Source organism: Stegostoma tigrinum, chromosome 22 (assembly GCF_030684315.1).
Source record: "Stegostoma tigrinum isolate sSteTig4 chromosome 22, sSteTig4.hap1, whole genome shotgun sequence".
In the NCBI taxonomy this organism is placed as follows: domain Eukaryota; kingdom Metazoa; phylum Chordata; class Chondrichthyes; order Orectolobiformes; family Stegostomatidae; genus Stegostoma; species Stegostoma tigrinum.
Window position 1 is genome coordinate 56,703,166 of NC_081375.1, and position 144,179 is coordinate 56,847,344.

A 144,179-nucleotide genomic window follows, 5' to 3' on the forward strand; every position below is an offset into this window, starting at 1 on the left:
CTGCTTTCCGGAGAGACCATTCTCTCCGAGACTCCCTTGTCCACTCCACACTCTCCCCTTCAACCCCACCACACCCGGCAACTTACCCTGCAACCGCTGGAAATGGTACACTTGCCCCCACACCTCCTCCCTCACCCCTGTCCCAGGCCCCAAGATGACTTTCCATATTAAGCAGATATTCACCTGCACATCTGCCAATTTGTACACTGTATCCACTGTACACGGTGTGGCTTCCTCTAAATTGGGGAAACCAAGCGGAGGCTTGGGGACCGCTTTGCAGAACACCTCTGCTCGGTTTGCAGTAAACAACTGCACCTCCCAGTCGCGAACCATTTTAACTCCCCCTCCCATTCTTTAGATGACGTGTCCCTCATGGGCCTCCTGCAGTGCCACAATGATGCCACCCGAAGGTTGCAGGAACAGCAACTCATATTCCGCTTGGGAACCCTGCAGCCCAATGGTATCAATGTGGATTTCACAAGCTTCTAATCTCCCGTCCTCCCACTGCATCCCAAAACCAGCCCAGTTCGTCCCCTCCCCCCACTGCATCTCAAAACCAGCCTAGCTCGTCCCCGCCTCCCTAACCTGTTCTTCCTCCCATCTATCCCCTCCTCCCACCTCAAGCCACTCCTCCATTTCCCACCGACCGACCTCATCCCGTCTCCATGATCTGTCCGTCCTCCCCGGACTGACCTATGCCCTCTCTACCTGCCCCACCTATACTCTCCTCTCCACCTATCTTCTCCTCTATCCATCTTCGGTCCGCCTCCGCCTCCGCCTCTGTCCCTATTCATTTCAGAACCCTCTCCCCGTCCCTCTCTCTGATGAAGGGTCTCGGCCCGAAACGTCAGCTTTTGTGCTCCTGAGACGCTGCTGGGCCTGCTGTGTTCATCCAGCCTCACACTTTGTTATCTTGGATTCTCCAGCATCTGCAGTTCCCATTATCTCTGGCTATAATAGTGAGATTGAGTTATAATAGTGACAAGATTGAAGCAGTCTATCAAAAGCATTCATCTACACCCAGCCTCGAGTCTCATCCTTACAATTTGTTGCAGATCATATTTGGAAGAAATAATTTTAATGAGCTGCATTAGCATAATTGCAATAAGCACTTCACTGTATTACTTTTCTCAGGCGTCTTAACTTTTAGTCAGTTGAAAGTCAGTGTGAGAGCCTTAGTAACTTTGTATTGACAAACTGTCAAATGGAAGAAGTGCTGCAGTACTGAAAGTGTGAATGACAGTGCAAAAAGATGTAGAAAAAAATAACATTTATTGCTGCCTCTTTTAAAGTGTTTCAAGTGTGCATTGTGACTTTGAGGGAAATGGTTGAGGAGGAACTAATGAGCCCTGTGAGCTGAATTAATGCAAAGAAACTTGCAGTCTCCAGATTGTCAGAAACCACATGTATGACTAAAATTGTGAGTTGATATCCTGTGGAATTCCCGATCCGTGGAGCTGTGTGGATCTAGAGTTGGAAACCTGTCAGATAGGTCTAAGTATGGACTATTTTGTTTCAATTTCCATTATCTGATTGTTATAGCGGAAACTTGCATGGACTGAAGTTTCTTTCAAAACGACAAAAGCATGGACCTAAAATGATGGCTGTTGTCTTCTGACTATGGACTGCAGCAAGCTTCGGGCAACCTATGTGGAATGAATGAATAAATTAATCTGCATTTAAATCATGATTTCATCTGCAGTCATTGAAACAGGCAACTGAATCAGCATCAAGAAACTCACGTTTCCTGTTGTAGTTCACACATATATGGTACTTTTACACATTCTGAATGGAGAGCTCAACTGCCAGTCAGCCAGCTTGGAAAGATAGTGCAGCTAAACTCTGAAATTCCCACCAAACTATATTTCAACAGCTGTTATTGAGAAGAGAGCAGAAAAAGAGAAAAAAGATTCATTCATGACAAGAGCTGGAACGCTTTCTCTCCCGTTGTCTCTCATCATGTTGGAAGACAGTGCCTCGTGGAAAAAGCAAATTGGAAAACAACAATTTATCAAGGAAGCAAAGGTAGCTACAGATTCGTCTACTGCTGAGTATACATTTCAAACATTAAACAACCGTTCTCCCGAGCTAAGAATCTAACATCCCAAATGTACAAATGGCTTGGCCGGAGAAGCTACAAGTAACATTCATACCACACAAACCCCAGGCCGTGACCATCTCCAATAAGAGACAACCGAATCTCCAGCCCATGACATTCAGTGGTGTCATGGAATCCCCCTGTCTCACCATCCTTAGGGTTACCATTGACTGGAAATGCAGCTGAACTCGCCACGTAAACATAGTGGCTACAAGAGCAGGTCAGAGGCTAGGAATACTGCGGCAAGTAACTCGCCACCTAACTTATGAAAGCCTGTCTACCTTGTACACGGCACAAGTCAGGAGTGTGATGGGATGCTTCCCACTTGTCTGGATGGATGCAGCTCAAACAACACTCAAGAAGCTTGATGCCATCCAGGACAAAAAAGTCCATTTGATTGGCATCACATCCACAAACACCCACTTTCTCCAACCATTGATGCTCAGTAGCAGCAGCATGCATTGTCTAAAAGATGCACAGCAGAAATTCACCAAAAATCCTTGGCACCTTCCAAACCTCCAACTACTCTCAAGGCCCTCACTTCACAACTTTGTTAAAAAGGCAACTTGATAGATGACAATATTCTTTCATAATTTTTTGAATGTTGCTGAAATTAAATGATCAGTTTGGATGAGCATTTAGGAGGTGTCTAAAATTATAGTGGGATCTTGAACAATTGGCCATTGGGCTGAGGGGTGACAGATGGAGTTTAATTTGGATAAATGCGAGGTATTGCATTTTGGTAAACCAAATAAGGGCAGGACTTTTGCAGTTAATAGAACTGTGGATGGAGTTGTAAAACTGAGAGACCAAAGGATTGATGTTACATAATCCTTTGCAAGTTGGACGAGGTGGTTAAGAAGGCATTTAACACGCTTGCCTTCATTGATCAGACCATTGAGTTCTCGGAGTTGGTAGGTGGTCACTTTTTGAGTATTGTTCCGATTGCCTTGCTATAGGAAGGATGTGATTAAATTGGAGAGGGTTCGGGAAACATAGCAGGATGTTGTTGGGACTGGAGAATTTGAGCTGTAATGATACGCTGGATAGGCTGTGACCTTTGTCACTAGAGCTTTAGGAGGTTGATGGGTGACATTATACAGGTTTATACAATCATGAGGGGTACCGATAAGATGAATAGCAAAGGTCTTTTCTCTAGGGTAGGGGAGTTCAAAACTAGAGCACACATTTTTAAAATAAATGGAGAAAGATTTAAACGTGACCTGAAGGGCAACTTTTTTACACAGAGGGTAGTTCGCTTGTGGAATGAACTGCCAGAGGAATTGGTAGATGCAGGTACAGTTCTACTCCGTTGCTGTATGATTCTATGACTCTGGTGTCAATTGACAATATAGCTGTCCCCAGGTTGAAGTGCCTCATTAGTTCTAGGATTCCTGCCAACTCGATAATATGAAGCAGAAGGTGAGAACTTTGGAAACGGCTTCAGGTATAAATTGTTTGCTTAAAGTAAGAACTATGTATGTATATTTTGTGATGGCATCCAAGCATGCTCTTCTGTTAAAATCCCATTGGCAACATCATTGCAAAACACAAAACACTACCTGTATTCTTGTTCTAAATGCCACCCTTTGATGCCATTTGGTGTTGAGATCGTGAACCAATCCCTTAATGAATTCCCTCCAATTGCATATTGCCTGAAATAGAAAGAAACAGGCCCAGGAGCCTGAGAAAGAGAAAATTAGAATGAACATGTTATTCTCCCTATTGCCAACATATTCTCAGTTCCTGTGAAAAAGTGAATTTTTACAATTGCCTGAGTAGAAATTTATTCTGACCCATTGTATCAGTTCAGTAATCTTCAAAATAAACAATCATGAAGCTGCAATATTAGCAGGACCATTTAATAATATTTGGTCAGGCTTGCCTTGAAGAGATTGTGTTATCTGTAAAATCAGGAGCGAGTTTGTATGGTAACGAAATTACCTAATGGCCTGACCTTTAACAGTGCGCAGCTACCGACAGCACGTGACAGTATTGTTTATAAATATTTGTATTTTTTTGCTCCAAATACTAGCTTGTCGAATTTAGATTAAAGCAAGTATTATTTTGGAGTCTTTGAGCAAGTTATGTAGAAACTGCTGATTATTATAGAAATCATCAAAAAGGTGTAAATTGCTGGGAGGGAGAAGAGCTGTTACATTTATCAGTTGTCACGTTGACATATTCCATTGTAGTAGGTAAGTCAGTGTCTTCTGTGATTTATTTCTTGGAATTGCAAGTATTTATCTTTTAGAACTGCAAATGAAATTGCCACCAGCAATTTTTTTTTGGTGATCAACTTCGCCTCCATTATCCTGCATCACAATCAAATTCTAATATTTCTGAACTGAGGAATCATAGAATTTGACAGTATAGAAGGTGGCCATTTGTCCCAGCCTGTCTGTACTGGCTCCTGAAAGAGCTACCTTGCTTTGTCTCTGTTGGCCTCTAAATTCAGCACTTTCGAATATATATCTCAGGAAGGGTCACCGGACCTGAGATGTTAATTCCAATTTCTCTTCACAGATGCTGTCAGGCCTGTTGATCTTTTCTAGCAACTTTGTCAAGTTTTTGTCAAGTAAAGAGATTTAGATTCTCCCTTACTGGAGATTGTCATTGCCTGACATTTTTTTGTAATACATAATTCTTACCACTTGTCAGCCCTAGCCTGAACTTTGCCCAGGCCTTGCTGCATATGGACATGGACTGCAGTAATCAGTGCCTATACCCACTTCTGACTTTGTGAAGGAGTTACGTTCATTGATAAAGCAGCTGAAGCTGGTCAGACTGAGGAACTTTGCAGCGATGACCTGGTACTGAGCTGATTGATCTCCAGCAACCACAACCATCCTGCCTTTTGCTGTCTATATCTTCAAGACCATTTCCCACCTGATTCCCATGGACTTCAGTTTTCGGAAGGCTTCTTGATGTCAAGGTGAGTTACTTTTCTGTCAGCCTTGGAAAACCATTCTTTTGTCTGTGTTTGGACCAAAATTGTATGAAAGTTAGAAGCTACGTTGGCCCTGATGGATCCCAAAATGAGCAACAATGAGCCGGTTATTGTCCAGTTTCGGGTCCAGTTCTGAGGAACAGTCACCGGACCTGAAATGTTAGCTCTGATTAATTTCAGTCACACACAGTTAGAGAAACTACGCTGTTCCAATCATAACATTAATTTATATAACCAAACGCAACCTTGACTCGTACAATGAGTTAAAATTCTGGACTCGACCTCCAGTTACCCGGGCCATTCAGTACTAATCTCGGTCTTTTGACAGTGAACACTTTGTGGAGCTGTATTATTAATTGTGTGGTGCTGTCATATGAACAGGAGCTGCCAGAGTTCGGCTTCTAATTAGCTCTTGTGTAATACAGATGATTTCAGTCAAGTTTTCATTATGTTCAAGGAGATATAGTGAGTTGACTGACTTTTATGAAGAGCTGTGCAATTTTTACAGCCATGTGTGTTTCTGCTGAAAGCAATATCTTTTGATGAATTGTATTGCGTGTGTCAAAAATGTGAAAAGATTTAGTTCAGCACACAGTGTGATTCTGAGTTGAGTGGCTTAAAAATATTTACAGATTTGTGACCAACATGCTCAGTGAATTCTTTGTCCAGGGAAAGCTTTATAAATCTCAGTATTCGTAACATAATCTCAACTATGTAATTTGTACCCGTATTCCTGGGTTATGCTCTATCTTTCATTCAAATTACTTTATAATCCATTACATGGATAATTCAAGATAACAAAGTGTGAAGCTGGATGAGCAGAGCAGGCCAAGCAGCATCTCAGGAGCACAAAAGCTGACGTTTCGGGCCGAGACCCTTCATCAGAGAGGGGGATGGGGTGAGGGTTCTGAAATAAATAGGGAGAGAGGGGGAGGCGGACTGAAGATGGAGAGAAAAGATGATAGGTGGAGAGGAGAGTATAGGTGGGGAGGTAGGGAGGGGGTAGGTCAGTCCAGAGAAGACGGAGAGGTCGAGAAGGCGGGATGAGGTAGTAGGTCGGAAATGGAGGTGCTGCTTGACGTGGGAGGAAGGGATGGGTGAGAGGAAGAACGGGTTAGGGAAGCGGAGACAAGTTGGGCTGGTTTTGGGATGCACTGTGGAGAGGGGAAGAACTGGGCTGGTTTTGGGATGCATTGGGAGAAGGGGAGATTTTGAAGCTTGCGAAGTCCACATTGATACCATTGGGCAGCAGGGTTCCCAAGCGGAATATGAGTTGCTGTTCCTGCAACCTTCAGGTGGCATCATTGTGGCACTGCAGGAGGCCCATGATGGACATGTCATCTAAAGAATGGGAGGGGGAGTGGAAATGGTTTGCGAATGGGAGGTGCAGTTGTTTATTGCGAACCGAGCGGAGGTGTTCTGCAAAGCGGCCCCCAAGCCTCCGTTTGGTTCCCCAATGTAGAGGAAGCCACACCGGGTACAATGGATACAGTATACCACATCGGCAGATGTGCAGGTGAACATCTGCTAAATATGGAAGGTCATCTTGGGGCCTGGGATGGGGGTGAGGGAGGAGGTATGGGGGCAAGTGTAGCACTTCGTGCGGTTGCAGGGAAAGGTGCCGGGTGTGGTGGGGTTGGAGGAACTGCGGAGCGGACAAGGGAGTCACGGAGAGAGTGGTCTCTCCAGAAGGCAGACAAGGGTGGGGATGGAAAAATGGCTTGGGTGCTGGGGTCGGATTGTAGATGGCGGAAGTGTCGGAGGATGATGCTTTGTATCCGGAGGTTGGTGGGGTGGTGTGTGAGAACGAGGGGGATCCTCTTGTGGCGGGGGCGGGGTGTGAGGGACGTGTTGCAGGAAATGCAGGCGACGCGGTCAAGGGCGTTCTCGACCACTGCGGGGGGGAACGTTGCGGTCCTTGAAGAACGTGCACATCTGGGGTGTGCGGGAGTGGAATGCCTCATCCTGGGAGCAGATGCGGCGGAGGTGGAGGAATTGGGAATAGGGGATTGAATTTTTGCAGGAGGGTGGGTGGGAGGAGGTGTATTCTAGGGAGCTGTGGGAGTCGGTGGGCTTGAAATGGACATCAGTTTCTAGCTGGTTACCTGAGATGGAGACTGAGAGGTCCAGCAAGGTGAGGGATGTGTTGGAGATGGCCCAGGTGAACTTGAGGTTGGGGTGGAAGGTGTTGGTGAAGTGGATGAACTGTTCGAGCTGCTCTGGGCAGCAAGTGGCGGCGCTGATACAATCATCAATGTAACAGAGGAAGAGGTGGGGTTTGGGGCCTGTGTAGGTGCGGACGAGGGACTATTCCATGTCACCTACAAAGAGGCAGGCATAGCTTGAGCCCATGCGGGTACCCATGGCCACCTCCTTTGTCTGTACGAAGTCGGAGGAATCGAAAGAGAAGTTGTTGAGGGTGAGGACGAGTTTGGCTAGGCGGATGAGGCTGTCGGTGGAGGGGGACTGGTCAGGCCTGCGGGACAGGAAGAAGTGGAGGGCTTTGAGGCCATCTGCATGCGGAATACAGGTGTGTAGGGACTGGACGTCCATGGTGAAAATGAGGTGTTGGGGGCCAGGGGATTGGAAGTTCTGGAGGAGGTGGAGGGCGTGGGTGGTGTCACAGACTTAGGTGGGGAGTTCCTGGACCAAGGGGGAGAAAATGGAGTCCAGATAGGTGTAGATGAGTTCGGTGGGGCAGGAACAGGCTGAGACAATGGGTCGACCCAGGCAGGCAGGCTTGTGGATTTTGGGCAGGGCAGGCAGGTTTTTAACACAGCACAGGAGATTTGTTGAAACAGTATCTAATGGTAATTAGATTAAATCCTTTTCTTTATTCACTGCTCACTTTGGGAGTCATTCTGAGCTATTTCCCAGAAATGGTCATGTTAGGCAATCGAATTTGAATTTCTCAGCCAATATCTTTAACCAAAGTTATTGATATTATGAACTACCTATTATGCTTATGAATTGGTTATTGTCTCATAGAGGCCTCTAGCTCAGGAAAGGAACCTTTGGCACTGTGCCTGTGAAAAACAGCCACCGAACTATTCTAATTCCATTTTACGGCATTTGTACCATTTGCCTTGTATGCCTTGGCATAGCAAGTATCCCCTTTTATTTCGTAAATCTTACGAGGGTTTCTGCCTCAGCCACCCTTACTGGCAGTGAGTTCCAGATTCCTGCACCCTCTTGGGAAAAACATTTTTCCTCTCATCCCTTCTGAATCTCTTGCCCCTTACCTTAAATCTACGTGACCAGTCATTGATCCCTGCACCAAAGCGAAAAGTTTCTTTCTGTTTATGCCTCTCATAATTTTATACATTTCAATCATATTCTCCCTTCATCTGTTCTGTTGTATGGAAAACAACTTTAGACTGTTCATTCTTCCTTCATTTCAAAAACTCTTCACCTTGGACAGCATCCTGATAAATCTCCGCTGCACCTTCTCCAGTGCAGTGACATCCCCACCAACCCTTCACTGTGGATTCCAGACCTGTGCCCATTACGCTAGCTGTGTCCTAAACAATATTTTGCATAGTTCCAGCATAACCACCCTACTCTTAAGCTCAATGCCTTAGTTAGTAAAGGTAAGTGTCCCTTATGCCTTCTTCATTACTTTATCTACCCGACCTGATACCTTAAGGGACTGGTGTACATGTATATCAAAATCCCTGGGATCCTCAGTGCTTCCACCTTTCATCATATATTCCTATTCCTTATTTGTCCTGCTGAAGTGCATTCTCTCACGTGTATCCAGATTGAATTCCATTTGCTGCTGATTAGCCTATCTATATTCTCCTGTAATCTAAAGCTAACCTCCTCATGAATGACTACTCCACCAATTTTTGCACCATCTGCAAACTAACTGATCCGCCTTGCTATGTAGATATCTAAATCGTTTATAAATAACACAAACAGCAATAAGTCCAACATTGATCCCTGCGCTGAACACAGAATTCCAATCACCAAAACACCAAGCAATCATCAACCTCTGTGCTTTGACATTCGACCAATTCTGGATCCGAGTAGCCAAATTTCCTCAGATCCCTTGGGCTATTCGCTATTAGTCTCCCATGTGGGACATTGACAAAAGCCTTGCTGAAGTCCAAGTAGATTATGTCAAATGTAATCCCCTCTTGTACACACCTGGTTACTTCTTCAAAAAATGCAATCAAGTTATTCAGACATGGCCTCCCCTCAATAAAACCATGACTGCCCTGCCTTTCCAACTGTGGATTGATTCTGTCCCACAGAATTGCTTCCAGTAGTTTCCTCACCTGAGGTGAGACTTACTATTGTGTATCTTTATTTCAATATACAATTTTTATTCACTTTTGCGATATGGACATCACTGCCTGTCTTGAGTTGCCCTTGAGAAAGTGGTGGTGAGTTGCTTTCTTAACCCGCTGCATGCCATGTGATATAGCTACTCTCGCGATGACATTAGGGAGGGAATTCCAGGATTTTGACTTGTTTTAAGCATTTATATGTACTTTATCATGAAATGCTGACAAGGTCGACAAGGAAATATAAGGATTCAAAAAGATTTATGGTCCTCATGAAGAAATAGTTAGGACTGGTAGACAGACCCTCAATAATTTGCCCAGAACTGCGTGCTGTGTGTTTGTTGTCGGCCTTTTTCTAAAGCAGTTGATTCAAACAGTCTGATTGTAAAATTCTTTTCTGTACAAATGTTTGCTTTAAAATAAATAGAAGTAAAGAGAAGAATCCGTCTAGAATTAGATTTGATTTGTGTATGGCTTTGAGAGTGATCTTGTCATGAGTATGCTGTGAGATTACCCCAGAGACTCTGATATGCTAAAGTAATAGACTTTTGGAGACTGGCAACAACTGTTCTGCTTCTGTGCCACCACAAAAAATCACATCTGTCTTGTTTAGAAATACTTGGAGGCATCCTGTTGCTGTGCATCTGATTTGAAAACTGTAACATGCAAAAACATACTCTTAGTATTACCCTGAAAGATTCAACATAAAGTAATTTAACAGATTTCTTCTATTGTCTAGAATATCTTCTGAAATATTTGGTTTGAAAATGGGTAAGTCACAAAATTGTATCAGTGATAATGGGAACTGCAGATGCTGCAGAATCCGAGACAACAAAGTGTGGAGCTGGATGGACACCGAAGGCCAAGCAGCATTTTGACACATCCAGCATTGCCGAAGTGATTACCCACTGCAGTTTAGACACAACTTTATGAGCAGGCTTGTCATGAAAGACCAATTTAATCATCTAATAAGCAGTATGTTCTGGCTGAAATACTAAAACATGATGAAAATCTTTGCAATTAGACAACTGTTTTACATTTTGCATTATGCATAGAAACGGACAAACAACAGGGTTGTGTTCTGAGGAGGGGTCACCCGACCCAAAACGTGAACTCTGATTTTTGTTCACAGATGCTGCCAGACCTGCTGAGCTTTGCCAGCAACTTCTGTTTTTGGTGTCATCTGATTTTCTGATTTTGTTTTGTCATGTTGATTCTTTGGAGCACATGTTTTTGAAGTTGAGCCTTCCTTCAGAAACGTCTCATTTGTTTTCACCAGCCATTTGCTGTGTTTGCCAGCAGCAAAGCCAAAATTTCTTTAATTTATTTCTTGTGAAGCATGCCTTCAGCAACCTGAGTTTACCTTATGGGTATGCTGCGCTTTTCCTCCAGGCTTGGTATTTTTCCCTGTATCCGAGTGCAGTTATCAAGTGCATTCTCATGAGAGCAGTTTAATCATGGCTTTTCTTATTTTGAATTTGCTGTTGTTTTGGGTGTATAGTTTGGCAGTCTGTCGTTTGGTTGTTGCTCTGCTTTGGTTGGAAGGTTAATCTGATTATCTATAGCTGCTGTATTTGAGTTAGTATTTCTTTACCATTGAATCCATTGTACTTCTGAAATTTGACACAAATAGAATATAATTTCACTTTGTGACTTTGCTGTTAACACAGTAAATGGAGGAAAGTATTGGCCAGACAATGCTGAGAGGATGTCGAGAATCTACAAACAATTGTAATAAGGGTTACGAATGTGATAACTCTCGCTGGCGTATGCCAGTTGAATTTCTTGTGTTAAATTGCTAGATTATATTTTGGGGGTATAATTCTGAAAATAATATCTTGCTGTATGGAAAACAATATCCTTGAACACTGGTAGGTCAGTTGGAAGGCAAAGAAACACTGGGATTCCTGAAAGTAGAAGGAGAGAGAAAAATCAAAGCATTAATGAACCTGGTCCAAAGCCCATAACTGCCAGTGATACATCAGAGAATTTGTTGGTTTTCTGGCTGCTGATGCACTAAAGCAGTAACACATAATAATGAGCTAACAAAAAAACCACTCAAAAATGAGAGGGCATTGAGATAACTGACAGCATTTAATCTGCTCCTGTTGTGATGAAAGTGTCTCATTGATTTGTAACAAAATAGTTCCAGGGCTACATTGTATCAACTCAACGTAAGAGTAGTTTGTCTGTGGGACCTCGGAATAGTAATGATAAAGATCACTCTTGTCTATGGCTCCTGATTTCTACTGGTATGTGCTGTGGCAATCTATCAGTTCAGAGATGAAAAGTGGAGAGCAAGGGAAGGAGATTCAGAAGGTAGTTCGTTCTTTCAATAAAATACTTTCCATTTTGCTTTGTTGAGAATGCAGTCTTGAGTTTTGCAAGTGGCTTTAATAGCATGTATTTCAGGTGTTGAGGGAGCCAAGGGATTTTATTTGTGAGGTGCTGGTAATTGTTAGGAGGAAATTATATTCTGGGAATATCTTGTAATACAAATTGGAAACAGGTTAACTTTCAAATAAAGATCCAAAAAGATCTTCTGGTTGCTGGTTCGTTTCTGACTCAAAGGACATGTCTTTAAGGGCGGCATGGTGGTGCAGTGGTTCGCACTGCTGCCTCTTGGCACCAGGGACCCGGGTTTGATTCCAGACTTGGGTGACGGTCTGTGTGGAGTTTGCACATTCTCCCTGTGTCTGTGTGAGTTTTCTCCGGGTGCTCGGTTTACTCCCAACTGTCCAAAGATGTGCGGGTTAGGTGGACTGGCCATGCTAAATTGCCCATCGTGTTCAGGAATGTGTAGATTAGGTGTGTTTTAGGGGGATGGGTCTGGGTGGGATGTTCCAAGGATCCAACTGAACTTTTTGGACCGAAGGGCCTGTCTCCACATTGTAAGGATTCTAAAACTTAAAGTTCGTTATACTTAACCAAGATCGGAGTAAAATACTGGAAATGATTGTGAGGAGTGAATTTCAGGGTCGAACAGCTAATCTAATTAACATTGGCCAACATGTAGGTTTGGAAGGGGGCAGTCTGGCTGACTAACCGCTTTGAACTTTTAGAGGAAATCATGTTCCAGGTAGACTGTGGGAATTCCAAGAAGCAGAAATAGGATAAGGTCATTTGGATCTATGAGTCTGCTTCGCAATTCATTTAGATCATTACCTGATTTGACATATATCTAGACTTTAAAAAAGAAACTTCAGCAAAATTCCATGTAACAGAGCTATTGAAGCTCATTGTGGTGGAATGAAAACAAAACACAGGAATGGATTGAAACTGGTTGAAGCGATGAGTTTTCATTTGAGAAGTGGTATCAAGATTGAGACCGGTAAGAGTACTTGCTGGGGTGTCCTAGGATCATGTTAGGATCTTGCCTATTTGTAGTTACCACCACCAACATGGACTCAGGGGTTTAATGTGAACTGGCCAAATTTTCTAACAGTGACAAACTGGTGGAGGGAAGGGTGTGACTAAATCTGAGATCAGATTTTTGAAAAATATGTCTGCCACTTCAATGCACCACCTTGCTCCCTGGCCAACATCTCTGTCTCCGGCTTGCTGCAGTGTTCTAGTGAAGCCCAGTGCAAGCTGGAGGAACAACGCCTCATTTTCTGCTTGGGGACCCTCCAGCCCTCCGGACTCAATATTGAGTCCAATAATTTTTGGGCCTAAACTCTCCCATGTCCCAGCCACCCCCACCCCACACACCAGGCCTTGTTACCATGTAGCCTCCCCCGACACACCCGCTATTGTTAATGACTAACAGTCCCCATTAACAACTATTCACCCTCCCAACCTGATCAGTCGCAACTCCTAAATCTGTCCAACTGTCTTTCTCTTTGGGCTCTACCCTGTTGATTGCTCCTGACCCCACCCACCTCCCCATTTTCTACCTATACAAACTGACGTTTTCCCAGCCACCATTCAGTTTTTCAAAACTAAAGTGCATGTTTAGGCCTGTACATTGGCATGTAAGTGAACCTGCTTCCATTTTCTCAGCTAATAACTGTATATTTAGAAATCTATTTACATTGGGAGTTGGCCATAAGTTTTCAACTCGGAAATGTTTTTAGATTGCCCAGGGCAGTTAATGTGCAGTTCACTCCAAAGTCAGAGAGTACTGAATTCAATGGATGGAAAGGAAGAGGCTTTCGTACGGAGGGATGATTATACAGTCAAAAGTATCTCATCAAAACAGGTTGGATTTGATGAACATTGTGTCAGATGGCAAAGATAATCAATTTGCTGATTCTCCAAACCTTTTTACTCAATCTGCAGTTGTGGAACTATTTCATTAAGTAAGCGAGATATTGATTTTATTTGCATTATTGTGTGTTTTCAAATGTCAATGCAGTAACCTACTCAAAATTATGGTTCATATCTGGCACTCTGGGTGAAGATGTTCTTATGAGAAACTTTGCAATGTTCTATCGTTGACTAATTCTCTCTAATCTGTAGTAGATTTTAACATAAATATTTATCAATTGGTATATTTTTGGTTTGTTCTTTGCAAAGCCTCTGTCGGAGTTGTGCAAATGTGCTGTTCCCAGAGGGACATTCCGTGCCAGTTGTATTGTAAGCCTTTGTAATGTAGGCCCAAGCAGTGGAGCATTGCTTCATTTGTGTTATTTTTCCAGGATTAATCAAATGTTTTGTATTTGTTGGTTGTTAAATAATAACAGCTTTGCCAAATCTAAAATGTCAGGGAGACGCCAATTATAAATCCTGCGAAGGGAACGAATGACAAATTCCAATTAATTTTAAAATTTTTAACACTGATTCTTACAGGAATATTTTTGTCAAAACAGGAACTGTAAGCGTAGGGGAGTGAAGCCCCCCAGTAATTGCAAAATAAACTACACAGTCTATGTGTAGAGTTGACAAAGTGTGGAGCTAGATGAACACAACAGGCCAAGCAGCATCTTAGGAGCACAAAAGCTGACGTTTCGGGCCGAGACCATTCATCAGACAAGTTCGGAGGTTGCTGTTTGGCCTGCTGTGTTCATCCAGCTCCACACTTTGTTATCTCGGATTCTCCAGCATCCGCAGTTCCCATTGTCTCTCTCCACACAGCCCAGGTGTAGTTGCCTCTAGTGCATTTTATTGACTGTACAGTTACAAGAATGATTAAACGTTTTAGTTCACTGTCATTTGAATAGAATAGAATCCCTACAGTGTGGAAGCAGGCTATTCATTCCATTGAGTTTACACTGACCCTCTGAAGACAATCCCACCTCGATCCACCCGATCCAGGAAACCCTGCATTTCCCATGGCTAACTCAACTAGCCTGGACACTATGAGGTAATTTAGCATGGCCAGTCCTGGACATCTTTGGGTAGTGGAAGGAAACCAAAGCACCTGGCGGAACAAGCAGACTCTACACAGACAGTTGCCTGAGGGTGGAATTGAACCCAGGTTCCTGGCACTGTGAGGCAGCAGTGCTAACCACTGAGCCACCGTGTCACCTCTTTCTCAGCTACATATGAATTTATATCTACAGGTAACTTTAATACTTAAAGGGCTCCTACTCTAACAACTTCAGTAAATTTGGAGCTTCGAAAGAAACAAAATCCTCTTTTGTTGGTCTTAACTTGACCTTTACTGCTACAGCAGGTTAAAGCTCATTCAGTTCTCTTAGCTATCTGAGATCCATTGCACAACGTGGGATTCTCTAATTTTGACTGAATCTTACCTCTGTAGCTTGAAATGTATCCTTAACTGCAATCTATGCAAATGCAGCCTCAAGCCCCGAGTGCCACTAAATGTACCAGTATAGATAAAGGTACTGGGATTTGATTCAGTTGTTTGGGCAGCTGGTTTATGAGCGATGCCAAAAACGTGGGTTCACTTCCGACACTGGCTGAGGTTACCATGAATTTCCCAATGTTTCAACGTCACCCGTAGCTCAGAGGCATGGTGACCTTCAGGTTAAGCTCACCACCAGTAATCTCTTGCCCCATGCTCCTTTGAGTCTATGGTGACTTTACCTTTTATATCTCTTAACAAAAGAAGCTGAGTAGAATGTCGATAACCGAGAAGGCTAGTCAGAAATAACAAAAAAGCTTTTCAGCTCAGAACTGCAATAAATGTCAATGTTACGTTGAGTAAAACATGTAACAAATCTCTGAGTACCTGAAAACTGAGATCTGCTTTTTGTTTCAGTAGAGAGAGTTTTACACTGAAAGCCAGCAGCAGGAGTATGTTGCAATATGCTTTTTGGGTGTATGTTTACTGTTTATTAAATCAGGTTCTGGCTCTTTGCTCATATCTCCAGGACTGAAGTCTTGCCAAAAATGAGGCCTCAGGAAACAGGAGTGTACCTGGCTTCAGAGAACAAGGAGGCTGCAGGATGCTGATTAACATAATAAACAGCAGCTAGGAATAGAAGATTACGGCAGGCATTCAGTGCAGCAGTTGAATAAGAGCTTGAGGGCCTCGTATTAAACTAGGCAGTGCAGTGATCTGTAGTATGAGGTAGAGAAGCACAGTGGAACTGATGGGCACAGATCTCTGAACTCTCAGCCTGTAGCAAAGATGGTAATAAATCTGAGGGACTTTTACATGAACACATTAATTTACAGATCATTGGGAGTGGTCTGGTATTTTGCTGTGGTCTTCCTTGCCCTGGGGACTGAAGTCCCATTTGATGTCACTGTTTGGTTATATGTTTACAATAGACTCCCTTCGAGGATTGGTTTTCTTACCTTTGCGCAGAAAGTCCTTTTTAAAAATTTCTTATGTGACGATCGGTCAGTTATTTTTGACTTCCAAATTGCCAGCGGTTTAGACCAACTGTTTGATTCAGACGGACCCCAAAATTGGGTACGTTAAAGGAAAAACAGCTGGGCTGTTGGAAGAAGCGAGAACTAGCAAAGTCTTTGACTGAACTTTAGGGTGAGAACTGCCTGGGACGAAGAAAGCACAATGGAAGATGGCTGAAAGCCGCAAAAGACTACTGAGCACCCTGGATCTGGGTATCTTTGGACGAGTTCTTTTGAATTGATGGATGTGTGAAACTGCTAATATGTAAACCACAATCTGATGGATTTAGTGTGTAAGAGAAACATGAGGACAGGTTAAAACAGGAGGTAATCTTCTTGAAGATGTAAAACTGCAGCACAACAGCAGTAATGGGACAACCTATTGCAGAAAGATGTCGGCTGTGTCAAGGTGAGACATAATGATGAATGGCCTGAACTTCAGCTTGCAGGAGTTGCGAAGAAAAATTGAACAGGTATAGTAAGAAAAACATGATTTTATCTAATGGCCTAATATTTAGTTCTTCATTCCATGTTATTCACTTTGTGTTTAATTTCTGTTGATGCAGTGGTTAATACCACAGCACACATTCTCTTACATACTTCAATGTGTTGTTGATCCGTTTCTAAGTAGGTTGAAAACTGTGTTAGTGCCACGCATAATGGAATTTTATGAACATACAACAGCAGTAAAAGTCAAAGTACATTTATGTTAAGTTTATAGAGAACTACAAAGTGTGTTCAAATGTTGGGAAAAGTCAGTGGAATAGTTGATTTGTGTTTTAGTTAATTACCAGAGATGCCTGTCACAATTTACAGAGAGCATATCCTGCTGTGGAGTGCCATGTCTTTGTTTAAATTGAGAAATTAAACATGTAATGATTCTCTTATATATTCGAACAGCTGAAAGTAAATACAGTGGTCATTCTTAAATAGACTCTGCTTTAAACCCCATAAACCTATCCAGCTTTTAATTGAGGAGGATAGTTATTCACCAGTTTTAAATACATTAATCGAATACATGTGTGTTCCATTTATCATTGTTCTAATTGTTTTGAAGTAGTATTTACTGTGGAGAAATGCAAGAAACCTGTTCTGGCCATGGTTTCCAGCCAAACAATTGGGGCCACAATTTATGGGAGTTTTCTCAATTTTCTGGAACTTAGTAGCATTTGACCATCGACTGCATGAATTATTCATATGCCTGAGAGTTTGTAATTAGTTTTGCTGACCTTTTACTGTGGCCTAATTTCCACTGCTAATTTAGTGAAAGAAATCCATATAGTATGGATTAACAAGAGTGCCTTATTCACAGCATTGTAAAGTTGGACCAGAGAGTGGATGATGCTTATACGAGCATCCATATGCTGTCAGGTACCTGGATTGATTGAACTGACATTTCATTTCCTGACCTCCTGCCCTTGGCCTCTCTATGGCAACAATTTTTGAATTAGTAGAATAAGGTCTTGTTATCATGTTAAAAAGGGGAATTGTCAAAGAGGATGTTTTTGGCTTTTATTGCAGTTTCAGGATAAGCGAAAAAGATGCTGAATTAATTTTTGAGTGAAATTTGTATCCAAAGGCAGAATGACTGTGAAGTGGGGTTGTATCTGTCTGCAAGAACCAAGCATGTTGTTTTTATGGAATTAACAAATTGATGCATAAACATGGGGGAGGAGTAAGGTGTTACATATCATGGTTATTAGCTGATTAAAGCCTGAGTTCTTGTGCAGGGGTTGTTTCCTTCATGTAGATGCCTGTTGAGCGAGAGAGAGATTTTGTTTATTTGAATTTAATGTCTCTGGAGTTTAACACACTGTGAAAAGCATTTGTGTTGCATTTCATACAGTTTTCACAGTGTGCGAACCATGGCACAGAGCAAAGCAGTAGATCAAATGTATGACTGAATATTACGTTCAAGGTAGAGCTCAGTTCATGCAGCAGTCATAGAATCCTTAGTGTGGAAGCAGACCATTTGCTCCATCGAGTCCACGCCGAACCTCCAAAGAGCAGCCTATCCAGATTTATCCCCCTACATTATGCCTGTCATCCTGCACATCCCACAGCTAATCCACCTTACCTGCATGCCTTAGGACTGTGGGACGAAACCGCAGCACTCAGAGGAAACCCACGCAGACATGGGGAGAACGTGCAAACTCCACACAGACGGCTGCCGAAGTGGGGAATCGAACCCAGGTCCCTGGCGCTGTGAGGCAGCACAACTAACCACTTATCCACGGCACTGCCCACTCAATATTTGGGAAATAAGGGTTGAAGACTAATTGTGTGTTTAAAAATAACCTAATTCTGGCTTAGTAGCTTCTTAAAAGTGCAGTGTTTTTGATAGTAGCAGACCGTTGCTTTAGCTAGCCATTCCTTCCAAGCCTTTCATCAGTTTCTGTTTGATTCTGGAACCAAGAGCCTCCTCTATCTGTTTTCTTTCATTTCGTTCTTCCAATCATTGATGTGTGGATTGCTTTAAGGCAAGTTTTAAGCTCATTATCTGCAGATGCTTGATCCTGAGCAATTTTCTTGACAATCTTATTTTTAACCAGCAGTGGTTTGCTATTCCCTTTCACTTTTAGGGACAGACTGAGGAGGCAGATTCCAGATCTACCTCAGTTGGAATGGGAATCGTGTCCATGCAGTTGGCATTATTCTTGAGGGAATTTGCCCAACCCAATAAATCTCTGATATTTATTTTCCATTAAGGGTCCCTCATGAATCTTTTTCAGAGACATTAAAGCCTCACAACCAGAAATTGCTCCGACAAATCAGCACTTCTTAGAAAAAAGAGAGATAACAAGGTGTAGAGGTGATGAACACAGCAGACCAAGCAGCATCAGAGGAGCAGGAGGGCTGATGTTTTGGGCCTAGACCATTCTTCTGATTGGTTTCGGCCTGAAACATGAGCTTTTCTGCTCCTCTGATGCTGCTTGGCCTGCTGTGTTCATCCAGCTGTACACCTTGTCATCTCAGATTCTCCAGCATCTGCAGTTCCTACTGTCTCTGAAACTCATTGTAAGAATCAACCTTGATTTCTTGCTTTGGGATCCATCCATTAATTCACATCTTTCCTGTAAGATGGAATGAGGAACGAAATACTTTATACTAGATGCAAAATCTAGTGTGGCAGACGAAATTCAGCATGTGTCGTGAGAACTGACACAGAAACAAGGTAGAATAAATGTTATAATTTAAATGGCTGCACAGAAATAAAGACACACATACTCAACAGTTCTCATACACCGACTCGAAAGTCTTTGTAGGTGGCAGGGTTAGACTATTAGAAGCACAGTCTGTAGCAAGTTCCATTAAGGAATTTATTTACACAAAGCTGAAAAAAGTGTAGAGTTGTAGAGAAGGGAAAATGGAGTGGGGCGAATTGTGGATAATGCTTGCAGGGAACCAAAGTGACAAAGTGAATTGCTTCCTCTCAAGATTTAAGAACCATGATATAGCCTTGCAAATCCATGTGCAACTTCAATATCTTAAATATAAAGTCACATTTTTACTTAAACATTTTCTCTAGTCACCACTGCAAATATTGAATCGGTGATTTTTAATGGCACTTCAGTCAAAGCCCAAATCGATCTTAGAAATAGGAGTAAGCCATTTATCCCTTGATCCTGCTGAATTTTTCAGTGTTATGGCTGATCTGATTGGGCCTTAACTCCACTTTCCTGCCTGCCTTCCGTAGCCCTCAACTCCAGAACTCTAAAATCTGTTAGGCAACCTGGAATTAGTCAGGAACCTGGCCTCCACTGCGAGCTGGGCCAGAGAATTCCAAACTGATGACTGAGAACATTTTCTTTTCATCCTATTTTACATAGGAGACCCCTTAATTTTAAACAGTATGCCTAGTCCTGGAATCCTTTCGGCATCTACCCCGTTAAGACCTCTCAGAATCTTGGGTTTCAAAAAGACCAGTTCTTATTCTTCTAATCACCAATGAGTTAAGGCCTAACTTGCTCAGGCTTTCCACGTAGTCAAGTCCTCACCCTAAGAATCAACATAAAGAATGTTCTTTTGAACTGCTTCCAATATAAACATATCCTGAAGGAAGGAGGTCAAAACTATACCCTGCTGTATATTGGGGCAGCTAGAATTCCCACCTTTTTTCAGTTCCCCTTGTAATAGAGGCCAGTGTTCCCTGATCTTTCTAATTGTTTCTTAACATTTTGCGACAAATTATGTAGCACCTAGGTATTACTTGTGTGTGTTTGTTACATTGTCTCTTCACAGGACCCTTGTGGTGCAGTGATAGTGTCCCTGTCTTTAGACCAACAAGTTTAAGTTTCATCTGCTCCAGAGGTGTGTAACAGGTTGATTAGAAAATGTCTATATTGTCTTTTCATCCGGTCAGTGTGAGGACTACCAATATCTAGAACTGGGTCTGATGCCATTTCGCCAAAACCTCTGCCTTGTTATTTCAAATTCTTTTGGTTTGTTGCATGTATGCAGAAGTCTGAAAGTAATAATGCTGCCACTTTTTCACCTTACTCCTAATTGTGGTGGTGTCTTGTTTGCCCTTCTTGATAGATATTTGGAGAAAGCTTGTTGTTTTTTATATTTTCTGCCAAATGACTCTCATGTCTCCTCTTTGTGTTGACTTGATTTTATAGTGCCACCCATGGTGGTTCCTGCCTGTGCCTTTCAGAGTGTTGTAGGGATTTTCTTGCTTCCATTCTTGTGTGACCACTTTTCCACACATTCTGTTTTATTTTCTTCTCTGAGCGTAACCTGACGGCATAGAGTTTTACATGGCTATCAATGTTCGGATTGCTGTCCTGACTCTGGCCGCCTTTGGGTCTTGCAAGCGTAGGCTGATTGAGCGTGAGCACAAGCCTATTGTGAATGGCTGAAAGAACATGTTTAATTTGATCAGCTACTTGTTAGCAGACATTTTGTTTCACATGGCATTAGATGTGATTCTGTGATTGGGGCATTGCTTACCAAAGAATCCGAAGTGTGTGTCAGTAGCTGCACTAAAAAACAATTTAATTGGTTAATCTTGTAATGTATCTTATTCGTTCGAGCTAGATGCGACCTAGTTACATTCACAGGTGCTTTCTCCTGAACCAAGTGATTTGTCCAATTTCTGCACTTTTTTCAAATTACCCAATAGCGCGGTAACACTTGGACTAGTTAGAGTCAACTTGTCAATCGATCAGCCCTTTTCTTCTGTGCTATAAATTATGATCCTTTGAAACTTAGCATTCTTGCATTTGTCCTGATGAGTGCAAAGTGGAAAGCTGTGGCAAATTGTGTCTGTTTTTGGCAGTATTCTATATGCTGAAAACGCAAGAGATGATAACTTAATGAAAGGGCTGTTCCTTCACTGTTGCTGGGCCAAAAACCTGGGATTCCCTCCCAAATAGCATTGTGGGTCAACCCATAGCAGGAGGAATGCAACGGTTTAAGAAGATAGCTCACCACCCCCTTCGCAAGGGAAACTAGGGATAGGCAAGAAATGCTGGCCAGCCAGTGACGCCCACATCCCACAAATGAATAAAAAAATGAAGGATCAACATATTTTTTCTTGCTGATAAATCTGCTGTACATCTCCACTATTTCCTGGATTTATATATACAAAATATCTGACTTTTTTGGGGGCAAATATGTTGAAACTTTCTTTGGTAATGTTATTCAAGAGTCAGCCTAATACAGATTAAGCTATCAATCTTAAACATAGAACATAGAACAGTACAGCACAGAACAGGCCCTTCAGCCCACAATGTTGTGCCGACCATTGATCCTCATGTATGCACCCTCAAATTTCTGTGACCATATACATGCCCAGCAGTCTCTTAAATGACCCCAATGACCTTGCTTCCACAACTGCTGTTGGCAACGCATTCCATGCTCTCACAACTCTCTGCGTAAAGAACCTGCCTCTGACATCCCCTCTATACTTTCCACCAACCAGCTTAAAACTATGACCCCTCGTGCTAGCCATTTCTGCCCTGGGAAATAGTCTCTGGCTATCAACTCTATCTATGCCTCTCATTATCTTGTATACCTCAATTAGGTCCCCTCTCCTCCTCCTTTTCTCCAATGAAAAGAGACCGAGCTCAGTCAACCTCTCTTCATAAGATAAGCCCTCCAGTCCAGGCAGCATCCTGGTAAACCTCCTCTGAACCCTCTCCAAAGCATCCACATCTTTCCTATAATAGGGCGCCCAGAACTGGACGCAGTATTCCAAGTGCAGTCTAACCAAAGTTTTATAGAGCTGCAACAAGATCTCACGACTCTTAAACTCAATCCCCCTGTTAATGAAAGCCAAAACACCATATGCTTTCTTAACAACCCTGTCCACTTGGGTGGCCATTTTAAGGGATCTATGTATCTGCACACCAAGATCCCTCTGTTCCTCCACGCTGCCAAGAATCCTATCCTTAACCCTGTACTCAGCTTTCAAATTCGACCTTCCAAAATGCATCACCTCGCATTTATCCAGGTTGAACTCCATCTGCCACCTCTCAGCTCATCTCTGCATCCTGTCAATGTCCCGCTGCAGCCTACAACAGCCCTCTATACTGTCAACGACACCTCCTTGCTTCGTGTCATCTGCAAACTTGCTGACCCATCCTTCAATCCCCTCATCCAAGTCATTAATAAAAATTACAAACAGTAGAGGCCCAAGGACCAAGAGCCCTGTGGAACACCACTCACCACTGACTTCCAGGCAGAATATTTTCCTTCTACTACCACTCGCTGTCTTCTGTTGGCCAGCCAATTCTGTATCCAAGCAGCTAAGTTCCCCTGTATCCCATTCCTCCTGACCTTCTGAATGAGCCTACCATGGGGAACCTTATCAAACTCGACAGAAATGAAAACTCTACTTGCCATTTATAGAGTTTATGCCACTATGACAATTTGTTGTCCCTAAATCTTGTAGATAATAAAGAATTACCAACCCATTCTATAATGGTCATTGTTTGGTTTGTCAAAGGCCAAAGGTCCCAAATCTGATTGAATCAACAACTGGATAGGCCTGTTCAGGTTGCATTAGTAGATCTTTAATTGATTCTGTCTGAAATATTTGATTGCACTGCAAGTATATTACATGAAGGCAAAACAGTAATGTTGTTAACTTGTTGAATCCAACATTTTTTTGTCCAGTCCTTCAAAGACAGTTTCCCTGTTTAGCCCTTAATAAACATTACAAATAGAGAGATATAGCTGGGACTTTTTGGTCATGTGTTCTGGTAGTCCATGATGGCCTGGATTTACTGTAAAAATATCAGTGAAGTTAACAGTGGGCTAAATATTCCCAGCCTTTCTGGATGATGTGGGCAGTGCTGGATCAGTTGGAAAAACTATGACAAGATTAGAAAGAAATACTTGGCTTTGAGAAAAAAAATCCAGTTTTCCATCAAAGGTTTCAACGGTGAGAGATTAGTTTCACTAGTGTGCAGCAAAAGGCCTTTGTGCGAGTATTTAGGTCTCATGAGTATCTCACCTCACCTTGAAGTGAGGAATTAGACAGTGACAATTACTGACATGAAAGTCAGAGTGGATATTTGCCAGCTGTTGCAAGAGCTTCTCTCGCCTCTATCTTGGCCAGCAATTGTCAACATCGCAGGGTCTGCTCTCGGGGAAGTGACTGCTGGCACCCGCGTGACGACAGAGTTTGGCTTTGGACAAACCTCCTACTGATATGCCTTCGACCTGCCTGGATTCACTACCAAATATTAGGTCCAGAACTGTGCACACCCCGCCCCCCCCTCCCCCCTCCCCCGCCCCCGAATGCAATGCAACTCAAGTATTTTGCTCCCTTCCTACCTTGCAAACTTAAACTATTCCAGTGAGTGGTTGGGTAGTTAAAGTCCCCTATTACGGCCTTATTATTCTTACCCTTGTCTGAAATTTAATTATATTTCAATCCTGTATCTCTCAGACTGTTCAGGAGCACACAACAGTAAGCTTGCCCTTTTTATGTTTGTTGCCTCCTTCCATATAACTTTGCTTTGTGATCCTTCCAAGTTATAATCCTTCTTCATTGATTCCTTGTTCAATATTGTGACCCACCTTCTTTACATGGCCCACTCTTCTGTCTGTCCTGCTCTCTATCTGGTCTGAATACCCGAAAACGACAAGTGATGAGCTGCCAATCATGCCCATCTTTCAACCACGCCTCAGTTTTAGCTATGATATAATACTCCCACATGCCTGTCTGTACACTCAGCTCATCCGTCTTATTCTATACACTGCCCACATTAATGAAATACATTCTATTTAACCATATCAAACTCACTTCTGTCTTACATGCCATTTGGTTCCTCACCCTTCCAGACTTAATCACTCACTCGCTGACTCAAACATTTTAACTTAGAATTCATCTCAAAATCTATCCCCTCTGAACTACTTGTCAGGATCCACCCTCCTTCCTTCAAATGACTAATATATGTTGAAAACAGTTGTAGTCCCACCGCCGATTCCTGTAGAACCCCACTGGTCATGGGTCACCAAACTGAAAAAGAACCCTTTATCTCCAATTGCTGTTTCTTGCCTATGAACCAATCTGTATCCATGCTAATATGCTACCTCCAACACCGTGGGCTGTCATGTTATGACTTAACCTTTTGTCAAAATACAAAGCCCAAAGACAACACATCTATAGAACATCGAACATTACCGCACAGAACAGGCCCTTCGGCCCTCGATGTTGTGCCGACCTGTCGTACCAATCTGAAGCCCATCTAACCTACTCTATTCCATGTATGTCCATATGCTTGCCCAACGACGACTTAAATGTACTTGAAGTTGGCGAATGTACTACCGCTGCAGGCAATGCGTTCCATACCCTTACTACTCTCTGAGTGAAGAAACTACCTCTGACAACTGTCCTATATCTTTCACCCCTCAATTTAAAGCTATGCCCGCTCGTGCTCGCCGTCACCATCCTAGGAAAAAGGCTCTCCCTGTCCACCCTATCTAACCCTCTGATTATCCTATATGTTTCAATTAAGTCACCTCTCAACCTTCTTCTCTTGAATGAAAGCAGCCTCAATTCCCTCAGCCTTTCCTCATAAGATCTTCCCTCCATACCAGGCAACATCCTAGTAAATCTCCTCTGCACCCTTTCCAAAGCTTCCACATCCTTCTTATAATGCGGTGACCAAAACTGTACACAGTACTCCAAGTGCGGCCGCACCAGAGTTTTGTCCAGCTTCACCATAACCTCTTGGTTCCGGAACTTGATTCCTCTACTGATAAAAGCTAAAACACTGTATGCCTTCTGAACAGCCCTGTCAACCTGAGTGGCAACTTTCACGGATCTGTGTACATGGACACCGAGATCTCTCTGCTGAGAGTATTAGCGGTCCTCTGGCACCTTAGCTGTGGCCAGAAATGACTTGAAAATCTTTGCCAGGACCTCTGATATCTCCTTTCCTGCTTCATAAAGTCATGCAGTACAGAAACACGCTCACTTAATCAACATCAATGCCAACTAACAAACATCAAACTACTAATCCCATTTACCTGCACTGAGTCATTACCGACCATACGCTGGCCCTTTAAATGCTCATCTGTTGCTTCTTTAATATTGCAAGCGTACCTGCCTTCTCCACCTTGCCAGGCAGCATATTACATGTTTGTATCACTTTTGGTGAAAACACTTGTCTCAGATCCCCTCTAAATAGCTGACAGTTCACCTGAAATCTATGCCCTCTGACTTAAACTCATTTACTGGTTCTCACAATCAATCTATGCCTCTCATAATTTTGCATACGTCGATCAGCCTCCTCTGCTGCATGGAAAACGCACTTAGCCTATCAGTTTCTCCTCATAAAACTTGCATTCAATCACAAAACAACACCCTGAAACATATACTGTCAACAAACCTGGCCAACACCTCTGTCTCCGGCTTGCTACAGTGTTCCACTGAAGCCCAGCGCAAGCAGAAAGAACAGCACCTCATTTTCCACTTGAGGACCTGACAGCCCTCCAGACTCAATATTGAGGTCTGTAATTTTAGGGCCTAAACTCTCCCATATCCCAGCCCCCGCTACCCCACACACCAGGCTTTGTTACCACGCAGCCTGCCACGACACATTCCCTGTTGTTCGTGACGAACAGTCCCCATTCACAACTGTTCACCCTCCCAGCCTGATTGTTTGCAACTCCTTTATCTGTCCACCTGTCTTTCTCTCTCTTTGGGCTCCATCCTATTGTTTACTCCCTACACTACTCTCCTCCCTATTTTCTGCATAGAAACCGATGTTTTCCCAGCCACCATCAGTTCTGGGGAAGGGTCACCGGACCGGAAACCTAAACTCTGTTTTCTCCTCCAACATATGCTGCCACGCCTGCTGAGCTTTTCCAGCAACGTTGTTTTTGTTCGTCATTTACAGCATATGCAGTTCTTTCGGTTTTTATCAACAAACCTGTCAGACTCACCAATGCTTTGAAACGCTCCCACTTGTTGCTCAAGACCCTGGGCTCCAGTTGCTCCAATAAGAGGCACCTGCTGTACACATGGTCATGCAGACCAGCAGGAGCACTCAGCATTTGACATGGAGTGTAGGATGCACCAATCATGGGTCAGAGCTTAATTCCAGGCATACCTTAACTGAACAGAACACTGATCTTTGCTTTTAATTTATTCATCCGCCTGCTCAATTGGAGGGAACACAAACCAGCGTTCCCACTCAGGTCTCTGCTCGTATGCATGCTTTTCAGTGAGAGCCTTATCTCACCCGCTCCTCTCAATAACATTCTCTGACTGTCACTGGGCCATCACCGGCTCGTCTCAGTAAAACTGACTGACTGTGTCACAGGGCCCTCACCCACTCCTCTCAGTAACACTGCCTGTCACAGGGCCCTCACCCGCTCCTCTCGGTAACACTGACTGACTGTGTCACAGGGCCCTCACCCTCTCCTCTCAGTAGCACTGCCTGTCACAGGGCCCTCACCCGCTCCTCTGTTGCATTGACTGACTGTCACAGGGCCCTCACCCGCTCCTCTGTTGCATTGACTGACTGTCACAGGGCCCTCACCCGCTTCTTTCAGTAACACTGCCTGTCACAGGGCTCTCACCCGCTCCTCTCAGTAACAGTGACTGACTGTCACAGGGCTCTCACCCCCTCCTCTCAGTAACACTGCCTGTCACAGGGCCCTCACCCGCTCCTCTGTTGCATTGACTGACTGTCAGAGGGCCCTCACCCGCGCCTCTCAGTAACATTGACTGCCTGTCACAGGGCCTTCACTCCCTACTTTCAGTAACACTGCCTGTCACAGGGCCCTCACCCGCTCCTCTCGGTAACACTGACTGACTGTCACAGGGCTCTCACCCGCTCCTCTCAGTCACACTGCCTGTCACAGGGACCTCACCCACTCCTCTCGGTAACACTGACTGACTGTCACAGGGCTCTTACCCCCTCCTCTCAGTAACACTGCCTGTCACAGGGCTCTCACCCGCTCCTCTCAGTAACAGTGACTGACTGGACAGGGCCCTCACTCCCTACTTTTAGTAACACTGCCTGTCACAGGACCTCACCCGCTCCTCTTGGTAACACTGACTGACTGTCACAGGGCTCTCACCCGCTCCTCTCAGTAACAGTGACTGACTGGACAGGGCCCTCACTCCCTACTTTAAGTAACACTGCCTGTCACAGGGCCTTCACCCGCTCCTCTCGGTAACACTGACTGACTGTCACAGGGCTCTTACCCCCTCCTCTCAGTAACACTGCCTGTCACAGGGCCCTCACCCGCTCCTCTCGGTAACAGTGACTGACTGGACAGGGCCCTCATGCCCTCCTCTCGGTAACACTGACTGACTGTCACAGTGCCCTCATCCGCTCCTCTCAATTACACTGCCCATCACAGTGCCCTCACCCGCTCCTCTCAGTAACACTGCCAGTCACAGGGCCCTCACCCATTCCTCTCTGTAACACTGCCCATCACAGGGACCTTACCCGCTCTTCTCAGTAACACTGCCCGTCACAGGGCGCTCACCTGCTCCTCTCAGTAACACTACCCATCACGGGGCCCTCACCTGCTCCTCTCAGTAACACTGCCCGTCACAGGGCGCTCACCTGCTCCTCTCAGTAACACTGCCCATCACAGGCCCCTCACCTGCTCCTCTCAGTAACCCTGCCCGTCACAGGGCGCTCACCTGCTCCTCTCAGTAACACTGCCCATCACAGGGCCCTCACCCGTTCCTCTCAGTAACACTTCCCATCACAGGGACCTTACCCGCTCCTCTCAGTAACACTGCCCATCACAGGGCCCTCACCTGCTCCTCTCAGTAACACTGCCCGTCACAGGGTGCTCACCTGCTCCTCTCAGTAACACTGCCCATCACAGGGCCCTCACCCGTTCCTCTCAGTAACACTGCCCATCACAGGGACCTTACCCGCTCCTCTCAGTAACACTGCCCGTCACAGGGCGCTCACCTGCTCCTCTCAGTAACACTGCCCATCACAGGGCCCTCACCCGTTCCTCTCAGTAACACTGCCCATCACAGGGACCTTACCCGCTCCTCTCAGTAACACTGCCCATCACAGGGCCCTCACCTGCTCCTCTCAGTAACACTGCCCGTCACAGGGTGCTCACCTGCTCCTCTCAGTAACACTGCCCATCACAGGGCCCTCACCCGTTCCTCTCAGTAACACTGCCCATCACAGGGACCTTACCCGCTCCTCTCAGTAACACTGCCCGTCACAGGGCGCTCACCTGCTCCTCTCAGTAACACTGCCCATCACAGGGCCCTCACCCGTTCCTCTCAGTAACACTGCCCATCACAGGGACCTTACCCGCTCCTCTCAGTAACACTGCCCGTCACAGGGCGCTCACCCGCTCCTCTCAGTAACACTGCCCATCACAGGGCCCTCAACCGCCGCTCTCAGTAACACTGACTGACTATCTCAGGGCCCTCACCCGCTCCTCTCAGAATCACTGACTGACTGTCACAGGCCTCTCACTCCCTCCTCCCGGTAACACTGATTGCCCGTCACAGAGCTCTCATCCGCTGCTCTGAGTAACACTGGCTGACTGTCACAGTGCCCTTAACTTGCCCACTTATCTGAATTAGAGACAATATCAATGTGGTTGCTTTATGAAGTACAAATACTGTGAGAAATTAATGTCATAATCAAAGTGAACTTGATTAGTAAGAGATTGTGATAGACTGTCTTTATTTATTTCATATAAGTATGTTATTACTGATTTTATGACCTGAAGTCACAGCCGTATTAAATCAGCTTCCCTGCCTCTGTTCGTAACACATTGATATGAAGTATTTGGTGACGTTCAAAATTGATCCCAATGTTTCCTAATCAGATTTTTTGAAAAGTCAGTGCCAGACTTTGTGCATAACAATACCAGACACCAGGTTTATAGCTTAAACAAAAGATTTTACAATTTATTAACAATATGTATCTTTTAAAAGAAAGTTAAGCAAAAAGGTATTCTGATGAATGCCCATGACTTAAACATCATCTTCTTTGATTCTAGCCCCCATTCTAACAAAGACAGAAAGACAGACAAACAGATATAATTAAGGAATATATTAAAGGGAAAAAAATAAATCAACTGTAACTGGCCAGTTTACTTAACCAGACTGCATGATCTTTAAAACGGAAAGCCCTGTGGATGCTGTAAATCAGGAACAAAAACAAAGCTGCTGGAAAAGCTCAGCGGGTCCAGCAGCATCTGTGAAGGAAACAAAGTAAAATTTCAGATCTGGCGACCCTTCCTCTGATCAGTTCTGAGGAAGGGTCACCAGATCTGACATCGTACCTCTTTTTTACCTTCACAGACGTTTCCAGACCTGCTGAGCTTTTCCGGAAATTTTGTTTTTGTCCATCATCTGAAATCTCACAGTCAGATGAGATAGTATCTTAAAGCTAAAATCTGAACAATCTACAGACGTTGTAAATCAGAAACAAAAACAGTAGTTGCTGTAAAAAACCAGCAGATCTGGCAGCATCTGTGGAGAGAAAACAGAGTTAACATTTTGGGTCAGATTACCCTTCCTCAGGATTCCTTATTTCTAAGTAAGTGTCACAGGATCGGAAACGTGAATTCTAACTTCTGTCCATAGATGCTGCCAGACTTGCTGAGCGTTTCCAGTAATTTCTGAGCTTCTGTCTTGGTTTCTGAAAACACTGAGCTATGCAAATACCTTTCAGTAGGCTTTGGGGGGATATTTAATTATTACTTGTAACAGAGGACCTCTTCGCTTAGATTAAGTTGATAATGGGAGGACAACCAGTTGGCAATCAAACCTCTGTCCTGTAGCTTTTGCAGGGACAATCTTTCTGATTTAAAGACAGTTCAATATTGGTTTCTCTTTGTTAGTGACACATCAATCGAGTTTTCTTGGAAGAAGAATTGACCTGCAATTAACTTCCAGACCTAGCCTCAGAAACAAATATCAAATTGTTTCTTCTTTTTTCACATAAGCTGCTGCTCACAGTCCAAAGGTCACTCTCAGCTCACAGTTCACAGCTCCAAGCCAAAAATGATAATGAACTTAAGTACTAGGAGGAGTAAGACAATTCAGCTCCTCGAGCCCCGCTGTTTGATACGATTGTGGTTGATCTTATCTCTGCTGCAACTTCAGTTTCCTACCTGCTCTCCATAATTCTTGAATCCATTATGAACTGAAAAATCGTTCTATCTCCTCTTCAAATTTGCTCAATGTCACAGCCCCCCAATGCCCTCTCAGGGAGTGAATTCCAGAGATTCATGACCCTTCCAGCATAGAAATTTTTCATCAACTCTTTAAACCTTCTTCCCCTTATGCTAAACCTATGACCTCTTGTTCTATTGCCCGCATGAGGAACCATCCTTTCCATGTCAACTTTATCAATCTGCTTGAACATTTTATATCCCTCAATTAGATCCCTTCTCATCTTTCTGAACACCTGAGAATGTAGGCCGAAACTACTCTGTCTGTCTTAAGACAGGTTCTCGTCTCTGGAATCATCCTGGTGAACCTCCACTGGACTGCCTCCAATACAATGACATCTCTCCTTAAGTAAGGAGACCAGAACTGTACACAGGGCTCCAGGTGTGGTCTCACTAATGCCTTGCATAGTTGCAGCAACCTTCTTTTGTATTTTTATACTCGCTTTCTTTAGCAACAAATGCCAAAATTCCATTTGCCTTCCTTAATACCTGCTGTACCTGCTTACTGGGTTTCTGTGATTCATAAAACTAAAAAAAATGAAGGTTTCAATGCTGTTAAAATGAAATCCATCCAAGTAAAATTAAAATAATGATAAGAGAACATTAATAGAAAGTGAAAACATTTTTCTCTCTCTGGAGAGCAATATTGAACAGCCTTCACATAATAATGTTATTTGTGAGCTTGGATTCTATACTGGAGGAATGCTGCGCAAGTTTTAAGTTTGATTTGTACACCTATACCGTGTGCAGTGAGAAGGACAAGAGGTGGGTTTTAATCTAATAATTTTCTGTGTTCTTCTGTTAAAAATACACATAGGCATCCGCTTGTGAGCACTTTCAGTAATTGAATACCACAGTAAAAAGAATGAAAATTTATCTCACCCTGGGATCTGAATTGTCCAGTATCATCATCAACTGGGATCATAACACTTGTCATTTCAAAGGCCAAACCTGATATTACCACTCGATTCCTCAACTAAAATGGAATTTGATTCATTCAATGTCAAACATCAATGACCTTGATAGTGTGTAGTAAATTACAAAGTGAAACAAAATAGCCCTTCACCATTTTTCTTGTAAAGCAAATCCATCGTATTCAATTGTTGTAGTGGTATAAAACACCAGTAAGTCACACATTGCAAAGTCCTCCTGAATGTGAGCCAGACATTTACATAGATCTGTGGTTAACCTCAAGAGGCAACCCAATCTTGTATTTGTTTCCTGTTTATGACTTTTTAGGCCACTTTTCTGACAAGAAAGTCTTCACCAGTCTCCTTAAACAGCTGAGATCAGACTAAATACAAAGCTCTATTTTGTCCATAACCTACCCTTGGTCAATGCTAAAGAAGATAACGCTAGCATTTAAATAAAATTGTATTTATAGAATCATAGAGTGACACAACACGAAACAGACCTTTCAGTCCAACTAGTCCGTGCTGACCATAATCCCAAACTAAAGTAGTCCTGCCTGCCTCCTGCACTCGGCCATATCCCTCCAAACATTTCTTATTCATGTACTTATCTGGATGTCTTTTAAATAGTGAAACTGTACCCACATTCACCAATTCCTCTGGAAGTTCATTCCACATATGAACAATCCAACAACATGGCCCACTATCACTCGTATCCTTACATACAGATAAGGAAGGACACCACTTTGATTGGGACAACACATCCATCCTAGGACAAGCCAAACAGAAACATGCACGGGAATTCCTAGAAGCACGGCATTCCAACCGGAATTCCATCAACAAACACATTGATTTGGAGCCAATCTCTCATCCCCTGAGAAAAAGAACAGGAAATGACATCACCAACCCAAGGAAACCTAACCAGATAAATAGAAAGCGGGACATAACACCAGCGCTTCGTCGGAGGCTCACTGATGATGTTACCTAGAATGGTGACGAAACGTCTGAAAACGAATCTTCCAGCTCAGCGAGCAAACTCACATCCAGAACCTCAACCTGAGCTACAAAGCTTCTCAAAACTCATTAGAACAATCCTCTGTGTAAAAAGATTGCCCCTCATTTCCTTTTTAAATCTTTCTCCTCTCATCTTAAAAATATGCCCCCTAGTTTTGAAATCCTCCACAGTAGGGAAAAGACATTTGGCGTTCACCTTATCTAGATCCCTCATTATTTTATAAACATTCATCGGGTGACCCCTCAACCTCCTATGTTCCAGTGAAAAAAGCCCCAGTCTATTCTCACCTTAAATCTCAAACCATCCATTTCTGGCAACATCCTGGTAAATCTTTTCTGAACCCTCTCCAGCTTAATAATATCCTTCCTTGAACACTGACCAGAATTGGACACAAGAGTGTAGAAGAGGCCTCACTAATATCCTGTACAACTTCAACATGGCATTCCAACTCTTCTCCCCAAAGGTCTGAGTAATGAAACACCTTCCTAACTACCGAAAGAACTACAGATGCTGTAAATTATGAACAAAAACAAAGTTGCTGTAAAAGCTCAGGATGTCGGGCAGCATCTTTGAAGGAAAAAACAAAGTTAACGTTTCAGGTCCGGTGACCTTTCCTTAAAACTGGCATTTCCCCTCTTCGCTGTCGACTGTACTACCGATTTTGGTATCATCTGCAAGCTTACTAACCAGGCCTTCTATATTCTCATCTAAATCATTTATATAAATGACAACCAAAAGCAGACCCAGCAATGATCCCTGTGGAACACTGCTGGCCACAGGTCTCCATGATGGAAAACTTCCTTGCATCACCACTCTCCATCTCCTGCCTTTTATCCAATTTTGTTTAGTTTCTACTCAATTAATATTCCAGTAATAAACATGCCTGATGAGTGGCGGAATGGTAACCGCACCCAAAGTGTTAACGCTGCTTTTTTTTCCCATCACAGATGTTGCCAGACTTGGTGAGCTATTCCAGCAACTTTGTTTTAGTTCCTGATGAGCTGCGACTTTGTACTTGACTGACTTCCAACATCAAAAGTTCTAAATGTTGGAAGAGATTGGTTAACCTTGACTTCCTAGCTTGAAAATGTGCCTTTTATGCAAAGAAACTGTACTCTGGGACAGTGGTTTTGCAGATTTACCTGCAGGCCCAGCTGTGAATCAGAGTTGAAGAAGTTGCATGCACTGATGAATAGGCAGCTGTTTAGCCTCTGGATGGAATCCTGTGGAAGCGACGAGGGTCTAGGCCATTGACTCGAGAACTGATGAGGGAACGGCTTGCCCCAACCATCTTCCCTTCAGGAGAACACCAGCCTCAGGTCGCTGCCCTCAAGGGGTATGTCATCCTGACCTTGCTCCTCTCATGCGTCGGCAGCTACATCTTTCTCCCCTCTGGCACTTAATAGACCGGCGGCCGATCTGGTGCGATTTCATTCGCCATGAGCTGTTGGCTAACCAGAACCCAGCAGGTGTACTGAGCAGCAGTGTCACTTGGGAGGTGATGATCTCTGTTACCATGGCAACCAACCTACGATTATTGCTAGATCTCGGGCCAGGATTGACTGAACCACCATTAGCACGCCGCTTCCCCTTCTTGATGTTGCACATTGAATGCCTTTGAAGGCCTGTTACATTTCTTAATGGTGACACCCCTGCCCACTCTTGAGTCAATACCAGTTGTTGTGGGATGATGTATGTGTGCGTCAGTTGCTCAGTTAGGGACTTTAACTCGCAATGAAGTTGGGAAGTTATGTACAAGTCTTCTCACCATGGATTTAATCTGGCTCTAAGCAGAATTGTAGGTGGTACCATCCTTCCACCTGATCAAATGTCCTCTATTTCCAAACTTGCCACAACAGAAAGTACAAAATCCCGCTGTTTTTGTTCTCAATTCATGGTTTAATTTTGCAATCAGTGTCGGAAGCAGCAGATTAGTTCAGTCCTTGTGAAATTGAAGGCAATGCAACAATTTAATTGGTCACTTTTTAACATGGTAGGTTCTCAAACTGAGGAAATGGTGAATGTTGTTGATCTTTAATGCAATATAATGGAGGAGAGAAAAATCTGGACTACAAAACCCACAGGAAGAAAATTATAATCTGTCAGTGCTGCCTCCATGAGAACAATGCCAAGTAAATACCCGTCCCCATATCGAACAATAGAAGTTTCCTGCATATCAGAACATACCCATTGAGTGGGGAACTGACGAATAATGCAGGAGCACCATCGGATTGAAATACTTTTATTCGAAGGATTTCAGAACATGCTGGGATTTTTATTGCAAGCAATACTTGTGATGGAATATTCTTTTAATGTCAAAGTGCTGCAACAGTTTGGAAGAACCAATATTAAATGGATATTATTGCAGATAATATATGTGAATGAAATAAAATTGTTTGCTTAAAGTATTTTGTAATTGGAATTGAATGTCACATTTTCGTATCTTAGTTGTCTTCTGTTTCTTATTTTTATAGAGCAGGTATTGTCCTGGTCACTTGTAATGCTGCCAATTCAAGATTAACTACATGGATGGTCTCTATCAGTTGCTGAATCCCCGATGTCAGTTTGTAATCCTGAATCCAATATTGTCACTTCATCTTTCAGTTCTGTTTATAATCAAAGTTTGAGATCAACAGCTTTCATTTTACTATCTGGAAGTCAATTAGTGCAGATTTTGTTTGTAAACCAGCGTTCTGTATGTAAAACTGCCTTGTTTAATTAGATTAGTTAGTTGAGATTCATTTTAGTGAAATGAATCCTAACTAAGCTTCATCTCTTCCTCATTCTGAACACATGCTATGTCACGCAATGGCTATTCAATTTTGCATTGGTGCCGGTTCAAACCATGTGTATTCCAACTACGCATTGATACAGATGAAATGGTACCATTTCCTTGTTCGTACCATTCTCACCATACAGTGTTTCAGCGTTTCATTACGTTTCTGTGTACAGTTCTGAACCAGTCTCCTTGCCCCTGAGCTTGCCAAATGTCTCAATGTTGTCATGACATTGTCAAAGAATTCATTCCTTGGTAGATTCAGAGATAAATTAATGTAAACTAGTATGTGTTAATGCCTCTGCTGTAATCGGGCGAAACACTCAGGCCATTGTCTTAATTTTTCTCTCTTGTATTTTTTTGAAATGTTGACCATGCCATTTGCTCCACTTACTGGGATTGGACTTGTTACAGAAGTGCTGAACGTGAACTTGCCAAATACAATTGGCTAAAAAGTCTGAGGCCAATCAGTCTCCTGAAACACTTTTGCTGTGCAATCAACATTCCAACATTAATTGACAATGAAAAATTGCATACGTGCTTCAGAAGATTCGATTTGAAACAGAGATTTGTGAATATGAATGGAGCTATATATGTCTCCATCTCGGGCACCAACCTCAAGTCCACCTGGACTATCTCCAACACCTCCCTCACCTTCCTGGACCCCTCTATCTCCATCTCAGGCAACCACCTAGAAACCGATATGCATTTCAAGCCCACCGACTCCCACAGCGACCTAGGATACACCTCCTCCCACCCACCTCCTGCTAAAATTCTATCCCCTATTCCCAATTCCTTTGCCTTCGCCGCATCTGCTCCCAGGATGAGGCATTCCATTCCCGTACACCTCAGATGTCCTCGTTTTTCAAGGAGCGCAACTCCTCCCCACCCCCCCAACCCCCCGCAGTGGTGAAGAACGCCCTTGACCGTGTCTCCCTCATTTCCTGCAACTCATCCCTCACACCCTGCCCCTGCAATAACCACCAAAAGAGAACCCCCTCATCCTCACATACCACCCTACCAACCTCTGGAGACAACGCATCATCCTCCAACACTTCCACCATCTGCAATCTGACCTCACCACCAAAGACATTTTTCCTCCGACCCTTGTCTACTTTCTGGAGAGACCACTCTCTCCGTGACTCCCTTGTCCGCTCCACACTCCCTTCCAACCCCACCACACCCGGCATTTTCCCTGCAACCACAGGAAGTGCAACACGTACCCCCATACCTCCTCCCTCACCCCCATCCAGGCCCCAAGAAGACTTTCCACATCAAGCAGATGTTCAACTGCACATCTACCAATGTGGTATACTGCATCCGCTGGACCCGTTGTGGCCTCCTCAACATCGTGGAAACCAAGGAGAGACTTAGGTGTTCTGCAAAGCAGTCCCTATGCTCGGTTCACAATAAACAACTGCGCCTCCCAGTCGCGAACAATTTCAACTTCCCCTCCTATTCCTTAGACGACATGTCCATCCTGGGCTTCCTGCAGTGCCACAACAATGCCACCTGAAGGTTGCAGGAACAGCAACTCATATTCTGCTCGGGAACCCTGCAGCCCAAAGGTATCAATGTGGATTTCACAAGCTTCAAAATCTCCCCTCCCCCTACTGCATCCCAGAACCAGCCCAACTCGTCCCCGCCTCCCTCACCTGTTCTTCCTCTCATTTATCCCTTCCTCCCACCTCAAGCCACACCCCCATTTCCTACCTACCAACCTCACCTCTTGACCTGTCCATCCTCCCCGGACTGACCTATCCCCTCCCTCCCTCCCCAACCTACACTCACCTCTACTAGCTCAATCCCACCTCTTTAACTTGTCTGTCTCCTCTCCAACTATCTTCTCCTCTATCCATCTTCGATCCGCTTCCCCCTCTCTCCCTATTTATTTCAGAGGCCTCTCCCCCTCACCCTCCCCCTTTTCTGATGAAGAGTCTAGGCCCAACATGTAAGCTTTTGTGCTCCTAAGATGCTGCTTGGCCTGCTGTGTTCATTCAGCTGCTCACTTTGTTATCCCTATATCTCTTAACAACCTCATTAAGTGAGTTCTTGAGTTAACTATGCAGGGTAGACTTAGAGTTTATCATTCTAACTTGCCAGCCCTGAAAGATGAAAGTTGGTTTATGTTGGATGCTTGTTTCATAGCTACGAAAGATATCCTGAACGGATTTTTCATGTCTTTTGTTGAGAACTTTACCCATTTAGTCACTCTAATCCTTTTCCTTTTTTAAAGTTTCCTTGGTAGTCATAAATTTTTAATGAATAAAATCTTTAGTCTTATACTAGATATTCCCAATTTCAGGAGAAAGTCCAGAGAGACCTTTTAAAGGAAAGGGTTTTAGAAAGAAAACTGAAGTTCCATTGATCAAAGTCATGAATAGTTGATAAATTATTTGCACTTCATATTTCCAGAACCTACCCTGGAAGAGAGAGCCCAGAGAATTGCCAAAGCTGTCCGCAAACAGTCAATAGAAGTGAAGGAAAATTGGGAGCAATTGAAAACCCGTGCGAGCAACTGGCAGAAACAGGTGGAAAAGGCGTTGGAGAAACTTCAAGAACTGCAGAAAGCTCTGGATGATCTTGAGGCTCATGTGATAACAGCTGAGGGGGTCCACACTGATCAGCAACCTGTGGGTGACCTGCTTATTGACTCATTGCAGGGTCACATTGATAAAACCACAGTAAGTGCAATTACATTACACCACTTATGAACAGATGTAACCACAATGTTGTATCGAGACGATCAGTAATATGAGTACTTCAGTGATATTGATTGAATGGTTGTTAACTTAATTTGCAAATTAAAACTTAGTTGAGCATGCCTTCTGATGATACCACATCGTTAATATTAGTATAGTTGAGGATTCTATTAGTCAGTGACATCAGCTGAGTTATCTACTTGTTGCCATGTTATCGTGATTAAAGGAAAAATCTTACCACGCCATTTGGCGACTCCTTAGATAGAGACAACTGGTTATGATTTAACCAGAAGATTACCATGCCTCAGGCAAGTAGAGGGTTTGAGGCGAAGATCATTTGTGGTAAGGTCACTGGTGTGGCAATTGAGCCCTCTCTTGCAGGGCATCACTCTGCATCACAAACCAACCGTTCAGTCAACTGAATTTGAATAGAGTTTAGGATTGGAGAGCAATCCATGCATTTGTATTTTTTTTCATGAATGTTTCTCACTGGCAAACCTTTTAAAAGCCAGCTCAGCCATACAGGCTAGATCAGTTCTTGATCTCAGCTGAATTTTTTCATCTCGGGTGAGTCAGCGTTAGGAGTTCAGTGATTGGAATGAATTCACATGAAGTTAGCGAGAGGGATACTACACGTGAATAGATCAATGTTTTGAAAAGAGGATGAGATATGAGCAAAAGTTTAACTGATGTGGAAGACCAGCCAAAATCATCATCAATGGTGGAGCAGGCTTGAGCGGCCACGCAACATTGAGCTGCCGCTATTTGACTTGTTCTGTGAAGAGGAAGGAAAATGGTCAAAGTGTCAAAAATGCTGAAGACCTCATCATTCTACAACCTCAAAATTTGATTGTGTTCAGTATATTATCACTACTGGTACCCCTAAATCCTGGTCTATCATCTCAGCAACTCTACTTTGCCCAAAAGCTGGTTACTTGTGACATTTTTGAAGGATCTTCCCAAGTCTGAAAATCATTTTTGTGTTTGTAGAATCAGAGTTGGCGTGTGGAAGGAGGTCTTCTGGCATATCATAGCTCTTTGAAATAACTCCCCGATTTGTCCCCCTCTGCTGTGCAATGACTTCAACCACTTATATAATCTCTTTAATGGATGGAAACTTTTGAAGGCATCGGGAATGAGTATTAACGATCCCAGAATACAACTGAGCCTTATTAAGTTCTTAGTTCTGATGATCAAGAGCTTGATCAAAGAGGATTGTTTTAAAAAGTGCCTTAAAACAGGAAAGGTACAGAGGCTAAGAGGTGGAGGAAGTCTCTTGTTGGGTTTGAAGCCTACAAAATTAAATGTTTGGCAACCAAACATATCCTGAAGTATGGTCGGACTGGTGGAGATTATCCAAATAGCGATAGGCCATTTAAAATCAAGAGTGGGCAAGAGGACATAATTAGACGAGTGCAGATACCCTGAAGTATGGTCGGACTGGTGGAGATTATCCAAATAGTGATAGGCATAGCCAAGGAACAATTTGGAAACAAAAATGAGAATTTAATAAAATTACTGTTAATACTATCAGTTAGGTAGAAAGCACAGAGAATAGGATTTGGTTCAAGATGAGTCTCAGGCAGTGGAGTTTTGACGACCTCAAGTGTTCAATGGGCAAATGTGGGACTCTAGCAGGGAATGCATTGGAATTGTCAGGTCCGGAAGTGAAGTAGTTTCAGTTGAAGGTTTCACTGCTAATGAGCCAAGACAAGAGACAGCTTTAGGGATTGCATGAATGTGTGGTCGGACGTTCATCGTGGGATAAACAAGATGCCAAGGTTGTGCTGAGACAAGCGTAACATTACATTGTTGCCAAGGAGGAGTAATGCACTCAGTAGGTAGTGAATAGAGATTGGCGTGGGGACCACAAACAGTGGTCTTCCCAGTTTTAAATTGTTGTCTCTACAGAGTTCCGCAACTTTATGTTCTGTTCAAAAGGCTTCACTGACAAGGAAACAGAAGTTAGCCATTTGTTTACTTGTCAATATATCTTGATTTTTCCACCATGTTCTCCAATTATTTCCAAAACCTGTGCAGTGTACTAAGTGAACCATTCAAACCTTAAAAGGAAATGTTAAAGTTGTGGAATATAAAGTTAAATTTATTTTATTGAAAATTGAAATAAATTACATGAGGGTTTGACCAAGACTGAAAGGAATTAGATGGGACACCAGATGAATAAAACAAGCAGTAGTAAGGTGGTATTAGCTGGATGTTCCTGAAGAAAGAGAACGCAGCCAACCTTTCTTCCATAAGGGGGATTAATTGTGTGGTGTCAGACACAGTTGATTAAATCATTCCTTCTGCCTTTACTGCCTGACTGTACTATGGTTGTAATATTTACTTTTTTAAAGGCTCAAGGTTAGACATACTTGTCATTTTATAAATTTTAAGAAGTTGGCTTATTGTCAAGTCACGGTAGGATTGAAAACACATTCTACAAGTGTTTGAAGTCAGAAGTCACATGACACCAGCTTATAGTCCAACAGGTTCATTTGAAATCACACAAGCTTTTGGAGTGCAGCCCCTTCATCAGGTGCAGCTAGTGAGGTGACCACAGAGAGACACAGCTTATAAGCAGAGAGATCAAAAGATCATAGAATTGGCGTGAGTGGAGTGTCAGATAATAACTCTATACAGGTGACCAAGCGTGTCAGAGGCAAGCAAAGTGTTTATAAAGTCAATGTCAGTGCTGTGTTGTCATGATAATCAGGCAGCGCAACAGGAATGTACAAAAGGTGACATCTCAGGTCAGACTCTGACTTGTAGTTTAGAGGCTTGTGTTCAGAATCTGTCTTAGAGTTTTAACCTTTATTTCAAAAGCAAGAATTTATAAGATGCCACACTGACTGACTGTAACTACAAGTTGTGTGCTTCTTCAACAAAATATCTGCAAATAAACAAACATCCTGGATGAAGACTTATTATCTGACACTCCACTCACACCAGTCGTCTGCTGTTTTGATCTGTCTGCTTATGAATTGTGTGTCTGTGTGTTTTCCTCTCTGACCGTACCTGATGAAGGGACTGCACTCCAAAAGCTTGTGTGATTTCAAATAAACCTGTCAGATTATAACCTGATGCCATGTGACTTCTGACTTTGTCTATCCTAGTCCAACACCAGCACCTCCACATTATAAATGTTTGGAACCAAGTCAGTGCAACAGGTATACGTTGAACATTTGACTTCGGAAGGATGCCTAGTGCTGAAAAATTCATTAATAACAAAGGATTTCTCCATTATGCCATCTATCGTAACATGCTGCGTCTCACAGTCCCAATGAAAGGATGCCCACTTTAATTCAGCAGCGCCAAGAACAGTTATGGACATTTTTAGCATGGGAGGAGGCCATTCAACCACTTTATCTGTACCAGCTCTCTCCCAGAGCAATAAAATTAATCCTTTTCTTGAACTCGTTCCACATATTTCACAGGATTGAAATATATAGGTACATAGTTAAGAGATTTTAACATCAAGTGAGCAGTTCTCGCACTACACCTTGTCACTAAAAATGGAAAACGTGACTTACAAAGAGTGAGTCTTTATTTTGTTCTGTTGTGATGATGAAGAAGATGCAAGTCCAAGTGCTGGAACTGGCCTCTTGAACTTAGAAATTTTTAAATGTGTATAAAATGAATTCCGTGTGCATCTACGAAAAGCAGTTTTATGGAAGGAAAAGGTACCAAAGAAGATTTGGTGTATTGTACTTTATCCTATTATACTCCAACCTGTGAAAACAGAACTCTACTTTCCTGTGCCTCCCAAATCCCGAGTCTGTCCCTGCCCCCATTGACCATGAGGACACGGCCGGAGACCCCAACCGATGATGTCACATTCGCCTCCGCCGGCCACACCACTTCCGGGACCGCTGCTGCAGTCACCGCCTCCACTTCCAGTTACAACACCACACACACCACCCTCGCCGCAGCTGCTGCCGCCCACCCCGATCCTCCAAACGCCGACGGAACCTCGCCCACGGCCGACGCCGACGGAACCCCGCCCACGGCCGACGACCTCATCGCTCCGCCCACAACGTTCACAGCCAGCAACCCCAGTGAAGACAGTCACATTGAACCCTGCCGCATGTTCACCATCCCCCCAGACCTCCCACTAACTGAGGACGAACGGTTAGTCCTTAGTAAGAGGTCTCCTTTGTCCCTCTACAACCACACATCAACGAATACCAGTCACGATTGGACATAGAACAGTTTATCCGCCGCCTTCGCCTCCACGCCTACTTCTTCAACCGGGAACCTAACCCTCCCTCCACTAACCCCTTCACCCGCTCCCAACTCAAGTCCTCCTCCTGGACACCACCCCCAGGCCTCCTACCTTCCCTCGACCTCTTCATCTCTAACTGCCGTCGAGACATTAAACCCGCCTCAATCTCTCCACCCCTCTCACCCACTCCAACCTCTCCCCCGCAGAACGGCCGGCCCTCCGCTCCAACCCCAACCTCACCATCAAACCCGCAGACAAGGGTGGCGCAGTGGTAGTATGGCGCACTGACCTCTACATCGCCGAGGCCAAACGCCAACTCTCCGACATCACCTCCTACCGCCCCCTCGATCATGACCCCACACCCGAGCACCAAACCATCATCTCCACACCATTCATGACCTCATCACCTCAGGGGACCTCCAACCCACAGCCTCCCACCTCATTGGCCCGTTTCTATCTCCCTCCCAAAATCCACGAACCTGCCTGCCCTGGTCGACCCATTGTCTCAGCCTGCTCCTGCCCCACTGAACTCATCTCCACCTATCTGGACTCCATTTTCTCCCCTTTGGTCCAGGAACTCCCTACCTACGTCCGTGACACCACCCACGCCCTCCACCTCCTCCAGGACGTCCAATTCCCTGGCCCCCAACACCACAGTTAATCAATGCGGTAGGGTTTCAAAACTAATGGACTTACCTAGGGCCGAATGTTGTGGATGTGAAAATAAGTAGACTTTGTGACATCAGGCCTATGTGGTCAGAATTTAAACTCTGGGTCAAAATAACAAAGGGTGCAACGAAAACCGGTCGCTAGCAAGCAGACCTCCTTTCAAGGACCAAAGATAATGGCTTCGTTCTGTTCAAGATTTAATAGATGGAAACTATCCGGTTATGTGGAGACAGTGGAAGAAATGAATGAGGGGGTGGATAGATCTGGGCATTGCCACCATGTATGTGGAAAGTGCAGTGCTTTCACATGATATTGCTCTGGGGCAGTGTTCAGATGAGAAAAGGAGTGGGATTTTACTGATTTGGCCAGACCTAAGTGATTCACACCCACGGCCATGCTGTCAAAGATTTGTGGAAGCCAGCAAAACTGAACTTGACTGTTTGCAGTAAATGGACAGCATTTCAGATGTCACTTGATCCTGCAGATTGACTCCCTAGAATCTGCTTGTCAAATGATTTATATGGCTAAAAGGTTCAAGTATGATTTTGTGCTGTGGAACTCATCTCGAACCGAAACTCGCCAGTTTTTATATCAAGATCTGGAGAAAGTATTAGTTTTTTGAAGATGTTCTGATACAGAGATAGACTAATAGTTTCCTGAGAAATCGTGGGGCATTGGCCAGGAAGTTAAACAAACAGTGGGGAATAAAACAAACTTGACCTGAATCCTATGTTAAGTATATAATGGATTTGTTCCACAGTGAGGATATCAAAAGATATTCTAATTTTTAAGATGAGACACTCAGGATAATTTGGGTAGGATGCACTTCTTGAAGGGACCGGAAAGGTACAGAATTATCCATTAGATGTGAAAAATTTGAAATGAAGACAAAACCTTTTGAGGCTGGGGTGGGGAAGAAATGAAGGTCCAATTTTGCTCATTCAACCTCTCCCATTGACCAAATGCATTTGTAGTGTCTGTAAGGTTGGTGACGGCACTGAAATGAAGAAAAATCAACATGGACATGCTGTACATAACCATGAACAATCAATCTCTTGGCAAGGATAATGTGACAGGGCATTTGAAAAGCCAGGTTATTGTAATTTGAATTAAGAGATCAGGCTGTAGAACTTGAGATCAATCTCAGAATAAAATGTAACAACAGCGATAGATGAAGAACCTCTTCACTCACAGAGAGGTGAACTTTGTAATTCTGTACTCCAGAAAATGTGGAGCCTCAGCCAAGAAGTATGCTCAGGACGGGGATTGACATGCTGGGGTAGTCAGTGAAGCACTATTAATGTCACAGGATTAGTAATCCGGAGGCCTGGGACAATGCTGTAGAGTATAAGCTTAAGTTCCACTGTAACAGCTGATGGAATTTGAATTCGGTTCAATATAATTTTGGGGGTAGGTGGGAATGTGGAGCCGAGATTGCAGTCAAGTCAGCCACGACCTTCTGAAATGATGAAGCAGGCTTGATGGGGCCAGTTATCCAACACATGCTCAAATTGATATAATCATAAACAAAGCTGGTCTCAGTGATGGTTACACTGTCACTGTTAACACTATTCACCGTTATAAAAACTTGACTCATTCACTGATGTTCTTTAAGAAAGGAGCTCTGCCATTCTTATTTGATCTCACCTCCATATGACTCCAGATCCACAATAATGTGGTTGACACTTAACTGCACTCTGAAATAGTCAAACAATTTGGAGGAACTAGGGATGGGCAGCAAATACTGTCCTTGCTACTCCTGCTCCTTGTTGCTATGACCCTATATGCTCTAACATATTAACCAATTTCCTCTTTGAATCCATTTGAGGAGCAGTGTATATTTTGTATCGCTTGGTGATTCTCCAAGTATCTGATGGATTTTGCATAGTTCCTTCTACCTTCTAAATGTGAGCTCCTTCCAGTGTTTAACCTTTAAGGGAGGCAATCGTTCTCGAACCTTTTTGATTGAATGCCTTCATATTAATAGCAATCACTAACCTATCTATTATTAATTGCATATTCATAAGACCAAGGGCTACATGTAAAGAAGTGTTCTAATCATCTTTTTAAAAAGCTACTTCCTGACGGTTATCATGGAGATGAGATTAGATTCCCTACAGTATGGAAACAGGCACTTCAGCCCATCCCCCTATCACCGACACACACCCCTGAACACTCTGGGCAATTTAGCATGGCCACTCCCCCTAGTCAGCACATCTTTGGACTGTGGGAGGAAACCGGAGCACCCGGAGGAAACCCACGCAGACACGGGGAGAATGTGCAAACTCCACACAGAGAGTTACCTGAGGCTGGAATCGAACCCGGGTACTTGGTGCTGTGAGGCTGCAGTGCTAACCACTGAGCCACTGTGCTGCCCCGATGTGTGTATTTGCTTCTAACTGTGATATCTGTCAGTCCCTGGACTGGTGTTTGATAAGGGCACTCATAATGTATGTCCACTTATGCAAATGCTCTTCTATTGTTCGCCTGATAAATCAAGAAAAGGGCTGGATCCTTTTGTATATTTTTAACATCACATATTCATGATTTACATATAGTTGAGCGTTTCAAATTGCAGTAATTAAACATTCATGACAGATAAAAGCATTCCAGAATTGTTCCGACTTGATGATAAATATTGAATATCTGTTCTTGACTGCAGCTTTCCAGCCTATCAGTGCAGAGAGGCATTGCTTAGCAAGGTTGGATGAGGAATATTACTGTTCCAATTAGTTACATTTAATTTATCACCATTGAAGCTCGCGTTAGTTAGTGTGCTTTTTTCCAATATATTTAATCTCAAGTTATGACAGATGATTTGATTTGTAGATCTCAAATTACCTCTCTACTGTAGAACCCAGTTTTGAAACAATTGATGTGAGGCACTTATTGTACTGTCACTGATGCTGTCATTATACTACCAGAGTATGGCTGTAATGCTGAATTACTTTAGCCTGCCTTCATGAAGCAGTGCAACCTTTCCGAGATAAGGATGAGGGGAAGGTGCATATAAAAGATTGATTTATAAAATTGAGATTCATGGAATATATAGGTCACTATCAAATTTGGTTAAAAAAGATGGCTGAAGGACAGAAGCAGCAAGTTATGGTAAATAGATGAGAAGATCGCTATTAGCAGTTTGCCAAGTATGAGGACACTGATTTTTGGAGATAGATGCACGATTTGAATTTGGGAATATGGCATACAGAAGGCCCTTCAGCCAATCAAGTCTGCGCTAATCCCACTTTGCAGCACTTGGAGAATAACCTTTAATTTCACGTGCTCATCCCAGTACCTTGTTAAAAGTTGTGAGCTCTCTTGTCTCAACTACCCTTCTGGGTAGTGCATTCCAGATTACCACCACCCTCTGGGTAAAAATATTTTTCCTCAAATCCCCTCTACATCTCCTGCCCTTCACCTCATAATTGTGTCTCCTTGTTATTGACCCTTCAACTAAGGACACGGCTGCTTCCTAACCTTGCCCCTCCTAATCTTCTGCACCTCAGTCACGTCCCTCCTCAGCCTTCTCTGCTCTAAAGAGAACAATCTGACCTTATCCAGCTAGTCTCCGTAGCTAAAGTGCTCCGCCCCAGGCAATATCCTAGTGAATAATCTCTGCACCCCCTCCAATTCAATCACATCCTTCCAACAGTGTGGTGATGAGAACTGCATACAGTATTCCAACTTTGGCTTAACTAAAGTTCTATATAATTCCAACGGAACCTTCCAGCTGAAACCATCTGTGCCATGACTGATAAAGGCAAGTTCTCAGTACGCATTCTTAATCATCCTGTTAACCTGTCCTGCCACCTTCAAGGTTCTGTGTACAAGCACCCCATGATCCGTCTGTGTCCCCTAAGCCTCCTAGTGTCTTGCCATTCATTGAGTACCTCCTTGTCTTGTGACTTCTTCCGATGTGCATCACCTGATATGTTTCAGGATTGAATTCTGTCTGCCACTGATCTGCTCATCTGACCAACCCATCTATATCTCATTATGTTGTATATATCACGAACAGTGAGGGACCCAATATGGAACGTTGCAGTACGCCATTTGACACAAGCTTCCAGTCGCACAAACAGCCTTCTACCTCTGTGCTCTGTCTCTTACCACTGTGCCATTTTAGAACTACCTTGCCGTAATAGCCAGTGGTGCCAGATGTGTTTACCTTTAATATCAGTCTCACATGTGGGACCTTGTCAAAGGCGTTTTTGAAATCCATACAAACTGCATCAGCTGCAATATAAGCATAGAGCGCAGAAGCAGAAATAGGCCATTCAGCCCTTTGAATCTGCTCTGCGATTCAAAGAGACCATGGCAGAACAGTTAATTCTCCAGTCTACTTTCCTGCCTTTTCCCAATATCCGCTGTCTATCTCAACCTTAAATTTACTTAATGACCAGCCTCAATAGTCTTTTGTGGCAAAGAATTCCACAGATTTGCAACCCTCAGAGGGAAGAAATTCCTCCCAATCTCAATCTTAAATGTGTGACCCCTTATTCTGAGATTATGCCCTCTGGTCCTAGACTCTCCCACAAGGGAAAACAAACTCTCTGCATCTACCCTGTCAAAAATCTTATAAGCTTCAATAAGGTGGCATCTCATTCTTCTATATTACAACAAGAACAGATTCAATCTTCTTAACCTCCTCGAACTTATTTGAACTTCCTCCACATCCTTAGATATTTCTCCCAAAACTGTTCTCAGTGTTACAGCTGTGATCTGACAATTGCCTTGTACAATTTTAACAAAACCTTTTATATTCCATTCCATTTGCCTTCTTCGTTACCCAATGAACTTGGATGCTTGCTTTTTGTGATTCGTAGACGAGAATATTTAAATCCCTCTGTTCCGTAGCTTTCTGCAGTCATTCTCCATTAAATACTAACCAGCTTTTCTATTCTTCCTGCCAAAATACATTAGCTCAGATTTCCCTGCATTATATTCCATCTGCGAAGTTTTTGCCCATTTGCTTAGCCTGTCAATATCTCTCTGCAGACTTTTTGATTAATCCTTACTAGTTGCCTTCCCACATGGTTTTGTGTCATCAGCTACAGTATATTCTCTTTCCTCATTCAAGGCATTAATGTATTTCATAAATAATTGTGTCCCCAGCACTAATCTGTGCGGCGCTCCGCTAGCTGCAGGTTGCCAGTCTGAAAATGCCTCCCTTGTCCCAATTCTGTCTTCTATGAGTGAGCCAGTCCTCTGTTCATGATAATATACAACAGCAACATCATGGACTATTATCTTATTAAGTAGCCTAATGTGTTGTAGCTCATCAAAACCCTTGTGAAAATCTGGGCACCTACATACCTCGCAAAATTGTATCAAAATTGTGAAGTGTGACCTCACTTTGATGAAGCCATGCTGATCAAACCTTGCATTTCCAAGTGGAGATGAGTTCTCTCCTCCAGAATTTCCCCAGTTGTTTCCCTCCCACTGATATGAGATTCATTGGTCTGTAATTCCTGGTGTATCTCTCTCTCTCCTTGAAAAATGGTACCACATTAGTTGTCCTCTACCAATTCCCCTGTAGCCAGAGAAGAATTGAAAGTTTGGGTCAGAGCCCCTGTGATTTCCTCTCATCTCTTATTGTGGCATATGATACAACCCCTTCAAACCTAGAGAATTATCTACTTTTAGGCCTAGCAAAGCCTCACTCCCTGTGTCAGTCTGCTCAAGTACCTCAGTCCCTGTCCCCAAGTTCTCTACCTCCATCTTCCTCCTCTTGAATGTAGACTAAAGTGAAACACTCTACCAGTGTCCTTCTGTACGGTATAAAGTTTTCCCCCGGACCCTAATGGGCCCCATTCTTTCTCTGGTTATCTTCTTCCCCTAAATGTACTTGTGAAATATCTTGGGATCTGTCAAATTTTATCTTCATGTTTTTTCATGCGCCTGTTTCCTCCTAACTGCTTCAAGTTCCCTCTGAGCTTTCTATACTCCACTAAGGCCTCCATCATTTGCTCCCTTTGTACCTACTAAAAGCCTCTTTTTTTTTGTTCTTAACCAATTCTGAATATTCCTACATATCCAGGGTTCTTTGTCTTGTTATTTCCAAATTTCATCCCAAAGGAAACATGTTGGGCCTGTGCTTTCCCCATTTTCTTCCCAATCACACGTTCACTTTCTACTGTAGAATTTGCCAGACGTAGCTGAACCTGGTCTACTTTGGTCAGATCCTGCTTTATTTTAATAACATCTGCCTTCCTCCGATCCAAAATTTTTTTTTTGCAATCTACCATTTTCCTTTTCATAACAGTGGTTGCTATCACTATATTCTCCCCACTACCACCTTAAACACCTTGGCAACTTTGTTCTCAAGAATTAGATCTGGGACTGGACTGTCCCTTGATGGACCTTCCATATGTTGACACAATAAACTCTGCTGAACACGTATTTAGAAATCCAACTCCTCTTTACACTGTGCACTTTACACTCGATAACAAGGTGGACATTATTTTAAAAAGAAAGGTTTAGAGGGGATTAGAGGAAAACCTTTTTCATCCAGAGGGGTCTGAAATGCACTCTCTGGGATTATAGTTGAGACGGGAAATCTCAGAATCTTTAAAAAGCACTTGACGTGTCATTACGTTCAAGGCTATGACCTAGTGTGTTGACAGTGGGTCTAGTGTATATAATAGTATGTCCTTGATAGCGCAGACTCAGTGGGTTGAAGGGCCTCATATATTGTATGATTCACTGATTATGACTATCCCAAACAATGTTGAGGAAGTTGAAATCCCCTGGTATAGTTACCATCTTATTATTACACACCTCAACATGAGCAATACAGCGTGAAGTTCCAAAATTTACCACGATTGCCAAGCTTGCAGGAGCCCAAACAATGAGGATGATTCCGATCAGCTGCAATAGGCCAACAGAATGGGAAATGACATGGCAGGTAGAGTTCAATACAGCAAAATGTGAGGGGATCTGGGATACAGTGTGGTTTAGTCAGCAGTGGCCCTCCTTCTGAGTCAGAAATGTCGGTGTGATTCTCACTCCGAGACAGAAGGACCCAGTATTCAGTGCAGGAAAGCAAACTTGTGTGGTAATGAATCCTCAGCCTGGATCGACGGGTTAGGTTCGTGGCAGATATATCTACAAGATGAAAAGATGATAATTGCAAAGAGTGGTGATCTTTGCTCACTGTTCTGAGTTCGGGTCACTAGACCCGAAACGTTAACTCTATTTTTCCCTTCACGGATGCTGCCAGACCCACTGGGATTTTCCAGCAACTTTTCGCTTGTTGTTGTCGTTGATCAACTTGCATTGTGTTATCCCATATAAAATGGGAAATGTCCAAGGAAAAAGAAAACGATGCATGAGGTGAAGCAGTTTAACTAAAGGGATAGTGGCAAACAATAAATACTCGAAAGACATTGTTCCAAAGAGTGTGTGAGGACTGAAAAACCCAGGAATGTAGGGGTCATAAAGCCATAAAATGAAGGAATGGAAGTAGGCTTTTTAGCCCATTGAATTTGCTTCACCATTCGATCAGATCATGGCTATCTCTGTTTTGAATATTCTTAGTAACCCAGCTTCAACAGGCCTCTGGAGTAAACAATTCCACAAAATCAAGCCCACAAAGGAAATAAATTCATCTTCATCCCTGTCTTAAATATGTCACGCCTTATTCTGAGATGATGCCCTTTGGCCGTAGATTCTCCTCCAAGAAGAACCAAACTTTCTGCATCGACACTAACAGGTCCCCTAAGAATCCTGTATGTTTTAATAAGGTAACCTTTTACTCTTCTAAATTCTAAAGAGTACAAGTCCAACCTATTTGACCTCCTTAGAAAGAAGATCCTTCTGTACCTAGAATCAACTTAGTTAACCTTCTCTGGACTGCCTCCAATGTTGAGATTTCTTTCCTTTGATAAAGGGCCAAAAGTATTTGCTGTGTTTGAGATGTGGTCTGTCTCGTACTTTGTATTGTTTTAGCAATACTTCCCTCTTCTTTTATTCCATTCCTTCTAAAGGCCAACAGGAGACTTCCTTGTTAGTTGCTGAGCATGGTTGCTAACTTCTTATGATTCATGCACAAGGACCTCCAAATTCCTCCTGTACTGCAGCTTTCTGCAATCTTTTTCCATTTTAATAACATATAGCTCTTTTATTCTTCTTGCCAAAGTGCACAACCTGACATTTTCCACATTATATTCCATCTGCCAAGTTTGTGCCCATTCACTTTCCACGGAAACATAAGAAGTAGAATGAGAAATGGGCCATTTGGCCCTTCACGCTTGCTGTATCATTCATTATGAATATATCGAATCACCCAACACAGTCGCCTGTTCCTCCTTTAACCTTATATCCTGTGATCCACTTAGTTCCAAGTGCTAAACCCAAACTCCTTTTTGAAACTGTGCAATGTTTTAGCATTGATTGATTTCTGTGGTAGTGAATTCTGTATGCTCATCAGTCTCTGGGTGAAGAAATATCTCCTCATCTTAGTTTAAGGGTATGAAGAATGACTGTGACTCCTTTGATCTGTACATCCCTGCCATCAAGAACATCTGCCCTCCATTTGACTTGACTGGTCCTGTAAGAATTTTAAGCTTCGATGAGAAGCCCCTTCATTCTTCTGAATGCCAGTGGTATAATCTTATCTGACGCAACCTCTCCTTATATGCCAGTCTGCCTTCCAGGAATCAGTCTGCTAAACCTTTGCTGCACTGTCCCTAGAGCAAGAGTGTGCTTCCTCAGATAAAGAGGCCAAAACTGCACGTAATATTCTTGGTATGTAATTGCAGCAAGACATCCCCACTCCTGAATGCAAATTCTCTCACTATGAAGGCCCTTCTGCTATTTGCCATCTTTACTGCTTGCTGCACCTGCATGCTTACCTTCAATGACTGAAGTACAGGTTTGCCCAGATCTTATTCTACATACCCATGTCTTAATTTATATCCATTCAGTTTTTGCCTTTCCGTTTTTGCTCCCAAAGTGGATAATCTAACATATATCCGTGTAATACTGTATCTGTCTCACATTTGCCCAGTCATTCAGCTTGTCCCAATGACACTGAAGCATCTCTGCATCCTCCTTACAGCTCACCCTCTCATCCAGCTTTGTGTCACCTGCAGATTTGGAGATATTGCATTTGATTCCTTCGTTTGAATAGGTGGGTAGCCGGAGTCTGAGCACAGATCCTTGTGACACACCACCTGAGTCTGCCTTTGGAAAAAGACCATTTATTCCTATCCTTTGATACTTGCTAACCAGTTTTATTTCCATCTCAATATACTACGGCAATCCCATGGGCTTTAATTTAAAGCACTAATCTCTTATGTGGGATTTTGTTAAAAGCCTTCTGAAAGCCCAAAGAAACCACATCCAGTGGTTCCACCCTCATCAACTGAATGAGTTACATCCACAAAGAATCCCCTAAAAATTTTCAAGTGTGATTTCCCTCTGTCCCTTTCATAAATCCCTGCTGTCCCTGTTTGATCTTGCCACAGATCAGCTGTGAAATATTTTATAGTAAAGAGACCTGAAATTCCTCCACCCAGCGAATCCATTGTTCCTGGTATTATGGCAGGGTGTGGGAATGTCCTTAGTCACCTGAGGAGCCTGGTACAACCAGAGAAGCCGGGTTTCAAAACTTATGAAGAAATAGTAGGAATAGGGGCAGCTGAGAGATGAGCACCAACACAGACTCACAACTGCCATTGGTGTGAAAGAGCACTTCACTCAACAGCAAATTGCTGGTATAAATTAGTCGTATGCAGAAACTGCGGCAATAAAGGGCCCATTGAATGGGTGTGTTTGAGAAAGAAATATGAACAGAGTACAGCAAAAGTACTGAAAGTGAAGAGTAGGAAAAAAATTACATGGTACAATGACAGCATGGATAATCTGCTAGTTTCACTGGGAGGACCATGGCTGGAAAAAAAATCAAACTCAGTTGGGTTGAACTGAGTTGCTTGTCAGATTCTGAAACTGATTCATTGCAAAATTCTAAAGAAGTGTGCCATTATTTTCATCGGGATCTGGGAAACATGGGGAAGACCTCTGTCGAATTGAAAATCAAGTATGAGAGTCAAGCAAAATGTTGCAAGGCAGGATCAGTGCCTCGTGCAATCAGACTAAAGGTTGAGGCAGAATTAAACCTACTTGACAGGGCTCAGAAAGGATTTCCAATGATGTTGCCAGGGTGGAGGATTTGAGCTATGGGGAGGCTGATTAGACTACTTGGCCTGCAGTTTTGGAGGCTGAGGGGAGAACTTGGAGGTTTATAAAATCATGAGGGGCATGGATAGGATGAGTAGCCAAGGTCTTTTCCTTCAAGTAGTGGAGTCAAAAACTAGACGGCACAGCTTTAAGGTGAGGGGGGAAAGATTTAAAATGAACGTAAGGGGCAACGTTTTCCAAGCAGAGGATGGTGTGTGTAAGGAATGAGCTGCCAGAGGAAGTGGTGGAAGCATGTACAATTAGGATATTTAAAAAGCACTTGGATGGGTACATGAATAGGAAGGGTTTAGAGGATATGGGCCAAATACTAGTAAATGGGATTAGATTAATTTAGGATATTCTGTTCGCGTAGATGAGTTGGACCAAAGTGTTCTGTTTCGATGCTGTACGCCTCTATGACACTATGACCATAGTTGAGTGACACTGGTCAAGATTGGAATCCTTGAATCCAAAAAAGATTGGCCCACACCTATCATTCCACTGATAGATGGAGTATACATCTGCGTTGCTTACAAGTTCGCTACTAATCCAGCACTATGTGCTGAGCAAGATAATAAAATGTGAGGCTGGATGAACACAGCAGGCCAAGCAGCATCTCAGGAGCACAAAAGCTGACGTTTCGGGCCTAGACCCTTCATCAGAGAGGGGGATGGGGGGAGGGAACTGGAATAAATAGGGAGAGAGGGGGAGGCGGACCGAAGATGGAGAGCAAAGAAGATAGGTGGAGAGGGTGTAGGTGGGGAGGTAGGGAGGGGATAGGTCAGTCCAGGGAAGACGGACAGGTCAAGGATGTGGGATGAGGTTAGTAGGTAGCTGGGGGTGCGGCTGGGGGTGGGAGGAAGGGATGGGTGAGAGGAAGAACCGGTTAGGGAGGCAGAGACAGGTTGGACTGGTTTTCGGATGCAGTGTGGAGAGCAAAGAAGATAGGTGGAGAGGGTGTAGGTGGGGAGGTAGGGAGGGGATAGGTCAGTCCAGGGAAGACGGACAGGTCAAGGAGGTGGGATGAGGTTAGTAGGTAGCTGGGGGTGCGGCTGGGGGTGGGAGGAAGGGATGGGTGAGAGGAAGAACCGGTTAGGGAGGCAGAGACAGGTTGGACTGGTTTTGGGATGCAGAGTCCGCCTCCCCCTCTCTCCCTATTTATTCCAGTTCCCTCCCCCCATCCCCCTCTCTGATGAAGGGTCTAGGCCCGAAACGTCAGCTTTTGTGCTTCTGAGATGCTGCTTGGCCTGCTGTGTTCATCCAGCCTCACATTTTATTATCTTGGAATCTCCAGCATCTGCAGTTCCCATTATCTCTGATACTATGTGCTGAGCAGTATGCTTTGCTTGTAATCGATGACCTACTTGTTGGACCAGCTAGAGGTCTGCTTTTCAGTAAGATTGACCTTAGTCAAGTCTATCTCCAGATGAATAGAGATCCTAAGTCACGGGAATACTTGATTATTGTGACACGTAAAGTAGTATTCAAAAACAAGAGATTTCCATTTGAATTCCATCTGTGCTTGGATTATTCTAACATGCTATGGATCAGATTTGAAGTGGATTGAAAGGAGTCCAGTGTTACCAAGACAATATTTTACTCACAGGGAGAACCTAAAAAAGAGCATCCTCACAAGTTAGATTTGAAGAAGTGAGGAAAAATGACTGTGATTTTTTAAAAAAGATTTCCATACAATACTAAGGCCATATCATTGATGCCATGGCATTATACAAGTCCCCTTCAAAAGTAAAAACTGAAGTTCACTGTGGGATGCTGTAAATCAGACACTTAGGAGAGAATGCTGAAGGATTTTAGATTACCCTTGCCAAATGAGTTGACAACAAACAGTCCTTATGTAGACATTTTCTACTTTGAGCAAGTAGGGAACACTCTGGCAACGGTAGGACAAATTAAGAGAGACAGTCAAAATAACCCACGACTACGTGAGTGGTGGGTGTGGTACTGCAAAGGGAGCAACTGGAACTGAAACCACATGTCATGTGGAAGCTAGAACTATCTATACAAGGAGGAGGTCTCCTGTGGGGAATGAGGGTCATCACTCCACCACAGCTAAGGAAACGCACGTTAAAGGTCAGGATCGGGATTCCCAGAAGGTATGTTGCCTCCCTGGTGCCAGGGTCCAGGACGTCTCCGATCGGGTGTATAAGGTTCTAAAAGGGGAGGGCGAACAGCCAGAAATCGTGTTACATATTGGGATTAATGATATAGCCAGAAAAAGGATTGAGGATATAAAAAGTGATTTCAGGGAGTTAGGATGGAAGCTGCAAAGCAGGACGAACAGAGTAGTGTTCTCTCGTTTACTACCGGTGCCACGAGATAGCGAGGCGAGGAACAGGGAGCGGGCGCAGCTTAACACGTGGCTGCGCAGCTGGTGTAGGAGGGAGGGCTTCAGATATGTCGACAATTGGGATGCCTTCTGGGGAAGGTGGGACCTGTACAAGATGGACGGGTTGCATCTGAACTGGAAGGGGACCAATGTCCTGGGTGGAAGGTTTGCTCGAGTAGTTTGAGAGGGTTTAAACTAGTATGGCAGGTGGGTGGGAACCTTAGCTGTATACCGGAGGTGAGAGTTGATGCAGGTGAGGCAGTAGCAAGAGGTAGACCAGCTAGTGGGAAGGATTTTTCCGGGAAGAAACCAAGGGATCAGTTAAAGTGTGTTTGCTTTAACTCAAGGAGTATCAGGAATAAAAGTGATGAACTTAGAGCATGGATCAGTACCTGGTGCTATGATTTTGTGGCCATAACAGAGACATGGGTTTCTCATGGGCAGGAACGGTTGCTGGATATTCCAGGGTTTAGAGCATTTAAAAAGAATAGGGAGGGGGGAAAAAGAGGAGGGGGTGTAGCACTACTAATCAGAGAGGGTATCACAGCTACAGAAGCTTCCATTGTCGAGGAAGATCTGCCTACTGAGTCAGTGTGGGTGGAAATTGGGAACAGCAAGGGAGTAGTCACCTCGTTAGGGGTTTACTACAGGCCCCCCAGTAGCAGCAGGGAGATTGAAGAAAGCATAGGTCGGCAGATTTTGGTAAAGTGCGGACGTAGTAGGGTTGTTGTAATGGGTGAGTTTAACTTTCCCAATATTGATTGGAACCTCCTTCGAGCAGGAGATTTGAATGGTGCTGTTTTTGTAAGGTGTGTTCAGGAGGGTTTCCTAACTCAGTACGTTGACAGGCCGACGAGGGGAGAGGCCATTCTAGACTTGGTGCTCGGAAACGAGCCGGGGCAGGTCTCAGATCTTGTGGTGGGAGAGCATTTTGGTGATAGTGACCATAACTGCCTCACATTGTACATAGCTATGGAGAAGGAGAGGATTAGACAAAATGCGAAGATATTTAATTGGGGAAGAGGAAACTATGATGCGATTAGACATGAGTTGAGAAGCATGGACTGGGAGCAATTGTTCCATGGTAAGGGCACTATAGACATGTGGAGACTGTTTAAGGAACAGTTGTTGTGAGTGATGAGTAAATATGTCCCTCTGAGACAGGCAAGAAGGGGTAAGATAAAGGAACCTTGGATGACGAGAGCTGTGGAGCTTCTCATCAAAAGGAAGAAGGTGCATGCTTTGGAGAGGGTTCAGAGGAGGTTGACCAGGATGCCGCCTGGACTGGAGGGCTTATCTTATAAAGAGAGATTGACTGAGCTCGGACTCTTTTCATTGGAGAAAAGGAGGAGGAGAGGGGACCTAACTGAGGTTTACAAGATAATGAGAGGCATAGATAGAGTTGATAGCCAGAGACTATTTCCCAGGGCAGAAATGGCTGACACGAGGGGTCATAGTTTTAAGCTGGTTGGAGGAAAGTATAGAGGGGATGTCAGAGGCGGGTTCTTTACACAGAGAGTTGTGAGAGCACGGAATGCTTTGCCAGCAGCAGTTGTGGAAGCAAGGTCATTGGGTTCATTTAAGAGACTGCTGGACATGCATATGGTCACAGAAATTTGAGGGTGCTTACATGAGGATCAATGGTTGGCACAACATCGTGGGCTGAAGGGCCTGTTCTGTGCTGTACTGTTCTATGTTCTATGTAGCTTACATAAGGTGGACGAAGCTAGGGTCAAGCTCAGTTCTAGAGGATTACAGGCAGGCGAGGAAAGAGCTTAAAAATGGTCTGAGGAGAGCCAGGAGGGGGCACGAGAAAGGCTTGGCAGAACGGATGAGGGAGAACACAAAGGCATTTTACACTTAGGTGAGGAATAAGAGAATGGTCAAAGAAAGAGTCGGGCCGATCAGGGATAGCATAGGGAACTTGTGTGTGTGGAGTCTGAGGTGGTAGGGAAGCCCTAAATGAGTTTTTTGCTTTTGTCTTTACGAAAGAAATGAACTTTGGAGTGAATGAAACCTTTGAAGAGCAGGTGTGCATGCTGGAATGGATAGAGATAGAGGAAGCTGACGTGCTGAAAGTTTTGTCAAACATTAAGATTGACAAGTTGCCAGGCCTGGACCAGATTTGTCCCCGGCTGCTTTGGGAAACGAGAAATGCAATTGCTTCGCCACGTGCGAAGATCTTTGCATCCTCGCTCTCCACTGGAGTCTGACCTGAGGACTGGAGAGAGGCACATGTAATTCCGCTCTTCAAGAAAGGAAATAGGGAAATCCCCGGCAGTTACAGACCAGTCAGTCTCACGCCTGTCGTCTGCAAGGTGTTCGAAAGGATTCTGATGGATAGGATTTCTGACCATCTGGAAGAGCATGGCTTGATTAAATGCAGTCAACACGGCTTTGTGAGGGGCAGGTCATGCCTCACAAACCTTATCGAGTTCTTTGAGGATGTGACTAGAAAAGTTGATGAGGGTCGAGCTGTGGATGTCGTGTATATGGACTTCAGCAAGGCATTTGATAAGGTTCCCCATAGTAGGCTCATTCAGAAGGTCAGGAGGAATGGGATACAGGGGAACTTAGCTGTCTGGATACAGAATTGGTTGGCCAACAGAAGACAGCGAGTGGTAGTAGAAGGAAAATATTCTGCCTGGAAGTCAGTGGTGAGTGGTGTTCCACAGGGCTCTTGGTCCTTGGGCCTCTACTGTTTGTAATTTTTATTAATGACTTGGATGAGGGGATTGAAGGATGGGTCAGCAAGTTTGCAGATGACACGAAGCAAGGAGGTGTCGTTGACAGTGTAGAGGGCTGTTGTAGGCTGCAGCGGGACATTGACAGGATGCAGAGATGAGCTGAGAGGTGGCAGATGGAGTTCAACCTGGATAAATGCGAGGTGATGCATTTTGGAAGGTCGAATTTGAAAGCTGAGTACAGGATTAAGGATAGAATTCTTGGCAGCGTGGAGGAACAGAGGGATCTTGGTGTGCAGATACATAGATCCCTTAAAATGGCCACCCAAGTGGACAGGGTTGTCAAGAAAGCATATGGTGTATTGGCTTTCATTAACAGGGGGATTGAGTTTAAGAGTCGTGAGATCTTGTTGCAGCTCTGTAAAACTTTGGTTAGACCGCACTTGGAATAATGCGCCCAGTTCTGGTCGCCCTATTATAGGAAAGATGTGGATGCTTTGGAGAGGGTTCAGAGGAGGTTTACCAGGATGCTGCCTGGACTGGAGGGCTTATCTTATGAAGAGAGGTTGACAGAGCTCGGACTCTTTTCATTGGAGAAAAGGAGGAGGAGAGGGGACCTAATTGAGGTATACAAGATAATGAGCGGCATAGATAGAGTTGATAGCCAGAGACTATTTCCCAGGGCAGAAAAGGCTAACATGAGGGGTCATAATTTTAAGCTGGTTGGAAGAAAGTATAGAGGGGATGTCAGAGGCGGGTTTTTTACACAGCGAGTTGTGAGAGCATGGAATGCGTTGCCAGCAGCAGTTGTGGAAGCAAGGTGATTGGAGACATTTAAGAGACTGCTGGACATGCATATGGTCACAGAAATTTGAGGGTGCTTACATGAGGATCAATGGTTGGCACAACATTGTGGGCTGAAGGGCCTGTTCTGTGCTGTCCTGTTCTACGTTCTATGTAATGAGAAGGGAATCATTGCCAATCTAGCTGTGCAAGATTTCTTGGAGATGAGTGACCATAACATGATAGAATTTTTTAAATCAGGATGGAGAGTGAGAGAGTTGATTTTGAGACCAGGATGCTGTATCTTAATCATGAAAGCTGAAGATATGAGGCATGAAGTTAGCCTTGATAGATAGGAAAGAGTTGCTTAAAGGGATGTCAGTGGACAGGCAATGGCAAACATTTAAGGAACACGTCGGGGGACTGCAACAACTGTTTAATCCTGTCTGGCATTAAAGCAAAATGGGTAAGAGGGCCAATCCATGACTTAACAAAGGAAATTAGCGATAGAATCTGATCCAAGTAAACGACATTTGAGGATTGGCAGCAATTTCGAATTTAGCAAAGAAGGACCAAGGGATTGATTAAGAAGGAGTAAATGCAGTACAAATGTAAGCATACAGGGAACATAAAGACTGACACAAAGAGTTTCTATAGACACGTGAAGAGAAAGCGACTGCTAAAGACAAATGTTAGGAAGGGCGTTGACCAGTCAAGGGAAGACGGACAGGTCAAGGAGGCATGGATGAGGCTTGTAGGTAGGAGGTGGGGTGGGGGTTAGGGTGTAACTCTAACCCTAAACCTAGCCCTAACCCAAACTCTCAGTCTAATCCCCACTCCACCTCCTACCTACCAGCGTAATCCCCACCTCCTTGACCTGTCTGCCTTCCCTTGACTGACGAACCCCCGTCTTAACTCCTCACCAACACTCACTTTTACTGGCTCCATCGCTGACTCTTTGATCTGTCTGTTTCCTCTCCACCTACCTTCTACTCTATCCATCTTCTATCCACCTCCCCTTCTCGCTTTATTTATTTCAGAATCCCCTTCCCCTCTCCCATTTCTGAAGAAGGGCCCAAACCTGAAATGCCATCTTTCCTGCTCCTCTGATACCGCTTGGCCAGCTGTGTTCATCCAGCTCCACACCTTGTTATCTCAGATTCTCCAGCATTGGCAGTTCCTACCATCTCTGAAATGGTATGTTGGCCTTCATTCCGAGAGGTTTTGAGTACAGGAGCCAGAATGTGTTTTTGCAGTTGCACAGCGCCTTAGTGAAGCCGCACCTAGAATATAGTGTGTGCAGTTTTGTGCTCCCTTTCTGCAGAAGGATGCTGTTACTCTCTTAGTTTATCAGTGCACCGAATGTTTATCAGGCTGATTCGGGGGATGGCAGATCTGATGTATGATCAGAAATTGACTCGGTTAGGATTGTTTTCGCTGGAATTCAAATGAATGAGGTGGATCACACAGAGACTTATAAAATTCGAACAGGACTGGACAGGATAGATGCAGTTCCCAGTGGTGGGTGTGTCCAGAACCAGGGGTCACAGTATGACGATTCAGGATAGACGATTTAGGATGCTTGTGTGGAGGTATTTCTTGACCCAAGGAATGGTGAGCCCGTGGAAATCATTACCAAAGGAAGTAATTGATGGTAAAACATTGAACGTATTCAAGACATGGCTAGATATAACACTTGGGGTGAATGGGATCAAAGGTTATGGAGAGAAAGCAGGATTAGGCGATTGAGTTGGATGATCAGTCATGATCAGAAGGAATGGTGGAGCAGACTCGGAGAGCCAATTGGCCTCCTCCCTGCTCCTATCTTCCATGTTTACAATAGCCACTCTCTGAAATGCAAAGCTTGAGCAATTGTGCAACTTTGAGCTGGGTGCTGGGAGTTTGGTCAGTAACGAAGTTCGGTAAGGCTCGGCAGGACAGCGCTTGTTGCTGTTTCTAACATTTTCACCCTGTAGGACTTGGTACTTGCTGTGCTTCAATGGAAGAAGTTAGCTAATTGGAGATATCTGCAAGTTGTTAAGGTTCCAATGGTTTAAAGTGATTTGGGGAAGTGTGGTATTGTTCATAAAGTACATCATGAAGATAAATAAGATAAAAGAGAAAAGAATGACGAGAGTAAGATGAGGGCCAATCAACCATAATAGTGGGAAGATGTGTGTGGAGTCAGAGGAGATAGGGGAAGCACGAAATGAATATTTTCCAACAGTATTCACTCTAGAAAACGACAATGTTGTCGAGGAGAATACTGAGATACAGGCTACTAGAGTAGGTGGGATTGAGGTTCACAAGGAAGAGGTATTAGAAATCCTACAGAGGGTGAAGATAGATAAGTCCCCTGGGCCGGATGGGATTTATCCTAGGATCCTCTGGGAAGCCAGGGAGGAGATTGCCGAGCCATTGCCATTGATCTTTAACTCGTCATTGTCTACAGGAATAGTGCCACATGACTGGAGGATAGCAAATGTGGTTCCCCTGTTCAAGAAAGGGAGTAGAGACAACCCTGGTAATTATCGACCAGTGAGCCTTACTTCAGTTGTTGGTAAAGTGTTGGAAAAGGTTATAAGGGATAGGATTTATAATAATCTGGAAAGGATTAAACTGATTAGGGATAGTCAGCACGGTTTTGTGAAGGGAAGTTCGTGCCTCACAAACCTTATTGAGTTCTTTGAGAAGGTGACCAAACAGGTAGATGAGAGTAAACCGGTTGGTGTGGTGTATATGGATTTCAGCAAGGCATTCGATAAAGTTCCCCACAGGAGGCTCTTGTACAAAATGCGGAGGAATGGAATCGTGGGAGACATAGCAGTTTGGATCGGAAATTGGCTTGCTGAAAGAAGACAGAGGGTGGGAGTTGATGGGAAATGTTCATCCTGAAGACCAGTTACTAGTGGTGTCCCACAAGGGTCAGTGTTGGGTCCACTGCTGTTTGTCATTTTTTTTAAATGACCTGGATGAGGGCGTAGAAGGATGGGTTCGTAAATTTGCAGACAACACTAAGGTCGGTGGAGTTGTGGATAGTGTCGAATGTTGCTGTAGTTTGCAGAGAGACATAGATAGGCTGCAGAGCTGAGCTGAGAGGTGGCAAATGGAGTTTAATGCAGACAAGTGTGAGGTGATGCACTTTGGTAGGAGTAACCAGAAGGCAAAGTACTGGGCTAATGGTAAGATTCTTAGTAGTGTAGATGAGCAGAGAGATCCATGTACACAGATCCTTGAAAGTTGCCACCCAGGTTGACAGGGCTGTTAAGAAGGCATACAGTGTTTTAGCTTTTATTGATAGAGGGATCAAATTCCGGAACCAAGATGGCATGCTGCAGCTGTACAAAACTCTGGTGTGGCTGCACTTGGAGTACTGCGTACAGTTCTGGTCACCGCATTACAGGAAGGATGTGGAAGCTTTGGAAAGGGTGCAGAGGAGATTTACTAGGATGTTGCCTGGTATGGAGGGAAGGTCTTACGAGGAAAGGCTGAGGGACTTGAGTCTGTTTTTCTTAGAGACAAGAAGGTTGAGAGGTGACTTAATTGAGACATATAAGATAATCAGAGGGTTAGATAGGGTGGCTATGAGAGCCTTTTCCCTGGGATGGTGACGGCGAGCACGAGGGGGCATAGCTTTAAATTGAGGGGTGAAAGATAGAGGACAGATGTCAGAGGTAGTTTGTTTTCTCAGACAGTATTGAGGGAATGAAACGCTTTACCTGCAACTGTAGTAGATTCGCCAACTTTAGGTACATGTAAGTCGTCATTGGATAAGCATATGGACGTACATGGAATAGTGTCGGTTAGATGGGCTTCAGATCAGTATGACAGGTCGGCACAACATCGAGGGCCAAGGGCCTGTACTGTGCTGTTATGTTCTATGTTCTCTCAACAATTGCACCTCCCAGTCGCAAACCATTTTAACTCCCCCTCCCATTCTTTTGACGACCTGTCCATCATGGGCTTCCTGCAGTGCCACAATGATGCCACCCGAAGGTTGCAGGAACAGCAACTCATATTCCGCTTTGGAACCCTGCAGCCCAATGGTATGAATGTGGGCTTCATAAGTTTTAAAATCTCCCCCTCCCCCACTGCATCCCAAAACCTGCCCAGCTCGTCTCCTCCCCCAACTGCATCCCAAATCCAGCCCAGCTCATCCCCGCCTCCCTAACCTGTTCTTCCTCTCACCTAACCCCTCCTCCCACCTCAAGCCGCACCTCCATTTCCGACCTACTATCTCATCCCGCCTCCATGACCTGTCTGTCCTCCCCGGACTGACCTATCCCCTCTCCACCTCCCCACCTACACTCTCTTCTCCACCTATCTTCTCCTCTATCCATCTTCAGTCCGCCTCCCCGTCTCTCCCTATTTATTTCAGAACCCTCTCCCCATCCCCGTCTCTGATGAAGGGTCTCGGCCCAAAACTTCAGCTTTTGTGCTCCTGAGATGCTACTTGGCCTGTTGTGTTCGTCCAGCTTCACACTTTGTTGTCTTGGATTCTCCAGCATCTGCATTTCCCATTATCTCTCCCTTCAGCCCAACTGCCTATTTTCTGTTCTTTGACCAATTCTGAGAACATGCTAATATACTATCCCAAAATTATGTGTTTTTTCTTATATTAGGTAAACTTCGGGCGATATTTTTTCAAGTGCCATTTTAAAATCTAAACACAATACATCTACTGGTTCTGTTTTATCTATCCTGTCTGTTACTTACTCAAAGAATTTTTCAAAAATTGCCAGGCACAATTTCCCCACCATGAAGCAATGCTGACTTTGCTTGATTATATTATCTGCTTCCACTGTTATGGACTCGATCAAATCCCCACACATAGGTATCAAGGAGACAACATAGACTCAAACTTTTATTTAAAGACAATTCTAAGGTGCTGTGTTCCAGATGTAAATCGATTGGGCACACCACTCAGCTTTCAGCAAAACCACTTTCCCCCCAGTTAAAATGCAAGCAAAAGAAAGAAGAATTAAGATTAGTTTAACTCCACTGGAAAACTTAATTGAATAATATATTACTTAACTACCAAACAACAACTGTTCCAATATAATAATATCCCACAAACACATCTTGGCAAAGGCAAAGTCAGTAAAACAGATTGTCTCACATGATTCTGGTAGCAGAAAGAGAACCCCTGCTTTTAGCTGTAACACAGAGAGAGAGAGAGAGAGAGAGAGAGATAACAGCTTCCACAGCCAACTTCAAACCTCAACAACTGTCGAAATCTCAACGAAAACCTTGGTTCTGTGGGAGCCTGACATGACCCATTCATACTGAGATAGTAAGAACTGCTGATGCTGGAGAATCTGAGATAACAAGGTGTAGAGCTGGATGAACACAACAGGCCATGCAGCATCAGAGGAGCAGGAAAGCTGATGTCTTGGCTGAGACCCTTCTTTGGAAATTACCCATTCATGCATGCTGCTTTTGTTGTTACAACTTCCAAAAAATAAAACCCCAAGGCCTCACGAGTTGTTTATTGGTTTAGAGAAGAACACAAGCCAGGACAAAATACACCTCTTAAAGCCATAGTATTGCCAGACCACATGACCTGCTGTTGCAGCTTTTACAACAGACTGCAATATTTTCCCAATGAGAGGTTGCCTATTTTTTGTCATCCTTCCTTTTCATATCAAGTTGTTACATTGGCAGTATTCCCATCTACTGCTTGAAATGTTCCAGATTCCCGGGATATTTGGAAGATGACTGTCAGTGCATCCAGTATCTCTGTGGCTACATCTTTTAATATCCTAGTGCAGAGTACATCAGGTCCAGGATACCTCTCGACCTTTAGCCCCATTAGTTTCCCGAGCACCTTTTCTCTGGTGATATTTCCTGTCTGCTTTTTGCTCTTTGTTCACTAAATATTTTTGAGATGGTATTTGTGCCTTTTGCTGTGAAGACTGACATAAAGTATTTATTTGTCTCATTTGCCATTTCCTGATTCCCCATTATTATTTTTGCAGCCTTCATTCTTTAAGGGATCTGCGTTCACTTTGACCTCTTCCTTCATTTGTTCAAATAAGCTCTTATTGTCTGTTTCTTTTCTATTTCTCAGCTTTGAAATCTTTCCTTATTTCTGGTTTCCCACTAACCTTGGGCACTGACTGTTGAATTGGCAGAACATTGGAGAGAATGCTGAGGATATGGAAGTTTTGGTCTGATAAATAGTACTCGACATGGTGCTGTTGCCCCAGCTCCTGCTCAGGTCCCTCCCAGTTGAAATGCCAAATAGGAGCCTGCCCATGCTCTTCACATCTGCCCTGCAGCATTAAATGGCTGGAGGCAGGACATCAGGCACCCTCTTGGATGGAAGTTCTACCTTGTCAAACTCCTGGCCACTTAGAGCTCAGAAGAGTCTGAAGTTGCTGATGGCTGGAGGGCGGGTCCCCGACGAGAGGTACGGAGTGGTCGAGGGTTGTTAGGGGTTGTTGAAAGGTTGGATGAGAGTTTAAGGGTGTGAAGTGCCTAGGATCAGGCCAAGGGGCCTGCGAATGTGGTTCCCCTTCCAACTCACGTTTTCTAGGCTGGATTATGCATCTAAAGCTGACTGTCTTTCTGATTGACATCTATCTCCTTAGGCAATAGAGGGGATCTCTTAAATTGCCATCAATTGGTCTCAGCAGGCCAAAGGATAGGCAGGCTGCTTGACAGTTCCCCAGAACTTCCACACATATACACACAGTGCCCTCCAGATTTTATGTGTTTCTTCCCACCTTCGTATCTGTGGGATGGGGCTGTATAATCGAGCTCATGCAGTGCTAAAACAAAGAAGTTATCCTGAACCTTGAAATAGGACTGGAATGATGCAGCCAAATCTGGTGACTAAACTTCAAGGGTAATAATTTTGGTAGTATTGAATAATAATGATGAAATTTACCCAACGTATTTTAGGAATGTGACATTTTATCAACAAATTTAGCTAATGCTATTTTCATTGGAGTACAGGGGATTAATAAGTAGTTAATGAAACATAAAGGATTATGATCAGTTGGGGTAAAATAAACGTGGAAAGGCTGTGTTCCCATGGCTGATGGATGATGTTACAAGGAGAAGGGAATGCATTCATGTTTTGGGGAAAAGATGCAGGGGTTGTAAAGAGGAATTTTTTTGAAGCAGTCAATGTTCATGGGCCAGGATCTTGCTGCCTGTGGAAGGGTTAGAAGCCGAGAAAATCAATGATTTCAGTCACATGAATGCATATCTCTGGGCGCTTCATTCCTCACATTGCCATTAGATTTTATTTATGGAGGTTCTGTTATATTTTGAGTGGTTCGACTGGCATTTGATGTTTTGATGAAGTTTGCCAGATTTTGTTGGCATCATGTGAACTAACATTGAAGTGATACTTGGTTAACTACTAATTGTTTTTGGTAGACACTGTAGAACATACCATATGTATGACAAAATAGCAAAATTACAAGAGAAATCTAGTTCAAAACCTAGGTAACAGAGCACCTTTTTAAAATTAACAAGAATGTGTGATTAACACACTTAATAGCTGTGGCATAGTGTGATTTAAAAGAATGCTGATTACCAGAAGTGAAATATGGGTTGTAAGATCCACTATTTTAAACGGGTAAAGAGCCAATTAGATTGTACTTTGGATTTGGATGTCGTGAGAATGAACATCGGTTGAAAGAGATGGATGTTTGAGGTTAAATTGTTGTGAGTCCTGCTTCATAAATATAAAGGAGGGCTTCATGACATAGAAAGCTACTGTTCCTCCACCATTGTTCTGCAGAAATTACTGAACCAAACAACAGAATATGACCAGCATCACTGACGGTTCCCTCGTTAGATTTGACATTTTGCATTTGAGAAGGAAATGGCCTGTTTCCATCATTCCAGAGTACTTTTGTGAATCCTTGTATTTATTTCGAGGCCAAATAAAGGAATTAATTTTATTTAATAGCTCCAATAAGTTAAAACTGTAATTGAAGTTAGTTTTCTTCCTCCTTTGTAGTGGATCTGTTGGAGTTGCACACAGCACAACGCGTCTTGGATCAACACAAATTGACACAAAACGAGCAACGTCGAAATGTGACTGAAGTAATCAACTGTTTGACGACCATTTATGATGGTTTGGAACAAATTCACTTGGTCAATGTGTCACTCTGTGTCGACATGTGTCTGAACTGGCTGCTGAGCGTCTTTGATACGTATCTATGATTTACACTTTAATGTAGTATGTTTAGATTGTCCTAAGGTGCATGAAACTGCATGCGACGTATTGGATTTTGATATGTACATGATCAGTTAAGTAAATGTGAAGATTGTTGACTGATTAAAATCAATCCGAGTATTGATGACATAAGGTTTCAGTATGTTCTAATTTCATTTTAGTTCAACAGAGAAAGTAGTTGAAAGTTTGAGCGACTTTTGTTTTAAATCATAAAATTGAAAGTGATATACTTTTGATTCCATTTGGTCAGATCTGTACAGGATCATGTAGACGTCTTGACACTCTGATTGTAATGCTCTTCACGGTGACAAATGTTAGTGCTGGAGAAAGATGTGTATAAAGTACACAATATGAACATCATCCAGTTAATGTCAAGGAATAAATGGCTTTGTGAGGGGCAGGTCATGCCTCACAAACCTTATCGAGTTCTTTGAGGATGTGACTAGAAAAGTTGATGAGGGTCGAGCTGTGGATGTCGTGTATATGGACTTCAGCAAGGCATTTGATAAGGTTCCCCATGGTAGGCTCATTCAGAAGGTCAGGAGGAATGGGATACAGGGGAACTTAGCTGTCTGGATACAGAATTGGCTGGCCAACAGAAGACAGCGAGTGGTAGTAGAAGGAAAATATTCTGCCTGGAAGTTAGTGGTGAGTGGTGTTCCACAGGGCTCTTGGTCCTTGGGCCTCTACTGTTTGTAATTTTTATTAATGACTTGGATGAGGGGATTGAAGCATGGGTCAGCAAGTTTGCAGATGACACGAAGCAAGGAGGTGTCGTTGACAGTATAGAGGGATGTTGTTGGCTGCAGCGGGACATTGACAGGGTGCAGAGATGGGCTGAGAGGTGGCAGATGGAGTTCAACCTGGATAAATGCGAGGTGATGCATTTTGGAAGGTCGAATTTGAAAGCTGAGTACAGGATTAAGGATAGGATTCTTGGCAGTGTGGAGGAACAGAGGGATCTTGGTGTGCATATACATAGATCCCTGAAAATGGCCACCCAAGTGGACAGGGTTGTCAAGAAAGCATATGGTGTATTGGCTTTCATTAACAGGGGGATTGAGTTTAAGAGTCGTGAGATCTTGTTGCAGCTCTGTAAAACTTTGGTTAGACCGCACTTGGAGTAATGCGCCCAGTTCTGGTCGCCCTATTATAGGAAAGATGTGGATGCTTTGGAGAGGGTTCAGAGGAGGTTTACCAGGATGCTACCTGGATTTGAGGGCTTATCTTATGAAGAGAGGTTGACTGAGCTCGGACTCTTTTCATTAGAGAAAAGGAGGAGGAGAGGGGACCTAATTGAGGTATACAAGATAATGAGCGGCATAGATAGAGTTGATAGCCAGAGACTATTTCCTCGGGCAGAAAAGGCTAACATGAGGGGTCATAGTTTTAAGCTGGTCGGAGGAAAGTATAGAGGGGATGTCAGAGGCGGGTTCTTTACACAGAGAGTTGAGAGAGCATGGAATGCGGTGCCAGCAGCAGTTGTGGAAGCAAGGTCATTGGGGTCATTTAAGAGACTACTGGACATGCATATGGTCACAGAAATTTGAGGGTGCTTACATGAGGATCAATGGTCGGCACGACATCGTGGGCTGAAGGGCCTGTTCTGTGCTGTACTGTTCTATGTTCTATGTTCTATTTTCTAACTGTGTCATTGTGGTATTTTCCAGACTAATTGTCCTTCAGCTTATCTCAGTCAGATTGTTTACTAAACTCCATTTAGGAATAATGTTATGCACTTCACTTGGAAATGTATGAGGACTGTGACAGTGTATTGGGGAATCCTTGCAAGCGGAGAGAATTTTATTTTCTTTCAGTCCGGGCTGGATATAATTCTCGGACTTGGAGATGAAAGTCCGGGGTTAAACTTTCAGTGTCCTTCTATACACCCCTAATCACCTCCAATATTTCATTTATATTAAATTGAGCTTCGTCTGCATGAGATGTGTTCCAATATTATATCATTATTGTGACTGTCAATTTTGACATTGTTCATTAGGTGCGTACCCTTCATATTGATTGCAGCTCAAGATCCTTCTGGATGTCAAAACCAAAATGTTGCATTTTCCAGTAAAATTGCAGACATTGAGTGGAAATTCACACTAGGGAGTACTGAAAGGCATGGATTATTTCTCAGTACCACCCTCATTAATACTTTTTCTACCTGCCAGACGGAAACTAGACTCTCAGAATTACCGAAATGAAATTCTGTGTGGGTGTGTGGTGCTTGCACTTTGCTCAATGCTCCTCTGGACCTCCAACTTGGGTAGTAGTCACCAGCATCTGCAGCCACACCCTTCAGTAGCACCCCATCTCCACAGTTTTGACATGTGGCATGTTCCAGCCTCAGCACATCTCACATCTGCTTTCAGTACTCTTCTGTACTTCATTGCTGCATTTTGGATTGCAGCAGCCCCCCTCATTGCAGTGCTACTGCCAGGGCACTTTTATATGCAGGAACAGGCACCCATTCGTGTATTGGGCCACGTTACACATCAGGACACTTTGCTTGAGCTCTCCACTCTCATTTTGTCCCTGCATGAATGCTAACAGCTCCTCTGCCTTGTCTTCATTTGCCTTGTCTTTTTATGGGTTGCCCCCTCCGCCACACCTCACAGACTCATAATGCTAGTATATTGATTAACCTTTTGGCATCGAGACAAAGCCAGACAGCTTGTCATGTTTGTCAGCAGTCATCAATCAAAGGAGTGGGTGTGTTGCCGTTCAGCACCGTGATATGTTGATCTCACACCTGCAGCATGTGCCAGCTGCAGAAGCACAGAACGCGTTGCATTGTCTCCAACCTCATGGTCATGCTTCAGGTTCCGAGGGAATGGTCTCCAGTCAAGGGAGGCAGTTTCAGGCAGCAGATCTAGGTAACTCCAGGGCATTGTCTGATATCACTCGAGGGGCTTGGATGCAATCAGTTGGCTGCTCAGGATGACCATCGTCAGGACACTGTCCTCATAGGTTGTGAGAAGTCGAACGTGAGACACCTCACTACCTGTGTTGGCTCTTTCTGCCCTCCTGTGGGCTGTTTTTCCTGGATGAAACAAAGGGAGGGATTGAGTGAGATGAAATGAGCTGGTGCATTTGTTAGTGCTCATGTATGTTTGGGAAGGGAGGTGAGGTCTCCTGGGTGAGAGCAAGAGGCACAGAGACATAGAGGATTAATAGCCTTGGGCCCTCAAGTAGGCGAGAGCAAGTGAAGACAGACATTGAATGCTTTGGTGAGAATGGTATTACATGAGCTGTGCTGAAGGGTGGTGCAGAATTAGAGAGAGGGTGAATGTGAGGTAGCACAGAACAATGAGGCTCTTCTTCTGTTGGAGCAGGGGTCACTGATCTTGCAGCACTGCTGGATGGTTCTTTTGGTGGTTGAGCCTGCATTGGCACTGGACAGCCTTGGATCAGTCTGGCCGAGTCTTGTGTCGTGGCCTCCTGTGCTTGTCCTTGGGAAAGAGGACAGTTCTGCACTGCACCAATCCATCCACCAGGACCTCCAGGTCCCTAACTGTAAAGTAAGGTGCTAATTTCCCCTTTCCTGCCCTGTCTGGGACAAATGCTATGAACGGTACGAGGCAGTTCTGGATTCTGAGCAATTTACTGGTCCACAATAGCCTTCAAACATGGCACGAGTGCCAGTAATACCGGGATGGTCCAGTTACTTTGAGTGGAGAACTAACTAGCGTCGGTTGAGAGAGGCACAACAGGAGCATTGTTGCCAGTTATTGAATAGGTTTGCAACAACAGAGTGAGAAAATTTCTTCGGTCTTTTGGAGAGATACTGTCCTTGCAGTGCAATAAAAATGACACTGAACTGATTCATTCCAGTGTTTTAGACCTGAAGATTTAAGAACAGAATTAGATCATTCAGCCCATTGAGTGGGATCTATCATTCTCAATCCCATTCTCCTTTGTCCATACTAAGCAAGAACATATCTATCTATGCCTGAAATCAACTCTGACTTGGCCTCCACAGCTTTCTACATCAATGAGTTCCACAGATTCGCAACTTTCTGACTGAATAAATTCCTCCTCATCTCCATCCTGAAGGGTGGTCCCTTTGACTCTGAGGCTGTGCCCTCAGGTCCTAGTCTCTCCGACTCGTGGAAACAACATCTCCGTGTGCACTCTATCCAGGCCTGACTGACCTTCAGTGTGACCCCCTTCGTCCTTCTAAACTCCGTCGAGTACAGACCCAGAGTTCTCAGCCACTCCTCACATGACAGTCCCTTCATCCCCAGGATTATGTTTGAGAACCTCCGCTAGACCCTGACAAAGGCCCGCACATCCTTCCTTAGATAGATGGCCAAAAACTGCTCTTAATATTCCAAATGCAATATGACCAGAGCCTTACACAGCCTCAGCAATACGTCTCTGCTCTTGTATTTTTGCCGTCTTGAAATGAATGCTGACATTGCATTTGCCTTCCCAACTGCCAACTGAACCTGCATGTTAAAAGAATCCTGAACTGGGGCATCTTTGTGCTTCAGATTTCTGAAGCCTTTCCCCATTTAGAAAATAGTCTATGCCTGTAATGCCACTTCTCGAAAGACTCTCTGTGACCTCCCAACCCCCTCAACACTGCCTGCCTTTCCACCTATCGAAATGTCATCTGCAAACTTAGCAACAACCCACTATGGACAACAATACCATCAGTTCCTTTGTCCAGATTGTTAATGTATAATGTGAATGGCTGTAGTCTGAACTCTGATGACTGCGGAACTCCTATAGTTGCTGGCTGCCATCCTGAAAAAGACCCTTTTATTGCCACTCTGTGCATTCCGCCAGTTAGCCAATTCTCTGTCCGTGGCAGTACCTACTCCCTAACACCATAAGCTCATTTTTTTAAATTTTGAAGCCTCCTGTGTGGGACCTTCTCAAAGGCTTTCTGGAAATCCAAACAGATAAAGTTTAATGGTTCTCTTTTGTTTTAACTCACTGGTTACATTCTCAAAGAATCTAACAGAGACCTTCCCTTGACAAAGTTGTGTTTTCTCAGCCCAATTTAGCATGTATTTCCAAGTATTACCATGTACTTCCAAGTCCTCTCCGGCCTCATCCTTAATAATGGACTCTAAAATCCGACCTAATGACCAGCGCCAGGCTAACAGGTCTATAATTTCTTGTCTTTTGCCTCCCTCCATTTTAAACAGGGGCGTTATATTTGCCATTTTGTACTCCTTTGGGACCCACCCTGACTCCAGTAATTCCTGAAAGATCACCAATAACTGCATGGTTTTTTCACTTATCTCCTTCAGAACTCTGGGGGGCAGTCCATCTGGTCCATGTAATTTACCATCTTCTCGGAATTATAGAATTCCTACAGAGCGGAAAGAGGCCATTGGGTCTGCACCATCTCCGCAAAGAACATCCCACCGAGACCCAGCCCTGTACTGTTTCCCCGCAAGCTCACATTTGCCATGGCTGATCCACCTTGCCTGCACATCTTTGGACTGTGGATGGAAATCAGAGCACCTGGCGGAGACCCGTGCAGACATGGGGAGAATGTACAAATTCCACACAGACCCTTCAGCTTCTCCTTTGAGATGGCCACCACACTCACTTCTGCTTCAGACTCCCTTAAAGTTCTACTACTGGTGCCTTCCAACCTGAAGACTGATGCAAAATACTTGTTCAGTTCCTCTGCCATTTCTTTGTTCCCCAACACGACTTATTTGGCCCCTCTTGAAATTTTCTTTGGATTTTCAGGGGTGTTTTACAATAACAATATCTACTTTATTGTGTTGACAAATGGATTATTTAGATCATCACAGAAACAAAAAGCAAAATTCATCAGTACTCTCAACTAACAATCATATATATATTAATATCACAATCACTGCATTTCCATCAGGTAAGCACATAGCTGGAACTTTCTAACCTGGCAGTTTTCACTTTTCATTTCTCAGATTTCACTCTCAGACACAACAGTTGATGTTGACACACTGTTCATTAAAAATAGCATCCACTGTATTTTTCCCCATGTTGTAGCTCGTGGGCTTGTGTCACCTTAACCCATAGAGTCCATGTTCATTTTCAAGCAAGTTATTACTTTCGTGATTTCAGGTGTTACATTCAGAAGGGTACCATGCTGCAATTCGAGCCTGCAGTTTCCAGAGTAATCCCAATGTGGAAGATTTTGAAAAGTATGTAAGTTTCCCTAATTTACTTGTCTTTTAGATCCAAACTGATGAAGACCACGGTCCAGATTTCTGTTCTTAACAAGAATGCCTATTTATTACAACTGCATAGATTCTAGCTACAGTCAGATATTTACAAACATTGGACACATATCTGTACAAATTAAAACTGTAAGCCCCCTGTTAACTCATCTTCCTGCAGACAAACATCGAGGGGAGAGGGATAAAACATGGATATTATAGGTGTAAAAAAAAGGCTAAGTAAGCTGTTCAGTGGCCCCTGTTCACAGGATTTGCAAAGATGATCTTGAGGATATAAAACAAATGAATAAATATCCCGGAGTGACTTATTATCTATTAAAACATGTGTTGATGATATGGCATTGCTATGATCATAAAATAGAACGTTGTCCAATTTCCTATGAGCATTACCGTAGTTTTCATTTGTATTCTCCATGTCGGGAACATACTTAATTAGTACTTTACTGATGAAGTGACCTTTGCTCATCTACAGTGTTCAGTTGCAAACAGCCAATAGTTTATTATTCTAATTTCGTAACTTTGGTTTGGAATTTTGTCATAGGAAATGTATTTCACCTACATTACCCTGTGTACTTGTAGCCAATCCTCCATTGGCAAAGAAACACAACTACAGAAGTTAATAAAAGAAAGAAGTGCATTTATGTAGCTCATTTTATGGTCTCAGGCATAAAAAGTACTTTATAGGCAGCTAAACTACCTTTGAAATGTCGTCACTGATGTAGCATAAGAAAACCTGTTGTATTTAAAATAGTCAGAAGTAAAGAAATATGAAATAATAAAGAAAGAAGAAATAGTAAAATAGATATGAAATTATGAATGTAAAGAAATATAAAATCTTCAGCCCTTTGCGAGTGGAGACGTAGAATCAGGAGATGCAGAGTCAGTATGGAGCCTACCAGGGAGGAGGCAATTCTGGATCTGGTGTTGTGCAACGAACCGGATTTGATCAGGGACCTTGAAGTAAAGAAGCCATTAGAGGTAGTGACAATAATATGATAAGTTTTAATCAGCAATTTGAGAGGGAGAAGGGAGAATTGGAAGTGTCAGCATTGTAGTTGAAGAAAGGGAACTATGGAGCGATGAGGGAGGAGCTGGCCAAAGTTCAATGGTTCAATACCGTAGCAGGGATGGCAGTGGAACAACAATGGCAGGTATTTCTGGATATAATGCAAAAGGTGCGGGATCAGTTCATTCCAAAGAAAGATCCTAAGGGGAGGCAGGGGCGGCCGTGGCTGACGAGGGAAGTTAAGGACTCTCTAAAGATAAAAGAGAAGTATAACATAGCAAAGATGAGCGGGATGCCGGAGGACTGGGAAGCTTTTAAAGAGCAACAGAAGATCACTAAAAAGGCAATACGCGGAGAAAAAAATGAGGTACGAAGGAAAACTGACCAAAAATATGAAGGAGGATAGTAAGGATAACAAAGTGTGGAGCTGGATGAACACAGCAGGCCAAGCAGCATCTCAGGAGCACAAAAGCTGACGTTTCGGGCCTGGGTGAAGGGTCTAGGCCCGAAACGTCAGCTTTTGTGCTCCTGAGATGCTGCTTGGCCTGCCGTGTTCATCCAGCTCCACATTTTGTTATCTTGGATTCTCCAGCATCTGCAGTTCCAATTATCAAGGAGGATAGTAAAAGGTGTGTTGAAAAAAAAATGGTTAAGACTAGAATTGGGCCCTTGAAGACAGAAACAAGTGAATTTATTATGGGGATCAAGGAAATGGCAGAAGAGTTGAGTAGGTACTTTGGAACTGTCTTCACTCGGGAAGACACAAGCAATCCCCCAGATGTAATAATGGCTGAAGGACCTAGGGTAATGGATGAATTGAAGGGTATTTATGTTCGGCAAGAAATGGTGTTGGATAGACTGTTGGGTCTGGAGACTGATAAGTCCCTGGGACCTGATGGTCTGCATCCCAGGGTACTTAAGGAGGTGGCTCTGGAAATGGTGAACGCATTGGTAATCATTTTCCAATGTTCTCTAGATTCAGGATCAGTTCCTGCGGATTGGAGGGTGGCTGATGTTGTCCCACTTTTCAAGAAAGGAGGGAGAGAGAAAACAGGAAATTATAGATCGGTTAGCCGGACGTCAGTGGTGGGAACGATGCTGGAGTGAATTATAAAAGATGAAATTACAACTCATTTGGATAGCCGTAACAGGATAGGTCAGAGTCAGCAGGAATTACGAAGGGGAAATTGTGCCTGACTGATCTTCTGGAATTTTTTGAGGATATAACTGTGAAGATGGACAAGGGAGAGCCAGTGGATGGGGTGGACCAGGACTTTCAGAAAGCCTTTGATAAAGCCCCACAGAGGAGATTAGTGAGCAAAATTAGGGCACATGGTATTTGGGGCAAAATACTGACTTGGATTGAAAATTGGCTATCTGACAGGAAGCAGAGAGTAGTGATAAACGGGTCCCTTTCGGAATGGCAGGCGGTGACCAGTGGGCTACCACAAGGTCCAGTGTTGGGACCGCAGCTGTTTACAATATACATTAATGATACAGATGAAGGCACTAAAAGTAATATTAGCAAATTTGCCAATGACACAAAGCTGGGTGGCAGTGTGAAATGTGAGGAGGATGTTATGAGAATACAGGGTGACTTGGACAGGCTAGCTGAGTGGACGGATGCATGGCGGATGCTGTTTCATGTGGATAAATGTGTGGTTATCCATTTTGGTGACAAGAACAGGAAGGCAGATTACGATCTAAATGGAGTCAGGTTAGGTCAAGGGGGAAGTACAACAAGATCTAGGCGTTCTTGTACATAAGTCAATGAAAGCGAGCATGCAGGTACAGCAGGCAGTGAAGAAAGCTAATGGCATGCTGGCCTTCATAACAAGAGGAATTGAGTATAGGAGCAAAGAGGTCCTTCTGCAGCTGTACAGGGACCTGGCTTAGAAGGACGAGAGGGTGTCTGATTGAGACGTATAAGATTGTTAAAGGATTGGGTACTCTGGAGGTAGGAAGCATGTTTCCGCTGATGTGTGAGTCCAGAACCAGAGGACACAGTTTAAAAATAAGGGGTAGGGCATTTAGAACAGAGTTGAGGGAAAACTTCTTCACCCAGAGAGCAGTGGATGTATGGAATGCTCTGCCCCAGAAGGCAGTGGAGGCCAAGTCTCTGGATAGTTTCAAGAAAGAGATGGATAGAGCTCTTAAAGACAGTGGAATCAAGGGTTATGGGGATAAGGCAGGGACAGGATACTGATTGTGGATGATCAACCATGATTATAATGAATGGTGGTGCTGGCTCGAAGGGCCGAATGGCCTACTTCTGCACCTGTTGTCTATTGTAAAAGTTAATTGTGTAAGAATGATTAAGACGGTCCCATATTTCTGGTGTTGGCAGCTTGTTCAGATAGGGAAAGCAAGGTTGATCTTGATTCTGCTCCTGTTTGTTACACAGAAGCCTCTTCGAGCAACAATTCTTGCATGTTGATGGGACATTGAAACGCAGGTAGATTATCATGATCACTTGTTGAAAATGGATAGCAGCTAGTGGTTCTCTTTCCTCTCAACCAGTGACCAGTAGGCAATGGTCAAACAACACCTAACCCAGAGGTCACAAGCTCCCCTGAGACATGATGTCAGTTGAGTCTCATGAATAACTACCTGCAGATGAGTTATCTGTAGATAAAGCATGGTATTAAATCTCACATATACTGCTCTCAACCATTTTATTCGAAGTGTTTATCACTCGTTGCATCGAAACAGATCACACAAACTGAATTGGCATCTGCACAAATACCAACATACAAGTTCCATATAGTGGCATTTTGTTTAAAGTTGTATTTATAAAATGATCTGGTGAAGTATTAATCTTCACAAATCATATTAAGATGCTACAGAAATCTATGGAAGTGAGAAATTTGTTTTTTGATTCAATACATGTGTGACAAATGACAATTCAAAGAGATCTTTGTTTCAGCTGGAGTGGGTTGCGGAGTCGGCCTCATTCGGGGCATTTGAGTGACTATTAGACAGGCATATGGATGGTCATATAAGATAGGGGTGGAGTTAGATAGACCTGAGGTTTAGGGTAAAAGTTCGGCACAACATTGTGGGCTGAAGGGCCTGTACTGTTCGATGTTCTATGTACCTTACGCTGTATTCAAATAAGTAAAGTCAGTCAGTGACGTTCTGCAACTTCCTTTTCCAGAAGTATGAGTGGAAGAATCAGAGTGCTTTCTTTGAAAATTGGCTTGACGTGACTCTACAAGGGTCATCTGGAGGAAAAATACAAGTGTCAGTACTAAATCTATCATTGCTGATACACATGTAAACTGTAGATTTAACTGTATGTAAACTTTGTTCAACAAACTAGCACACTCAATAAACCGACAAAAATTATACACCAGATGTTTACTGTATTCTCATCATCTTGTGATGTATGGTGAGGATGCAAGTGAAAAGGCACTCTGCCAGTAAGTTTTAATTGAGGCAAAGTTGCCTCATTACTGAAGTCATTTATGCTGTAAATGAGGGACAACAGTGATGTGTATATCCCAGATAATAAAATGTGAGGCTGGATGAACACAGCAGGCCCAGCAGCATCACAGGAGCACAAAAGCTGACGTTTCGGGCCGAGACCCTTCACCCAACCCCCTCAACAAAGAGGTACTCTCTGATGAAGGGTCTAGGCCCAAAACGTCAGCTTTTGTTCTCCTGAGATGCTGCTGGGCCTGCTGTGTTCATCCAGCCTCAGATTTTATTATCTTGGATTCTCCAGCATCTGCAGTTCCCATTATCACTGATACAATGTGTATATCCCATGCATTATGTTCCTATTATTGAGTGTGTGTTTTTTGCGTGTGTGGACCGATTGATCAACTGGAATTTTTGATTATTCAGCTCATTCCTGGTACCGCAGGTGCTGTTTAACAAAAGGTTTGCTGTTTTAGTATATTTCTGTATTTAGTCACTGCCACATGAGTGTTAAGTCATAACTTGGTCTGTGCAGAATGTGCACAGTGCATTCCTGCAAGATAAATGATGCGCTACATATGTATGATGCTATTGTTTCTCAAAGGCACTAATCTTAGCGGCTGTTTTTGTGACCAATAATGTTTTCATCATTCGCACTGGGAAAAAGATTTGGAAGTGCTGTATGACTCTACTGCTCACTTGCAGCAGTGATAACACTGAATGTGAGGTAATGTTTTTGCCCATTTGTTGTTCTGTTGGTCAGCAATGTATCTCACAAACTAATGGGCATATTTCATTGAAAGCTGGTATGTACGGGTATGGTCCAAGGAAGAACTGATTAGTTTTTGACAGATCCAGATTTATTTCTCTATTTTTTAAAGCAACAGTTAAAATTGGTCGGATAGGCAAATGATCATCTTTCTGGAATATTATTGATTGATTTAGAATGTTGTGGATTGTGTCAGCCCTGATAGTAGAATTTGTCATAACTATCAAAATATGAGCAGATTTTTGAGAGCAGATTATCAAATTGGCCTGAGGCTTTCTCAGTGAGATGGAAGCTTTTAAGAAAAGGATTTATTTTATCGGCCTTGCATTTACAAAGAATCAGTCAAGTGGAGAAATGCCTCAAAGAAAAGCTGTGTAATTATAGTCTCATGGATGTTTTTTGCACAGGAGGAGGCCGTGCGGTCCGTAGTTCCTGCACTGCTCAACAAAGATCTGTCTGCATCGAACTCACAGTACATTGCTTTCCGTTTTGATTGTTTGGCTCATAGCCCTGGAGCCTACGGCAACACAAGTGAATATCTAAATACTTAAATATTCAGACACTTTCTGAATCAGCCACACTTTCAGTCAGTGAGCTCAGGACTCCCACCACACTGGGAAAATAGGTTCTCCTCAACTCCCCTCTTAGCTTTCTACCTGTGAACTTCAATCTATGCCCCCTGTGTATTGACATGTCTACGAATGGAAAAAGCAGCTTCCAGTTATCCTTTCTATGCCCTTCAAAATCTTAAACATCTTTACCAGTTCCCCTTGTCTGCTTCAATCTTGGCATCGGTCAGATGGGCAGGTCAGTGGCAGATTGATATAGCCTGAAGAAGGATTAAGATAAGAGAGTACTTAATGTGGCAAAGCCTGTCGTGCCCGATGGAGGTCAGCAACGGCAGTCAGCAGTGAAGTCCACTGGCAACGGTGGGCGGGCCTTAGCCCAGCGCAGGGGAATACGAACCGTCATGGGGGAAGCCTCGGTCAGAGTGTCTGAAAACTCGTGGCTTAAGAAAGGACTGTAATGTTTGACTTTTTAAACTTTTGTTTTTATTTTTCTACTGTTATACTAAGAAGACTGTAGTGCTGAACTTTTTAACGTATTCAATTATTTTTATAACATAGAGCATGGAACGGTGCAGCTCAGTACAGGCCCTTCGGCCCACGATGTTGTCCCGAACTATTACCCTCATCCCAAGGTCTGTCTCACCTCCACCACTACCTTATACTGTCATCCATGTACTTGTCTAATGGCCGATTAAATGCCCCTAATGAGGCCGACTCCACTACCCTCTCCGGCTTTGCGTTCCACTCCCCTACGACTGAGTAAAGAAGGATGGATAAATTTTCTACATTTGCAACTGAAATTTCGTACCGAGGTACTTTGTACCTGAGATGGCACCGTCTGAGGTGGCATTGCACTCCTGTACCCTGTATTGAATATGTGTGATAATAAAACCTAAGTCTAAATCTAATGCATAGCAGGACACTGGGAAGCTTAGAGGAGAAAAGGGATCCTAGGGTGCTAGTTCATAAATTCCTGAAGGGGTCAGGTCAGGCTAGTAAGGGTTGTTACAAAGACATATGGGACATCTCCCTTTATCAGATGGTAAGAGTGGGGAGGTCACTTTGTGCTGTTTAAAAGTTTGGTTAGGCCACAGCTGGAGTTGTGTGTGGCATTTTGGTCACCACCCATCAGGAAGGATGTGATTGCACTGGAGGGAATGAAAAGGATGTTGCATATGTTGGAGCATTTTAGCTGTGAAGAAAGGCTGGAAAAATTCAGATTATTTTCTGTGAAGCAGAGAAGTTTTCGGGGTTGAGTGGAGGTCCTGATAGAGGCATATAAGATTATGAGAGGTAAAGATAGGTTGAGTAGAAAGCATTGTTCCCCTTAGTTAAATCATCAATAACGGTAGGGCATAATGTTAAAGAGAAACACGGGAAATTTAGCGGAGGTTTGAGGAAAATCGTTTTCATCCAGAGTGTGGTAAAGGTCTGGAATGCATTGCCTGGGAGGGAAGTTGAAACAGGAAACCTCACACCCTTTGAAAAGTACTTGGATGAGCACTTGTAATGGCATAATATTTTTGAGAATGGTCTAGTGTGTAAAAATGGGACTAGTATATGTCGCAGTGTGTTTTTAGAGGTACAGCCTTAGTGGGCCGTAGGACCTCTTCTGTACTCTATGATTCCATGAGAACCCCCAGCCCAGGCAGCATCTTGGTTTTTTCAGTAATGTCCAGGATCACACCCTTCATAGTGTGATCCCTTGCCTTGTTAGCCCTCCCGAGTTCGTCAGCTCACACTTTTCCTGGTTGAGTTCCAATTGCTGTGTCCAGCTGACCAGTGTGCTGATCTCCTCCTGAAGTTTATTCTTTCTGTCTGTCAACCAATTTTGGGTCCAGTGTACCACTTTGCCTTTGATCCCATGGCTGTTATTTACATGACCATTCCGTCGATATCCTCCTCACTAAATTAGTCATTCGCTAGCAACACGGTCATACACACTGTGTTTAAGCCAAAATGATGAATCTCGTTGACAAATTTCAAGGGTCCTTGTGGCAAGCCCTGCACAACCCCACTGAAAGCAAACATCCTGTCAAATAGATATCCCTCTACCATCAATCACCCTGTGCTCTCTGCCTCAGCCAGTTTTGGCTCCAGTGTGCCTCTTTGCCTTTGATCCCGTTGACTGTTGCTTTCTTGATCAGTCTGCCAAGGGGGGCTTTACTAAGTCCACATCGAATGCATAAGCTCATCAACACTCCAACATCTCCTCAAAAAAGGATCAAATTTCTGAAACGTGACCTCACCTTAACAAATCCATACTGACTATCCCTGATTAGTTCATGGAAGTACATTCTACCCCTAAGAATGCCTCTTTATAGCTTCTCCAGTGCTGAGATTATTCTGACTGGCCTTTAATTTCCTGGTCTGTTCCTCTCTCCATTTGTTCATCGTAGGACAATGTTCATCATCCTTCATGACTTCACGTGTGATTGACAAGTGTTTGAAAATTGCTGACAGGGGCCCAAATATCTCCTCCCTCACTTCCCTTGCTCGCTGGTATACATTTCAGTTCGGCCTGTAGATGTATCCACTTTTAAATTTGCTAAACCAGCTGCATCTTCCGATGTCTAAACTTCTGATGTTCCTAGGTCCTCTGCCCTGATATCAATACTTGCAGTGTCCTTTTCCATTGTAAAGATTGACACAAAATATTCATTGAGGACAGTGCCCATGTTTTCCAGGTCCACACAAAGATTATCTCTGTGAAAAGAACGAGGAGATATTAGAGAGGTTTGAGATTTACAATCAAGAAAGAAATGACTTCCTTGGAGAATCATACAACATGCATTGTCCATTGGTGCCAAGAAACAGAAGTTTTTGTTTCCACAGTTGTTTGCAAATAGCCAATCAAGATCATAAAATAATGTTTTAAGATAATTTACAAAGCAAGGCAATTGAGGAAGATATATTGGATGTATTGAACTCTTAACTTCCTCCCTTATGTTTAGGAATATCAAGTTTTTTCTTATGGATAACTTTTGCAGACCTCTTCAAACAAGGAGCTGAACCCACAGAATTATGTGACCAACAAAGCCTGAGCCTTTTGCTTCACAATGCAGTCCAGATCCCTCGGCAGCTGGGTGAGGTACCTTCATTTGGAGGCAGCAACATTGAACCAAGTGTCCGCAGTTGCTTCCAACATGTAAGTGTGCTCTGCGCCACTTCAGAAGGTCAAGCGGGTCTACTTGCCAGTGTGAATTTTGTGCTCATTTTCGGTTTGAATTAGTTCCAGAGGCCAACATGTACCACCACTAATCCAAGGCTATCATGTTTATAAATAGTCAATGTTTTTAATCATTAATTTAATAAAAACAATGTCAGAAACCCCAATGATAGTGTATTAGATATGTCTGAGGATAGCGGATGTAAACTTGACATAATTAATCATGCAGCTGATCTTTTATTTTCTTCCAGGGCCAGAACAAACCAGAGATTGATGTTGAACACTTTGTAGAGTGGATGAGATTGGAGCCTCAGTCCATGGTGTGGCTGCCTGTTCGACACCGTGTGGCAGCTGCTGAAACTGCAAAACATCAGGCTAAGTGTAACATCTGCAAAGAGTACCCACTCGTAGGTTTCAGGTGAGATGTGCAAACCAGCAGAAAGTTAGAGGGAGTTAGTTTTTAAAGAAAGCTTTTACTTTAGATGTTCTATTAGAAACTCCATCAGTCAACAACACAACTGAGATCATCACAAAACCCGAACAAATTCATGGACCAGAGAAGTAATTAGGACAAATTAAGTATCAACTTCTTTACCTTAATTTTTTGTGAGAGGTGAGTGCTGCATGCTTTTGGTATTTTGTTCGCAGTTGCATTGATCACAGACACTGTGGCTCAGAACGGATTGTGACTCGACTTCCGGTTGGTTCTGTAATTTGCAATTATTGGGAATTTACAGAAAGGCCTTTTTATTAGTCCTGTAATCAGTGTGTGTGCATCCTATGAAAGTGATTGCTGTGTTGTTGCTAAATGATCGATAAAACTTCTTGTCCACAACTAGTAAATTAAATTGCAGATTTGGACAGGATTTCTAAGGGGTAAATTGAACCTTTTTGGTTAACTATTCTCCGACATTTCTAAGATTGGCCATCTTGGAGAAGGTGCGTGTTACTGCCATTGATCTGATCAAACAACTCTCTGTCTGAGAAGAACTGGAGTGAGAGCCCAACTGTGGATGAAACTATGACTGCCGTAACTAAATCAAGAGCAACAACGACCCGGAGTCAATTGAATTCCATCTGAAGCTTGAGGAATGGTGGCCTAACTCTGAAGGCCAAGATCTGTTAGCTTTTCATGGACTATGAGGAACAGGGCAGGATTTCACAGAATCTTTAAGATGCCATATCTTGTACAAAACTGAAGGAGAAATGTCAGATTGCTCAAAGAACCATGAGATCACCAGCCTTTGCATTGCTGGGAAGATTCTGGCAAGGTTACTTCTGAATAGGTTTATACCACCATGGCAAATGAAAACCTTCCGTGCGAAGGGAACTTTGTGAAAATGTTGGAGAGAGACAGAGCAGGACCAATTTACAATAACGATTCCAGGGTTGAGATATCTCATTATGAAAATTGATGAGAGGAATTGGGACAGCTTTCCTCGAAGATGCTGAGACTTAGAAGAGATTATTTTGAATCTTGCAAAATCATTTGAGGTCTGGTCAGAGTAGACGAGGGGAAGACTTTGCTACTTGTGACAGAATTGAGAATAAGATGCAGAGGTTTGAAGTGATTGACTAAAGAAGTAACTGCAGTGTAAGAAATAGCTTTATCACAGTCTATAGAATGCATTACCTAGAGGAGGCAGTTTCAGTAAAAGATGCAAGAAAGCACTAGTTGATTAATTAAAGAGAAATAATGTGCAGGTTAAGGAAAAGGCACTAATTTGTGATATGTATTTGGAGATCTAGTTCAAACATGATGGACCAAATGGCTTCCTTTTACTGTGATTTGGACTTAAAATTACTTTAAAGTAAAGTGTAATTGGCTCTGGGACACGGCGGAAAAGGGTGAGGTAAACAGGACGTGAGTGATCGCAGACTTGACAGTTCGAGGGACAGATAGGAGATTTTGTAGCCGCAATCAGGAATCCAAACACAGAACTTGCATGAAAGAACAAAGAAGAGGAATAGATTCAGTTGCCCCGAGCGAAGACTGTGACCACACCTTCACCCGCTGTTGGAGAATCTGCCTGATATGAATGAACCAACCACCAATAGGTCCGCAACCAATAAGCACAACTTTCCTCGCGTGTTCATCCAGTGAGAAGCACCAAGAGGAAGGCAGCCTTTTTCCGACATTTTGTAAGCTTGACCATTTGGGAAGAGAGCCCCCCTTCTCTGACATTCTGTTCTCTAAAGATCAAATGTATTGGTTCCTGATGTTGCGTGAGGCCAGTGAACTTCCACAATTCTACACACTGTTGCTTCCAAATCTATTTCTTTCCTTACCATCTTCTCATGTTTCATCTTCTCAATCTACCGTCTGTCTGTGTTTCTTCCGAATGTTGTTCAGAAAAGTAATTCCTTTCATCCCTTTAACTTCCAAATTATGTTTGTTCCTCACGGAAACTGGTATTCTGCTTCACTTTATCTATTGCCTTGAAAATTCTGGACTAATCTGTAATTGACAGTGAGTTTCCTGTTAGCAGTGCTATTTACAAGAGGATTAACTGAACTTAACCACTTCAGTGCATAATTTAATATTGCCTTGCATATCTCCAAAAGTTTTAAGAGCCTGCTGTTTGTACTTTTATGTTGGTTTTCATGGCTATTTAGTTTCTGCTCACACATTTGAGTGCTTGCTGAGTCTCAGAGTTTGGCTTCATGACAGGAATCCTGAAGGCAATATCCTCTGTTTTGCACCATCTCATCGTATTGATGACCTACATTCTGTATGCAGTTCTATCCATTCATCTGTTGATAATTTCACACTACATTGATCAAGTCCTTCCATTTCATGAGAACATTTTCCATTCTTGCAAGGGATTTGGCTATCACAGGTGAAGTTATCATTTGTTGTCCTTCACTAATTGCCGTTGAACTGAGTGGATGGCTGGGAGGGTGGTTCAGAGCTACCTACATTGCTGTGGCTCTGCAGCCACATGTAGTGGTGTAAGGATGATCGAATACTCCCCGAAAGGACATGAGTGAATCGGATGGGTTTTTACCAACATTTGTTGATAGTTTCATGATAGTGTTGCTGGAAATAACTTTTAGTTCTGGGTATTTTTTAATGAAATGTAAATTTGACCAGCTACAGTGTTGGAACATGAACCTACATTCTCCAGAGCATTTAGCTCAATGATATTGCCACTATACCACTGTGACTCAGCCATTATTGCAGTTTATTTCTTCGCTATTTCTTCTCTTTCCCTGGAGGACTTCCCTTCTGCTGTCTGAGCTGAAAATGTGTGTCCTCCTCCTTCAGTGTTGCCTTTACAGCTTCACATGTTACAATCGCTGCTCGTCAGATTTACCTTTTCCAGGAAGATTCTGGCAAGGTTACTTCTAAATAGGTTTATGCCACCATGGCAGATGAAAACCTTCCATACTATGGGAACGTTGCAGAGCAGAAGCAATTTAAATAATTCCAGGGATGGGATATCCCATTATGAAAATTGACTGGGGGAGTTGGGACAGTCTTCCTCGACTGACCTAGCATTTGCTTCTCCCCACACAATTTTGCCATTTCTTCAAAATAAAAAAAAATACATAATTTAACTACTTAACTTGCATTCCTTGGATGGTTAAAAATATCCAAACAAAAATGAACATTTCTCTTACTTCTTGTTCTTCCTTAATAGGTGCCGCAGCCTCAAACACTTAAATTATGACATCTGCCGAAGCTGTTTCTTTTCGGGACGCACATCCAAGGGGCACAAGTTACATTACCCAATGGTGGAGTACTGCACTTCAGTGAGTAATACATTGTTCCACTTGATAGAATTATTCCGATCTGTAGAAACTTGGGGATTTAACCATTTAAATACAATCTGCCCTCAAAGTTGAAGTAGTTTGCTAAAATGATAAAAGGCCAACAGCTTAAATCAGGCTTCAATACCAGAAATACAATGTTGTGCAGAAGCTCTTTGAGGTCAAGTTGAGGCTCACGCCCACTCTTTTCTCCAGCTTTGTCACCACCATTCTTAATCTCATCAAGAACAAGCTTCCCAGTGGCCTGAACAGGATGGATAGAAAACCTTTTCACCTCAACCAGTTAAAATCACAGAAGAAAATGACACTGACCTCGCTTATGGAACTTCAGTATGTGGTTCACAACGTCATTTCCGCTTGCAGAAGTCTTCAAATCTCCCTTAAGGCCTTTGCAGAAGTATACTGAAGAATTAGCCTCAACCTTAAATTTGCCACCCAGGTTGATGGGGTTGTTAGGAAGGCATACTGTGTGTTAGGCTTCATTGGTAGAGGGATTGAGTTTCGGAGCCATGAGGGCATGTTGCAGCTGTACAAAACTCTGGTGCAGCCGCACTCGGAGTATTACGTACAGTTCTGGTCGCCGCATCATAGGAAGGATGTGGAAGCGTTGGAAAGGGTGCAGAGGAGATTTACCAGGATGTTGCCTGGTATGGAGGGAAGGCGTTATGAGGAAAGGCTGAGGGACTTGAGGCTGTTTTCGTTCGAGAGAAGAAGATTAAGAGGCGACTTAATAGAACCATACAAGATGATCAGAGCATGAGATAGGGTGGACAGTGAGAGTCGTTTGGCTCGGATGGCCATGTTTGACACGATGCGGCATAGCTTTAAACTGAGGGGTGATAGATATAGGACAGAAGCCAGAGGTAGGTTCTTTACTCAGAGAGTAGTAACGGCATGGAATGCCCTGCCTGCAACAGTAGTAGACTTGCCAACTTGAAGGGCATTTAAATGGTCGTTGGATAAACATATGGATGATAATGGAATAGCGTAGTTTTGATGGGCTTCAGGTTGGTTTCACAACATCAAGGCCGAAAGGGCCTGTACTGCGCTGTTATGTTCTGTGTTCGAACCTCAAGATGACTCAAATCCTTTACCAATCTGTCAAGTTGTGGCCCATCTTTTCATCAAAATTAATAGAGAAATCCTCCCAAATGTAGAACATTTCCCTTAGATGGGACGCTCTCTCTCTTTTAAGGCTGACATCGATACAGAGATTCTAACATTACGTCCAATCTGCGAGTGGCACCTTTGGACTCCAGAGGATGAGAATGCTCAATTGTGACATCTGTGCTGATCACAAGATCCTTGAGTTCAAGGCATGCATCGTTCAGCCTCTTCTATATGACTGTGAAACCTGGATAACATAGAGCTGCCACTTCAAGACCCTTTCAGCACAGTTTTGTCATGGATTCTCCACATCAGCGAGGAGGAAAAACCTCCTAGCATCAGCATTGATGCCATGATGATTTGAAACAAACCCCATTGGGCTGGCCATGTACTTTGGATGCCGAAGTTATGACTACCAAAGTAAATTTTTGCCAACTCAAGGAAGGCATCTGATCAAGAAGTAAAAGGAAGCATTTCAAAGACCTTGAAATGTTCCTTCAAGAAATACTACATCGAGATCAAAGTATGGGATATCCCCATTCAGAAGAAACCAACTTGGTGAATCTCCTGTATGAAGGCACATAATTCTTCAACAGCACCAGACAAGAAGTTGAAGTGTGGGAAAGGAACTGGAGAAAGGAATGCTGGTGTTCTCAAGGCCAAGACCACTTCCATCACACTGAAAGACCTCCTAAACATGTGGTCAGATATGTGGCTCTAGTTGAGGCTAATCAACCCGCACAGAGCTCATGACCTGTGATATGGAATTTCCAAGCTGGGCAATCATAGTCATCAGCCAGTGATGGCTCTTAATATTGTGCAGAATGTGATTTGATCACAAATGAGTACTGTGTGTAGCTTTGAGCATTGCCACAGAAAGACCAGGTTTTATAGAATAATCAGAATGGTGCTGCATGAGAAACTGGAATTGGGAGGAGATAGGTGATACTTATTTGTTTCTGGGCCATTGGCATCGCTAACTGGGCCAGCATTTACTTCCCATCCTTAGTTACCCTTGTAATTGGTGAATCAATGTAGCCCATGTGCTGTAGGTAGACTCAGTCAGTCAGGGGAGAATTTCCAGGACTTTGACCCAGTGGTAGTGAAAGAACAGCAATATATTTCCAAGTTGAGATGGTGAGTGGCTTAGACAGGGTGTTGTAGGTGGTGCTGTTCCCATATATCTGTTACGCTTGCCCTTGTAGATGAAATTTGTCATAGGTTTGGAAAGTCCTGTCTCAGGATCTTTTGCAGATTTCTCAGTGCATCTCATAGATGGTGCACACTGCTGCTATTGAGCACTGCAGGGAGGAGGCTGCTTTTTCCTGGATGGTGTCGAACTTCTTGAGTGCTTTCGCAGCTGCACCCATCTAGGCAAGTGGGGATTATTCCACCATTCTTCTGACTTGTTCCATGTAGCTGGTGGACAGGCTTGGGGAATCAGGAGGTGAGTCACTTGATGCAGTAATCGGAGCTTTGGGCCTGCTCTAGTAGCCACTGCATTTAAATAGGAAGTCCAGTTGAATTTCTGTTCAGTGGTAAAACCCGGGATTTTGATAGCGGACAATTCAGTGATGGTGACACCTTTGAATGTCAAGGGACAATTTATGGATTTTCTCTTCCTGGAGATGGTCATTACCTGGTATTTGTGCAGTATAAATGCGACTTGCCAATTACCAGCCCAAGCCGAGACATCGTTCTGGCCTTGTTGCATTTGGACATGGACAGATTCAGTATCTGAGGAGTGGTGAATGATGCTGAATATTCTGCTATCCCTGGTGAACATCCCCACTTCTGAGCTTATGATGGAGAGATGATGGGATAAATCAGCTGAAGATGGTTAGGCTTTGGACTGTACCCTCAGGACCTCCTGCAGGTGACCTCTAACAACCAAAATGCCAATCATGAGAGGCGATGACCTAATGGTATTATGACTAGACTATTAATCCAAATACTCAGGTAATGTTCTGAGGACCTGGTTCAAATTCCACCATGGCACATAATGGAATTTAAATTCAATGAAAATCTGGAATTAAGCATCTCATGATGATCGTAAATCCATTGCCAATTGTCGGAAAACCCCATCTGATTCACTTATGTTCTTCAGGGAAGGAAACTGCGTGGCCTGCTGTGGCCTACATGGAACTCCAGATATCAGTTGGGCAATTTGGGATGGGCAATAAAAGCTGGTCTAACCAGCAATTACCTCTTTCCGATTCAAGAATGAAAAAATATCGTCCTCTGTACAGATATTATTCCAACCAGTGGTGAGTTTCTGCTGGATTCCCACCAGCTCCAGTTATGCGAGCGCTCTTTGATGCCACACTCGGTCAAATGTAGCCATCCTTAGCTCACCTCAGGAATTCAACTCTTTTGACCATGTTTGAACAAAAGCTGTAATGAAGTCAGGAGCTGATGAGGTGGCAGAATTGAGGATCTTGTACAGGGATCCGAGGGATGTGGCATATCGAGATTTCCAGAAAGAATTTGACCAGTTGCTGCATAAAAAAGTGAACCAGAAGGTTAGATCCAAGGGGATTAAGGGTAGAATATTGGTTTGAATAAAGGGCTGGCTAACTGACAGAAAGCTGAGTGTCAGGATAAATGAGTCTTTGCCTGGATGGTGAATTGTTACTGGTGGGTTGCTGCGGGGTTCAGGTCTCTGACCTGAACTGTTTGTAACGTATACAAATGATATGTAAGCAGAGACAAAATGTAACATAACAGAATGTGTGGATGATTCTGAAAGAGATGGGAAAACAGCCTGTGATGTGAAATAAAACAGAGACAGCTGAATATTGACAGGCGAGGAGAATGGACCAGAATCTGGCAGGTGGTTAATGTGCATAAGCACAAGGCTTGCCTATTTTGTCCATGAAAAAAAGGGCGAATTTTTATTTAAATGGAGGGAAGGTTCAAAGTGTGTCAGTGCAGAGTTGTCTGGCTGTCTTTGTCGCTGAAAGTGGGTATGCAGGAAGAGCATAGCATAAGAAAGGCAGATGGAACTCTGGCATTTATCACCAAAGGACTGGATCATTAAAGTAACACAGTGTTTTTCCGAACACATTGGGTGTTGGTGAGACCAAAGTATTGTGTCCAGTTTTGATCCCCTTACTGAGGATGGATACATCTGCACTGGAGGCAGTTCAGAGGAGGTTGGACTGATTGATTCCCGGGATGAAAGGGCTGTCATATGAGAAGTTGCTGAGTAGCTTGTGCCTGTACTTGCTGGTGTTCGAGAGAGTGAGGGGGTGGTTCTGATTGAGGTATATAAAATAGTAAAGGGGATTGAAAAGATGGGCATTGAGCACATGTTCGCCATTGTGGGACAGTCTCAAACAAGAAGCTGTAGCTATCGAGTGAGAGATGGAATGTTCAAAATGGAGATGAGGAGAGAGTTGTGAATCTGTGGAATTCATTGCCCCTGAATGCAATGGAGGCAGCGCCAATCGACCGATTCAAGAAAGAAATAGATATGTTTCTGATGAAAAACAGGGAGAAAGGGCCATGGGGAGCAGGCAGGAGAGTGGAGTTGAGATCAGGAAAGGATCAGCAACCACGGCTAACAAGATAAGTCAGGGACAGGATGAAAGCAAAAGAAAAAGCATAAAATGTGTTGTGGTTCGTGGGAAGCCAGTGGATTGGGAAGCCTTTCGAAAACTAGCGGTGGACATGTAAAAAGGCAATAAGGGGGAAGATGATGAAATTTGAGGGCAATATTAACGAGGGTAATATGGAAAAAAATTGCATGAGTTTTTTTCGGCTAGAAAAGGTATGAGAAAGGCAAGAGTACAAATAAAGAGAACAAAGAAAATTACAGCACAGGAACAGGCCCTTCGGCCCTCCGAGCCTGCTCCGATCAAGATCCTCTGTCTAACCTGTCACCTATTTTCTAAGGGTCTGTGTCCATTTGCTCCCTGCCTATCCATGTACCTGTCCATAAGACCATAAGACATAGGAGTGGAAGTAAGGCCATTCGGCCCATCAAGTCCACTCCGCCATTTCAGTCATGGCTGATGGGCATTTCAACACCACTTGCCTGCACTCTCCCCATAGCCCTTGATTCCTTTTGAGATCAAGAATTTGTCGATGTCTGCCTTGAAGGCATCCAACGTCCCGGCCTCCATGCACTCTGCGGCAATGAATTCCACAAGACCACCACTCTCTGGCTGAAGAAATGTCGTCTCATTTCAGTTTTAAATTTACCCCCTCTAATTTTAAGGCTGTGCCCACGTGTCCAAGTCTCCCCGCCTCGCGGAAACAGCTTCCTAGCGTCCACTCCTTCTAAACCATACATTATCTTGCAAGTTTCTATTAGATCTCCCCTCAACCTTCCAAACTCTAACGAGGACTATCCCAGGATCCTTAGCCGTTCATCATACGTTAAACCTACCATTCCAGGGATCATCCGTGTGAATCTCTGCCGGACATGCTCCAGGGCTAGTATGTCCTTCCTGAAGTTCAAAATTGGACACAGTATTCTAAATGGGGCCTAACTAGAGCCTTCTAAAGCCTCAGAAGCACATCGCTGCTTTTATATTCCAACTCTCTTGAGATAAACAACAACATTACGTTCGCTTTCTTAATTACGGACTCGACCTTCAAATTAACTTGTAGACAATCCTGGACCAACACTTCCAGATCCCTTGGCACTTCTGACTTGCGAATTTTCTCACCATTTAGAAAATAGTCCATGCCTGCATTCTTTTTTCCAAAGTGCAAAACCTCACATTTACTCACATTGAATTTCATCAGCCATTTCCTGGGTCACTCTCCTAAACTGTCTACATCTTTCTGCAGCTTCCCCACCTCCTCAGTACGACCTGACTGTCCACCTATCTTCGTATCATCGGCAAACTTCGCCAGAATGCCCCCAGTCCCTTCATCCAGATCATTAATATATAAGGTGAACAGATGTGGCCCCAACACTGAACCCTGCGGGACACCGCTCGTCACCGGTTGCCATTCTGAAAAAGAGCCTTTTATCCCAACTCTCTGCCTTCTGTCAGACAGCCAGTCCTCAATCCAAGCCAGTAGCTCACCTTGAACACCATGGGCCCTCACCTTGCTCAGCAGCGTCCTGTGAGGCACTGTATCAAAGGCCTTTTGGAAGTCTAGATAGATAACATCTACTGGGATTCCCTGGTTTAACATACTTGTTACCTCTTCAAAGAATTCTAATAGGCACGACGTCCCCTGACTAAATCCATGCTGACTTGTTTTAATCTGACCCTGCACTTCCAGGAATTTAGAAATCTCATCCTTGACAATGGATTCTAGAATTTTACCAACTACTGAGGTTAGGCTAATCGGCCTGTAATTTTCCATCTTTTGCCTTGATCCTTTCTTAAACAAGTGAGTTACAACAGCAATTTTCCAATCATCTGGGACTTTCCCTGACTCCAGTGACTTTTGAAAGATCACCACCAATGCCTCCGCGATTTCCTCAGCCACCTCCCACAGAACTCTAGGATGTAGCCCATCGGGGCCAGGAGATTTATCAATTTTTAGACCCTTTAGGTTTTCTAGCACTTTCTCTTTTGAAATGCCTACCGTACTCAACTCTGCCCCCTGACTCTCCCTAATTGTTGGCATACTACTCATGTCTTCCACTGTGAAGACTGACGCAAAGTACTTATTGAGTTCTTCAGCTATTCCCTGATCTCCCATTACTAGCCTTCCAGCATCAATTTGGAGCGGCCCAATATCTACTTTGGCCTCTCATTTGTTTCTTGTGTATTGAATGAAGCTTTGACTATCATTTCTAATATTACTAGCTAGCCTACCTTCAAAATGATCTTCTCCTTCCTTGTTGCTCTCTTTGTTATCCTCTGTCTGTTTTAGTAGCCTTCCCAATCTTCTGATTTCCCAGTGCTCTTGGCCACTTTATAGGCTGTCTCTTTTACTTTGATATATTTCCTGACTTCCTTTGTCAGCCATGGCTGTCTAATCCCACCCCAGATAATCTTTGTTTTCTTTGGCATGAACCTCTGTACTCTGTCCTCAATAACACGTATAAACTCCTGCCTTTGTTGCTCTACTGTCTTCCCCGCTAGGCTCTGCTTCCAGTCGATCTTCGTCAATTCCCCGCTCATGCCCCTGTAATTACCTTTATTTAACTGTAACACCATTCCATCCGATTTTGCCTTCTCTCTTTCAAACTGCAGACCGAACTCTCCCATATTATGATCACTGCCTCCTAAGTGTTCCCTTACTTTAAGATCTTTTATAAAGTCTGGCTCAGTGCATAGCACCAAGTCCAGAATAGCCTGTTCCCTTCTGGGCTCCATCACAAGCTGTTCCAAAAAGCCATCCTGCAAACATTCCATGAACTCTTTTTCTTTGGATCCACCAGCAACATTATTCACCCAATCCACCTGCATGTTGAAGTCCCCCATGATCACCGTGACCTTGCCTTTCTGACGTGCCCTATTTATTTCTTGGTGCATCTTGCGCCCCTCATCCTGATCACTGTTAGGAGGTGTGTACATAACTCCCATTATAGTTTTTTTTGCCTTTGTGATTCCTCAATTCCACCCACATAGACTCCACATCTTCTGACCCTATGTCATTTAGTGCCGTAGATCTCATTCCATTCTTAACGAACAAGGGAACCCCACCCGCTCTGCCCACCTCCCTCTCTTTTCGATATGTTGTGAATCCTTGGATGTTTAACTGCCAGTCCTAAGCTCCCTGCAACCATGTCTCTGTGCTGCCTACCACATCATAATCATTCAAGAGGATTTGTGCTGTTAATTCATCTACTTTGTTGCGAATGCTAAGAGCATTTAGATGAAGTGTCTTAATGCGAGCTTTCTTATCAATATGAGAGAGGTTGGACATGCCAAGATGCCTTAAGTTATCCTTCCTTTTTGCTGTATTCCTAGTCTGCCTCGAGCTTAAATCCACCTGTACACATGCTATCCTGTTGCTTATCTTTCCATTTAACTCCATACTCCCTGTCTCTTTCACTTTCCCTTCCCCCCGACTCACGAGTTTAAAGTCTTACTGACCACCCTATTCATCTTTTTTGCTAGAACACTGGTTCCAGATCGGTTCAGGTGGAGACTGTCCCGATGGTACAGATCCCCCCCGGTTCCAAAACTGATGCCAATGCCCCATGAAATGGAATCCCTCTTTCCCACACCAATTCCTTCGCCACATGTTTACTTCCCTAACTTTCTTTTCCCTATGCCAATTGGCACGTGGCTCGGGCAGTAATCCAGAGATTATGACCCTTGAGGACCTGTACTTCAATTTCTTTCCTCGTGTTTCATAATCCCTGAGCAGGACCTCTACCCTAGCTTTGCCTATGATGTTAGTCCCAACGTGGACCACAACAACCGGATTTTCCCCCTCCTGCTCCAGTATCCTTTCAACCCGGTCGGAGATGTCTCGCACCCTGGCACCGGGCAGGCAACACACCGTGCGGGACGCCCGATGCAGCTTGCACAGGATACTATCTGTCCCTCTAATTATAGAATCCCTGATAACAACTACCTGTCTTTTTGCTCCCCCCCTCTTGAATGACCTTGTGCGCCACGGTGCCATGGTCGGCTGGCTCATCCTGTCCACAGTCCTTTTCCTCAACCGTACAGGGAGCAACAATCTCATACCTGTTGCAGGTATCTGTCCAGATATATCTGAAAAGACGCTAATGTGTCTGCGTCTACCAGCTCCGCTGGCACCGCGTTCCAGGCACCCACCACCCTCTGTGTATAGAACTTTCCACGCCTATCTCCCTTAAACTTTCCTCCTCTCACTCTGAACTCATGACCCCTAGTAATTGAGTCCCCCACTCTGGGGAATAAGCTTCTTGCTATCCACCCTGTCTCTCCCCTCATGATTTTGTAGACCTCAATCAGGTATCCCCAATCTCCATCTTTCTCATGAAAATAATCCTAATCTACTCAACCTCTCTTCATAGCTAGCACCCTCCATACCAGGCAACATCCTGGTGAACCTCCGCTGCACCCTGCCCAAAGCGTCCACGTCCTTTTGGTAACGTACACAGTACTCTAAATGTGGCTGAACCAAAGTCTTATACAACAGTACATGACCTGCCAACTCTTGTACTCAATACCCCGTCCGATGAAGGAAAGCATGCCGTATGCCTTCTTGACCACCCTCTTCACCTGGCTTGCCACCTCCAGGGAACAATGCACCTGAACACCCAGGTCTCTCTGTTCATCAATTTTCCCTAGGACTTTACCATTTACTGTATAGTTCGCCCTTGAATTAGATCTTCCAAAATGCATCACCTCACATTTGCCCGGATCGAACTCCATCTGCCATTTATCTGCCACACTCTGCAGTCTATCTATATTCTGCTGTAATCTCTGACAGTCCCCCTCACTATCTGCTGCTCCACCAATCTTAGTGTCATCTGCAAACTTGCTGATCAGACCACCTACACCTTCCTCCAAATCATTTACGTATGTCACAAACAACAGTGGTCCCAGCACAGAACCTTGTGGAACACCACTGGTCACAGGTCTCCAATTTGAGAAACTCCTTACTACCATTACTCTCTGTCTCCTGTTGCCGAGCCCATTTTTTTTTTTATCCATCGAGCGAGCACACCCTGGACCCCATGCGACTTCACTTTCTCCATCAGCCTGCCATGGGGAACCTTATCAAACACCTTACTGAAGTCCATGTAAATGACATCTACAGCCTTTCCCTTTCAATCAACTTTGTCATGTCGTCAAAGAATTCGATTAAGTTGGTTAGACATGACCTTCCCTGCACAAAACCATGTTGCCTATCACTGATAAGCTGATTTGCTTCCAAATGGGAACAGATCCTATCCCTCAGTATCTTCCCGACCACTGACGTCAGGCTCACTGGTCAATAATTACCTGGGTTATCCTTGCTAACCTTCTTAAACAAGGCGACAACATGAGCAAGTCTCCAGTCCTCCGGGACCTCACCCGTGTCTAAGGATGCTGCAAAGATATCTGTTAAGGCCCCGGCTATTTCCTGTCTCGCTTCCCTCAATAACCTGGTATCGATCCCCACCTTAATGCCTTTTTGGAGACCCAACACTTCATCCTTCCTTGTGTCAACTTGACCTGGAGTAAGCAAACGTCTATCCCTCACATCACCATCTGTCATGTCCCTCCCCTTGATGAATACCGATGCAAAGTATTTGTTAAGAATGTCAAGATAATACAATGTGAGGCTGGATGAACACAGCAGGCCAAGCAGCATCTCAGGAGCTTTTGTGCTCCTGAGATGCTGCTTGGTCTGCTGTGTTCATCCAGCCTCACATTGTATTATCTTGGAATTCTCCAGCATCTGCAGTTCCCATTATCTCTGTTAAGAATGTCACCCATTTTCTCTGACTCAGTGCATAACGTTGCTTCTTTGTCCTTAAGTGGGCCAATCCTTCCTCTAGTTACCCTCTTGCTCTTTATATATGAATAAAAGGCTTTGGGATTTTCCTTCACCATGTTTGCCAGCAATATCTCATGTCTTCTCTTAGCCCTCTTCATCCCTCGTTTCAGATGCGCTCGAAATTCCCCGTGTTCTTCCAAAGATTCATCTCTCTTCAGTCGCCTGGACCTAATCTATGCTTCCTTTTTCCTCTTGGCTAGTCTCACAATTTCATCTGTCACCCATGGTTCCCTCATCTTGCCTTTTCTGTTCCTCATTTTCACAGGAACATGTCCTGCACGCTAATCAAACTCTCTTTAAAAGCCTCCCACATATCAAATGTGGATTTACCTTCAAACAGTTTCTCCCAATCTAAATTCCCCAGATGCTGCCAAATCTTGGTATAGTTGGCCTTCCCCCAGTTTAGAACTCTTCCTTTAGGACCACTGCCATCCTTGTCGATGAGTATTGTAAAACTTAGGGAATTGTGGTCGCTATTTCCAAAGTCACTCCCTGCTGTAATTTCAACCATCTGGCTGGGTTCATTCCCCAGCACCAGGTCCAGTATGGCCCCTTCCCGAGTTGGACTACATACACACTGCCCTTGAAAACCCTCCTGGACACACCTTACAAATCCTGCTCCATCTTGACCCCTAACACTCAGTGAATCCCAGTCAATGTTGGGAAAATTAAAATCTCCCATCACCACCACCCTGTTTCTCCTACACCTTTCCATTATCTGTTTACATATTTGTACCTCTATCTCACGCTCGCTGTTGGGAGGCCTGTAGTACAGCCCCAGCATTGTTACTGCATCCTTCCTATTTCTGAGTTCTACCCATATTGCCTCAATGCTTGAGCCCTCCATGGGGCCCTCCTTCAGTACAGCTGTGATATCGTCTTCGACCAGTATTGCAACTGACATTAAAAAGTAGCAGTAGATCACTGGAAAAGGAGGCTGAAGAATCAGTATGAGGAATGAAGAAATGGAAGAGGAACTGAACAGGTACTTTGTATCAGTCTTCATGGTGGAAAACACCAATCGCATACTAGAACTTTGAGAGTTAGGGGCAGTGGTGAATTTCATAGCCATAACTAAGGAAAAGGTGCTCGGGAAGCAGAAAAGTCTGAAGGTGGACCTATCCCCCCTCCACCAGATGGACTGTACTGCAGAGTTCTGAAGGAGATAGCTGAGGAAATTGTTGAGGCATTAGTGGTGATCTTTCAGGAATCACTGGAGATAGGGAGGATCTCAGGGATTTGGAAAATGGCTAAAGCAACACCCCTGTTTATGAAAAGAGAGAGGCAGAAGAAGGGAAATTATAGGCCAGTTATCCTGACCTCAATCATTGGTAAGATTTTAGAGTCCATTATTAAGGATGAGATTGCAGAGACCTTGGAAGTACATGACAAAATCGGGCTGAATCAGCACAGCTTCATCGAGGGGAAGTTATACTTGACAAATCTGTTAGAATTCTTTGAGTAGAAAGTGAGCAAGTTAGACAAAAGGAAGCCAGTGAATGTGATTTGTTTGGATTTCCAGAACGCTGTTGAGAAGGCACCAAATAAGATGAGAGCCCATAGTGTTTTAGCAAGGTACTGCCATAGATAGAGCATTGGCTGACTGTCAGAAGGCAGAGAGTGTAGATAAAGGGGTCTTTTACAGGATGGCAGCTGGTGACTAGTGGAGTCCTGCAGGGATCAGTGTTGGGACCACAACAGTTCACGTAATACCTTAATGATATGTACGAAGCAACTGAGACATTGTTGCTGAGTTTACAGTCGACACAGTGACAGATGGAGGGACAGATAGCAGTGAGGAAGTTGAAGAAGAACTTGCATAGGCTCGGAGACTGGGCAAAGAAGTGGCAGACAGAGACTGTGTGGGACACTGTGAGGTTATGTGCTTTGGTAGGAAAAATGGAGGCGTAGATTATTTTCTAAATGAGAACGGGCATTTGAGGTCTGAAGCACAACTGTCCCTCGTTGCCCTTGAGAAGGTAGCAGTTAGTTTCCTTCTTGAACTGCTGAAAGTACATTTGCTGTTGGTAGATACAATGTCATTAGGGAGGGAATTTTGGATTTTGACCCAGCATGTTATCAGCTGAGCCTGAACATGGTCCAGTTCACTCTGCACAAAATAACCCTTTTTACCCCTGGAATTAACATCATGAACGTTCTGAGAACTGCTGTTGTAAGCATATCCTCGCTTGATAGACCAAAACTGTACACTGTGCTCCTTGAGTGGCGTCACCAATGTCTTGTGTGGAAAGATTTTCACTCCTTCCCTCCTTGAAATAAAGATTTGCACCTCACGTGCCTTCTAAAATACATGCTGTGCATAGAAGCTAAATTTTTGTGCTTCATGTACGCCTTTTGGAAATCCAAATTAACAACATCTGCTAATTTCGCTTCAACGACCCGGTTTGTTGAAGAATTAGAATTCCTTGAAGTAGAAACTCAAATGGATTCACCATATTTTTAAATTTATCCTTTTCACTTAACTTATCAAATCTGCCTGAATATGATCTAAATGGTTTGCTGCTGCCTTCTCAACAATAAATTCTAGCAATTTCCCAATGACAAACTTTAGACGAAGTAATTTCGTACTTCGCTGCATTCTGCTGGGATCTTTCCACAATCTAGAAAAGATTACAGCCAATACATCCATTTGGGCAGCACGGTGACTCAGTGGTTAGCTCTTCAGCCTCACAGCGCCGGGGCCCGGGTTCGACTCCAGCCTTGGGTAACTGTCTGTGCGGAGTTTGCACATTCTCCCTGTGTCTGCATGGGTTTGCTCCATGTGCTCCAATTTCCTCCCGCAGTCCAAAGATGTGCAGGCTAGGTGGATCGGCCATGCTGAATTGCCCATCGTGTTCAGTGGTGTTTGGGTTATAGGGGTGGGGTGGGATGCTGCAAGGGGCGATGTGGACTTGTTGGGCTGACGGACCTGTTTCCACACTGTCAGGAACCTAATTTAATCTCATCTCTGCAGTCAACTCTTATAATCCTCCATGTTATCATCTAATTTAGTCTGAAGGGATGCCTGAGAACTAACGAAGTGAGGGAACAGGTTTTATGTCTGTATTAATTGAGGATGAATTGAGTGTGAGTTGGTTGTATAAATATGGGAGCTAGTAATTAGGGGTTGAAGTTTATGGAGTATTATTAAAAGAAATAAAGCTCTGATGGTACGATGTGGGGTTGGACTCTTTGCATACCTGGGATCCAAGTCTTTAGGTCCAGGGAACCTGTTAACTTCGTCTTCTCAGTTTTCCTCAATGTTTCCTTGAGGATTTCCTTCTCCCTTTCGCTCCCTACTTTTCGCCCATTGATATTTTTTGTATGTTTTCTACTGTGAAATCAGATGGAAAATATTGGTTCAAAGCTTGTGCCATTACCCTCGTTTCCCATCATGAATTCCCCAGTCTCACCCTCTCATGAGCCATTATTCACTGTCTTTACTCTTTTCCTTTTGATACACTTGTGGAAGCCTTTACTGTATTTATATTAATGTCTCCCTCATTATTACTTTGGTCATCTTTTGTTCACATCTGAAATATTTCCAGTTCCACAATTTTCCAATCTTTCTTTCAATTTATACTATCTTTAACTTTCTTAGATAGCAACAGATGGCACCATGGTGCATTCTAGCTGTACATCCTTTCATTCTAAATTGACAATATTTTTGTTCAGAGTTATGAAATATCCCCTGAAACATCTGCCATTGTTTCTCTATGGTCTTACCTTTTAAACTATTTTCCCAGTTCAACTCTGCCTTTATACTCCTGAATTATCTTCAATGAAAGTTTAAGATATTAAACAGTTTCAGACCGAATTCTCAACCTCGTCCTTGATGTAAAATTCTACCACATCCTGATCATTCTTATCCAGAGAATCCTATACTATTGATGAGTTGTATCTCAAAACATACTATCAGGTCTAAAATATCTTAATCCCTGCTTGGTTCCAGTGGTACAGTTTTAAGACTCCGAATGCACTCTATGAATATATCCTGAGGGGTAGATAACTGCTCTTAACATCAAGGTGCCATTCAACCAAATATGACATCAAGGAGCCGTCGCAAAGCTGCAGTCAGTAAGAATCAGGTGAAAAACCCTCTGCTGGCTGGAACCTTACCATAAAGCAAGTGGTTGTGGTTATTGGAAATCAGTTGCCCCAACTCCAAAGCATCACTGCGGGGGTTACGTAAATTTGTGCCCTGAGCTCAACCATCTTCAACTATTTGATCAAATGCCATCCCTCCGTCAGAAGGTCGTACGTGGGGATGTTCTCAGTTGATTGTGCCATGTTCAGCACCACTCATAGCTCCTCAGATGCTGAAGTAGTCCATATCCACGGAACATAACTAGTTTTGAGCTGAAGAGAAGCAAGTGGTAGTTGTGCTGCGCAAGTTACAGGCAATGAACGTCACCATTAAGGAGAATCTAACCATTGCCCCATGACTTCCACTCCTTTACTGCCAATATTCTGAGGCTTATCAGGTTTCCAGAAACTGAACTGGACCAAACTTATAATTATTGTGACGACAAGAGCAGGTCAGAGGTTAAGAATTCTGCAGTGAATAATGAGCCCCCCTGTCTACACAAAGCCTGTCCACCATCTATCAAGCCCAAGTCAGGAATGTAATCTCCACTGGTCAGGACTGGTGCAGCTCCATCAACACTCAGGAAGCTTGAACCATATGGGACAAAGCAGCCTGTTGGATTGGTACCCCACCCACCACCTTCAACATCTGTTCTATCATCACTAATGCATAATTAGTGCCCCATGCAAGTTTCCCTCCAAGCCACACACACTATCCTGACTCGGAACGATATCACTGTTCATTAATAGTCATTGAGTTAAGATTCTGGAGCTTCTTTCTGAACAGCACTGCTCTAAGGACTGCAGTTATTCAAGAAGGCAGCTCACCACCACCTTCTCCAGGGTAATTGGGCTTAGCCAGCAACATCCACATCCCGTGAATAAAAAAGAATCTTCCAGACTACCTGTGCCAATTGAATTCACAGTTTATTGTAACATCTTTCTGACAAGATCCCATTACTTCTTGGTCTATAGCCTCTCTGCTATACTGGACTGTATCTTCTGTCAGGGGATCTATGAATCTGAAACTGTCACAGCCGTGACTTCTTTCCTTTGCTGCTCCTTATCTCTACCCAAACTGATTCTATATTTTTCCTGGGAGCCAGTTAGCTCAGTTGGCTGGTTTGTAATTCAGAATGATACCAACAGCATGGGATACTACACTGTCTGAAGTTACAATGAAGGAGTCTCCTTCTCAACCTGTCTCCTCATCTGAGGTGTGGTAACCTTCAATTTAAACCACCTCCAGATATCTCTCTTGACTGTGAGAGCAGCCCTGTGGTCCCGCCTGGGACTATAGTGACTTTGAATCTCCAAACCAAGATAATTTCTCACCAATGTATTGATCTCATCTTTGACACAGTACAGAAAACCAAAAAATTAAACCCAATGAGATGAATTTTGGATCACTGGATTACATGGCAAAATTGGACAAAAAAATGCACTATTGTTAAAATAATTAGCAGTTCAACCAGAAAGGCCACTATTGTGAATCCTGGATCTGTGTATCATTTGAAATGACTTAATTGTATAGTTCTAGTATTTGGCCACAAGATGGAGAATTCTTCTCAGGTGATGTTGTAGCCAGAAGATAGAAAGATGACAGAAATGTTTGGAGAGATATGGGCCAAGCACAGGCAGGTGGAACTAGTTCAGTTTGGGATTGTGATCAGCAGAGACTGGTTGGACCAAAGGATCTGTTTTCATGCTGTCTGACTCTATGAAACTGAAGCTTAATAGTCTGAAACTCACATTCAGACATATCTAACTTTATCATAATCTTACAGAAAGATAGCCGACTTTATCCCTCAGAGTTGCAGACTCTTCAATTTTACATCTTCAAAGACATTTAGCAGGGAGAGCATGGATTATAGAGTGAGTTGAGTAGATTGGTTCATTGTTAATTCTGAACTAAATTTGATTTATTTTACATTTTTAGACAACATCAGGTGAAGATGTGCGTGATTTCACCAAGGTGCTGAAAAATAAGTTCAGATCAAAGAAATACTTGGCCAAGCATCCTCGTTTGGGTTATTTCCCAGTACAAACAGTCCTAGAAGGTGAGAACCTTGAGATGTAAGTTTATTGATGTGAGATTTACTAATGTATCAATGCCCATTTGGGAGTTGACAAATATTGCAGCATTATTCATTCTGCAGCTTAGCAGGAGAGTGAGGTTGTCCATTTGCGCATATGTCAGACATACACAATACAAAAACAAGGGGGGCTTAATGATATCATTGGTCCTCTCGCCTTCAAAACAGTGTAGTTACTCAGAGAGTGCATCTGCTGAGGACTTGTTGATACTGTCACTAACGTGCAACCTTCCTTGATATCTTTCTCTGTCCTCCAGTTCTGTCTTTAAAAACGACAATCAATTACCCGCTCCTCAAAAGAAAAGAACCTTTGGCTGAACAGAGAACAAAGAACAGTACAGGCCCTTCGGCCCACGATGTTGTGCCGACCTATTATCCCACTAAGATCAAGCTACCCTGCATACCCTTCATTTTACTGTCCTTCATGTGCCTATCCAAGAGTCGCTTAAAAGTCTCTAAATGTATCTGACTCCATTACCACTGCCAGCAGTGCATTCCACACACCCGCCACTCTCTGTGTAAAGAACTTAGCTCTGACATCTCCCCTCCTCCTTCCTCCAGTCACCTTAAAATTTCTCCCCCTCGTAATAGTCATTTCTGCTCTGGGAAAAAATCTCTGACTATCCACTCCAGCTATGCCTCTCATCATCTTGTATACCTCAATCAAGTCACCTCTCATTCTTCTTTGCTCCAATGAAAAAAGTCCTCGCCCCCGAACCCTTTCTCCTAAGACCTGCCATCCATTCCATGCAGCATCCTGCTAACTCTCTTCTACACCCTCACGAAAGCTTCCACATCCTCCCTGTAATGAAGCAACCAGAACTGAAGGCAATATTCCAAGCGCTGCTCCATCCCCACGAACTAATGCTCGATTCCAAATCCCTTTCCTCTTGATGCTTTAAATTCATTGCTGTCTTTCGTGTAATTTCATATTTGAATTCACTGGATCAACTTGCCCCTGCATTCCTGAGACGGTCACAGCGACTTCCCCCCGGCAGTCCTGTCCCGCTCACAGTGACTTCTACCAGCAGTCCTGATCCGCCCGAAGTGACTTCTCCCCGCAGCCCTGACCCGCTCACAGGGACTGGCCCCCGCAGCCGTGACCCGCTCACAGACTGGCCCTTGCAGCCCTGACCTGCTCACAGTGACTGGCCCCCGCAGCCCTGACCCGCTCACAGGGACTGGCCCCCGCAGCCCTGACCCGCTCACAGGGACTGGCCCCCGCAGCCCTGTCCCGCTCACAGGGACTGGCCCCCGCGGCCCTGACTTGCTCACAGGGACTGGCCCCCACAGCCCTGACCCGCTCACAGGGACTGGCCCCCGCGGCCCTGACTTGCTCACAGGGACTGGCCCCCGCAGCCCTGACCCACTCACAGTGACTGGCCCCCGCGGCCCTGACCCGCTCACAGCGGACTGGGCCCCGCAGCCGTGTCCCGCTCACAGCGTGCTGCCCCCCGCAGCCGTGTCCCGCTCACAGCGGACTGGGCCCCGCAGCCCTGTCCCGCTCACAGGGACTGGGCCCCGAAGCCCTGTCCCGCTCACAGCGTACTGCCCCCCGCAGCCGTGTCCTGCTCACAGCGTACTGCCCCCCGCAGCCGTGTCCCGCTCACAGCGTACTGCCCCCCGCAGCCGTGTCCTGCTCACGGCGTAGTGCCCCCCGCAGCCATGTCCCGCTCACAGGGACAGGCCCCCGTAGCCCTGACCCGCTCGCAGGGACTGGCCCCCACAGGCCTGACCCGCTCACAGGGACTGGCGCCCGCAGCACTGACCCGCTCACAGGGACTGAACACCGCAGCCGTGTCCCACTCACAGGGACAGGACCCCGCAGCCCTGACCCGTTGAGAGGGACTGGCCCCCGCAGCCGTGTCCTGCTCACAGGGACATGCCCCCGCAGCCCAGACCCGCTCGCATCGACTTGCCCCCCGCAGTCCTCTCCTGCTCACAGCGACTTGCCCCCCGCAGTCCAGTCCCGCACACCGCCTACTGCACCCCGCAAACCTTTCCCGCTCACTGGGACTGGGCCCTGCAGCCATGTCCCGCTCATAGGGACTGGCCCCCGCAGCCCTGACCCGCTCACCGCGTACTGCCCCCCGCAGCTGTGTCCCGCTCACAGCGGACTGGGCCCCGCAGCCCTTTCCCGCTCACAGGGACTGGCCCCCGTAGCCCTGACCCGCTCACAGCGACTTGCCCCCCGCAGTCCTGTCCCGCTCACCGCGTACTGCCCCCTGCAGCCGTGTCCCGCTCAAAGGGACTGGGCCCCGCAGTGCTGTCCCGCTCACAGGGACTGGCCCCTGCGGCCCTGACTCGCTCACAGGGACTGGCCCCCGCAGCCCTGACCCGCTCACAGGGACTGGCCCCCGCGGCCCTGACCCGCTCACAGCGACTTGCCCGCCGCAGTCCTGTCCCGCTCACAGCTTGCTGCCCCCCGCAGCCGTGTCCCGCTCACAGAGACTGGGCCCCGAAGCCCTGTCCCGCTCACAGCGACTTGCCCCCCGCAGCCGTGTCCTGCTCACAGCGTACTGCCCCCCACAGCCATGTCCTGCTCACAGGGACTGGCCCCCACAGGCCTGACCCGCTCACAGGGACTGGCCCCCGCAGCACTGACCCGCTCACAGGGACTGGCCCCCGCAGCCCTGACCCGTTGAGAGGGACTGGCCCCCGCAGCCCTGACCCGCTCACAGGGACTGGCCCCCGCAGCACTGACCCGCTCACAGGGACTGAACCCCGCAGCCCTGACCCGTTGAGAGGGACTGGACCCCGCAGCCCTGACCCGCTCACCGGGACTGGCTCCCGCAGCCCTGACCCGTTGAGAGGGACTGGCCCCCGCAGCCCTGACCCGCTCACCTCGTACTGCCCCCCGCAGCCCTGACCCGCTCACCGCGTACTGCCCCCCGCAGCTGTGTCCCGCTCACAGATACTGCCCCCTGCAGCCATGTCCCGCTCACAGCGACTTGCCCCCCACAGTCCTAACCCGCTCACAGCGACTTGCCCCCGACAGTCCTGACCCGCTCACAGCGTACTGGCCCCCGCAGCCATGTCCCGCTCACAGGGACTGGCCCCATATCCCTGACCCGCTCACAGGGACTGGCCCCCGCAGCCGTGTCCCGCTCACACGGACGTCCACCGCAGCCCAGACCCGCTCATCGGGACTGGGTTCCGCAGCCCTGTCCCGCTCACAGTATACTGCCCCCCGCAGCCGTGTCCCGCTCACAGCAGGTGGGCCCCGCAGCCCTGTCCCGCTCACAGGGACTGGCCCCCGCGGCCCTGACCCGCTCACAGCGACTTGCCCGCCGCAGTCCTGTCCCGCTCACAGCGTGCTGCCCCCCGCAGCCGTGTCCCGCTCACAGAGACTGGGACCCGAAGCCCTGTCCCGCTCACAGCGACTTGCCCCCCGCAGCTGTGTCCTGCTCACAGCGTACTGCCCCCCGTAGCACTGATCCGCTCACAGGGACTGGCCCCCGCAGCACTGACCCGCTCACAGGGACTGAACCCCGCAGCCGTGTCCCGCTCACAGCGTACTGCCCCCGGCAGCCATGTCCTGCTCACAGGGACTGGCCCCCGCAGCACTGACCCGCTCACAGGGACTGAACCCCGCAGCCGTGTCCCGCTCAAAGGGACTGGACCCCGCAGCCCTGACCCCCTCACAGGGACTGGCCCCCGCAGCCCAGACCCGCTCACGCGGTCTGGCCCCCGCAGACCTGACCCGCTCCTGGACTGGCCCCCGTAGCCCTGTCACGCTGACAGGGACTGGGCCCCGCCTCCCTGACCCGCTCACGGCGGCCTCTGCCCGGCAGCCCTGTCCCGCTCACAAGGACTGAGCCCGGCCGCCCTGACCCGCTCGCAGTGGCCTGGGCCCCGAAGCCCTGTCCTGCTCACATGACCCTGGCCCCGCCACCCTGACCCGCTCACAGCGTATTGCCCCCTGCAGTCCTGACCCGCTCACAGCGGCCTGCCCCCGCCGCCCTGACCCGCTTGAAGCGGCCTGGGCCCCGCCGCCCTGACCCGCTTGAAGCGGCCTGGGCCCCGCCGCCCTGACCCGCTTGCAGCGGCCTGGGCCCGGCCGCCCTGACCTGCTCGCAGCAGCCTGCCCCCGTCGCCCTCACCCACTGGAAGGGACTGGGCTCCGCCGCCCTGACCCGCTCACAGCGGCTTGGGCCCCGCAGCCCTGTCCCACGCACAGGGACTGGGCCCCGGCGCCCTGACCCGCTCGCAGCGACTTGACCCCATCAGCCCTGTCCCGCTCACAGCGTATTGCCCCCGCAGCCCAGACCCGCTCGCAGTGGCCTGCCCCCACAGCCCTAACCGGCTCGAAGTGGCCTGCTGCCGCTGCCCTGACCCGCTTCCAGGGACCGGGCCCCGCAGGCCTGGCCCCGCCGCCGTGACTCGCTCACAGCGGCCGACCCCCGCCGCCCTGACCCGCTGACAGGGACCAGGCCCCCCAGCCTTGACCCGCTCACAGCGACCTGGCCCCGCTGCCCTGACCCGCTCACAGCGCCCTGCCCCCTGCGCCTTGACCTGCTCACAGCGGCCTTCCCCCTCAGTCCTGAGCCGCTGGCAGGGGCTGGGCCCCGGCGCCCTGACCCGCTCGTAGCGGCCTGCCACCGCCTCCCTGACCCGCTTGCAGCGGCCTGGGCCCTGCCGCCCTGACCCGCTTGCAGCGGCCACGGCCCCGCCGCCCTGACCCGCTTGCAGTGGCTTGGGCACGGCTGCCCTGACCCGCTCGCAGCGGCCATCCCCCGCCGCCCTGACCCGCTGGCAGGGATTGGGCCCCGCTGCCCTGACCCGCTCACAGCGGCCTGGGCCCCGCAGCCCTGTCCCGTGCACAGGGACTGGGCCCTGGCGCCCTGACCCGCTGGCAGGGATTGGGCCCCGCTGCCCTGACCCGCTCGCAGCGACTTGGCCCCATCAGCCCTGACCCGCTCACAGTGGCCTGCCCCCTGCACCCCTGACCCGCTCGCAGCGGCCATCCCCCGCCGCCCTGACCCGCTCACAGCGGCCTGGGCCCCGCAGCCCTGTCCCCTGCACAGGGACTGGGCCCTGGCGCCCTGACCCGCTCGCAGCGACTTGGCCCCATCAGCCCTGACCCGCTCGCAGCGGCCAGCCCCTGCCGCCCTGACCCGCTGGCAGGGATTGGGCCCCGCTGCCCTGACCCGCTCACAGCGGCCTGGGCCCCGCAGCCCTGTCCCATGCACAGGGACTGGGCCCTGGCGCCCTGACCCGCTCGCAGCGACTTGGCCCCATCAGCCCTGACCCGCTCACAGTGGCCTGCCCCCTGCACCCCTGACCCGCTCACAGCGGCCTGGGCCCCGCAGCCCTGTCCCGCTCACAGGGACCCTGGCCCTGCCGCCCTGACCCGCTCGCAGTGGTCTGGGCCCCGCAGTCCTGACCCGCTCACAGTGTCCTGCCCCCTCAGTCCTGACCCGCTCACAGCGACTGGGCCCACAGCCCTGACCCGCTCACGGGGACTGGCCCCCGCAGCCCTGACCCGCTCACAGCGGCCTGGGCCCCGAAGCCCTGACCCGCTCACAGCGGCTTGCCCCCTCAGTCCTGACCCGCTGGCAGGGACTGGGCCCCGGCGCCCTGACCCGCTCGTAGCGGCCTGCCCCCGCCGCCCAGACAGACTCACAGCGGCCTGGGCCCCGCCACCCTGACCTGCTCGCAGCGGCCTGTCCCCGCCGCCCTGTCCCGCTGGCACGGACCGGGCCCCGCCGCCATGACAGCTCACAGCGGCCTGGGCCCCGCAGCCCTGACCCGCTCACAGGGACTGTCCCCCGCAGCCCTGACCCGCTCACAGGGACTGTCCCCCGCAGCCCTGACCCGTTCACAGCGGCTGCCCCCGACAGCCCTGTCCCGCTGACAGCGACTTGCCGCTGCAGCCCTGAGCCGCTCACAGGGACTGGCCCCCGCATTCCTGTCGCTCTCACAGCGGCTGGCCCCCGCAGGTCTGACCGGCTCACAGTGATTTGCCCCTTGCAGTCCTGACGCGCTCTCAGGGACTGGCCGCTGTAGCCCTGTCCAGCTGACAGCAACTGGCCCCCTCAGCCCTGTCCCGCTCACAGCGACTTGCCCCCTGCAGTCCTGTCGCTCTCACTGCGGCTGGCCCCCTGTGCCCTAACCCGCTCACAGGGACTGGTCCCCTCAGCCCTGTCCCGCTCACAGGGACTGGCCTCCGTAGCCCTGTCCACTCACAGCGGCTGGCCCCCGCAGCCCCGACCCGCTCACAGCGATTTGCCCCCTGCAGTCCTGACCCGCTCAGAGGGACTGGCCCCCGATCCCTGACCCGCTCACAGCGATTTGCCCCCTGCAGTCCTGTCGCGCTCAGTGGGACTGGCCCCCGCAGCCCTCTCCCGCTGACAGGGACTTGCCCCCGCAGCCCTGACCCTCTCACTGCGACTTGCCCCCGCAGCCCTGACCTGCTTACAGCGACTTGCCCCTCCTTCCTGACCTGCTCACAGGCACTTGTTCCCTCCATCGTGAGCCGCTCACAACGACTTGTCCCCTCTGTCCTGACCCGCTCACAGCGTCTTGCCTCCCATCCCTCTTAGACAGGTCACCCCTTGCTCAGAAACGGTCCCAATTATCCATGAACCGGAAACCCTGCCCCCTGTGCCAGCTCCTTAACCATGCATTCATCTCACCTATCTTTCTATGACTTAGCTCACTAAGATGTGGCACTCATGGCAACCCATAAATTATTACCCTCTCGGTCCTGCCTTTCAGCCTCTTTGCTACCTCCTTGCACATAGTCCGCAGGATGTCATCCCTCTTTCTGCCCATGTCATTGGTACCAACGTGCACCGTGGCCTCTGGCTGCTCACCCTCCCCTTTAAGAATTTGTTGCAACCACTCAGAGATGTCCTTGACCTTGCACCAGGCGAAGCAACACGCAGCCCTGGTGTCTCAAATGTGGCGACAGAATCTATGCCCCCAACGAATGAGTCTCCAACCACACTCGCTCACTTGGATTTGCCTTACTCTGTCCCACAGCAGGGTGGTTTGCACTCTGGACCTGGCTACTGCTGATTATATAACTGACCCAGTTTAGTTTTAGATCAGTGTTAACCTTGGTTTAGTGGATAGCTAAGCACCTCAGTAGTCTACAATACAGGAGAAATACATTCTTAAGCTGACAGATTCTGTGACAGTCAAGGACAAGCACTGAATTGTTCTGACCTCATTTCCAACACCTGGCCCGTAGCCTTGCATGGCTTGGATTGCACTTGCACATTTAAAAAAAAATAAATGTAACGATGATGTGAGGGTAAGGACATGGAATTTTTTTGATATGGTCATTTTCTCTCTTGTTGGAGCTGATTGCTGCTTAGCACTTGTATGGTGCAAATGTAACTTATCCTTTATCAGGCCAAGCCTGATCGTTGTCCAATTCTCACTGTATTTTCTCATCGTTGACTTAATGTTGGTTCGGCCCAACAGTGTTGTACATACCCTGCCTATTCTGAAACTCTACCACTTAATATTAAGTCTAATAAAGACAAGTATCCAATCTGCCTTCCAAACCACTTCAACGACCTGGTCCATTACATTGTGGGATCAACAGGCATACACATCAAGATCCTGAGATCCCTCTGATCGTTGGTGCTTGTGAGGTCCCTATGATTCATCATGGGCTCCAAGATCTGATTGTGCTGTGTCACCTCATCCTTATCCCGTTTGTCCTTACATGAAATAATGTTCTCAAACGCTTCTCAAAAATTCTTCCCAATCCTACTTTTTGTAATCATGATACAAGTGAGCATAAAACTTGGAACACGACGGCAACAGGAATGTGCCCTTTGGCCCACCGTGTTGGGCCAAACATGACAACAAATGAAAAAATCCCTTCTGCCTGTCCTTGATCCATAGTCCTCCATTCCTTGCATATTCGTGCACGGAACTAAAAGTCCCTTTTAAATGCTTTCATCGTATCTGCATCCACTACCACCCCGGGCAATGTATTCCACACTTTTAACATGCTCAGTGTGAAATATTTGCCCCTCACATCTCTTTTGAACTTCCCCCCTCTCAGCGTAAATGCATGCCCCCTAATAGTGGACACTTCAACTCCGGGGGAGAAGTTTTCTGACCGTTAGCTGTATTTATATATCTCCTAATTTTATAGACTTCTATCAAGCCTGCCCTCAGCTTCTACTGCCCCAGAGAAAACGAAGAGTTTTTCCAGCTCCTCCCTCTCGTTCATACCCTCTATTCCAGTCAGCATGCTGGTAAATCTCTTCTGCACCCTGTCCAAAGCCTGCACATCGTGAGTGTAATGTGGCGGCCAGAATTGGATGCAATACTTTGTGTGGTCTCAACAAAGTCTTGTAAAGCTGCAGTGCGACATCCTGACTCTTGCACTGAGTTCCCCTATGAATAAAGGCAAGCATGCGATATGCCTTCTTGACCACCCTATCTACTTGTGTGGCTATTGTCAGGGAGTTATGGTCTAGGACCCCAAGATCCCTCTGGACATCACTGCTGTTTGGGGTCCTGCCATTAACTGTGTATCCCTTTCCTGAACACTTGGCCTCCTAAAATGTAACACCTCATGCCTGCCCAGATTAAATTCCATCGGCCATTTCTCCGCTCGAGTTTGCAATTGGTCTGTATCTTGCTGTGTCCTTTGACAACCTTCCATGCTGTCCACAAGTCCACTGGTCCTTATATCATCTGCAAACTTAGTAATCCCCTGTCTACATTTCCAACCAAGTCATTTACATATATCACAAACAGCAGAAGTCACATTGATGCGGAACACCACTCGTCACTGAGCTGCAGCCAGAAAAACAGCTTTCCACCACTGAGACGGCAAGAACTGTAGATGCTGGAATCAGAGTTAACCAAGTGTGGAGCTGGAGGAACGCAGCAGGTCAGGCAGCATCAGAGGAACAGGAAAGCTGACATTGTTGATGCTGCCTGGCCTGCTGTGTTCCTCCAGCCCTATACTGTGTGATCTTTGTTAGCCTTCCACCGCCACCGTCTGCCTTATATGGGCAGGCCAAGTCACCATGGATCTCATGGATCTTAATCTTCTGGATGAGCATACCATGAGGGACCTTGTTGAAAACGTTCGTAAAATCCATGTATATGTTATCAATTGTTCTACCCGAATTGATCACCCTTGTCACCTCCTTGAAAACTTCAACTGACTTGGTAAGACATAACCTGCCCCGCATAATGCCATGCTGGCTGTCCCTTATTAGCCCATACCTTTGAGACATGAGACATTCACCAGTCTGCAGTTTCCTGGAAAGTCCCTGTTTTCCTGCTTGAACAGAGGAATGACTTTATCCACTCACCAGTCTCCGCAACCCCTCCAGTGCCTGGCAAGGATATCAGATCCTGTTGAAAGTCGGGTGTTGATGCATTTGTGTCATGATTGTGTTTTGTTTGAGCCCTAACATTGAAAGCAGTGTAAGAATGTCTTTGTGCAGCAGGCGAGGTGTGATGAGACTGAGCCTTCATACAATTGCAAGATGTTGAAAATTTGCCATTATTTATGAAAACAGTGATAAATTTCCATGATCAACATTTCTGTTACACTGCGATGATTATCCCGTGGCATGTAAAATCAGAAAGATACGATAAAATGAGACTGGGTCATATGCAGGGAGAATGTTTGCCTTTCATGTCTATAGAAGTCGTGAAATATTTCCATGAATCTAAAAGCCACTTTTCCGTTCATTGAAGGACACAATCATCGCCTTGGAAGCTTCATCACGATACTACTTTGCATTTCTGAAGAGGGAAGAAGAAATCAATATGCAAATTCAATTCCATGGTTTTGGAAGTCCCATTGAGAACACGATTCATTTGCGCCGGCATAATGCTCTGACCAAGAAAGAATTGAAGGTGAGTTTGTAGTTTGGAAGATCGCAGCAATTTATGCATCAACTTCTTCATCGATAATGTTCCATTGCTTTCAAACTGCATTTTCCTCTCTGCAAGATAATAACTGTTAGAACAAGCAACAGCATCGGTAGATGGTCTATGGGGAATGCAATGTTACAAAACCCGATCCATTCAACAACATATTTCAGATAAGTCAACAAATTAAATATTCCAGCACAGGATAAAACAAGGAAGATGAGAATGAGGAGGCAATAGCTCTGATGACAAAAGAACAGAAATTTACCTTTATCCATTCGAGCAAAAAAGCAGGCACACAAATAAATAATCATCTAAGAATGCACGTGTGCAACGGAGGCTACAGGGGGACTAAGAATGCCGAATTGTTGTCATGCGTATTGCTGAAAGGATGATTGAAACAGAATCTGTGGTAAATTTGTTGAAATACAGATGACGCATCTCAGGATGTTGGAGGAAGAACATTTATGGACTGAGGCAAATTGTATTGCCCTTTTCAGGAGTTATTAGGTTCATAATGAATTGAAAGACTTCCTTCTGTGCTGAAAGCTTTAGTTTAGTTGCAGCTGAATCACAATTTCTGTTCCTGGTAGTATTTAGCAAACTGTTAAAAGTGAATGTCACTGCACAGAATTCCAAATATGACTCCAATCAGTAGAGAAAATATCCAAGGGGATATGTATCCTCTCATGTTGAACAGCGCAGCTACAGATACAATGGAGGCACTGATGATAATGTTCCAAGAATCCTTAGATTGTGGAAAATTCTCAGAGGATTGAAAGATTGTGAACATAACACCATTATTACAAAGATACTTGGACAAAGTAGTAAGCAAGTATTGCCAATTTTGGTCAACCTGGGTAGATGTTCATGCCTTCAATGAAAGATGAAATAACAGGGTACTTAGTGTGCTATAACATCCTACAGAGTTAACATCCTTTTATAAAGGGGAAATAATACTTGACAAACTTGCTGCAGTGCTTTGAGAAGGAAACAAACATGACTGATGAAGGACCACCAGTTGATGTAGTACATTGAGATTTCAAAAAAGCATTTGATAAGGTGCAGCTCATAAGGTGTCTCAAAAGAAAAGAGCCCATGTGTTCAAGGGTAGTATGTTCGGATGGACAGAGGACTGCATCGTAAATAGAAGTAGAGACGTAGCAGCAGGATGGTAACTGACAAGTCATGTACGGCCACAGAGCGAATGCTGCGGAGGCCGAACACCTCATGTTGACTGGGTTGATTTGAGAAATGGCAGAGGGGATTGCTATGCTTATGAAAGTTGGGCAGGCAGGGACTACATTCATTGGCGTTTATAAGATTGAAAAAAATCTTATTTTTTCAACATGTAAGATTCTTAAGAGGCTTGATAGTGTATATCCGTAGAGATTACTCTCATTTGTGAAAGATTTTACGACCAGAGGCCACATTTTCAAATTGGTTGCCCATGAATTCAGGGAAGAATTACTTCTTTCAGGTTGTAGCAATTTATTGAACACTTTAGCCAAGAAGATTTTAGAGGTAATGCCATTAATCATATGCTAGGCTGTAACGGCCAGGTTAATTTTTAAATCAAGAAACAATGATAATGAGAAAAGGGTCTCGGCCTGAAACGTCAGCTTTTGAGCTCCTGAGATGCTGCTTGGCCTGCTGTGTTCATCCAGCTCCACACTTTGTTACCTTGGATTCTGAAGCATCTGCAGTTCCCATCATCTCCGATACAAATGGACAGAGATGCCAGGGTTGGCTTGTCAGGAAGAAATGAGGTCGCTCTTGTGCTTGTTTATGAATGACTTGGAGGAAAGAGGTGCATGTGCTGTGGCTAAATTTGTAGATGACTGAAAAAATATTTAGAAAGACAAGGCATGGCACAGAAACAGAGATTTACCAGGATGTTACTTGGATCGGAATGTATTAGCTATTAGGAGGGTTTGGTGGAAATGCTGTGTCATGATAAATGTAATGAGATCAACCATGATCTCACCGAATGATGGAGGAATATTCAATGGGCCAAATGACTTTTTTTGTGAGCCTTCTTGTTTGACAATGCATTCATGAAGGTGTTTTTTTTTTCTCTCTTGGATAAGATGTGAAAATGAAATGTATACGAGATAATGGGAACTGCAGATGCTGGAGAATCCAAGACAACAAAATGTGAGGCTGGATGAACACAGCAGGCCAAGCAGCATCTCAGGAGCACAAAAGTGCTCCTGAGATGCTGCTTGGCCTGCTGTGTTCATCCAGCCTCACATTTTGTTGTCATGAAATGTATACACTTCCTTTTCATCTGGGAATAAATAATTGTTCTGAACGATTTCCATTGACTAATAGCAATCTGACAAGCTTCGCAATGTAAAGAGATTTTTAGCTTCTTTTTAATTGTAAAGGTATTCTTTGGAATTAATTTGGCATATATTATTTGCATGTCAGGAAGTATGTTCATCACTGCATCTCAAAAAGTGCTCTGTTGTATGACAACAGCTTTTTAAAGATCACTTCAATGGTTGTGATTTTCAGTTGCCATAACACACATTAAATTACACTGTTGGCCAATCTGTCCATGATTATTTCATTATGTTATGCTTCAAACAGACAAGGAAATATTGGTGATGCAATGAAGTGTTTGACTCTCAAATATAATTGCTGTTATAGTTTCCACTTGGAAGAAAGATTTACATCAAATTGACTGGTCAAGGAAATGGGACACTGACTGTGAGTACTTTGAACGTTCGAGTTATTCCTAAAATGAAAGTTATGACCTTGATGATTTCCCTTTCATGCAGATATGAAGAGACTCTTTTAAAATATCCTCTAGGTTAGTGGTTCAGGCATAAAAGTGTAAATGTATATCTATGTATATACATGTACATGCGTCATCTGAAAAGATAATGAGTATAAATCACTTGTGACAAGGTGAGAATGAGTTATCCAGATAGTAAGAACTGCCAATGTTGGTGTCTGAGATGACACATTGTGGAGCTGGAGGAACACAGCAGGGCAGGCAGCATCAGAGGCTCAAGAAAGTTGAGGTTTTGGGTCAGGACCCTTCCTGAGAAATGGAGGGTGGAAGGGAGCTCAGAAACAACTAGTGTGGTGGGGGAGGAGGTGCTGGGGAATGTAGGTGGGATGGTAATAAGTGAGTACTATCCAGATTGGAACAGATTTTCCCCAGGGGGTATTGAGTACGAATTCCAAATCACTCTCAAAATCTTAGTGACTGTTAACATTGATGTTTTTTGTCTGTGTGTTTCAGTAATTGCATGACAGTTGAATGGTTCGTTGAGAGTGAGGAACCTATGGACTCTCACACACCAAGATGGAATTTAGTTCGAAGAGTGACTTCAAAATAGTTGCTTGCTTTTAAAATCTTGACCGTTTTTGCTGTCCAGTTGAATGAATTTGGCTTCATACTGCTTCAATAGGAATTAGTGTTTAAGAGGAACATATTTGTGAAACTTACAGTTCCGTAAGTTTTAGCATAAACTGGTGCAGCCTTTCGGTGCAAAAAGGCTCACCTCTCCATTAATACCGAAGGAAAATTGGAGTAAAAAAGTAAGTTCACCCGCTGTCAAGGAATGAAATGTTAATGTTGACTCGAACATAATTTTTAAAAAAGTCATTTATTTGTGTAACACTGAACTCAAATTAAAATTTGGATCTGCTAGTTTTACAGATGGTTGGATATTGAATTCATTTTAAATGAGGGTGAAGATCACTTTAAATCCAGCATATTTGTGAAGAAAAGAAATAGCGTGTCAAATAAAATTACCTGCATGACTCTTCATAGCCCTATATGTAGAATTTCATTCTGAACTATGAGACAGTTGTGACCCCATACTACCTCAGTGCTCATGGCAAGAGTAAGACTCCTGTTTGACGTGCTGTGCACTGCATGGAATGGCGGCAACATCAGATTCATTGATGATTGAGAATCAAAAGAATATGACGATAAGATTCAAAATCAAAATCTCATTGAACACTTCAAGGAATGTATTACAGGAAGTGGGGGAAAGCATGTATGACTAATAGAAGGTGGTGGCGCAGATCACATAGACCTGTGTGCTAAAACTTATCACAAATTTCACATTGAATGGAACAGTTTAAACAGGCTGGAGGAAGCAGACATGCCAGCCCAAACTTTTTGAATTTGAGCATTCTGTTCGTAAACATCAGCAAAATTGTGGGAAACATGTTTATTCTTTCTCTTTTATTGCACAGAACCATACGATGAGACTGTTTTGATGAGGAATTTAAAGATTATGTGTCCCATCCGTTTGACTCACAGTTTGGTACCACAGGTTGGTACGATCTTCGTTCGAAGAGGAAAAGGGATCTTCCAGATACAGAAAATCGTCAAACCATTTACTACAAAGTCCGTTTCTGGTTAGTATTAATTAATGCAGTTGACATTTTTAGCTCGACATGATTGCACAATGGAGTCAATAAGAAAATTCCATCTGATATTCCACATAAATTTTAAGTGGATGTTAAAGCAGCTCATTTCTTTTTCATGCTGTCTGCTGCTTTTAAGAATGGTTGTCTTTTTGTCGAAATGTTTAGCTTTGACTCCATGGCTTCTTCCATTAGCTCACATTGAAACACATGTTTCTTCAGCCAAAAATGCACGTTTACCCGGTGTAGCTTGACTAACCTTCCCCTGTGGTCGTTCCCCTGAAATCCCCTGCGGTAGCTCCCCTGAAAAACAACGATACCATTTTGGATACTGTTCCGGGGGACGACTTAGCAGGGGTACGCAGTAGGGTGCAGGTCTCTGGCACAGAGTCTGTCCCTCTTGCACAGAAGGGAAGCGGGGATAGGAAGAGAGTGATAGTCATTGGGGACTCAATAGCTAGAGGGACTGATAGAAGATTTGCCGGGAACGAAAGAGACCCACGATTGGTGTGTTGCCTACCAGGTGCCAGGGTCTGTGATGTCTCGGATCGTCTCTTTCGGGTCCTGAGGGGAGAGGGTGACCAGCCCGAAGTCGTGATCCAGATAGGCACCAACGGCATGTGTAGAAAGAGGGATAGGGATGTCAGGCAGGATTTGAGGGAGCTCGGGTGGAAGCCGAGAGCGAGAACAAACAGAGTGGTCATCTCTGGTTTGTCACCCGTACCACGTGATCGCGAGGCAAAGAACAGGGAGAGATTTCAGCTGAAGACGTGGCTGCAGGGATGGTGCAGGTGGGAGGGCTTCAGGTACATGGACAATTGGGGCTCATTCTGGGGAAGGTGGGACCTGTACAAACAGGACGGTCTCCACTTGAACCAGAGGGGCACGAATATCCTGGGTGGGAAATTGGCTAGTGCCATTCGGTTGGATTTAAACGAGTTCAGAAGGGGGATTGGAAACTGAGGTGTAGTCCTAGTACACAGGAGGATGAGCATAGGGAGGACATGGTCAGGACCTCACTGTCACAGAAGTGTGCTGGCAGACAGCAAGCTGGATTGAAGTGTGACGACTTTAATGCCGGGAGTATCCGGAATAATGTAGGTGAGCTTGCAGCTTGGATAGGTACCTGGGACTTCGATGTTGTGGCCATTTCGGAGGCATGGATAGAGCAGGGTCAGGAATGGATGTTGCAGGTTCTCGGGTTTAGATCTTTCATTAAGGTCTGGGAAGGTGGTAAAAGATGGGGAGGTGTGGCTTTGTTGGTCAAGGACAGTATAACGGCGGCTGAAAGAACCTTTGAGGACTCGTCTACTGCGGTGGTATGGGCTGAGGTTGCCCAGGAAGGTTTGTCGACTGAGTCAGTGTGGGTGGAAGTTCGGAACAGCAAGGCAGCAGTCACTTCACTCGGGGTTTTCTACAGACCCCAAATAGCAGTTGGGAGATCGAAGAACTCATTGGCCGGCAGATTGTTGAAAAGTGCAAACGTATCAGGGTTGTTGTTATGGGTGACTTCAACTTTCCCAATATACATTGAAACCTCCTTAGTGCAGATGGTTTGGATGGAGCCGTTTTTGTCAGGTGTGTTCAGGAGGGTTTCCTGACTTAGTTTGTGGACAGACCGACGAGGCGGGAGGCCATTTTGGATTTGGTGCTCGGCGATGAGCCAGGACAGGTGTCAGATCTCGTGGTGGAAGAAAACTTTGGCGACAGTTACCGCAAGAGCCTCCCATTTACCATAGCCATGGAAATGGAAAGGAGCAGTTACCAGGGGAAGATATTTCACTGGGGTCAAGGAAACTATGATGCTATCAGACAGGAGTTGGGAAGTACAGATTGGGAGCAATTGTTCCACAGAAAGGGCGCAGCAGACATGTGGAGGCTGTTCAAGGAGCAGTTGTTGCGAGTGATGTATAAATTTGTTCCTCTGAGACAGGTAAGAAGGGGTAAGATTAAGGCGCCTTGGATGACGGGTACAGAGGTGCTTCTTGTCAAAAAGAAAAGGCAGCGTACGTAAGGTGGAGGAAGTGAGGGTCTGGCACAGCTTTAGAGTATTACAGGCCTGCTCGGAAGGAGCTCAAAAGATATTGCCTGGACAATTGTTACCTGTTACAACCTTTGCGTCCACGCTTGCTCATTCAATGGTGTCAAGATGCCAGCAGTGCATGTACCTTCTCCATCCCCTAATGCCGTCAGCTCACACAAGACATAGTCCTTACTTAAAATCTTCTGATCAACCAAAGTTCATTGTAATGGACATTTTAGTTATCTGTCATGAAACGAAAACTGATTCTGACTGGCATGACCTGCAGTGCAAATGAATATAATCTGTGAAATGAGATTCCTTATGGGCTTGCAGCCGCTACAAATAATTGCTTTTCAAAGACGTTGCAGACATACATTTTTTTCTCCTATCACCTCAGATTATTTTTTTGTTTATGCATGTTGTGTGGGTTTCCAGTCAGGCCCATAAACACAGGTTGATGCAGTCACTGTTACAACACGGTATTGAAGGAGAATTTGTGATCTTTGGAGTTTCATTCCAGTGTATGAAGGAGTGCACCATCAAGCCACTTCAGAGCACTACTGGCGACAAATTGTTGCAAGTTTTCAAGTGTTACCGGTGGTCACATAAAATATGGCCTTTTTGTTGTTGCGCTATTCATCTTAACTGCACCTTATCTAGTATTTAGGCTTGGAAACTATTTCAATTTTTTTGATTTACTTATTCAAAATCATTTCTGATTGTTGTCATGATATCTACAATATGTTATTTTGATTGGACATAGAGGATTGGATCTGTCTTCATGGAAATAATGTATGCGCTTATAAAACTCCTTCTGGGCAAGGTAGTTGCTCAGTGGTGAGAGCTGCTCATGCACTGGGGAGCCAATTGAGATTCCAGTCTTGGGTAACTATCTGTGTGGAATTGACATGACCTCCCCGCGTCTGCGAGGGGCTTCTGCCAGGTGCTGCAGTTTCCTCCCATTGTTCAAAGATGTGCAGGTCCTTATATGTGATTTGTGAAGCATTTCTTAAATGTTTCAATCCTGCCAGCATCCAAATAACTGGAGATGAATAAAAGATACAGTGCCTTTTGACACCATTTCCTGCTGGATTTTCATCAATCCTGCTTTATATTGGTGACAACTTCCATGACCTTTTTTGATGCTATGTCTGAATTGACAGTCTAGTTCCAAATATTTGTTGTGCAGTATTTCAAGGTCTCTGTTACAGCATACCCATGAATGCCCACTTCAAAAGATACTTCCATATCATAGAGTCCCTACGGTGTGGAAACAAGCCCCTTTTGACCCAAGAAGTCCACGGCCACCCTCCAAAGAGCATCTCACCCTGACTCATCCCTTGACCCTTTCCTCAGTAACCGTACATTTCCCATGACTAACACACCTAATCTACACATCCCTAAACACAATGGGCAAGTTTGGCATGGCCCATACACTGAGCCTGCACATCTTTGGACTGTGGGAGGAAACCAGAGCACCCAGCAGGAACCCATGCAGGCATGGGCAGAATGTACAAACTCCGCACAGAAAATCGTCCAACGGTGGGATCGAACCTGGGTCCCTGGCGCTGTGAGTCAGCAGTGCTAACCACTGAGCCACCGTGCTGCCCTTGGAGTTAGACAGAGCTTGCTTGTTCCTGGGTGGCCTCAAACTGCCAACCTCCACTTAGTGGCAAAAGTGCTGACCAACTGCACTCATCTTCACTGGTTTTTGCTTTGTATCATTGAATTCAATCCTTCAAACTCTATGATAAATATTTAAATTTCCATTGATATGTGAGCGTTGTTTTTAGTACGCAGTATTGGTTTATTATATTTCATTGGTACATAATGAATATTGTATGTATATGCAAATGGGCAAGTTGGTAACGATGCAGTCCGCAGACCTGGAGGATAATAACACTGTCCTTCAATCGCCCACGATGACCTCTGCAAATTGGTAGAAAACAAAAATTTCTATAAAATTCATCTCTCCTCCCGTCAGTCGATCAAAATTAATTCAGGATTTTGTACAGGCCAATAACCGTAAGATTACACGGGCCTAAACAAAACTACTGGCTCATATTAGTTCAGTGAAGTGAAAGGGCAACAATAGAGGTAGTAGGAACTGCAGATGCTGGAGAATCTGAGATAAGAAGGTGTAAAGCTGGATGAACACAGCAGGCCAAGCAGTATCATCCGGCTCTGCACCTTGTTATCTCAGATTCTCCAGCGCCAATTTTCTGAAGTAGGGTCTCGTCCCGAAACATCAGCTTTCTTGCTTCTCTGATGCTGCTTGACCTGCTGTGTTCATCCAGCTCTCCACCTTGGGCAACAATAGAGTATGTTTTAAGTCACTAGATATGTTACGTGGATTTGTCTTCCTTAGGGTGGAGTTAGTGGAACCGAAAAAGATGTCTCCCTCACAGCGTTTGTGACACAAGAATTGCATCGTTCCTTGGCGGCCTTTCAACAGAAGAATATTCAGAGATTTCACGAGTGGTAAGAATGTAACTTCTTTTACTTCTCTTTATCTCACTTTTTCCAACAATTGGAAAATAGATTTTAGAAATAACGTCGAGCTGATGAAGTGTGAAAAGAAGAATAATTCCAAGCAGTGGTGGGAGTTGGTCAGTGAGGTGGGTGGAGTGGATAGGTGGGAGAGAAGGCGGACAGGTCATGGAGGCGGGGATGAGGGGAGGAACTAGCGTTTGTGACACAAGAATTGCATCTTGGGATGAGGCTGGCGGGTGGGGAGATTTTGAGGGTGGCAAAGTCCATATTAAGGCGATTGAGTTGGAAGCTCCCGAGGCAGAATAGGAGGTGCTGCTCCTCCAGTTTCTGGGTGGTGTGGTTGTGACACTGGAAGAGGCCCAGGATGGACATGTCGTCCAGGGAGTGGGAGGGGGAGTTGAAGTGATGCAATGATTTGGATATGAAAATAGAAGGTGTGGTTAGTAAGTTTCCCAATGATTGAAGGTGTAGTAGCCAGCCAAGAAGGTCACCTCAGAATACAATGGGACATTGACAAGGGCCAATAAACTGAGGAGTGGCAGATTGAGTTGAGGTTAGATAAATGTGAGGTGCTACATTTTGGAAAGGCAAATCAGGGCAGCACGTATCCACTGAAGGTTGTGGGGAGAGTTGCTTAATAAAGAGACACTGGAGTGCAGTTTCGTAGTTCCATCAAAGTACAGCCACCGGTAGAAAGGATATGAAGGAGACATTTGGTGTGCTCGCCTTTATCGGTCAGTGCATTGAGTATAGGAGTTGGGAGATCACTTCGCAGCGATATAGGACGTTGGTTCGGCTGCTTTTGGAATACTGCAATCGATTTTGGTCTCCTTGCGAGAGGAAGGATGTCGGCGCAACATTGAGGGCCGAAGGGCCTGTTCTGCGCTGTATTGTTGTATGTTGTAAACTTGAAAGGGTTCAGAGAAGATCTACAAGGATGTTACGAGCATCGGAGGTTGGAGGTATACCGTGGGCTTGAACAGGCAGCTATTTCTTGGAACTTTGGAGTTCAGGGCTGACCATATAGAAGTTTATCCAATTACGAGGGACGTGGATAGAGCGAACAGCCAAGATCTTTTCCCCGGGTTGCTGGAATCCATAACTGGAGGGAATAGGTTAAAAATGAGAGAGGGAAGATTTAAAATGGACCGGATTTTTTTCATAGTGGTGCATGTATGGAATGAGCTGCCAGAGGAAGTGGTGGAGGCTTGTACGTTTAAAAGGCATGTGGATGGGTATATGAATAGGATGGAATAGGAGAGGAATATGGGCCAAATGCTGGCAAATGGGACTAAATTAATTTAGGATATCTGGTCAACATAGACAAATTGGGCCAAAGGATCTGTTTCCCGACTGTACATCTCTCTGATTCTAAGTGTCTTTTTTCTTAACCACGTGGTCCATAATTAGAAAAACTTGAATCAGGATTTGGGAATGTGACAATTCTAATTGGATCTGTTTGATGAAATTAACTCTGTAGGTAATGGTGGTTGAATTATGATTTATCAAATTTGAGTTTATTGCAGCATCTTATAGAATAGAGGAAACACATGTAATCAAAATTGAAAATCAAAACTTGGGAAAATTTTGCATTGGAAATACATGACCAGCCATTGGAGGAGATTCATGACCATTGCATTCAAGTGAGAACAACAAATGCGATTCAGTACTCAGTGAAACGGGATGCAGTGACTCAGTGAAATTGGATGCAGTGACTGTGTGAACTGGGATGCAGTGACTGAGGGTAATGGGATGCAGTGGCTTGTGGAAATGGGATGCAGCGACTTATGGAAATGGGATGCAGTGTCTGAGTGAAATAGTTTGCAGTGACTGCGGGAAATGGGTTGTAGTGACTGAGGGAAATGGGATGCAGTGACTGATGGAAATGGGATGCAGTGACTGAGTGAAATGGGATGCAGTGACTGAGTGAAATGGGATGCCGTGAATGACAAAAGGAGATGCAGTGACTGTGGGAAATGGGATGCAGTGACTGAGGGAAAGGAGATTCACTGACTGTGGGAAATGGGAGCAGTGACTCTTGGTAATGGGATGCAGTGAGTGAGGGTAATGGGATGCAGTGAGTGAGGGTAATGAGATGCAGTGACTGCAGGAAAGGAGATGCAGTGACTGCGAGAAAGGAGATGCACTGACTGAGGGAAAGGAGATGCAGTGACTGAGTGAGATGGGATGCAGTGACTGAGTGGAATGGGATGCAGTGATTGAAGGAAATGGGGGCAGTGACCGATGGAAATGGGATGCAGTGACTGAGGGAAATGGGATGCAGTGGCTGATGGAAAGAAGATGTAGTGACTGAGTGAACTGGGATTCAGTGACTGAGCGAAATGGGATGCAGTGACTGAGCGAAATGGGATGCAGTGACTGAGGGAAATGGGATGCAGTGACTGAGGGTAATGGGATGCAGTGACTGAGGGTAATGGGATGCAGTGACTGATGGTAATGGGATGCAGTGTCTCAGTGAAATGGGGTGCAGTGACTGATGGTAATGGGATGCAGTGTCTCAGTGAAATGGGGTGCAGTGTCTGAGTGAAATGGGATGCTATGACTGAGTGAAATGGGATGCTATGACTGAGTGAAATGAGCTGCAGTGACTGAGTGAAATGAGCTGCAGTGACTGAGTGAAATGGGATGCAGTGACTGAGTGAAATGGGATGCAGTGGCTGTGTGAAATGGGATGCAGTGGCTGTGTGAAATGGGATGCAGTGACTGTGAACTGGGATGCAGTGTCTGTTTGAAATGGCATCCTGCGACTGAAGTTAATGGGATGCAGTGACTGAGGGAAATGGGATGCAGTGACTGATTGAAATGGAATGCACTGACTGAGTGAACTGGGATGCAGTGACTGATGGAAATGGGATGCAGTGACTGAGGGAAACAGGTTGCAGTGATTGAGTGAAATAGGATGCAGTGATTGAGTGAAATGCGATGCCGTGACTGAGTGAAATGGAAAGCATTGGCTGATGGAAATGGGATGTAGTGGCTGAGTGAAATGGGATGCAGTGGCTGAGTGAAATGGGATGCAGTGACTGAGTGAAATGCATTGCTGTGACTGAGTGAAATGGGGTGCAGTGACTGAGGGAAAGGTGATTCAGTGACTGTGGGAAATGGCAAGATGTGACTGAGGAAAGGAGATGCAGTGACTGTGGGAAATGGGATGCAGTGGCTGAGTGAAATGGGATGCCGTGTCTGTGGGAAACGGGATGCGGTGACTGTGGGGAATGTGATGCAGTGACTGCGTGAAATGGGATGCAGTGACTGTGTGAAATGGGATGCAGTGACAGCGTGAAATGGGATGCAGTGACAGCGTGAAATGGGATGCAGTGACTGAGATAAATGGGATGCAGTGACTGATGTAAATGGGATGCAGTGAGTGAGGGAAAGGAGATGCAGTGCCTGTGGAAACGGGATGCTGCGACTGAGGGTAATGGGTATGCAGTGACTGTGGGAAATGGGATGCAGTGACTGAGTGAAATGGGATGCAGTGACTGAATGGAATGGGATGCAGGGACTGAGGGAAATTGGATGCTGTGACTCAGTGGAATGGGATGCAGTTACTGAGGGAAAGGTGATTCAGTGACTGTGGGAAATGGCAAGCTGTGACTGAGGAAAGGAGATGCAGTGACTGTGGGAAATGGGACGCAATGACGGAGGGAAATGGGACGCAGTGACTGAGTGAAATGGGACGCAGTGGCTGAGTGAAATGGGATGCAGTGGCTGAGTGAAATGGGATGCCGTGGCTGAGTGAAATGGGACGCAGTGATGGATGGTAATGGGATGCAGTGACTGAGTGAAATGGGATGCAGTAAAATGGGATGCAGTTACTGAATGAAATGGGATGTAGTGACTGAATGAAATGGGGTGCAGTAACTGAGGGGAATGGGTGCAGTGACTGAGGGAAATGGCTGCAGTGACTCAGGGTAATGGGATGCACTGACTGAGTGAAATGTGATGCAGTGGCTGAGTGAAATGGGATGGAGTGACTGAGTGAAATGGGATGGAGTGACTGAGTGAAATGGGATGCAGTGACTGACTGAAATGGGATGCAGTCACTGAGTGAAATGGGATGCAGTGACTGAGTGAAATGGGATGCAGTGACTGACTGAAATGGGATGTAGTGAGTGAGTGAAATGGGATGCAGTGTCTGAGTGAAATAGTTTGCAGTGACTGCGGGAAATGGGTTGTAGTGACTGAGTGAAATGGGATGCAGTGACTGAGTGAAATGGGATGCAGTGACTGAGTGAAATGGGATGCCGTGAATGACAAAAGGAGATGCAGTGACTGTGGGAAATGGGATGCAGTGACTGAGGGAAAGGAGATTCACTGACTGTGGGAAATGGGATGCAGTGACTCTTGGTAATGGGATGCAGTGAGTGTGGGTAATGGGATGCAGTGAGTGAGGGTAATGAGATGCAGTGACTGCAGGAAAGGAGATGCAGTGACTGCGAGAAAGGAGATGCACTGACTGAGGGAAAGGAGATGCAGTGACTGAGTGAGATGGGATGCAGTGACTGAGTGGAATGGGATGCAGTGATTGAAGGAAATGGGGGCAGTGACCGATGGAAATGGGATGCAGTGACTGAGGGAAATGGGATGCAGTGGCTGATGGAAAGAAGATGTAGTGACTGAGTGAACTGGGATTCAGTGACTGAGCGAAATGGGATGCAGTGACTGAGCGAAATGGGATGCAGTGACTAAGGGAAATGGGATGCAGTGACTGAGGGTAATGGGATGCAGTGACTGAGGGTAATGGGATGCAGTGACTGATGGTAATGGGATGCAGTGTCTCAGTGAAATGGGGTGCAGTGACTGATGGTAATGGGATGCAGTGTCTCAGTGAAATGGGGTGCAGTGTCTGAGTGAAATGGGATGCTATGACTGAGTGAAATGAGCTGCAGTGACTGAGTGAAATGAGCTGCAGTGACTGACTGAAATGGGATGCAGTGACTGAGTGAAATGGGATGCAGTGACTGAGTGAAATGGGATGCAGTGGCTTTGTGAAATGGGATGCAGTGACTGTGAACTGGGATGCAGTGTCTGTTTGAAATGGCATCCTGCGACTGAAGTTAATGGGATGCAGTGACTGAGGGAAATGGGATGCAGTGACTGATTGAAATGGAATGCACTGACTGAGTGAACTGGGATGCAGTGACTGATGGAAATGGGATGCAGTGACTGAGGGAAACAGGTTGCAGTGATTGAGTGAAATAGGATGCAGTGATTGAGTGAAATGCGATGCCGTGACTGAGTGAAATGGAAAGCATTGGCTGATGGAAATGGGATGTAGTGGCTGAGTGAAATGGGATGCAGTGGCTGAGTGAAATGGGATGCAGTGACTGAGTGAAATGCGATGCTGTGACTGAGTGAAATGGGGTGCAGTGACTGAGGGAAAGGTGATTCAGTGACTGTGGGAAATGGCAAGATGTGACTGAGGAAAGGAGATGCAGTGACTGTGGGAAATGGGATGCAGTGGCTGAGTGAAATGGGATGCCGTGTCTGTGGGAAACGGGATGCGGTGACTGTGGGGAATGTGATGCAGTGACTGCGTGAAATGGGATGCAGTGACTGCGTGAAATGGGATGCAGTGACAGCGTGAAATGGGATGCAGTGACAGCGTGAAATGGGATGCAGTGACTGAGATAAATGGGATGCAGTGACTGATGTAAATGGGATGCAGTGAGTGAGGGAAAGGAGATGCAGTGCCTGTGGAAACGGGATGCTGCGACTGAGGGTAATGGGTATGCAGTGACTGTGGGAAATGGGATGCAGTGACTGAGTGAAATGGGATGCAGTGACTGAATGGAATGGGATGCAGGGACTGAGGGAAATTGGATGCTGTGACTCAGTGGAATGGGATGCAGTTACTGAGGGAAAGGTGATTCAGTGACTGTGGGAAATGGCAAGCTGTGACTGAGGAAAGGAGATGCAGTGACTGTGGGAAATGGGACGCAATGACGGAGGGAAATGGGACGCAGTGGCTGAGTGAAATGGGACGCAGTGGCTGAGTGAAATGGGACGCAGTGGCTGAGTGAAATGGGATGCAGTGGCTGAGTGAAATGGGATGCCGTGGCTGAGTGAAATGGGACGCAGTGATGGATGGTAATGGGATGCAGTGACTGAGTGAAATGGGATGCAGTAAAATGGGATGCAGTTACTGAATGAAATGGGATGTAGTGACTGAATGAAATGGGGTGCAGTAACTGAGGGGAATGGGTGCAGTGACTGAGGGAAATGGCTGCAGTGACTCAGGGTAATGGGATGCACTGACTGAGTGAAATGTGATGCAGTGGCTGAGTGAAATGGGATGGAGTGACTGAGTGAAATGGGATGGAGTGACTGAGTGAAATGGGATGCAGTGACTGACTGAAATGGGATGCAGTCACTGAGTGAAATGGGATGCAGTGACTGAGTGAAATGGGATGCAGTGACTGAGTGAAATGGGATGCAGTGACTGACTGAAATGGGATGTAGTGAGTGAGTGAAATGGGATGCAGTGTCTGAGTGAAATAGTTTGCAGTGACTGCGGGAAATGGGTTGTAGTGACTGAGGGAAATGGGATGCAGTGACTGATGGAAATGGGATGCAGTGACTGATGGAAATGGGATGCAGTGACTGAGTGAAATGGGATGCAGTGACTGAGTGAAATGGGATGCCGTGAATGACAAAAGGAGATGCAGTGACTGTGGGAAATGGGATGCAGTGACTGAGGGAAAGGAGATTCACTGACTGTGGGAAATGGGATGCAGTGACTCTTGGTAATGGGATGCAGTGAGTGAGGGTAATGGGATGCAGTGAGTGAGGGTAATGAGATGCAGTGACTGCAGGAAAGGAGATGCAGTGACTGCGAGAAAGGAGATGCACTGACTGAGGGAAAGGAGATGCAGTGACTGAGTGAGATGGGATGCAGTGACTGAGTGGAATGGGATGCAGTGATTGAAGGAAATGGGGGCAGTGACCGATGGAAATGGGATGCAGTGACTGAGGGAAATGGGATGCAGTGGCTGATGGAAAGAAGATGTAGTGACTGAGTGAACTGGGATTCAGTGACTGAGCGAAATGGGATGCAGTGACTGAGCGAAATGGGATGCAGTGACTGAGGGAAATGGGATGCAGTGACTGAGGGTAATGGGATGCAGTGACTGATGGTAATGGGATGCAGTGTCTCAGTGAAATGGGGTGCAGTGACTGATGGTAATGGGATGCAGTGTCTCAGTGAAATGGGGTGCAGTGTCTGAGTGAAATGGGATGCTATGACTGAGTGAAATGAGCTGCAGTGACTGAGTGAAATGAGCTGCAGTGACTGACTGAAATGGGATGCAGTGACTGAGTGAAATGGGATGCAGTGACTGAGTGAAATGGGATGCAGTGGCTTTGTGAAATGGGATGCAGTGACTGTGAACTGGGATGCAGTGTCTGTTTGAAATGGCATCCTGCGACTGAAGTTAATGGGATGCAGTGACTGAGGGAAATGGGATGCAGTGACTGATTGAAATGGAATGCACTGACTGAGTGAACTGGGATGCAGTGACTGATGGAAATGGGATGCAGTGACTGAGGGAAACAGGTTGCAGTGATTGAGTGAAATAGGATGCAGTGATTGAGTGAAATGCGATGCCGTGACTGAGTGAAATGGAAAGCATTGGCTGATGGAAATGGGATGTAGTGGCTGAGTGAAATGGGATGCAGTGGCTGAGTGAAATGGGATGCAGTGACTGAGTGAAATGCGATGCTGTGACTGAGTGAAATGGGGTGCAGTGACTGAGGGAAAGGTGATTCAGTGACTGTGGGAAATGGCAAGATGTGACTGAGGAAAGGAGATGCAGTGACTGTGGGAAATGGGATGCAGTGGCTGAGTGAAATGGGATGCCGTGTCTGTGGGAAACGGGATGCGGTGACTGTGGGGAATGTGATGCAGTGACTGCGTGAAATGGGATGCAGTGACTGCGTGAAATGGGATGCAGTGACAGCGTGAAATGGGATGCAGTGACAGCGTGAAATGGGATGCAGTGACTGAGATAAATGGGATGCAGTGACTGATGTAAATGGGATGCAGTGAGTGAGGGAAAGGAGATGCAGTGCCTGTGGAAACGGGATGCTGCGACTGAGGGTAATGGGTATGCAGTGACTGTGGGAAATGGGATGCAGTGACTGAGTGAAATGGGATGCAGTGACTGAATGGAATGGGATGCAGGGACTGAGGGAAATTGGATGCTGTGACTCAGTGGAATGGGATGCAGTTACTGAGGGAAAGGTGATTCAGTGACTGTGGGAAATGGCAAGCTGTGACTGAGGAAAGGAGATGCAGTGACTGTGGGAAATGGGACGCAATGACGGAGGGAAATGGGACGCAGTGACTGAGTGAAATGGGACGCAGTGGCTGAGTGAAATGGGATGCAGTGGCTGAGTGAAATGGGATGCCGTGGCTGAGTGAAATGGGACGCAGTGATGGATGGTAATGGGATGCAGTGACTGAGTGAAATGGGATGCAGTAAAATGGGATGCAGTTACTGAATGAAATGGGATGTAGTGACTGAATGAAATGGGGTGCAGTAACTGAGGGGAATGGGTGCAGTGACTGAGGGAAATGGCTGCAGTGACTCAGGGTAATGGGATGCACTGACTGAGTGAAATGTGATGCAGTGGCTGAGTGAAATGGGATGGAGTGACTGAGTGAAATGGGATGGAGTGACTGAGTGAAATGGGATGGAGTGACTGAGTGAAATGGGATGCAGTGACTGACTGAAATGGGATGCAGTGACTGAGTGAAATGGGATGCAGTGACTGACTGAAATGGGATGTAGTGAGTGAGTGAAATGGGATGCAGTGGCTGAGTGAAATGGAATGCGGTGACTGTGGGGAATAGGGTGCGGTGACTAACGGAAACGGATGCACTGTCTCAGCTGAATAGTGTTCACTGTCTTCGTTAAATGGGATGCAGTGACTGAGGGAAAGGACATGCAGTGAATGTGGGAAATTGGATGCAGTGACTGAGGGAAATGGGAGGGAGTGACTGACTGAAATGGGAGGGAGTGACTGAGTGAAATGGGAGGGAGTGACTGAGTGAAATGGGAGGGAGTGACTGAGTGAAATGGGAGGCAGTGACTGAGTGAATTGGGAGGCAATGACTGAGTGAAGTGGAAGGCAGTGACTGAGTGAAATGGGTGGCAGTCACTGAGTGAAATGGGAGGCAGTCACTCAGTGAAATGGGATGCTGTGACTGAGGGTAATGGGATGCAGTGACTGAGTGAAATGCGATGCAGTTAATGGCAAAAGGAGGTGCAGTGACTGAGTGAAGTGGGTGGCAGTGACTGAGTGAAATGGGTGGCAGTGACTGGGTGAAGTGGGATGCACTGACTGAGTGAAATGGGATGCACTCACTGAGTGAAATGGGATGCTGTGACTGATGGAAATGGGATACTGTGACTGAGGGTAATGTGATGCAGTGACTGTGGGAAATGGGATGCAGTGACTGTGGGAAATGGGTTGCAGTGACTGGGGGAAATGGGACGCAGTGACTGAGTGAAATGGGATGCTGTGACTGAGGGTAATGGGATGCAGTGGCTGATGGAAATGGGTTGCAGTGACTTCGTGAAATGGGAGGCAGTGACTGAGTGAAATGGGAGGCAGTGACTGAGGGAAATGAGATGCAGTGACTGAGGGGAAGGAGATGCAGTGACGGTGGGAAATGGAATGCTGTGTCTGAGTGTAATGGGATGCACTGTCTCAGTTCAATGAGATTCACTGTCTCAGTTAAATGGGATGCAGTGACTGAGTGAAATGGGATGCTCTGACTGAGTGAAGTGGGATGCTGTGACTTAGGGTAATGCGATGCAGTGACTGAGGGAATGGAGATGCAGTGACTGTGGGAAATGGATTGCAATGACTGAGTGAAATGGGATGGAGTCACTGAGGAAAGGAGATGCCGTGACGATGGGAAATGGTATGCAGTGACTGCCTGAAATGGGATGGAGTGACTGAGTGAAATGGGAGGCAGTGACTGAGGGGAATGGGATGCAGTGGCTGATGGAAATGGGATGCAGTGACTGAGGGAAATGAGATGCAGTGACACTGGGAAATGGAATGCACTGTCTCAGTTCAATGAGATTCACTGTCTCAGTTAAATGGGATGCAGTGACTGAGTGAAATGGGATGCTGTGACTTAGGGACATGGGATGCTGTGACTGAGGGTAATGCGATGCAGTGACTGAGGGAATGGAGATGCAGTGACTGTGGGAAATGGGTTGCAATGACTGAGTGAAATGTGATGCAGTGACTGAGTGAAATGTGATGCAGTGACTGAGTGAAATGGGATGGAGTCACTGAGGAAAGGAGATGCAGTGACGATGGGAAATGGTATGCAGTGACTGCCTGAAATGGGATGCAGTGACTGAATGAAATCGGATGGAGTGACTGAGTGAAATGGGATGCAGTGACTGAGTGAAATGGGAGGCAGTGACTGAGTGAAATGGGAGGCAGTGACTGAGTGAAATGGGATGCAGTGACTGAGTGAAATGGGAGGCAGTGACTGAGTGAAATGGGATGCAGTGACTGAGTGAAATGTGATGCAGTGACTGAGTGAAATGTGATGCAGTGGACGGAGTGAAATGGGCTGCAGTCGCTGAGTGAAATGGGATGCAGTCGCTGAGTGAAATGGGATGCAGTGACTGCGTGAAATGGGAGGCAGTGACTGAGTGAAATGGGAGGCAGTGACTGAGTGAAATGGGAGGCAGTGACTGAGTGAAATGGGATGCAGTGACTGTGTGAAATGGGATGCAGTGACTGAGGGAATTGGGATGCAGTGGCTGAAGGAAAGGAGACGCAGTGACTTTTGGAAACGGGTTGCAGTGATTGAGTGAAATCAGATGCAGTGACTGAGTGAAATGGGAGGCAGTGACTGAGTGAAATGGGAGGCAGTGACTGAGTGAAATGGGACGCAGTGACCGAGTGAAACGGACGCAGTGACCGAGTGAAACGGGGTGCAGTGACTGAGGGAAAAGGCAGGCAGTGACTGAGTGAAATGGCAGGCAGTGACTGAGTGAAATGGGAGGCAGTGGCTGAGTGAAATGGGAGGCAGTGACTGAGTGAAATGGGAGGCAGTGACTGAGTGAAATGGGATGCAGTCACTGAGTGAAATGGGATGCAGTGACGGAATGAAATGGGATGTCGTGACTGAATGAAATGGGATGTAGTGACTGAATGAAATGGGGTGCGGTGACTGAGGGAAATGGAATGCGGTGACTGTGGGGAATAGGGTGCGGTGACTGTTGGAAACGGATGCACTGCCTCAGCTGAATAGTGTTCACTGTCTTCGTTAAATGGGATGCAGTGACTGAGGGAAAGGACATGCAGTGAATGTGGGAAATTGGATGCAGTGACTGAGGGAAATGGGAGGGAGTGACTGAGTGAAATGGGAGGGAGTGACTGAGTGAAATTGGAGGCAGTGACTGAGTGAATTGGGAGGCAGTGACTGAGTGAAGTGGGAGGCAGTGACTGAGTGAAGTAGGATACAGTGACTGAGTGAAATGGGATGCTGTGACTGAGGGTAATGTAATGCAGTGACTGAGTGAAATGCGATGCAGTTACTGCCAAAAGGAGATGCAGTGACTGAGTGAAGTGGGTGGCAGTGACTGAGTGAAATGGGTGGCAGTGACTGTGTGAAGTGGGAGGCAGTGACTGTGTGAAGTGGGAGGCAGTGACTGTGTGAAGTGGGAGGCAGTGACTCGGTGAAATGGGATGCAGTGATTGCGTGAAGTGGGAGGCCGTGACTGAGTGAAATGGGATGCACTCACTGAGTGAATTGGGATGCTGTGACTGATGGAAATGGGATACTGTGACTGAGGGTAATGGGATGCAGTGACTGTGGGAAATGGGATGCAGTGACTGTGGGAAATGGGTTGCAGTGACTGAGGGAAATGGGACGCAGTGACTGAGTGTAATGGGACGCAGTGACCCAGTGTAATGGGACGAATTGACTGAGTGAAATGGGACGCAGTCACTGAGTGAAATGGGATGCTGTGACTGAGGGAAATGTGATGCAGTGTCTGTGTGAAATGTGATGCAGTGACTGAGGGTAATGGGATGCAGTGGCTGATGGAAATGGGTTGCAGTGACTTAGTGAAATGGGAGGCAGTGACTGAGTGAAATGGGAGGCAGTGACTGAGTGAAATGGGAGGCAGTGACTGAGGGGAATGGGATGCAGTGGCTGATGGAAATGGGAGGCAGTGACTGAGGGGAATGGGATGCAGTGGCTGAGGGGAAGGAGATGTAGTGACTGAGGGGAAGGAGATGCAGTGACTGTGGGAAATGGAATGCTGTGTCTGAGTGTAATGGGATGCACTGTCTCAGTTCAAGAAGATTCACTGTCTCAGTTAAATGGGATGCAGTGACTGAGTGAAATGGGATGCTCTGACTGAGTGACATGGGATGCTGTGACTTAGGGACATGGGATGCTGTGACTGAGGATAATGCGATGCAGTGACTGAGGGAATGGAGATGCAGTGACTGTGGGAAATGGGTTGCAATGACTGAGTGAAATGGGATGCTGTGACAGAGGGAAAGGAGACGCACTGAATGTGGGAAATGGGATGCAGTGACTGAGTGTAATGGGACGCAGTGACTGAGTGTAATGGGACGCAGTGACTGAGTGTAATGGGACGAATTGACTGAGTGAAATGGGACGCAGTCACTGAGTGAAATGGGATGCTGTGACTGAGGGTAATGGGATGCAGTGGCTGATGGAAATGGGATGCAGTGACTGAGGGAAATGAGATGCAGTGACTGTGGGAAATGGAATGCACTGTCTCAGTTCAATGAGATTCACTGTCTCAGTTAAATGGGATGCAGTGACTGAGTGAAAAGGGATGCTGTGACTTAGGGACATGGGATGCTGTGACTGAGGGTAATGCGATGCAGTGACTGAGGGAATGGAGATGGAGATGCAGTGACTGTGGGAAATGGGTTGCAATGACTGAGTGAAATGTGATGCAGTGACTGAGTGAAATGTGATGCAGTGACTGAGTGAAATGGGATGGAGTCACTGAGGAAAGGAGATGCAGTGACTGCCTGAAATGGGATGCAGTGACTGCCTGAAATGGGATGCAGTGACTGAATGAAATGGGATGGAGTGACTGAGTGAAATGGGATGCAGTGACTGAGTGAAATGCGATGCAGTTAATGGCAAAAGGAGGTGCAGTGACTGAGTGAAATGGGATGCAGTGACTTTGGGAAATGGGATGCAGTGACTGAGTGAAATGGGAGGCAGTGACTGAGTGAAATGGGATGCAGTGACTGAGTGAAATGTGATGCAGTGACTGAGTGAAATGTGATGCAGTCGCTGAGTGAAATGGGATGCAGTGACTGAGTGAAATGGGATGCAGTGACTGCGTGAAATGGGATGCAGTGACTGAGGGAATTAGGATACAGTGACTGAGTGAAATGGGTGGCAGTCACTGAGTGAAATGGGATGCTGTGACTGAGGGTAATGTAATGCAGTGACTGAGTGAAATGCGATGCAGTTACTGCCAAAAGGAGATGCAGTGACTGAGTGAAGTGGGTGGCAGTGACTGAGTGAAATGGGTGGCAGTGACTGGGTGAAGTGGGAGGCAGTGACTGCGTGAAGTGGGAGGCAGTGACTCGGTGAAATGGGATGCAGTGATTGCGTGAAGTGGGAGGCCGTGACTGAGTGAAATGGGATGCACTCACTGAGTGAATTGGGATGCTGTGACTGATGGAAATGGGATACTGTGACTGAGGGTAATGGGTTGCAGTGACTGTGGGAAATGGGTTGCAGTGACTGAGGGAAATGGGACGCAGTGACTGAGTGTAATGGGACGCAGTGACCCAGTGTAATGGGACGAATTGACTGAGTGAAATGGGACGCAGTCACTGAGTGAAATGGGATGCTGTGACTGAGGGAAATGGGAGGCAGTGACTGAGTGAAATGGGAGGCAGTGACTGAGGGGAATGGATGCAGTGGCTGATGGAAATGGGAGGCAGTGACTGAGGGGAATGGGATGCAGTGGCTGAGGGGAAGGAGATGTAGTGACTGAGGGGAAGGAGATGCAGTGACTGTGGGAAATGGAATGCTGTGTCTGAGTGCAATGGGATGCACTGTCTCAGTTCAAGAAGATTCACTGTCTCAGTTAAATGGGATGCAGTAACTGAGTGAAATGGGATGCTCTGACTGAGTGAAGTGGGATGCTGTGACTTAGGGACATGGGATGCTGTGACTGAGGATAATGCGATGCAGTGACTGAGGGAATGGAGATGCAGTGACTGTGGGAAATGGGTTGCAATGACTGAGTGAAATGGGATGCTGTGACAGAGGGAAAGGAGACGCACTGAATGTGGGAAATGGGATGCAGTGACTGAGTGTAATGGGACGCAGTGACTGAGTGTAATGGGACGCAGTGACTGAGTGTAATGGGACGCAGTGACTGAGTGTAATGGGATGCAGTGACTGAGTGTAATGTGATGCCGTGACTGTGGGGAATAGGGGGCGGTGACTGATGGAAATGGGTTCACTGTCGCAGTTGAATAGGATTCACCGTCTCCATGAAATGGGATGCAGTGACTGATTGTAATGGGATGCAGTGACTGAGGGAAATGGGATGCAGAGACTGACTGAAATGGGAGGGACTGACTGAAATGGGAGGGAGTGACTGACTGAAATGGGAGGGAGTGACTGACTGAAATCCGATGTAGTGACTGAGTGAAATGGGATGCAGTGACTGCGTGAAATGGGTTGTAGTGACTGAGTGAAATGGGATGCAGTGACTGAGTGAAATGGGATGCAGTGACTGAATGTAATGGGATGCAGTGACTGAGTGAAATGGGATGCACTGACTGAGGGAAATGGGATGCAGTGACTGAGTGCAATGTGATGCCGTGACTGTGGGGAAGAGGGGTGGTGACTGATGGAAGTGGATTCCCTGCCTGACTTGGACAGGTGTCACTGTCTCCTGCTCAGAGGGACTGGCCCCTGCAGCCCTGAACCGCTCAGAGGGACTGGCGCCCGCCGCCCTGACCCGCTCAGAGGGACTGGCCCCCGCAGCCCTGACCCGCTCAGAGGGACTTGCCCCCGCAGCCAGATCCGCTCAGAGGGACGAGCCCCCGCAGCCCTGACCCGCTCACTGCGACTTGCCCCCTGCAGTCCTGACCCGCTCACTGCGACTTGCCCCCGACAGTCCTGACCCGCTCACTGCGACTTGCCCCCCGCAGACCTGACCCGCTGACAGGGACTTCCCCCTTGCAGTCCTGTCCCGCTGACAGGGACTTGCCCCCGCAGCCCTGACCCGCTCACTGCGACTTGCCCCCCGCAGACCTGACCCGCTCACTGCGACTTGCCCCCCGCAGTCCTGAACCGCTCAAAGCGACGAGCCCCCCGCAGCCCTGACCCGCTCACTGCAACACTGCCCCCCGCAGCCCTGTCCCGCTGACAGGGACTTGCCCCCGCAGCCCTGACCGGCTCACTGCGACACTGCCCCCCGCAGCCCTGACCCGCTCACTGCGACTTGCCCCCCGCAGTCCTGACCCGCTGACAGGGACTTGCCCCTTGCAGTCCTGTCCCACTCACTGTCACTTGCCCCCCACAGCCCTGACCCGCTCACAGGGACTGGCCCCCCGCAGCCCTGACCCGCTCACAGGGACTGGCCCCCCGCAGCCCTGACCCACTCACAGGGACTGGTCCCCGCAGCCCAGACCCGCTCACAGGGACAGGCCCCCAGCAGCCCCGACCCGCTCACTGCGACTTGCCCCCCGCAGCCCTGACCCACTCACAGGGACTGGCCCCCCGCAGCCCTGACCCGCTCACAGGGACTGGCCCCCCGCAGCCCAGACCCGCTCACAGGGACTGGTCCCCGCAGTCCTCACCCGCTCACTGCGACCTGCCCCCCGCAGCCCTGACCCGCTCAGGGGGATCGGCCCCCCGCAGCCCTGACCCGCTCACGTGGACCGGCCCCCCGCAGCCCTGACCCGGTGACAGTGACTGGCCCCCGCAGCCCTGACCAGCTCACAGGGACTGGCACCCCGCAGCCCTGACCCGCTCACTGCGACTTGCCCTCCGCAGTCCTGTCCCGCTGACAGGGACTTGCCCCCGCAGCCCTGACCCGCTCAGGGGGACCGGCCCCCCGCAGCCCTGACCCGCTCACTGCGCCACTGCCCCCCCGCAGCCCTGACCCGCTCAGGGGGACCGGCCCCCCGCAGCCCTGACCCGCTCATTGCAACACTGCCCCTCGCAGCCCTGACCCGCTCACTGCGACTTGCCCCCCGCAGCCCTGACCCGCTGACAGGGACTTTCCCCCGCAGCCTTGATCCTCTGACTGCGACTTGCCCCCCGCAGTCCTCACCCGCTCAGGGGGTCCGGACCCCCGAACCCCGACCCGCTCACGGGGACCGGCCCCCCGCAGCCCTGACCCGCTCACTGCGACCTGCCCCCCTGCAGTGCTGTCCCGCTGACAGTGACCTGCCCCCTTGCAGTCCTGTCCCGCTGACAGGGACATGCCCCCGCAGCCCTGACCCGCTCACAGGGACTGGCCCCGCAGCCCTTACCCGCTCACAGGGACTGGCCCCCCGCAGCCCTGACCCGCTCACTGTGACATTGCCCACCGCACCCCAGACCCACTCACTGCGACTTGCCCCCCGCAGCCCTGACCCGCTCAGAGGGCCTGCCCCCGCAGCCCTGACCCGCTCACTGCGACACTGCACCCCGCAGCCCTGACCCGCTCACTGCGACTTGCCCCCCGCAGTCCTGTCCCACTGACATGGACTTGCCCCAGCAGCCCTGACCCGCTCACTGCGACTTGCCCGCCGCAGCCCTGACCCGCTCACTGCGACTTGCCCCCCGCAGCCCTGACCCGCTCAGAGGGCCTGCCCCCGCAGCCCTGACCCGCTCAGTGCGACACTGCACCCCGCAGCCCTGACCCGCTCACTGCGACTTGCCCCCCCGCAGTCCTGACCCGCTCAGAGGGCCTGCCCCCGCAGCCCTGAACCGCTCAGTGCGACACTGCACCCCGCAGCCCTGACCCGCTCACTGCGACTTGCCCCCCGCAGTCCTGACCCGCTCAGAGGGCCTGCCCCCGCAGCCCTGACCCGCTCAGTGCGACACTGCACCCTGCAGCTGTGACCCGCTCACTGCGATTTGCCCCCCGCAGCCCTTACCCGCTCACAGGGACTGGCCCCCGCAGCCCTGACCCGATCACCGCGACATTGCTCCCCGCACCCAAGACCCGCTCACTGCGACTTTCCCCCCGCAGCCCTGACCCGCTCACTGCGACACTGCACCCCGCAGCCCTGACCCGCTCACTGCGACTTGCCCCCCGCAGTCCTGTCCCACTGACATGGACTTGCCCCAGCAGCCCTGACCCGCTCACTGCGACTTGCCCGCCGCAGCCCTGACCCGCTCACTGCGACTTGCCCCCCGCAGCCCTGACCCGCTCAGAGGGCCTGCCCCCGCAGCCCTGACCCGCTCAGTGCGACACTGCACCCCGCAGCCCTGACCCGCTCACTGCGACTTGCCCCCCCGCAGTCCTGACCCGCTCAGAGGGCCTGCCCCCGCAGCCCTGAACCGCTCAGTGCGACACTGCACCCCGCAGCCCTGACCCGCTCACTGCGACTTGCCCCCCGCAGTCATGACCCGCTCAGAGGGCCTGCCCCCGCAGCCCTGACCCGCTCAGTGCGACACTGCACCCTGCAGCTGTGACCCGCTCACTGCGATTTGCCCCCCGCAGCCCTTACCCGCTCACAGGGACTGGCCCCCGCAGCCCTGACCCGATCACCGCGACATTGCCCCCCGCACCCAAGACCCGCTCACTGCGACTTTCCCCCCGCAGCCCTGACCCGCTCACTGCGGCTTGCCCCCCGCAGTCCTGTCCCACTGACAGGGACTTGCCCCAGCAGCCCTGACCTGCTCACTGCGACTTGCCCGCCGCAGCCCTGACCCGCTCACTGCGACTTGCCCCCCGCAGCCCTGACCCGCTCAGAGGGCCTGCCCCCGCAGCCCTGACCCGCTCAGTGCGACACTGCACCCCGCAGCCCTGACCCGCTCACTGCGACTTGCCCCCCGCAGTCCTGTCCCACTGACATGGACTTGCCCCAGCAGCCCTGACCCGCTCACTGCGACTTGCCCGCCGCAGCCCTGACCCGCTCACTGCGACTTGCCCCCCGCAGCCCTGACCCGCTCAGAGGGCCTGCCCCCGCAGCCCTGACTCGCTCAGTGCGACACTGCACCCCGCAGCCCTGACCCGCTCACTGCGACTTGCCCCCCCGCAGTCCTGACCCGCTCAGAGGGCCTGCCCCCGCAGCCCGGACCCGCTCAGTGTGACACTGCACCCCGCAGCCCTGACCCGCTCACTGCGACTTGCCCCCCGCAGTCCTGACCCGCTCAGAGGGCCTGCCCCCGCAGCCCTGACCCGCTCAGTGCGACACTGCACCCTGCAGCTGTGACCCGCTCACTGCGATTTGCCCCCCGCAGCCCTTACCCGCTCACAGGGACTGGCCCCCGCAGCCCTGACCCGCTCACCGCGACATTGCCCCCCGCACCCAAGACCCGCTCACTGCGACTTTCCCCCCGCAGCCCTGACCCGCTCACTGCGGCTTGCCCCCCGCAGCCCTGACCCGCTCACTGCGACTTGCCCCCCGCAGCCCTGACCCGCTCAGAGGGCCTGCCCCCGCAGCCCTGACCCGCTCAGTGCGACACTGCACCCCGCAGCCCTGACCCGCTCACTGCGACTTGCCCCCCGCAGTCCTGTCCCACTGACATGGACTTGCCCCAGCAGCCCTGACCCGCTCACTGCGACTTGCCCGCCGCAGCCCTGACCCGCTCACTGCGACTTGCCCCCCGCAGCCCTGACCCGCTCAGAGGGCCTGCCCCCGCAGCCCTGACTCGCTCAGTGCGACACTGCACCCCGCAGCCCTGACCCGCTCACTGCGACTTGCCCCCCCGCAGTCCTGACCCGCTCAGAGGGCCTGCCCCCGCAGCCCGGACCCGCTCAGTGTGACACTGCACCCCGCAGCCCTGACCCGCTCACTGCGACTTGCCCCCCGCAGTCCTGACCCGCTCAGAGGGCCTGCCCCCGCAGCCCTGACCCGCTCAGTGCGACACTGCACCCTGCAGCCGTGACCCGCTCACTGCGATTTGCCCCCCGCAGTCCTGACCCACTCACTGCGACTTGCCCCCCGCAGTCCAACCCGCTGCCATGGACTGGCCCCTGCAGCCCTGACCCGCTCACAAGGACTGGCCCCCGCAGCCCTGAACCGCTGACAGTGACTGGCCCCCGCAGCCCTGACCCGCTCACTGCGACGTGCCCCCCGCAGCCCTGACCCGCTCACTGCGACACTGCACCCCGCAGCCCTGACCCGCTCACTGCGACTTGCCCCCCGCAGTCCTGTCCCACTGACATGGACTTGCCCCAGCAGCCCTGACCCGCTCACTGCGACTTGCCCGCCGCAGCCCTGACCCGCTCACTGCGACTTGCCCCCCGCAGCCCTGACCCGCTCAGAGGGCCTGCCCCCGCAGCCCTGACCCGCTCAGTGCGACACTGCACCCCGCAGCCCTGACCCGCTCACTGCGACTTGCCCCCCCGCAGTCCTGACCCGCTCAGAGGGCCTGCCCCCGCAGCCCTGAACCGCTCAGTGCGACACTGCACCCCGCAGCCCTGACCCGCTCACTGCGACTTGCCCCCCGCAGTCATGACCCGCTCAGAGGGCCTGCCCCCGCAGCCCTGACCCGCTCAGTGCGACACTGCACCCTGCAGCTGTGACCCGCTCACTGCGATTTGCCCCCCGCAGCCCTTACCCGCTCACAGGGACTGGCCCCCGCAGCCCTGACCCGATCACCGCGACATTGCCCCCCGCACCCAAGACCCGCTCACTGCGACTTTCCCCCCGCAGCCCTGACCCGCTCACTGCGGCTTGCCCCCCGCAGTCCTGTCCCACTGACAGGGACTTGCCCCAGCAGCCCTGACCTGCTCACTGCGACTTGCCCGCCGCAGCCCTGACCCGCTCACTGCGACTTGCCCCCCGCAGCCCTGACCCGCTCAGAGGGCCTGCCCCCGCAGCCCTGACCCGCTCAGTGCGACACTGCACCCCGCAGCCCTGACCCGCTCACTGCGACTTGCCCCCCGCAGTCCTGACCCGCTCAGAGGGCCTGCCCCCGCAGCCCTGACCCGCTCAGTGCGACACTGCACCCTGCAGCCGTGACCCGCTCACTGCGATTTGCCCCCCGCAGTCCTGACCCACTCACTGCGACTTGCCCCCCGCAGTCCAACCCGCTGCCATGGACTGGCCCCTGCAGCCCTGACCCGCTCACAAGGACTGGCCCCCGCAGCCCTGAACCGCTGACAGTGACTGGCCCCCGCAGCCCTGACCCGCTCACTGCGACGTGCCCCCCGCAGCCCTGACCCGCTCACAGGGATTGGCCCCGCGCAGCCCTGACCCGGTGACAGGGACTGGCCCCGCGCAGCCCTGACCCGGTGACAGGGACTGGCCCCCACAGCCCTGACCCGCTCACTGCGACACTGCACCCCGCAGCCCTGACCCGCTCACTGCGACTTGCCCCCCGCAGTCCTGTCCCACTGACATGGACTTGCCCCAGCAGCCCTGACCCGCTCACTGCGACTTGCCCGCCGCAGCCCTGACCCGCTCACTGCGACTTGCCCCCCGCAGCCCTGACCCGCTCAGAGGGCCTGCCCCCGCAGCCCTGACCCGCTCAGTGCGACACTGCACCCCGCAGCCCTGACCCGCTCACTGCGATTTGCCCCCCGCGGCCCTTACCCGCTCACAGGGACTGGCCCCCGCAGCCCTGACCCGCTCACCGCGACAATGCCCCCCGCACCCAAGACCCGCTCACTGCGACTTTCCCCCCGCAGCCCTGACCCGCTCACTGCGGCTTGCCCCCCGCAGTCCTGTCCCACTGACAGGGACTTGCCCCAGCAGCCCTGACCTGCTCACTGCGACTTGCCCGCCGCAGCCCTGACCCGCTCACTGCGACTTGCCCCCCGCAGCCCTGACCCGCTCACTGCGACACTGCACCCCGCAGCCGTGACCCGCTCACTGCGATTTGCCCCCCGCAGTCCTGACCTACTCACTGCGACTTGCCCACCGCAGTCCTGTACGCTGACAGGGACTTGCCCCCGCAGCCCTGACCCGCTCAGGGGGACCGGCCCCCCGCAGCCCTGACCCGCTCACTGCGACTTGCCCCCCGCAGCCCTGACCCGCTGACAGGGACTTGCCCCCGCAGCCTTGATCCTCTGACTGCGACTTGCCCCCCGCAGCCCTGACCCGCTCACTGCGACTTGCCCCCCGCAGTCCTGACCCGCTCACTGCGACTTGCCCCCCGCAGCCCTGACCCGCTCACTGCAACACTGCCCCCCGCAGCCCTGACCCGCTCACGCGGGCTGGCCGCCCACAGCCCTGACCGGCTCACTGCGACACTGCCCCCCGCAGCCCTGACCCGCTCACTGCGACTTGCCCCCCGCAGTCCGACCCGCTGACAGGGACTTGCCCCTTGCAGTCCTGTCCCACTCACTGTCACTTGCCCCCCACAGCCCTGACCCGCTCACAGGGACTGGCCCCCCGCAGCCCTGACCCGCTCACAGGGACTGGTCCCCGCAGCCCAGACCCGCTCACAGGGACAGGCCCCCAGCAGCCCTGACCCGCTCACTGCGACTTGCCCCCCGCAGCCCTGACCCACTCACAGGGACTGGCCCCCCGCAGCCCTGACCCGCTCACAGGGACTGGCCCCCCGCAGCCCAGACCCGCTCACAGGGACTGGTCCCCGCAGTCCTCACCCGCTCACTGCGACCTGCCCCCCGCAGCCCTGACCCGCTCAGGGGGATCGGCCCCCCGCAGCCCTGACCCGCTCACGGGGACCGGCCCCCCGCAGCCCTGACCCGGTGACAGTGACTGGCCCCCGCAGCACTGACCAGCTCACAGGGACTGGCACCCCGCAGCCCTGACCCGCTCACTGCGACTTGCCCTCCGCAGTCCTGTCCCGCTGACAGGGACTTGCCCCCGCAGCCCTGACCCGCTCAGGGGGATCGGCCCCCCGCAGCCCTGACCCCCTCACTGCGACACTGCACCCCCGCAGCCCTGACCCCCTCAGGGGTACCGGCCCCCCGCAGCCCTGACCCGCTCATTGCAACACTGCCCCTCGCAGCCCTGACCCGCTCACTGCGACTTGCCCCCCGCAGCCCTGACCCGCTGACAGGGACTTTCCCCCGCAGCCTTGATCCTCTGACTGCGACTTGCCCCCCGCAGTCCTCACCCGCTCACGGGGACCGGCCCCCCGCAGTCCTGACCCGCTCACTGCGACCTGCCCCCCTGCAGTGCTGTCCCGCTGACAGCGACCTGCCCCCTTGCAGTCCTGTCCCGCTGACAGGGACATGCCCCCGCAGCCCTGACCCGCTCACAGGGACTGGCCCCCCGCAGCCCTGACCCGCTCACTGCGACATTGCCCCCCGCACCCCAGACCCACTCACTGCGACTTGCCCCCCGCAGCCCTGACCCGCTCAGAGGGCCTGCCCCCGCAGCCCTGACCCGCTCACTGCGACACTGCACCCCGCAGCCCTGACCC

At 46.8% G+C, this 144,179-nt stretch overlaps 1 protein-coding gene across 1 annotated transcript; it reads left to right on the forward strand.

Annotated features, from left to right (window-relative positions):
* The first annotated feature begins 15,746 nt into the window (after positions 1-15,746).
* LOC132210864 (utrophin-like) lies at positions 15,747-91,526 on the forward strand. The gene is made up of 5 exons (XM_059653563.1): positions 15,747-16,511; positions 82,179-82,336; positions 82,609-82,775; positions 86,002-86,113; positions 91,461-91,526. Exons 1-5 carry the CDS (start codon positions 16,472-16,474, stop codon positions 91,524-91,526), a joined length of 543 nt encoding a protein of 180 aa, XP_059509546.1. The 5' UTR covers positions 15,747-16,471.
* The last annotated feature ends 52,653 nt before the right edge of the window (positions 91,527-144,179 follow it).

What these genes read in the sequence shown, in the direction of transcription:
- LOC132210864 (XM_059653563.1), top strand. Translation starts at nt 16,472, where the DNA reads ATGGGACAACCTATTGCAGAAAGATGTCGGCTGTGTCAAG. An exon ending in TACCCACTCGTAGGTTTCAG is followed by an intron (nt 82,776 to 86,001) that starts GTGAGATGTGCA and finishes CTTCCTTAATAG; the next exon opens with GTGCCGCAGCCTCAAACACT. An exon ending in TGGTGGAGTACTGCACTTCA is followed by an intron (nt 86,114 to 91,460) that starts GTGAGTAATACA and finishes TCTAATTTTAAG; the next exon opens with GCTGTGCCCACGTGTCCAAG.